Source organism: Salvelinus fontinalis, chromosome 2 (genome assembly GCF_029448725.1).
Source record: "Salvelinus fontinalis isolate EN_2023a chromosome 2, ASM2944872v1, whole genome shotgun sequence".
In the NCBI taxonomy this organism is placed as follows: domain Eukaryota; kingdom Metazoa; phylum Chordata; class Actinopteri; order Salmoniformes; family Salmonidae; genus Salvelinus; species Salvelinus fontinalis.
Window position 1 is genome coordinate 92,358,755 of NC_074666.1, and position 121,598 is coordinate 92,480,352.

General features: G+C 45.5%; 5 protein-coding genes and 1 pseudogene across 14 annotated transcripts in view; 2 read left to right on the forward strand and 4 right to left on the reverse strand.

Annotated features, from left to right (window-relative positions):
• LOC129831781 (rho GTPase-activating protein 44-like) overlaps window positions 1-20,502 on the reverse strand; it is a 152,068-nt gene extending 131,566 nt beyond the window's left edge. For 2 of the 5 annotated variants that reach the window (XM_055895233.1, XM_055895223.1), the window contains exon 1: window positions 20,199-20,501. In XM_055895233.1, coding sequence (XP_055751208.1) covers window positions 20,199-20,251 — 53 coding nt within the window. In that variant the 5' untranslated portion in view covers window positions 20,252-20,501. Of the gene's footprint in view, window positions 1-20,198 lie in introns of all 5 variants that reach the window. The other 3 variants (XM_055895261.1, XM_055895252.1, XR_008755813.1) reach the window with 2 other exon arrangements.
• A 9,059-nt stretch (window positions 20,503-29,561) lies between these two features.
• LOC129869458 (RING finger protein 222-like) lies at window positions 29,562-31,143 on the reverse strand. Its single transcript, XM_055943904.1, has one exon. It carries the CDS (start codon window positions 30,836-30,838, stop codon window positions 30,143-30,145), a length of 696 nt encoding a protein of 231 aa, XP_055799879.1. The 5' UTR covers window positions 30,839-31,143; the 3' UTR covers window positions 29,562-30,142.
• An 809-nt stretch (window positions 31,144-31,952) lies between these two features.
• On the forward strand, window positions 31,953-57,252 carry LOC129831805 (nuclear distribution protein nudE-like 1-B). 2 transcript variants are annotated; one of them, XM_055895282.1, is made up of 10 exons: window positions 31,953-32,083; window positions 36,442-36,538; window positions 41,074-41,227; window positions 51,497-51,645; window positions 51,943-52,079; window positions 52,961-53,134; window positions 53,535-53,632; window positions 53,877-54,043; window positions 54,289-54,559; window positions 54,596-57,252. In XM_055895282.1, the coding sequence occupies exons 2-9, from the start codon at window positions 36,453-36,455 to the stop codon at window positions 54,377-54,379; spliced, it is 1,056 nt and encodes a 351-aa protein (XP_055751257.1). In that variant the 5' UTR covers window positions 31,953-32,083; window positions 36,442-36,452; the 3' UTR covers window positions 54,380-54,559; window positions 54,596-57,252. The 2 variants fall into 2 exon arrangements, with proteins under 2 accessions (XP_055751257.1, XP_055751250.1); XM_055895275.1 differs by having other exon boundaries at window positions 54,289-54,555.
• A 2,224-nt stretch (window positions 57,253-59,476) lies between these two features.
• Window positions 59,477-86,507, forward strand: LOC129831831 (medium-chain acyl-CoA ligase ACSF2, mitochondrial-like; annotated as a pseudogene).
• A 601-nt stretch (window positions 86,508-87,108) lies between these two features.
• Window positions 87,109-97,719, reverse strand: LOC129831818 (medium-chain acyl-CoA ligase ACSF2, mitochondrial-like). 3 transcript variants are annotated; one of them, XM_055895306.1, is made up of 7 exons: window positions 97,574-97,719; window positions 95,141-95,336; window positions 93,818-93,946; window positions 93,672-93,725; window positions 93,425-93,543; window positions 88,586-88,748; window positions 87,109-87,243 (listed from the first exon to the last, which is right to left on the reverse strand). In XM_055895306.1, the coding sequence occupies exons 1-7, from the start codon at window positions 97,693-97,695 to the stop codon at window positions 87,196-87,198; spliced, it is 831 nt and encodes a 276-aa protein (XP_055751281.1). In that variant the 5' UTR covers window positions 97,696-97,719; the 3' UTR covers window positions 87,109-87,195. The 3 variants fall into 3 exon arrangements, with proteins under 3 accessions (XP_055751281.1, XP_055751289.1, XP_055751271.1); XM_055895314.1 differs by lacking the exons at window positions 87,109-87,243; window positions 88,586-88,748 and adding an exon at window positions 92,803-93,082; XM_055895296.1 differs by lacking the exons at window positions 87,109-87,243; window positions 88,586-88,748 and adding an exon at window positions 92,803-93,131.
• Window positions 97,720-99,521: 1,802 nt separating this feature from the next.
• LOC129831913 (monocarboxylate transporter 6-like) lies at window positions 99,522-113,855 on the reverse strand. Of its 3 annotated transcripts, XM_055895497.1 has the most exons (6): window positions 113,131-113,855; window positions 111,366-111,971; window positions 107,605-107,745; window positions 106,857-107,472; window positions 106,068-106,324; window positions 99,522-103,275 (listed from the first exon to the last, which is right to left on the reverse strand). In XM_055895497.1, the coding sequence occupies exons 2-6, from the start codon at window positions 111,925-111,927 to the stop codon at window positions 103,013-103,015; spliced, it is 1,839 nt and encodes a 612-aa protein (XP_055751472.1). In that variant the 5' UTR covers window positions 111,928-111,971; window positions 113,131-113,855; the 3' UTR covers window positions 99,522-103,012. The 3 variants fall into 3 exon arrangements, with proteins under 3 accessions (XP_055751472.1, XP_055751460.1, XP_055751483.1); XM_055895485.1 differs by lacking the exon at window positions 113,131-113,855 and having other exon boundaries at window positions 111,366-112,178; XM_055895508.1 differs by lacking the exon at window positions 113,131-113,855 and having other exon boundaries at window positions 103,140-103,223; window positions 111,366-112,178.
• Window positions 113,856-121,598: the final 7,743 nt, after the last annotated feature.

The window sequence follows — 121,598 nt, forward strand, 5'->3', positions numbered from 1 at the left end:
TAGGATACTACCAGAGACCTCCACTCAATAGGATACTACTACCAGAGACCTCCACTCAATAGGATTCTACTACCAGAGACCTCCACTCAATAGGATACTACCAGAGACCTCCACTCAATAGGACACTACTACCAGAGACCTCCACTCAATAGGATACTACTACCAGAGACCTCCACTCAGTAGGACACTACTACCAGAGACCTCCACTCAATAGGATACTACTACCAGAGACATCCACTCAATAGGATACTACTACCAGAGACCTCCACTCAATAGGATACTACTACCAGAGACCTCCACTCAATAGGATACTACTACCAGAGACCTCCACTCAATAGGATACTACTACCAGAGACCTCCACTCAATAGGATACTACTACCAGAGACCTCCACTCAATAGGATACTACCAGAGACCTCCACTCAATAGGACACTACTACCAGAGACCTTCACTCAATAGGATACTACTACCAGAGACCTCCACTCAATAGGACACTACTACCAGAGACGTCCACTCAATAGGACACTACTACCAGAGACCTCCACTCAATAGGATACTACTACCAGAGACCTCCACTCAATAGGACACTACTACCAGAGACCTCAACTCAATAGGACACTACTACCAGAGACCTCCACTCAATAGGATACTACTACCAGAGACCTCCACTCAATAGGACACTACTACCAGAGACCTCCACTCAATAGGACACTACTGCCAGAGACCTCCACTCAATAGGACACTACTACCAGAGACGTCCACTCAATAGGACACTACTACCAGAGACCTCCACTCAATAGGATACTACTACCAGAGACCTCCACTCAATAGGACACTACTACCAGAGACCTCCACTCAATAGGACACTACTACCAGAGACCTCCACTCAATAGGATACTACTACCAGAGACCTCCACTCAATAGGACACTACTACCAGAGACCTCCACTCAATAGGACACTACTACCAGAGACCTCCACTCAATAGGATACTACCAGAGACCTCCACTCAATAGGATACTACTACCAGAGACCTCCACTCAATAGGATACTACTACCAGAGACCTCCACTCAATAGGATACTACCAGAGACCTCCACTCAATAGGACACTACTACCAGAGACCTCCACTCAATTGGATACTACTACCAGAGACCTCCACTCAGTAGGACACTACTACCAGAGACCTCCACTCAATAGGATACTACTACCAGAGACATCCACTCAATAGGATACTACTACCAGAGACCTCCACTCAATAGGATACTACTACCAGAGACTTCCACTCAATAGGATACTACTACCAGAGACCTCCACTCAATAGGATACTACTACCAGAGACCTCCACTCAATAGGACACTACTACCAGAGACCTCCACTCAATAGGACACTACTACCAGAGACCTCCACTCAATAGGATACTACCAGAGACCTCCACTTAATAGGATACTACTACCAGAGACCTCCACTCAATAGGATACTACTACCAGAGACCTCCAATCAATAGGATACTACTACCAGAGACCTCCACTCAATAGGACACTACTAAAAGAGAACTCCACTCAATAGGACACTACTACCAGAGACCTCCACTCAATAGGACACTACTACCAGAGACCTCCACTCAATAGGACACTACTACCAGAGACCTACACTCAATAGGATACTACTACCAGAGACCTCCACTCAATAGGATACTACTACCAGAGACCTCCACTCAATAGGATACTACCAGAGACCTCCACTCAATAGGACACTACTACAAGAGACCTCCACTCAATAGGATACTACTACCAGAGACCTCCACTCAATAGGACACTACTACCAGAGACCTCCACTCAATAGGATACTACTACCAGAGACCTCCACTCAATAGGACACTACTACCAGAGACCTCCACTCAAAAGGACACTACTGCCAGAGACCTCCACTCAATAGGACACTACTACCAGAGACGTCCACTCAATAGGACACTACTACCAGAGACCTCCACTCAATAGGATACTACTACCAGAGACCTCCACTCAATAGGACACTACTACCAGAGACCTCCACTCAATAGGACACTACTACCAGAGACCTCCACTCAATAGGATACTACTACCAGAGACCTCCACTCAATAGGACACTACTACCAGAGACCTCCACTCAATAGGACACTACTACCAGAGACCTCCACTCAATAGGATACTACCAGAGACCTCCACTCAATAGGATACTACTACCAGAGACCTCCACTCAATAGGATTCTACTACCAGAGACCTCCACTCAATAGGATACTACCAGAGACCTCCACTCAATAGGACACTACTACCAGAGACCTCCACTCAATAGGATACTACTACCAGAGACCTCCACTCAATAGGACACTACTACCAGAGACCTCCACTCAATAGGACACTACTACCAGAGACCTCCACTCAATAGGATACTACCAGAGACCTCCACTCAATAGGATACTACTACCAGAGACCTCCACTCAATAGGATACTACTACCAGAGACCTCCACTCAATAGGATACTACCAGAGACCTCCACTCAATAGGACACTACTACCAGAGACCTCCACTCAATAGGATACTACTACCAGAGACCTCCACTCAGTAGGACACTACTACCAGAGACCTCCACTCAATAGGATACTACTACCAGAGACATCCACTCAATAGGATACTACTACCAGAGTTCTCCACTCAATAGGACACTACTACCAGAGACCTCCACTCAATAGGACACTACTACCAGAGACCTCCACTCAATAGGATACTACTACCAGAGACCTCCACTCAATAGGACACTACTACCAGAGACCTCCACTCAATAGGACACTACTACCAGAGACCTCCACTCAATAGGATACTACCAGAGACCTCCACTCAATAGGATACTACTACCAGAGACCTCCACTCAATAGGATTCTACTACCAGAGACCTCCACTCAATAGGATACTACCAGAGACCTCCACTCAATAGGACACTACTACCAGAGACCTCCACTCAATAGGATACTACTACCAGAGACCTCCACTCAGTAGGACACTACTACCAGAGACCTCCACTCAATAGGATACTACTACCAGAGACATCCACTCAATAGGATACTACTACCAGAGACCTCCACTCAATAGGATACTACTACCAGAGACCTCCACTCAATAGGATACTACTACCAGAGACCTCCACTCAATAGGATACTACTACCAGAGACCTCCACTCAATAGGACACTACTACCAGAGACCTCCACTCAATAGGATACTACTACCAGAGACCTCCACTCAATAGGACACTACTACCAGAGACCTCCACTCAAAAGGACACTACTGCCAGAGACCTCCACTCAATAGGACACTACTACCAGAGACGTCCACTCAATAGGACACTACTACCAGAGACCTCCACTCAATAGGATACTACTACCAGAGACCTCCACTCAATAGGACACTACTACCAGAGACCTCCACTCAATAGGACACTACTACCAGAGACCTCCACTCAATAGGATACTACTACCAGAGACCTCCACTCAATAGGACACTACTACCAGAGACCTCCACTCAATAGGACACTACTACCAGAGACCTCCACTCAATAGGATACTACCAGAGACCTCCACTCAATAGGATACTACTACCAGAGACCTCCACTCAATAGGATTCTACTACCAGAGACCTCCACTCAATAGGATACTACCAGAGACCTCCACTCAATAGGACACTACTACCAGAGACCTCCACTCAATAGGATACTACTACCAGAGACCTCCACTCAGTAGGACACTACTACCAGAGACCTCCACTCAATAGGATACTACTACCAGAGACATCCACTCAATAGGATACTACTACCAGAGACCTCCACTCAATAGGATACTACTACCAGAGACCTCCACTCAATAGGATACTACTACCAGAGACCTCCACTCAATAGGATACTACTACCAGAGACCTCCACTCAATAGGATACTACTACCAGAGACCTCCACTCAATAGGATACTACCAGAGACCTCCACTCAATAGGACACTACTACCAGAGACCTTCACTCAATAGGATACTACTACCAGAGACCTCCACTCAATAGGACACTACTACCAGAGACGTCCACTCAATAGGACACTACTACCAGAGACCTCCACTCAATAGGATACTACTACCAGAGACCTCCACTCAATAGGACACTACTACCAGAGACCTCAACTCAATAGGACACTACTACCAGAGACCTCCACTCAATAGGATACTACTACCAGAGACCTCCACTCAATAGGACACTACTACCAGAGACCTCCACTCAATAGGACACTACTGCCAGAGACCTCCACTCAATAGGACACTACTACCAGAGACGTCCACTCAATAGGACACTACTACCAGAGACCTCCACTCAATAGGATACTACTACCAGAGACCTCCACTCAATAGGACACTACTACCAGAGACCTCCACTCAATAGGACACTACTACCAGAGACCTCCACTCAATAGGATACTACTACCAGAGACCTCCACTCAATAGGACACTACTACCAGAGACCTCCACTCAATAGGACACTACTACCAGAGACCTCCACTCAATAGGATACTACCAGAGACCTCCACTCAATAGGATACTACTACCAGAGACCTCCACTCAATAGGATACTACTACCAGAGACCTCCACTCAATAGGATACTACCAGAGACCTCCACTCAATAGGACACTACTACCAGAGACCTCCACTCAATTGGATACTACTACCAGAGACCTCCACTCAGTAGGACACTACTACCAGAGACCTCCACTCAATAGGATACTACTACCAGAGACATCCACTCAATAGGATACTACTACCAGAGACCTCCACTCAATAGGATACTACTACCAGAGACTTCCACTCAATAGGATACTACTACCAGAGACCTCCACTCAATAGGATACTACTACCAGAGACCTCCACTCAATAGGACACTACTACCAGAGACCTCCACTCAATAGGACACTACTACCAGAGACCTCCACTCAATAGGATACTACCAGAGACCTCCACTTAATAGGATACTACTACCAGAGACCTCCACTCAATAGGATACTACTACCAGAGACCTCCAATCAATAGGATACTACTACCAGAGACCTCCACTCAATAGGACACTACTAAAAGAGAACTCCACTCAATAGGACACTACTACCAGAGACCTCCACTCAATAGGACACTACTACCAGAGACCTCCACTCAATAGGACACTACTACCAGAGACCTACACTCAATAGGATACTACTACCAGAGACCTCCACTCAATAGGATACTACTACCAGAGACCTCCACTCAATAGGATACTACCAGAGACCTCCACTCAATAGGACACTACTACAAGAGACCTCCACTCAATAGGATACTACTACCAGAGACCTCCACTCAATAGGACACTACTACCAGAGACCTCCACTCAATAGGATACTACTACCAGAGACCTCCACTCAATAGGACACTACTACCAGAGACCTCCACTCAAAAGGACACTACTGCCAGAGACCTCCACTCAATAGGACACTACTACCAGAGACGTCCACTCAATAGGACACTACTACCAGAGACCTCCACTCAATAGGATACTACTACCAGAGACCTCCACTCAATAGGACACTACTACCAGAGACCTCCACTCAATAGGACACTACTACCAGAGACCTCCACTCAATAGGATACTACTACCAGAGACCTCCACTCAATAGGACACTACTACCAGAGACCTCCACTCAATAGGACACTACTACCAGAGACCTCCACTCAATAGGATACTACCAGAGACCTCCACTCAATAGGATACTACTACCAGAGACCTCCACTCAATAGGATTCTACTACCAGAGACCTCCACTCAATAGGATACTACCAGAGACCTCCACTCAATAGGACACTACTACCAGAGACCTCCACTCAATAGGATACTACTACCAGAGACCTCCACTCAATAGGACACTACTACCAGAGACCTCCACTCAATAGGACACTACTACCAGAGACCTCCACTCAATAGGATACTACCAGAGACCTCCACTCAATAGGATACTACTACCAGAGACCTCCACTCAATAGGATACTACTACCAGAGACCTCCACTCAATAGGATACTACCAGAGACCTCCACTCAATAGGACACTACTACCAGAGACCTCCACTCAATAGGATACTACTACCAGAGACCTCCACTCAGTAGGACACTACTACCAGAGACCTCCACTCAATAGGATACTACTACCAGAGACATCCACTCAATAGGATACTACTACCAGAGTTCTCCACTCAATAGGACACTACTACCAGAGACCTCCACTCAATAGGACACTACTACCAGAGACCTCCACTCAATAGGATACTACTACCAGAGACCTCCACTCAATAGGACACTACTACCAGAGACCTCCACTCAATAGGACACTACTACCAGAGACCTCCACTCAATAGGATACTACCAGAGACCTCCACTCAATAGGATACTACTACCAGAGACCTCCACTCAATAGGATTCTACTACCAGAGACCTCCACTCAATAGGATACTACCAGAGACCTCCACTCAATAGGACACTACTACCAGAGACCTCCACTCAATAGGATACTACTACCAGAGACCTCCACTCAGTAGGACACTACTACCAGAGACCTCCACTCAATAGGATACTACTACCAGAGACATCCACTCAATAGGATACTACTACCAGAGACCTCCACTCAATAGGATACTACTACCAGAGACCTCCACTCAATAGGATACTACTACCAGAGACCTCCACTCAATAGGATACTACTACCAGAGACCTCCACTCAATAGGACACTACTACCAGAGACCTCCACTCAATAGGATACTACTACCAGAGACCTCCACTCAATAGGACACTACTACCAGAGACCTCCACTCAAAAGGACACTACTGCCAGAGACCTCCACTCAATAGGACACTACTACCAGAGACGTCCACTCAATAGGACACTACTACCAGAGACCTCCACTCAATAGGATACTACTACCAGAGACCTCCACTCAATAGGACACTACTACCAGAGACCTCCACTCAATAGGACACTACTACCAGAGACCTCCACTCAATAGGATACTACTACCAGAGACCTCCACTCAATAGGACACTACTACCAGAGACCTCCACTCAATAGGACACTACTACCAGAGACCTCCACTCAATAGGATACTACCAGAGACCTCCACTCAATAGGATACTACTACCAGAGACCTCCACTCAATAGGATTCTACTACCAGAGACCTCCACTCAATAGGATACTACCAGAGACCTCCACTCAATAGGACACTACTACCAGAGACCTCCACTCAATAGGATACTACTACCAGAGACCTCCACTCAGTAGGACACTACTACCAGAGACCTCCACTCAATAGGATACTACTACCAGAGACCTCCACTCAATAGGATACTACTACCAGAGACCTCCACTCAATAGGATACTACTACCAGAGACCTCCACTCAATAGGATACTACTACCAGAGACCTCCACTCAATAGGATACTACTACCAGAGACCTCCACTCAATAGGATACTACTACCAGAGACCTCCACTCAATAGGATACTACCAGAGACCTCCACTCAATAGGACACTACTACCAGAGACCTTCACTCAATAGGATACTACTACCAGAGACCTCCACTCAATAGGACACTACTACCAGAGACCTCCACTCAATAGGATACTACTACCAGAGACCTCCACTCAATAGGACACTACTACCAGAGACCTCCACTCAATAGGATACTACTACCAGAGACCTCCACTCAATAGGACACTACTACCAGAGACCTCCACTCAATAGGACATTACTGCCAGAGACCTCCACTCAATAGGACACTACTACCAGAGACGTCCACTCAATAGGACACTACTACCAGAGACCTCCACTCAATAGGATACTACTACCAGAGACCTCCACTCAATAGGACACTACTACCAGAGACCTCCACTCAATAGGACACTACTACCAGAGACCTCCACTCAATAGGATACTACCAGAGACCTCCACTCAATAGGATACTACTACCAGAGACCTCCACTCAATAGGATACTACTACCAGAGACCTCCACTCAATAGGATACTACCAGAGACCTCCACTCAATAGGACACTACTACCAGAGACCTCCACTCAATAGGATACTACTACCAGAGACCTCCACTCAGTAGGACACTACTACCAGAGACCTCCACTCAATAGGATACTACTACCAGAGACATCCACTCAATAGGATACTACTACCAGAGTTCTCCACTCAATAGGACACTACTACCAGAGACCTCCACTCAATAGGACACTACTACCAGAGACCTCCACTCAATAGGATACTACTACCAGAGACCTCCACTCAATAGGACACTACTACCAGAGACCTCCACTCAATAGGACACTACTACCAGAGACCTCCACTCAATAGGATACTACCAGAGACCTCCACTCAATAGGATACTACTACCAGAGACCTCCACTCAATAGGATTCTACTACCAGAGACCTCCACTCAATAGGATACTACCAGAGACCTCCACTCAATAGGACACTACTACCAGAGACCTCCACTCAATAGGATACTACTACCAGAGACCTCCACTCAGTAGGACACTACTACCAGAGACCTCCACTCAATAGGATACTACTACCAGAGACATCCACTCAATAGGATACTACTACCAGAGACCTCCACTCAATAGGATACTACTACCAGAGACCTCCACTCAATAGGATACTACTACCAGAGACCTCCACTCAATAGGATACTACTACCAGAGACCTCCACTCAATAGGATACTACTACCAGAGACCTCCACTCAATAGGATACTACCAGAGACCTCCACTCAATAGGACACTACTACCAGAGACCTTCACTCAATAGGATACTACTACCAGAGACCTCCACTCAATAGGACACTACTACCAGAGACCTCCACTCAATAGGATACTACTACCAGAGACCTCCACTCAATAGGACACTACTACCAGAGACCTCCACTCAATAGGATACTACTACCAGAGACCTCCACTCAATAGGACACTACTACCAGAGACCTCCACTCAATAGGACACTACTGCCAGAGACCTCCACTCAATAGGACACTACTACCAGAGACGTCCACTCAATAGGACACTACTACCAGAGACCTCCACTCAATAGGATACTACTACCAGAGACCTCCACTCAATAGGACACTACTACCAGAGACCTCCACTCAATAGACCACTACTACCAGAGACCTCCACTCAATAGGATACTACTACCAGAGACCTCCACTCAATAGGACACTACTACCAGAGACCTCCACTCAATAGGACACTACTACCAGAGACCTCCACTCAATAGGATACTACTACCAGAGACCTCCACTCAATAGGATACTACTACCAGAGACCTCCACTCAATAGGATACTACTACCAGAGACCTCCACTCAATAGGATACTACCAGAGACCTCCACTCAATAGGACACTACTACCAGAGACCTCCACTCAATAGGATACTACTACCAGAGACCTCCACTCAGTAGGACACTACTACCAGAGACCTCCACTCAATAGGACACCACTACCAGAGACCTCCACTCAATAGGACACTACCAGAGACCTCCACTCAATAGGACACTACCAGAGACCTCCACTCAATAGGATACTACCAGAGACCTCCACTCAATAGGACACTACTACCAGAGACCTCCACTCAATAGGATACTACTACCAGAGACCTCCACTCAATAGGATACTACTACCAGAGACCTCCACTCAATAGGACACTACTACCAGAGACCTCCACTCAATAGGATACTACTGCCAGAGACCTCCACTCAATAGGACACTACTACCAGAGACCTCCACTCAATAGGATACTACTACCAGAGACCTCCACTCAATAGGATACTACTACCAGAGACTTCCACTCAATAGGATACTACTACCAGAGACCTCCACTCAATAGGATACTACTACCAGAGACCTCCACTCAATAGGATACTACTACCAGAGACCTCCACTCAATAGGATACTACTACCAGAGACCTCCACTCAATAGGACACTACTACCAGAGACCTCCACTCAATAGGACACTACTACCAGAGACCTCCACTCAATAGGATACTACCAGAGACCTCCACTTATTAGGATACTACTACCAGAGACCTCCACTCAATAGGATACTACTACCAGAGACCTCCACTCAATAGGATACTACTACCAGAGACCTCCACTCAATAGGACACTACTAAAAGAGAACTCCACTCAATAGGACACTACTACCAGAGACCTCCACTCAATAGGACACTACTACCAGAGACCTCCACTCAATAGGACACTACTACCAGAGACCTACACTCAATAGGATACTACTACCAGAGACCTCCACTCAATAGGATACTACTACCAGAGACCTCCACTCAATAGGATACTACCAGAGACCTCCACTCAATAGGACACTACTACCAGAGACCTTCACTCAATAGGATACTACTACCAGAGACCTCCACTCAATAGGACACTACTACAAGAGACCTCCACTCAATAGGATACTACTACCAGAGACCTCCACTCAATAGGACACTACTACCAGAGACCTCCACTCAATAGGACACTACTGCCAGAGACCTCCACTCAATAGGACACTACTACCAGAGACGTCCACTCAAAAGGACACTACTACCAGAGACCTCCACTTAATAGGACACTACTACCAGAGACCTCCACTCAATAGGAAACTACTACCAGAGACCTCCACTCAATAGGATACTACCAGAGACCTCCACTCAATAGGATACTACTACCAGAGACCTCCACTCAATAGGATTCTACTACCAGAGACCTCCACTCAATAGGATACTACCAGAGACCTCCACTCAATAGGACACTACTACCAGAGACCTCCACTCAATAGGATACTACTACCAGAGACCTCCACTCAGTAGGACACTACTACCAGAGACCTCCACTCAATAGGATACTACTACCAGAGACATCCACTCAATAGGATACTACTACCAGAGACCTCCACTCAATAGGATACTACTACCAGAGACCTCCACTCAATAGGATACTACTACCAGAGACCTCCACTCAATAGGATACTACTACCAGAGACCTCCACTCAATAGGATACTACCAGAGACCTCCACTCAATAGGACACTACTACCAGAGACCTTCACTCAATAGGATACTACTACCAGAGACCTCCACTCAATAGGACACTACTACCAGAGACCTCCACTCAATAGGATACTACTACCAGAGACCTCCACTCAATAGGACACTACTACCAGAGACCTCCACTCAATAGGATACTACTACCAGAGACCTCCACTCAATAGGACACTACTACCAGAGACCTCCACTCAATAGGACACTACTGCCAGAGACCTCCACTCAATAGGACACTACTACCAGAGACGTCCACTCAATAGGACACTACTACCAGAGACCTCCACTCAATAGGATACTACTACCAGAGACCTCCACTCAATAGGACACTACTACCAGAGACCTCCACTCAATAGGACACTACTACCAGAGACCTCCACTCAATAGGATACTACTACCAGAGACCTCCACTCAATAGGACACTACTACCAGAGACCTCCACTCAATAGGACACTACTACCAGAGACCTCCACTCAATAGGATACTACCAGAGACCTCCACTCAATAGGATACTACTACCAGAGACCTCCACTCAATAGGATACTACTACCAGAGACCTCCACTCAATAGGATACTACCAGAGACCTCCACTCAATAGGACACTACTACCAGAGACCTCCACTCAATAGGATACTACTACCAGAGACCTCCACTCAGTAGGACACTACTACCAGAGACCTCCACTCAATAGGATACTACTACCAGAGACCTCCACTCAATAGGACACTACTACCAGAGACCTCCACTCAATAGGATACTACTGCCAGAGACCTCCACTCAATAGGACACTACTACCAGAGACCTCCACTCAATAGGATACTACTACCAGAGACCTCCACTCAATAGGATACTACTACCAGAGACCTCCACTCAATAGGATACTACTACCAGAGACCTCCACTCAATAGGATACTACTACCAGAGACCTCCACTCAATAGGATACTACTACCAGAGACCTCCACTCAATAGAATACTACCAGAGACCTCCACTCAATAGGACACTACTACCAGAGACCTCCACTCAATAGGATACTACCAGAGACCTCCACTCAATAGGACACTACTACCAGAGACCTCCACTCAATAGGATACTACTACCAGAGACCTCCACTCAATAGGATACTACTACCAGAGACCTCCACTCAATAGGATACTACTACCAGAGACCTCCACTCAATAGGACACTACTACCAGAGACCTCCACTCAATAAGATACTACCAGAGACCTCCACTCAATAGGATACTACTACTAGAGACCTCCACTCAATAGGATACTACTACCAGAGACCTCCACTCAATAGGACGCTACTACCAGAGACCTCCACTCAATAGGACACTACCAGAGACCTCCACTCAATAGGATACTACTACCAGAGACCTCCACTCAATAGGATACTACTACCAGAGACCTCCACTCAGTAGGACACTACTACCAGAGACCTCCACTCAATAGGATACTACTACCAGAGACCTCCACTCAATAGGACACTACTACCAGAGACCTCCACTCAATAGGATACTACTACCAGAGACCTCCACTCAATAGGACACTACTACCAGAGACCTCCACTCAATAGGACACTACTACCAGAGACCTCCACTCAATAGGATACTACTACCAGAGACCTCCACTCAATAGGATACTACTACCAGAGACCTCCACTCAGTAGGACACTACTACCAGAGACCTCCACTCAATAGGATACTACTACCAGAGACATCCACTCAATAGGATACTACTACCAGAGACCTCCACTCAATAGGATACTACTACCAGAGACCTCCACTCAATAGGATACTACTACCAGAGACCTCCACTCAATAGGATACTACTACCAGAGACCTCCACTCAATAGGATACTACTACCAGAGACCTCCACTCAATAGGACACTACTACCAGAGACCTCCACTCAATAGGACACTACTACCAGAGACCTCCACTCAATAGGACACTACTACCAGAGACCTCCACTCAATAGGACACTACTACCAGAGACCTCCACTCAATAGGATACTACTACCAGAGACCTCCACTCAATAGGATACTACTACCAGAGACCTCCACTCAATAGGACACTACTACCAGAGACCTCCACTCAATAGGATACTACTGCCAGAGACCTCCACTCAATAGGACACTACTACCAGAGACCTCCACTCAATAGGATACTACTACCAGAGACCTCCACTCAATAGGATACTACTACCAGAGACCTCCACTCAATAGGATACTACTACCAGAGACCTCCACTCAATAGAATACTACCAGAGACCTCCACTCAATAGGACACTACTACCAGAGACCTCCACTCAATAGGATACTACTACCAGAGACCTCCACTCAATAGGACACTACTACCAGAGACCTCCACTCAATAAGATACTACCAGAGACCTCCACTCAATAGGATACTACTACTAGAGACCTCCACTCAATAGGATACTACTACCAGAGACCTCCACTCAATAGGACGCTACTACCAGAGACCTCCACTCAATAGGACACTACCAGAGACCTCCACTCAATAGGATACTACTACCAGAGACCTCCACTCAATAGGATACTACTACCAGAGACCTCCACTCAGTAGGACACTACTACCAGAGACCTCCACTCAATAGGATACTACTACCAGAGACCTCCACTCAATAGGACACTACTACCAGAGACCTCCACTCAATAGGATACTACTACCAGAGACCTCCACTCAATAGGACACTACTACCAGAGACCTCCACTCAATAGGACACTACTACCAGAGACCTCCACTCAATAGGATACTACTACCAGAGACCTCCACTCAATAGGATACTACTACCAGAGACCTCCACTCAATAGGACACTACTACCAGAGACCTCCACTCAATAGGATACTACTACCAGAGACCTCCACTCAATAGGACACTACTACCAGAGACCTCCACTCTATAGGATACTACCAGAGACCTCCACTCAATAGGATACTACTACCAGAGACCTCCACTTAATAGGATACTACCAGAGACCTCCACTCAATAGGATACTACTACCAGAGACCTCCACTCAATAGGATACTACTACCAGAGACCTCCACTCAATAGGATACTACCAGAGACCTCCACTCAATAGGATACTACTACCAGAGACCTCCACTCAATAGGATACTACCAGAGACCTCCACTCAATAGGATACTACCAGAGACCTCCACTCAATAGGATACTACTACCAGAGACCTCCACTCAATAGGATACTACTACCAGAGACCTCCACTCAATAGGATACTACTACCAGAGACCTCCACTCAATAGGATACTACCAGAGACCTCCACTCAAAAGGATACTACCAGAGACCTCCACTCAATAGGATACTACTACCAGAGACCTCCACTCAATAGGATACTACCAGAGACCTCCACTCAATAGGACACTACCAGAAACCTCCACTCAATAGAATACTACCAGAGACCTCCACTCAATAGGACACTACTACCAGAGACCTCCACTCAATAGGACACTACCAGAGACCTCCACTCAATAGGACACTACCAGAAACCTCCACTCAATAGGATACTACTACCAGAGACCTCCACTCAATAGGATACTACTACCAGAGACCTCCACTCAATAGGACACTACTACCAGAGACCTCCACTCAATAGGATACTACTACCAGAGACCTCCACTCAATAGGATACTACTACCAGAGACCTCCACTCAATAGGATACTACTACCAGAGACCTCCACTCAATAGGACACTACTACCAGAGATCTCCACTCAATAGGACACTACTACCAGAGACCTCCACTCAATAGGATACTACTACCAGAGACCTCCACTCAATAGCATACTACTACCAGAGACCTCCACTCAGTAGGACACTAACAAAGATGATCAAGTGATTGAGTGATGTTCCAACACTCGATAGGACACTACCCTCACCGCTGGCAGTCCCTTCCCTGTCCCCTCCCTGTCCTTTCCCTGTCTGACCCCTGTTCATCCCTGTTCCATCCCTGTCCCTCCCTGTTCCATCCCTGTATGTAAACCCCTGTCCCTCATGTATGTCCCACCCATGTCCCACACCTTAAACTCCCAGGCAGGAGTGCCAGTCAGAGTCTCCCCTCTGTCCTCTGGCCTATAGACCTTGTCCTGTAGACAGTACCAGAGTCTCCCCTCTGTCACCTGGCCTATAGACCTTGTCCTGTAGACAGTACCAGAGTCTCCCCTCTGTCCTCTGACCTATATACCTTGTCCTGTAGACAGTACCAGAGTCTCCCCTCTGTCCTCTGGCCTATAGACCTTGTCTTGTAGACAGTACCAGAGTCTTCCCTCTGTCCTCTGGCCTATAGACCTTGTCTTGTAGACAGTACCAGAGTCTCCCCTCTGTCCTCTGGCCTATAGACCTTGCCCTGTAGACAGTACCAGAGTCTCCCCTCTGTCCTCTGACCTATAGACCTTGTCCTGTAGACAGTACCAGTCTCCCCTCTGTCCTCTGGCCTATAGATCTTGTCCTGTAGACAGTACCAGAGTCTCCCCTCTGTCCTCTGACCTATAGACCTTGTCCTGTAGACAGTGCCAGTCTCCCCTCTGTCCTCTGACCTATAGACCTTGTCATGTAGACAGTACCAGTCTTCCCTCTGTCCTCTGGCCTATTGACCTTGTCCTGTAGACAGTACCAGTCTTCCCTCTGTCCTCTGGCCTATTGACCTTGGCTGAATCTCAAACCGAACACTTTGAGCACTTCGAGCCCTTGATCACTTGATATAACCATTCACAAGTCAATCGAGTCAATCTCAAAGGCTAGTTGTCGAGTCATTGAGGGCTCCACTGTGCCCTTCGGAAGCCTCTTTATTGACTGGGCATCCTATGCCAACCTGGTGCCCTTGGCAGCAACTTCTTCCGATGAATCTTATCATGTTACCTAGCAACAACAGTCCCTACTACATCGCCCTCAAAAAATGTCAGAATAAATCAAGTTATATCAAGAAATCTGTAATTCATTTTGAAGTTTAGTTTCGAGGTCTTAGTCGCGCGATTTTACATCTAGCTAAGGAGTTTAGTGTATTTCTGAAGTTTCATCATGTACACCAAAACCGTCCATTATGAACTAGCTAGCTAAGCCTGAGCCCGTCACTTCATATGAAACCAAACAGAATCTAACCAACCAGCTAGCTAGTGCAACACTAAATTCTATGCTCTTCCATAAGCAAGCTAGCTAGTTAGCTAGCTACTGTAGTAATTTTTGGGGGATCACAATGAACATGTTTTAATGATGCAGCAACTGCCTGTTCTACGCCGAATAAGTACAGTATTGAGTCAGCTGCTGCTGCCCTGTCACGGCTATCGTCGGAAGAAGACCAAGGTGCAGCGTTGTGAGCGTACATATTCCTTTCATTTACGAAAATGTCGCCAACAAAACAACAAACGAAAAAAACAACCGTGAAGCTAAGTCCCACTAACAAAAGTCAACTTCCCACAAAGAAAGGAGGGAAAAGGGCTACCTAAGTATGGTTCCCAATCAGAGACAACGATAGACAGCTGTCCCTGATTGAGAACCATACCCGGCCAAAACATAGAAATACAAAATCATAGAAAACAAAAACATAGAATGCTCACCCCAATCACACCCTGACCAAACCAAATAGAGACATAAAAAGGCTCTCTAAGGTCAGGGCGTGACATGCTCCAACGTTACAACTTAGCGATTGGTGCTTTGGAAATATGCTGAAGTACGGACTGACTGCTGGGAAAATGTCTACAACTTCATCAGAAAGCTGTCAAACTATCCTACATAAGTGATAAGCTACATGCTGTTTACCAGTGCAGCGCCCAACATCCTTACCTAGCTAGCTAACGTTACATCCCTATGTTTAACAGTGCAGTGCCCAACATCCTTAGCTAGCTAGCTAACGTTACATCCCTATGTTTAACAGTGCAGTGCCCAACATCCTTAGCTAGCTAGCTTACATTACATTCCTATGTTTAACAGTGCAGTGCCCAACATCCTTAGCTAGCTAGCTAACGTTACATCCCTATGTTTAACAGTGCAGTGCCCAACATTCTTAGCGAGCTAGCTAACATTACATCCCTATGTTTAACAGTGCAGTGCCCAACATTTTTAGCGAGCTAGCTAACATTACATCCCTGTGTTTATCAGTGAAGCTAGCTAGCAGCAGACAGGCTACAACAAGCTAAAACCAGCTGATGGAATCACTGGTGACCAATATACTTGCACTAATTTTGTGCAGGTGTAACATTAGAGAGAGATGTCATTTTGTTTTCACTGTCAATGGGAGTGTGTGTCTGTGTCTGCTGCAGGTCCCCAGTACCTGTGTTTCATAGCAAGTGAGTCATGCTACAAGACAGGTCGTGGGAGACAATGGATTTAGAATTTTGGAATATTGATAAGTGACAGTTGGGACATTATATGCACATCGTCTCAATGCTCATTTTGGCCAAAACACTGTCAGACTGGAGTGATCACTATCGAACACAACAGCAAGAGGCCACTCAATAAAGGGCTTAAGGGGCCAAGTGTTGGGTTTGACATTCAGCCCTCGTCCTGTAGTATTATTAATGACCAGACCACTGGGCTGTTTAGGAAACATGTTGTAGCTCATTATGACTGTGGTGCAGCGGGCAGAACAGAGAGAGACACAGCGGGTTGCTGCCACCGTCCCTGCCCAGTCTCCCGCTGAACAGCAGTACACTGTGAAGAGAATACTAGACTAGTACACACACATCAACACACACACACACACAGATGTGCAGGATCAAAACATGCCAATATGCACGCATAGACACACACACCCACATACTCACACACTCACACTCCCACACACAGATAGGGAGATTTAAAACACAATCATATGAACACACACACACTAAATGATGAACACTGAAGAGGCAAGGTCAGCTAGGACCCAGCAGTATGTCGGTGATGGACATCTTTTCAGATACTGCACTAACGCTGGCCACCGAGCAGGGGGTGGTAACAACAGCGTCTGTAAGGTAATGTAGGCTACCCCCTTAGTGGCGTGCTGAACAGCATAGGACGTGATATGATGACCAATACCCTGTGTTATAATCCCCCAGTAAGGATCAGCATGGAGCTGGGAGGAGGATGAAGAGGAGGAGGAGGATGAAGAGGAGCAGCGAAGAGCGCCTTCTGGCCCGATTGATGCGAGGCCTTCTGCAAGACAAGCTGCTCTGCTCTGCTCTCCCAGGAGGAGGGAAAGAAAACAGGGCGAGAGAGAGAGCGGGGGCTGAGAGCGGGGGAGAGAAAAATAAAGAGAGAGAGTGGGAGAATGATAGAGAGGGAGGGCACTAGAGAGAGGCGAGAGAGAGATATATAGAGAGAGAGGGGGAGAGAGAGTGGGAGAAGGATAGAGAGAGAGAGAGAGAGAGAGAGAGAGAGAGAGAGAGAGAGAGGGAGACAGGTGAGAGAGGGAAGAGAGAGAGATAGGGCGATGGGAGGAGTGATAAACACATAGCAGAGATGTTAAAGGTCAAATGTAACATATTCCTGTAATACTAGGCTGTCTGTCGGAGGCGGGGGGGGGGGGGGCACACCACATACACAAGTGCAGCAGCAGCATAAGGAGGGGGACGTGAGAATCATGCTAATGTTGTTTTAATTACAGGTGGATAAACAACACGATGTACCTGACATTACAGGTGGATAAACAACATGATGTACCTGACATTACAGGTGGATAAACAACACGATGTACCTGACATTACAGGTGGATAAACAACACGATGTACCTGACATTACAGGTGGATAAACAACATGATGTACCTGACATTACAGGTGGATAAACAACACGATGTACCTGACATTACAGGTGGATAAACAACATGATGTACCTGACATTACAGGTGGATAAACAACATGATGTACCTGACATTACAGGTGGATAAACAACACGATGTACCTGACATTACAGGTGGATAAACAACACGATGTACCTGACATTACAGGTGGATAAACACCATGATGTTCCTGACATTACAGGTGGATAAACAACATGATGTACCTGACATTACAGGTGGATAAACAACACGATGTACCTGACATTACAGGTGGATAAACAACACGATGTACCTGACATTTGATTTGGTTTGATTACAGGTATCCCAGCACGGGAGTAATAAGGACATCTGTTGTTCAGGCATATCAATATAAATAATTCCCCAATTAAAAAGCTTTCCATAGGTGATAATAAACACATTTCTGTGACACCAGATCCAGAACTCCTTTGCTAATTGAGTGGGGCAAAGTGTAGTTGCTAGGTAAACTATGTGGATTGTGGAGGAATATGACACAGGCTACATCCATAGGTTTGAAGGTACCTGAAGCAGTGATAAACGACCTTTCCCGGGGCATAGGAGACGATCATGATGCTGCACCTGCAATGTTTCTTATTTCTGACAGGAACCACAGCTCAGATAACTGCGTATTGAAAGCATTGCGAATGTTCCCATTTCCCCTCGTGTCGCAGAGACATCTGTCCGCATCAGCAGTATCTAGCCTTCAGAAGGTGGGTGACAGTCATCATTTTACCCCTGATATGAAATGACAGCGTTTAGCCCAATTTACATGTCCCCCCCCCCCCCCCCCCCCCCCCCATTCCTCCTCTGCCCAATAATGACCCCATATATTGTGACGCTGCTGAACAGAGGATATAAATACTATTATTTCCAGTGGGCTGGGATAAGGGCAATGCGCCTACACGCTCTGCGGTATTCCAAATGGCCATTACGCAAAAGGAGACCACCGGAAATGTGAAATAAATGCATCCTATGCATTATCCCTGTTGGCCATATCAATTAGTTGCGGTGAATCTATATGACAATAATCCCTATATGATTATGAATATTATCTGCTTGGTCCCGTTACCTATTCCCTTCCCATTGGAATGGGACCAAGCGCTGCTCAAGCAGATTTGCAGGCTACGTTTCCTGCAAACTCTCACTCACTCTCACTTGCATAACAAGGTGTGGAAAAGGAGGCTGTAAACCGGTTTCCCGTTTTGCTTACCTGCCCACCGTTTGGTTGGCGAGCTGTCGCATTCGATTGAATTGCTTCTTCATCTTGTATTTTCTGCGTTAACACCTATGGGGAAAAAGACTCCGCATTTCTCTCAAAATAACGGCCCTTACTCCGCAGTGGCACAAGAAAAAATCCACCCTCTCATACTTTCTTTCCCTCATCGCAATTGTTAAAACATTGAAAATGTGCTGAATTACATATTTTCACTGCATTTTCCCGTATCCATTCGCCCAGTGCAGAGATGCTGGATTAATTCGCCGCTATGGGCAGCAGAGAGTGACAGTGTCATGACACGCGTGCGCGGCAAAGCACTATGGGTAGTGTATTAAATCGTGAACTGTTCCAACTCATCTCAGCATCAGTTATTATGGATGACCAAGGGAATGAATAATGTTTCCAATTGAATTATCAATAAATGACATGCTTACAGTTATGTTGTAGATAGGACATGGGTCGGTAGGTTATGATAAATGTCATAGGGCCAACTTTTCCAATGTTTAGCCTACATCAAGGGGGGCAAAAAGCAATGGCCAACATGTAACAGTAAAGGCCTGACAACAAGTGTCCTATTGACATGGCTGTTCGTGTCAAACTTGGTCTATTGTAATGTAACATTGTTGTTGCCAGGCATGACAAGAAACTCAGAGTGGTTCCCGAGTGGCACAGTGGTCTAAGGCACTCCATCTCAGTGCTTGAGGCGTCACTACAGACACCCTGGTTTGAATCCAGGCTGTATCACAACCAGCTGTGATTGGGAGTCCCATAGGGCGGTGCACAATTGGCCCAGCGTCATCCGGGTTTGGCTGATGTAGGCCGTCATTGTAAATAAGAATTTGTTCTTAACTGACTTGCCAAGTTAAATAACGGTTAAATAAAGGTTACATTTAAAATGTCAAAATAGAACTGATTCAGGATGTTATCCAGATTATACCACCATCATGTGGTTTCTATGTGTCAGTACACCACCATCATGTGGTTTCTTTGTCAGTACACCACCATCATGTGGTTTCTATGTGTCAGTACACCACCATCATGTGGTTTCTATGTCAGTACACCACCATCATGTGGTTTCTATGTGTCAGTACACCACCATCATGTGGTTTCTATGTCACTACACCACCATCATGTGGTTTCTATGTCAGTACACCACCATCATGTGGTTTCTATGTGTCAGTACACCACCATCATGTGGTTTCTATGTCAGTACACCACCATCATGTGGTTTCTATGTGTCAGTACACCACCATCATGTGGTTTCTATGTGTCAGTACACCACCATCATGTGGTTTCTATGTGTCAGTACACCACCATCATGTGGTTTCTATGTCAGTACACCACCATCATGTGGTTTCTATGTCAGTACACCACCATCATGTGGTTTCTATGTGTCAGTACACCACCATCATGTGGTTTCTATGTGTCAGTACACCACCATCATGTGGTTTCTATGTGTCAGTACACCACCATCATGTGGTTTCTATGTCAGTACACCACCATCATGTGGTTTCTATGTGTCAGTACACCACCATCATGTGGTTTCTATGTCAGTACACCACCATCATGTGGTTTCTATGTCAGTACACCACCATCATGTGGTTTCTATGTCAGTACACCACCATCATGTGGTTTCTATGTCAGTACACCACCATCATGTGGTTTCTATGTCAGTACACCACCATCATGTGGTTTCTATGTCAGTACACCACCATCATGTGGTTTCTATGTCAGTACACCACCATCATGTGGTTTCTATGTGTCAGTACACCACCATCATGTGGTTTCTATGTCAGTACACCACCATCATGTGGTTTCTATGTGTCAGTACACCACCATCATGTGGTTTCTATGTGTCAGTACACCACCATCATGTGGTTTCTATGTGTCAGTACACCACCATCATGTGGTTTCTATGTGTCAGTACACCACCATCATGTGGTTTCTATGTGTCAGTACACCACCATCATGTGGTTTCTATGTCAGTACACCACCATCATGTGGTTTCTATGTCAGTACACCACCATCATGTGGTTTCTATGTCAGTACACCACCATCATGTGGTTTCTATGTGTCAGTACACCACCATCATGTGGTTTCTATGTCAGTACACCACCATCATGTGGTTTCTATGTGTCAGTACACCACCATCATGTGGTTTCTATGTCAGTACACCACCATCATGTGGTTTCTATGTGTCAGTACACCACCATCATGTGGTTTCTATGTGTCAGTACACCACCATCATGTGGTTTCTATGTCAGTACACCACCATCATGTGGTTTCTATGTCAGTACACCACCATCATGTGGTTTCTATGTCAGTACACCACCATCATGTGGCTTCTATGTGTCAGTACACCACCATCATGTGGTTTCTATGTGTCAGTACACCACCATCATGTGGTTTCTATGTGTCAGTACACCACCATCATGTGGTTTCTATGTCAGTACACCACCATCATGTGGTTTCTATGTGTCAGTACACCACCACCATGTGGTTTCTATGTCAGTACACCACCATCATGTGGTTTCTATGTCAGTACACCACCATCATGTGGTTTCTATGTCAGTACACCACCATCATGTGGTTTCTATGTGTCAGTACACCACCATCATGTGGTTTCTATGTGTCAGTACACCACCATCATGTGGTTTCTATGTGTCAGTATACCACCATCATGTGGTTTCTATGTGTCAGTACACCACCATCATGTGGTTTCTATGTCAGTACACCACCATCATGTGGTTTCTATGTGTCAGTACACCACCACCATGTGGTTTCTATGTCAGTACACCACCATCATGTGGTTTCTATGTGTCAGTACACCACCATCATGTGGTTTCTATGTGTCAGAACACCACCATCATGTGGTTTCTATGTGTCAGTATACCACCATCATGTGGTTTCTATGTCAGTACACCACCATCATGTGGTTTCTATGTCAGTACACCACCATCATGTGGTTTATATGTGTCAGTACACCACCATCATGTGGTTTATATGTCAGTACACCACCATCATGTGGTTTCTATGTCAGTACACCACCATCGTGTGGTTTCTATGTGTCAGTACACCACCATCATGTGGTTTCTATGTCAGTACACCACCATCATGTGGTTTCTATGTGTCAGTACACCACCATCATGTGGTTTCTATGTGTCAGTACACCACCATCATGTGGTTTCTATGTGTCAGTACACCACCATCATGTGGTTTCTATGTCAGTACACCACCATCATGTGGTTTCTATGTGTCAGTACACCACCATCATGTGGTTTCTATGTGTCAGTACACCACCATCATGTGGTTTCTATGTCAGTACACCACCATCATGTGGTTTCTATGTCAGTACACCACCATCATGTGGTTTCTATGTGTCAGTACACCACCATCATGTGGTTTCTATGTCAGTACACCACCATCATGTGGTTTCTATGTGTCAGTACACCACCATCATGTGGTTTCTATGTGTCAGTACACCACCATCATGTGGTTTCTATGTGTCAGTATACCACCATCATGTGGTTTCTATGTCAGTACACCACCATCATGTGGTTTCTATGTGTCAGTACACCACCATCATGTGGTTTCTATGTCAGTACACCACCATCATGTGGTTTCTATGTGTCAGTACACCACCATCATGTGGTTTCTATGTCAGTACACCACCATCATGTGGTTTCTATGTGTCAGTACACCACCATCATGTGGTTTCTATGTCAGTACACCACCATCATGTGGTTTCTATGTGTCAGTACACCACCATCATGTGGTTTCTATGTCAGTACACCACCATCATGTGGTTTCTATGTCAGTACACCACCATCATGTGGTTTCTATGTCAGTACACCACCATCATGTGGTTTCTATGTGTCAGTACACCACCATCATGTGGTTTCTATGTCAGTACACCACCATCATGTGGTTTCTATGTGTCAGTACACCACCATCATGTGGTTTCTATGTCAGTACACCACCATCATGTGGTTTCTATGTGTCAGTACACCACCATCATGTGGTTTCTATGTGTCAGTACACCACCATCATGTGGTTTCTATGTCAGTACACCACCATCATGTGGTTTCTATGTGTCAGTACACCACCATCATGTGGTTTCTATGTGTCAGTACACCACCATCATGTGGTTTCTATGTCAGTACACCACCATCATGTGGTTTCTATGTGTCAGTACACCACCATCATGTGGTTTATATGTCAGTACACCACCATCATGTGGTTTCTATGTGTCAGTACACCACCATCATGTGGTTTCTATGTCAGTACACCACCATCATGTGGTTTCTATGTGTCAGTACACCACCATCATGTGGTTTCTATGTCAGTACACCACCATCATGTGGTTTCTATGTGTCAGTACACCACCATCATGTGGTTTCTATGTGTCAGTACACCACCATCATGTGGTTTCTATGTCAGTACACCACCATCATGTGGTTTCTATGTGTCAGTACACCACCATCATGTGGTTTCTATGTCAGTACACCACCATCATGTGGTTTCTATGTCAGTACACCACCATCATGTGGTTTCTATGTGTCAGTACACCACCATCATGTGGTTTCTATGTGTCAGTACACCACCATCATGTGGTTTCTATGTCAGTACACCACCATCATGTGGTTTCTATGTGTCAGTACACCACCATCATGTGGTTTCTATGTCAGTACACCACCATCATGTGGTTTCTATATCAGTACACCACCATCATGTGGTTTCTATGTGTCAGTACACCACCATCATGTGGTTTCTATGTCAGTACACCACCATCATGTGGTTTCTATGTGTCAGTACACCACCATCATGTGGTTTCTATGTGTCAGTACACCACCATCATGTGGTTTCTATGTCAGTACACCACCATCATGTGGTTTCTATGTCAGTACACCACCATCATGTGGTTTCTATGTCAGTACACCACCATCATGTGGTTTCTATGTGTCAGTACACCACCATCATGTGGTTTCTATGTCAGTACACCACCATCATGTGGTTTCTATGTGTCAGTACACCACCATCATGTGGTTTCTATGTCAGTACACCACCATCATGTGGTTTCTATGTGTCAGTACACCACCATCATGTGGTTTCTATGTGTCAGTACACCACCATCATGTGGTTTCTATGTCAGTACACCACCATCATGTGGTTTCTATGTGTCAGTACACCACCATCATGTGGTTTCTATGTGTCAGTACACCACCATCATGTGGTTTCTATGTCAGTACACCACCATCATGTGGTTTCTATGTGTCAGTACACCACCATCATGTGGTTTATATGTCAGTACACCACCATCATGTGGTTTCTATGTGTCAGTACACCACCATCATGTGGTTTCTATGTCAGTACACCACCATCATGTGGTTTCTATGTGTCAGTATACCACCATCATGTGGTTTCTATGTCAGTACACCACCATCATGTGGTTTCTATGTGTCAGTACACCACCATCATGTGGTTTCTATGTCAGTACACCACCATCATGTGGTTTCTATGTGTCAGTACACCACCATCATGTGGTTTCTATGTCAGTACACCACCATCATGTGGTTTCTATGTCAGTACACCACCATCATGTGGTTTCTATGTCAGTACACCACCATCATGTGGTTTCTATGTCAGTACACCACCATCATGTGGTTTCTATGTCAGTACACCACCATCATGTGGTTTCTATGTGTCAGTACACCACCATCATGTGGTTTCTATGTCAGTACACCACCATCATGTGGTTTCTATGTCAGTACACCACCATCATGTGGTTTCTATGTGTCAGTACACCACCATCATGTGGTTTCTATGTGTCAGTACACCACCATCATGTGGTTTCTATGTCAGTACACCACCATCATGTGGTTTCTATGTGTCAGTACACCACCATCATGTGGTTTCTATGTGTCAGTACACCACCATCATGTGGTTTCTATGTGTCAGTACACCACCATCATGTGGTTTCTATGTCAGTACACCACCATCATGTGGTTTCTATGTGTCAGTACACCACCATCATGTGGTTTCTATGTCAGTACACCACCATCATGTGGTTTCTATGTCAGTACACCACCATCATGTGGTCTCTATGTGACAGTACACCACCATCATGTGGTTTCTATGTCAGTACACCACCATCATGTGGTTTCTATGTGTCAGTACACCACCATCATGTGGTTTCTATGTCAGTACACCACCATCATGTGGTTTCTATGTGTCAGTACACCACCATCAGGTGGTTTCTATGTCACTACACCACCATCATGTGGTTTCTATGTCAGTACACCTTTTCTTCCGAACAACCGTTTTCCAGGAACCGTATCTAGAGTAGTAGTGCTGATCTAGGATCAGATCCTCCTTGTCCATGCAATCGTATTAGTTATGGTATAAAACAAAACTGATCCTAGATCAGCACCCTGAGAGACTATATAGAAAAAGACCCTGATCTTTTCCAGGCTGCATCACATCCGTCCGTGATTGGGAGTCCCATACGGCGGGTGCACAATTGGCCCAGCGTCATCCGGGTTTGGCCTAGGGTAGGCCGTCATTGTAAATAACAATTTGATCTTAACTGACTTGCCTAGTTAAATAAAGGTTGAATGAGATCACAGGTAACCTGGTCCTCAGGCTCCAGATAAAGAGCCGGCTGGTGAATGAGATCACAGGTAACCAGTTTCTCAAGAGGGGGTGCCTGAGTAAATACTGAGAGAGAGTTTCCACCAGTATAACCAGTGGTATCAGAGAGAGACTTTCCACCAGTATGACCAGTGGTATCAGAGAGAGACTTTCCACCAGTATAACCAGTGGTATCAGAGAGAGTCTTTCCACCAGTATGACCAGTGGTATCAGAGAGAGACTTTCCACCAGTTTGACCAGTGGTATCAGAGAGAGTCTTTCCACCAGTATAACCAGTGGTATCAGAGAGAGTCTTTCCACCAGTATAACCAGTGGTATCAGAGAGAGTCTTTCCACCAGTATGACCAGTGGTATCAGAGAGAGACTTTCCACCAGTATAACCAGTGGTATCAGAGAGAGACTTTCCACCAGTATGACCAGTGGTATCAGAGAGAGACTTTCCACCAGTATAACCAGTGCTATCAGAGAGAGTCTTTCCACCAGTATAACCAGTGGTATCAGAGAGAGACTTTCCACCAGTATGACCAGTGGTATCAGAGAGAGTCTTTCCACCAGTATAACCAGTGGTATCAGAGAGAGACTTTCCACCAGTATAACCAGTGGTATCAGAGAGAGACTTTCCACCAGTATAACCAGTGGTATCAGAGAGAGTCTTTCCACCAGTATAACCAGTGGTATCAGAGAGAGTCTTTCCACCAGTATAACCAGTGGTATCAGAGAGAGTCTTTCCACCAGTATGACCAGTGGTATCAGAGAGAGTCTTTCCACCAGTATAACCAGTGGTATTAGAGAGAGTCTTTCCACCAGTATGACCAGTGGTATCAGAGAGAGACTTTCCACCAGTATGACCAGTGGTATCAGAGAGAGACTTTCCACCAGTATGACCAGTGGTATCGGTGTCATGCTGTTCCTAAAGTTTATACGTCACTGGAACGTTTGACTCCACATAAATAGTGGCAGACAGAGGCATTGTTCATTACAGTAATTAAATCCATATAGGTCTTCGGTAATGACCTTGAGTTGTCAGTCAAAGATAATCGTCAGATCCCTGTCTGATGTTTTCATTCCAGGAACACTGTTAATCTCACCAACAACGCAAAAAAACAACAAAGTATACTTCCATTCTCAATTTTTTTTTTTTTTTTATAGTTTTATGCTCATTAATCCATTGTGGATTTATGGTAGAACTTTGAGAGTTGATTTTGATATGCCACATCATTTAATTTCTCACACAAGAACATGAATTAAGTCTCTGTAATAGAATGTCACTCATCCAGTCTCACTGTAAGAATAGGTTTTATTACTCAATTATTAACTGAAATTCATTATTACACTTCTCTACCCACCCTCCCCTCTCCCTCCCCCACCACCTCCCTCCCTCCCCCTCTCCCTCCTCCCTCTCACTGGGAAGAAAGAAGGGAGGGAGGATCCAGAACAGCTGAGGCGGTTGGTTGGTTGCTAACCAACCAGTTCAACAGGAACAACTAGACAAGCAGAGGGAAGAGAGTACACATGGAGGATGGAGATGTTGATAAAGCACATTCCAGAAACCTTGCTCCTTACATAATTAACTAGTTAACACTTTACTGTAAGTTGCTCTGTACCACTTTACTGTAAGTTGCTCTGTAACACTTTACAGTAAGTTTCTCTGTAACAGTTCCATTAAGTTGCTCTGTAACACTTTCCATTAAGTTGCTCTGTAACACTTTCCATTAAGTTGCTCTGTAACACTTTACAGAAAGATGCTCTGTAACACTTTTCATTAAGTTGCTCTGTAACACTTTACTGTAAGTTGCTCTCATACAGTGGTAGTAAACTAGTAATAACTACAACTCATGTACTCACATACATTCACTTAGTGACCCAATATACACACTAGAACTCGACAAACAGAACAGGAACACACACATATATATATATATATATATATATATATATATATATATATATATATATATATATATATATATATACAGGTTATATGACTATGCAACACCTCTCATGTTCATCATGTAGCCTACACAACTTTATAGGCCCTGTATCAGATCCTCCAATACTGTACATTCCTTGTCCATTATAAACTGTACACATTGATCCCTTCACAATAGAGAAAGCAGAGCTAACTCTCTCTCCCTGGTGTTGGTATAGCAGGGCCTCTACGTGGTGTCAGTGGTAAGACAACACCTCAGTGTTCCCATGCCCCTATTCTCTCTTTACAGCAATCAATCTCCAACCCATGCTCATCTTTACCTGCAAGTCGGTCTTGCTCCTTCAACCTGCCAGGGACTCACATTAATTATTTGCCAAGGATACTGAAGGCATTTGAGAGCGCACTTTCTCTCTGTGTCTCGGTGTCTCTTTCTGTCTCGGTGCCTCTCATGTGTCTCTGTGTCAGTCTCTGTTTCTATCTCCCTTTCTCTGTTTGCATTGTCAGAATATACCATGTGCCGGTAGGACATAAAGATACTTTGGCACATGATGTGTTGGTTATCCAGTCCTTCTAATAAAGTAACAGTAGCCTATACTCGTAAATTTACATTTAAGTCATTTAGCAGACGCTCTTATCCAGAGCAACTTACAAATTGGTGCATTCACCTTATGATATCCAGTGTAACAACCACTTTACAATAGTGAATGTCACTGACGTTCTCATTAAACAGGTAAAACAACTTACAACCAGAAACACACAACAATGGTCTCCATGAGAGGTGCTGGGATTGCAACCCTCACCATTCTTTATTCAGGACTTGTTGCCAACAACATATGGGGCAGTTATATGGTGAGCAGGGGTAGTTATAGACCTATGGTAATGGATGAATATGGAGGCATGTTCACAGGGGCCTCCTTTTCTTTTGATCTTAGGACCAATATTTCAACCATTATTAATCAAATCACCATCATAAAGTGTATACATTTAGGAAATAAGACAATGCCTTTTCCTCTAAGTCATTCCATAAACACACACTTTATTGCAGACACCAGAGTGACTGAACCAGTCCTGTTTCATTCAGTGACTTAATTAGATCCTGTCCAGGGCATTGAGGACAAACATGCATACAAGGAACACGCTGTACAAGTTCAAACTGGCACTACAATATATATGTATTGACAGAATGGATAAAGTGACATGTTTCAGTTAATTAAGTGCAATAAATTGTCTTCATGAGAGGATGAGTGAAGAGAAAATTAGACCATACAATAACAAGACATAGTGCGTAATGACGATCAAGTAGTGCGTAGTGACGCACAATGCATATGCTACAGACATATGGCTCTGGCTTTGTGGGTTATGCCAATATAATCCAAGGAAGTGTGGCAGCTACCATTGCCATCAATGTGAATATCACAAGCAGAACGACCAAGCAACGTCCCGTTGTGCAAATCCTGATGCGCCGTCTCCTGCGGTTGGGTTGGGGAACAACAGGCATAGTGTCCAGGCTAACCGCATCTTCATCAGCCATGGGTCGGCCCTGGGCACTGATGATGAAAATCTGAGAGTTTCTGTGGTCGGGACTGATCAGTGATAGTATCCGTCGACTCCTGCATCTCTCTGAAATCCACCTAAAGCGCCTCACAATCCAGCTCAGTCCACTTGAATCAGACGGTGAGCTACTATGCCCTGACGCGCGCCGTGCTTCATGGTGATGCTGTGGGTTACCAGGTTCTGGTGGAGGGATAGGGACCTTCAAGGTCTGCCCGCCTCCTTCCTCGGCCTCTTTCCCCGGGGCGAGAGGAACCCCAACCTCCTGTTGCTTCTTGATGAAAGTCAGGTGTCGGCAGACGGGACAGATGATGGTGTCTCTGATGACGCCGTCCCTGTTGATACTGACCAAGGTTTTGACCAGACAGTCGTGGCAGAAAACGTGTCCGCAGCTCAGGGTCCTCTCCGTGCAGGAGAGACTATCATAACACACGGGGCACTCTGAGTCCTCCTGGCTTTGCGAGTCCCCTTCCTCCGCTTGATGTCCGTGTAATGGTGTCATCCTGGAGCCTTTACGCGCTGCCTGGCAGTGCTATCCACACCGGTGGTGCACCATGGAATCACCAATAATCCTAATAACAGCTGTTGGCGACACCTCTGGATTTGATTATAGTTCCAACAGCGAGAATAAAGCTGATTTCAATAGGCTAGGATCGGGAACGTACCTGCCTGAAGGTCTGTTGGACTGGCTGAGTGAAACCAAAACACAGGCCACTCCTCCCGTACAGGGCAGTGTCTCCCTCTCAGGGAGGGCTGTCATCTATACCCATAGACTACACCTGTGTGACTCGCTGCTCTTCTGGTGCGTTCAGTTTCCCCTGAGTGACAAAATCAGCCAAACAGGATTTGGAATGTTTGAGAAAGAACACTGCAAATTTAATTCCAGTGACAGTCATGTCCCACCATTCTCCAAACCATGCAGTTTGACCCACAGAACAGATAAGCTATGTGTTATTGAGGTTGACTTCATAGAAATGCCTTGTAAATATTTTGATATTGGTGCACACCCTTACGAAAAAGATTGCAGTCAGTCTGCAGTATAACTGCTGTTAGAGTGAGTGTAATTGCAGTATGCTGCAAAAACTGTGTACCAAATAACACAGTTGTTCTACTGCAGTAATCTTTCCAGTGCATCTGCAGTTAGTTACAGTGCAGTATAACTCACTCACAGTTATTCTGTAATTACTGCGTCCAAAATACCAGAGTCAAATACACGTTTACTGCAGTTTAAAAACGGCAACCCATTTTTTTGTAAGGGCATTGCCAATAAGCTAAACATAGAAGAAATACTGGCCCACTGAATACAACAACAATTTGGCTATATCCACTCAAATACGAAATACATAGTAGCAACAGGCTACTATGGGAAGTGCAGTATTGCTACAACTAGTAGCCTATTAAATAATTTTCTAGGCTGCCTGTGAATGAGGACTTGATAGCCCCTATGCGGCCTCTATGGAGGCTACTGCCTACACATCATCTGACTTCACTGCATTACTAATTTCTCAGCATAATAGCGCCACCTTGTGTTCAGTACGAGGCAAATCAGAGGTCCAACCCTGGAGCGTCACATTTGACGTACGTATGATTTCATCACGTGCCACCGCCTCGGAAGCTACGTTACTTCCGAGAGTCGCGTTGGCGTTTTCTAAATACAGATAGACAGTACGATGAAGACAGTCCAGGTCAAAAGATGTGGCGACTGTAACTGAATCTGGAGACAGACACACGGATTGGACATGCCCAGGTAAGGACATTGATTTACATATTTACGTTGGTTACTTTATCAAAAGCTAGCTAGCTGGTTAACCTGTGTTTTCGACTTTAGCAGGCTTTGAACGACGAGCAGTCAGCGGCTCACCAAACCGGTGACAGCTGAAAATAGGTTGTTGAACTTGCCGTTTGGTGCCATGTTAGTCTTGCTAGATAATAATCATGTATTTGATTTAGCGACACTGTGAAATTAACGAGCTAATGGTTTCCTTTTCTGGCTTACTAGTTACACATGTTTTACTGTGTGGAAACAAACAGTCCGTATCAGACAGAGTTGACATTCTGTATTTTCTGGTGGATGGATTCGTAGGACAAGCCAAAGAGCCGGTTACTACTAACGTTACTAGCCGGTCTCAGCCCTGGAACCAGTTAGAGGTGATTAACGTTAGGACTGAGTGATTACCGGTCTCGTTGTCTGTGGATACCACGTCCTATTTATTCTGCCTCACCTTGTCCTTCACTGACCGTACATGGTCAGCCGACTACTGTAAAATAAATCTTAGCTAATGTAATAATGTGGCATTTAGCCTTGAATGTTTCTTGCCACAATTTTCAGGAAATGTAAATGTTGTTTATCATCATAGGGGTGGATGTGTCTTAATTCTACATAGAGTAAGAATTTCACCTCAACTGTAGCTACAGCTTTGTCCTGTGGAGTCTAAGCTGCTGCTGTGAAAGCCAATGTAATGGTGGTAGCCGGTAGCCACATGTAGTTAGCTAGTATAAAAACGGTCTAAGATCTCTACCAAATAGGGCGTTCCCCAGGGTCTCACAACCACCATTCCCCGAGACTGGACGTCACAACAGGGAGTATATGTCTGGTCTGCTGCCCAACCTACCTATACACACTGCTACACACAGCGGAGCCCTGAACCCTCAAATAGCCTCTCCCAGGCCTCTGGTGGAAATGGGAGGGTTTTAGTTTTCTGGAAATAACGTAACTCGCAGAGAATTTGGTGTGAGCCCGCGTAGTGCGTCACCCACTCTCACTCTGAGTAAACAGCCAGACAGAGAGATGTCATCTGCATCAGAGGGAAAGAGGAAGCCAAAAGGAGAGTGGACAGGAAAACGACAGACTCCACTACCTTCCTCTGTTGGCTAGTTAGCCTGCCCTGCTCTAAACCATGGGTAAATATAACCAGATGGTTCCTCTGCTGTTGGCTTGGTAGTAGAGTCTACATCTGCGGCCCAAATTGTAACCTATTCCCTATATACTGTGCTTCTAGTAGTGCACTTAATAGTGAGTAGGTTTCCATTTGGGACACGAGCCCATGTGTTCTGCACACCAGGATGCCACCCAACATGCCTGCACTGGAATGGGTACAAAAACAGCTAAAAAAAATCTGTCTACCTTTTCCTGAAGCTGAGTCGTCTGTGCTGAAAATCACTGTCAGTGAGTGAACCTGGTAGTGTCTTTCATATCCTGATTTGTTGTTTGTAAATGAACACAACACACTACTACTGCCAGCTGAGTGCAACCTAAAGATTAGTCTTATTTATCACCATGGAAACAACAGCTAGTCTGTTATTGAGACTCACATTCAAGTCTTTTGCTTCTCTGTGATAAAGGGATGAATGGAGAGACTTCTGTTTTCAAACCTTCCTCTCTCATAGCTCTGACTGAGATTTCACCTCAGTGGATGTGTTGTTCACGTGGTAGCCTAATAACATTACATCATGTTGGCTATACTATCATTAGCTTAGTTCGGCTAAGTATAGCTAACATGATGATCTATCATTAGCCTAGTTCAGCTAAGTATAGATAATATGATGATCGATCATTAGACCAGTTCAGCTAAGTATAGATAATATGATGATCGATCATTAGACCAGTTCAGCTAAGTATAGCTAACTTGATGATCTATCATTAGCCTAGTTCAGCTAAGTATAGCTAACATGATGATCGATCATTGGCCCAGTTCAGCTAAGTATAGCTAACATGATGATCTTTTCTGAACCATGCTAATGATTGTATAGCTAACATGATGATCTATCATTAGCCTAGTTCAGCTAGTATCTTAGACTAGGCTATGTTGACAGTATCAAAACCAATCCTAGTTCAGCTAGTATCTTAGACTAGGCTATGTTGACAGTATCAAAACCAAGCCTAGTTCAGCTAGTATCTTAGACTAGGCTATGTTGACAGTATCAAAACCAATCCTAGTTCAGCTAGTATCTTAGACTAGGCTATGTTGACAGTATCAAAACCAATCCTAGTTCAGCTAGTATCTTAGACTAGGCTATGTTGACAGTATCAAAACCAAGCCTAGTTCAGCTAGTATCTTAGACTAGGCTATGTTGACAGTATCAAAACCAATCCTAGTTCAGCTAGTATCTTAGACTAGGCTATGTTGACAGTATCAAAACCAATCCTAGTTCAGCTAGTATCTTAGACTAGGCTATGTTGACAGTATCAAAACCAATCCTAGTTCAGCTAGTATCTTAGACTAGGCTATGTTGACAGTATCAAAACTACTCCTAGTTCAGCTAGTATCTTAGACTAGGCTATGTTGATAGTATCAAAATCAGTCTTCAGTAAACAATCCAGTTATGTGGCAGTAAATTGCATCACTATACTTCAGTCTTTACCTTGGTGTTGTTGACACTCTCCTCAGGCCCCCTTAGTTTCCTGAGTGAGTCCTAGTAGTAAGCTAGTGTTGTAACGCCACAGTTTCCTGAATGAGTCCCAGTAGTAAGCTAGTGTTGTAACGCCACAGTTTCCTGAATGAGTCCCAGTAGTAAGCTAGTGTTGTAACGCCACAGTTTCCTGAATGAGTCCCAGTAGTAAGCTAGTGTTGTAACGCCACAGTTTCCTGAGTGAGTCCCAGTAGTAGTGGTGTAACAACAGTTTCCTGAGCTGCAAAACACACGCACGCTCTGCATACCATACATACACCTAGAGTAATGTGCGAGAGAACAGCTATTCTCCCTTTGACCCCATGACCCCTGGGACCTGTCTAACTGACAGATGACTCCCCCTTGTTAACTGAATTAAAGCCATTTGACATTCTGTTTAGCAGAGTGCAGTATAGAGGACGCTGCTGGTGTTGGGGTGGCTGACCAGACCGCTGACCCATCCGTCTGTTAGAGTGCTGGCCTGCTGTTGGGGTGGCTGACCAGACCGCTGACCCATCCGTCTGTTAAAGCTACGATATGTCACAAAGCTACAACATTTTTTGGGGGGCGACCTGACCAAATTCACATAGAAATGTGAGTTATAGATCTGTCATTCCCGTTGAAAGCAAGTCTAAGAAGCAGTAGGTCTGTTCTATCTGTGCTATTTCTATGCTCCCCGTTCTGAATTAACGTTTATGCGTCTTTTACTTTCGGTTTTGTACACCAGCTGAATATACAATATTTTTGCTTACAGAAAATATATTTCACAGCGGTTTAGACAGTACAATGATTCTCTACACAATGACTGCTTGTTTTGTCACATAAACTGAAATTAGGCAAACTATTAGAATTTTAGCAACCAGGAAGTGGAGGAGCGACTTCTGCACAGTAACTTTAGAGTGCTGGTGTTGGGACGGGTTGAAGCGACTGACCCATGCATGCTGGAAATCCCTCTAAACCAGAGATGATCACTAGTAGCCTTGCCTATTCCTGGAGCCACGTGGAGGGCTGGGGACTCCCTGCTGTTCAACCTCACACAGCACACACACACTGGACCAGACGCGTGGGGGTTTAATCACAGGGTAGACATCCTCCCTCTGCGGTGACTTTGGCCCAACCACAGCTTCATTCATAACACTGCTGATTTCCTCACTACTTCTGTTCCATGTGTTTATGATTGGCATTCAACACACACAATGGCCATGAATGGAAGTGAATGAAGCTTTTTTTTAAAACATGTCCAGTCTGCTGTGGCCCATGTCAAACAAACAGGGTTAGAAGTTTTAATGAGGAGGCCCTGGTCTGTATGAAGCGGCTCTGGGGGGCCTACTGGGGGCATCCTACAGCTCCTTACTGAGGAGTTGGTCTACCAAATGGCTGGTTGTCACCCAGGTGTTGCTGCTGGGTCACTGTATCAGGCCCTTGTTGTTAGGAGGGAGGCTGAATTGAAGTCAGTAGGTCTTGAATAACTGTGATGACAGCCAGCCAGACTCCTGACAGCCAGCCAGACTCCTGACAGACAGCCAGGCCGCCTGAGCATAAGATTAAGTACTTTAAAAAATAAAAAATAAAATTTGCAATGAATTATTCTGCTACTTTTCTTGGGTACGAATAAAGCCTATGTTTGGTTTTCTGCCATTCAAATGTTTCGACCTACTTTCAGGATACGTGTGTCTTTAAAGTAGCTTCAGGTGACCATGTTGTTCTCCTCTTCAGGTTGTTCTACCATGGACACAGACATGATACCAACATTCACTTCAAAAGACCAGGAGATCGACTACTGGAAGGTCTTGTCCCTCAAGCATAAGAGCAGGTATGTTCATGTCAACTGATCGAGGCTACTCGTAGCTCAGTTAACTAAATCATTGATTTATACATGGTCAAACATTGAGTTTCAGAAGATTAGACTCAGCAGTTTGTCATTGGATCTGTTGAACTACTCTCCTCTACATACATGTTCCAAATTGAAACTCAAGCTAGGCACAGTCTTTCACTTTGACGTCTTCTCAGTAATATAATTATACCTGACCAGAAAACCACATGGCTTGCTCTCGGCTCTGTTACATAAAGCAAGGCTTTTATGTTTGCTCATAACGGCTGGAAGATGAATAACAAGGTTATGTCATAACAGTCATGTGATCATCTGACACATGGCCTGTTCCTCTATAGGCCTTTGTTAACGTTACCATCGACACAGGAAGCAATGGATTCATTGGCCGAAATTAGGCCGAGTAAGTTTAGGTCTAGTTGTTCTTAGTGCTGGGGAGTCATCATTAGTGCAAAACGTGTTGTAATGGAAAACGTTTGCAAGGAAAATTAGCATTTCTTATTGTACTGGTTCAGATAGTAGCCTACCTCCCTGTTTCAGTCCCTTTTCTTCCTTTTGGTTTCTATTGAATATGACTCACTTTTACAGATATCCTATATCCAGCAGGGTGTTCTAGAACAGATATCCTATATCCAGCAGGGTGTTCTAGAACAGATAGCCTATATCCAGCAGGGTGTTCTAGAACACATATAGCCTATATCTAGCAGTGTGTTCTAGAACACATATAGCATATATCTGGCAGGGTGTTCTAGAACACATATAGCCTATATCCGACAGGGTGTTCTAGAGCACGGATGGCCTATATCCGGCAGGGTGTTCTAGAACACGGATGGCCTATATCCGGCAGGGTGTTCTAGAGCACGGATGGCCTATATCCGGCAGGGTGTTCTAGAACACGGATGGCCTATATCCGGCAGGGTGTTCTAGAGCACGGATGGCCTATATCCGACAGGGTGTTCTAGAACACGGATGGCCTATATCCGGCAGGGTGTTCTAGAGCACGGATGGCCTATATCCGGCAGGGTGTTCTAGAACACGGATGGCCTATATCCGGCAGGGTGTTCTAGAACACGGATGGCCTATATCCGGCAGGGTGTTCTAGAACACGGATGGCCTATATCCGGCAGGGTGTTCAGGTGGTTCTGTTTTCCCAGGCTCTGTAGAACCAGACCCTGTCAGTGTTGACCTAACACATTCTAGAGTATAGGCTTAGTGTGTGTTCATGAGGAGGTCCCAGATGGCACTGCTACACTACACTACACACACACACACACACACACACACACACACACACACACACACACACACACACACACACACACACACACACACACACACACACACACACACACACACACACACACACACACACACACACACACACACACACACACACACAAATCATTTTATATTCTAACTTACGCCTATTTAGCACACAACATGCGCGCTATGCACACACACACACACACGTACACATGGATTTTGTATTGTAGAGTAGTGACCTGAGTGAACACACTTAATGTGTTGCGAAATCTGGTGTGTAATGTGATGGTTTTTATTGTATATAACCGCCTTAATGTTGCTGGACCCCAGGAAGAGTAGCTGCTACCTTGGCAGGAATTAATGAGGATCCATAATAAACCCCAGGAAGAGTAGCTGCTGCCTTGGCCGGAACTAAAGGATCCATAATAAACCCCAGGAAGAGTAGCTGCTGCCTTGGCAGGAATTAATGGGGATCCATAATAAACCCCAGGAAGAGTAGCTGCTGCCCTGGCAGGAATTAATGGGGATCCATAATAAACCCCAGGAAGAGTAGCTGCTGCCTTGGCAGGAATTAATGGGGATCCATAATAAACCCCAGGAAGAGTAGCTGCTGCCTTGGCAGGAATTAATGGGGATCCATAATAAACCCCAGGAAGAGTAGCTGCTGCCTTGGCAGGAATTAATGGGGATCCATAATAAACCCCAGGAAGAGTAGCTGCTGCCTTGGCAGGAATGAATGGGGATCCATAATAAACCCCAGGAAGAGTAGCTGCTGCCTTGGCAGGAACTAATGGGGATCCATAATAAATACAAATACTTGTTTGTACAGTGGTATTTTGGAAATATTGTCAGAAAACAGTGATGTTGTCAGAGCCAGAGGGAAGGTAACCGAAGTCATTCCAGTCAGAGCCATAGTTGAACAGGGCTGTTCTGTGGCCAAACTGGTCATGTGTGCTGATGAAGCAGCCTGGCAATGTGTGCTTCTGGTACAGTAACCATCTGTGTTTTTGGTGCGGTAACTGTGTGTGCTTCTGGTACGGTAACTATGTGTGTTTTTGGTGCGGTAACTGTGTGTGCTTCTGGTACAGTAACCATGTGTGTTTTTGGTGCGGTAACTGTGTGTGCTTCTGGTACGGTAACTATGTGTGTTTTTGGTGCGGTAACTGTGTGTGCTTCTGGTACAGTAACTATGTGTGTTTTTGGTGCGGTAACTGTGTGTGCTTCTGGTACGGTAACTATGTGTGTTTTTGGTGCGGTAACTGTGTGTGCTTCCGGTACGGTAACTATGTGTGGAATGAGCAGGGAAACCCAGTGAAGCCAAGGATGGAGCAGTGGCTGCCTGTTAACTGACCCCAGAGCTGTCTAACCCTGTTAATGTGTGTGTGTGTCACTCAGACCTTTTCAGTTCAAGGGTCATCCCTGGTCAGTGGAACTATGTATCTGTAACCTGGTCCCAGATCTGTTTGTGCGATCATCTCATCTCCTTGTCATGCCAAACAGTGGTCCTTTGTATCTCAGTTGGTAGAGCATGGCACTTGTAATGCCATGGTAGTGGATTTGATTCCCGGGACCACCCATATGTAAAATATATGCACACATGACTGTAAGTCACTTGGGATTAAAACGTCTGCTAAATGGCATGTTATTATTTTATAGCACAAACAGATCTTGGTCCAGGCTAACATATCCGGCTACCAGATTAGTATACCATGCCCTAGGTTCTCACACCTTAACCAACCATTCTAATTCAATTCAGTGGAGCCACCTGACTGAATGAATGGCATGGAAAGTCTGCATTCATTCAGCTCTAGCATGGCATTGGCCTTTGTCATGACAGATGAGTCAGGGGCCGTGCAGGACCATTCTAGTTACATTACATCTATGACCAGACAGATAGTAAGTTCTAGGTGTTTTATGTCTATGGACAGACATGATAGACTGATATACAGCCACATGGGACAAGAGAAAGTGCTATGCTACAATCCAGGAGTCCAGGCCTTTCAGCTAGGCTTATCTGTAGATATTACTGGACTGTATTACTAGGTTGTATCTAGCACTTTATAACAGACAGTACCTCAGGTCTGATAGAGCTTTATGACAGAGACCGTACCTCAGGTCTAAAAGAGCTTTATGACAGTACCTCAGCAGGTCTGATAGAGCTTTATGACAGTACCTCAGCAGGTCTGATAGAGCTTTATGACAGTACCTCAGCAGGTCTGATAGAGCTTTAAGACAGTACCTCAGCAGGTCTGATAGAGCTTTAAGACAGTACCTCAGCAGGTCTGATAGAGCTTTATGACAGTAGCTCAGCAGGTCTGATAGAGCTTTATGACAGTAGCTCAGCAGCTCTGATAGAGCTTTGAGACAGTCCTTCAAGTCTGGTAGAGCTTGGGGTTTGTCATTAGCTGATACAGATGGCTCCTGTATGCCTGCTGCTGTTCCGTGTGTTCTGAGAGGGGTGAGGGGTCAAGGGATCTGGAGACAGGAAATTATGAGTCAAGAGACCGGGTGTGTTCAGACATGCGCCACTGACCACACAGGGTAGGTCTGTATGACTGTCCAGGGGATGTGACTACCACTCATTACAATTAATCATTAAATAACAGTCCCTCCCGTGTGTCCTCCAGCTACCATGAGGCCTAGGAGGAGCTGGTGGAGTTGCAGGAGAGACAGTGTGGTAGTGTGTGACAGGGTGTAACAGTCCGTTCTCTCCCGTGTCTTCCTCAGTTACCATGAGGCCCAGGAGGAGTTGCTGGAGAGACAGTGTGGTAGTGTCTGACTGGGTGTAACAGTCCGTTCTCTCCCGTGTCTTCCTCAGTTACCATGAGGCCCAGGAGGAGTTGCTGGAGAGACAGTGTGGTAGTGTGTGACTGTGTGTAACAGTCCGTTCTCTCCCGTGTCTTCCTCAGTTACCATGAGGCCCAGGAGGAGTTGCTGGAGAGGTAGTGTGTGTCTGACTGGGTGTAACAGTCCGTTCTCTCCCGTGTCTTCCTCAGTTACCATGAGGCCCAGGAGGAGTTGCTGGAGAGGTAGTGTGTGTCTGACTGGGTGTAACAGTCTGTTCTCTCCCGTGTCTTCCTCAGTTACCATGAGGCCCAGGAGGAGTTGCTGGAGAGGTAGTGTGTGTCTGACTGGGTGTAACAGTCCGTTCTCTCCCGTGTCTTCCTCAGTTACCATGAGGCCCAGGAGGAGTTGCTGGAGAGGTAGTGTGTGTGTGACTGGGTGTAACAGTCTGTTCTCTCCCGTGTCTTCCTCAGTTACCATGAGGCCCAGGAGGAGTTGCTTGAGTTCCAGGAAGGGAGCAGAGAGCTGGAGGCAGAGTTAGAGGCCCAGCTAGGACAGGCTGAACACCGCCTCAGAGACCTGCACACAGAGAACCAAAGACTGAAGAGCGAGTTGGACAACCTCAAGGTAACATACGCAGGAACGGACACACACACACACACACACACACAGACACACACACACACACACACACACACACACACACACACACACACACACACACAGAGGGGTTAGAACCAAACACTGAAGTGCGAGCTGGATAACCCCAAGGTAAGTGTTGTACTGCTAACCAGGATGTAGATCACTGAGATAATAGAACATGATGCTAACCAGGATGTAGAGCACTGAGATAATAGAACATGATGCTAACCAGGATGTAGATCACTGAGATAATAGAACATGATGCTAACCAGGGTGTAGAGCACTGAGATAATAGAACATGATGCTAACCAGGATGTAGAGCACTGAGATAATAGAACATGATGCTAACCAGGATGTAGAGCACTGAGATAATAGAACATGATGCTAACCAGGATGTAGATCACTGGGATAATAGAACATGATGCTAACCAGGGTGTAGATCACTGAGATAATAGAACATGATGCTAACCAGGATGTAGAGCACTGAGATAATAGAACATGATGCTAACCAGGATGTAGATCACTGAGATAATAGAACATGATGCTAACCAGGGTGTAGATCACTGGGATAATAGAACATGATGCTAACCAGGATGTAGAGCACTGAGATAATAGAACATGATGCTAACCAGGATGTAGATCACTGGGATAATAGAACATGATGCTAACCAGGATGTAGATCACTGGGATAATAGAACATGATGCTAACCAGGATGTAGATCACTGGGATAATAGAACATGATGCTAACCAGGATGTAGATCACTGGGATAATAGAACATGATGCTAACCAGGATGTAGATCACTGGGATAATAGAACATGATGCTAACTAGGATGTAGATCACTGGGAAATTAGAACATGATGCTAACCAGGATGTAGATCACTGGGATAATAGAACATGATGCTAACCAGGATGTAGATCACTGGGATAATAGAACATGATGCTAACCAGGATGTAGATCACTGAGATAATAGAACATGATGCTAACCAGGATGTAGATCACTGGGATAATAGAACATGATGCTAACCAGGATGTAGATCACTGGGATAATAGAACATGATGCTAACCAGGATGTAGATCACTGAGATAATAGAACATGATGCTAACCAGGATGTAGATCACTGGGATAATAGAACATGATGCTAACCAGGATGTAGATCACTGGGATAATAGAACATGATGCTAACCAGGATGTAGATCACTGGGATAATAGAACATGATGCTAACCAGGATGTAGATCACTGAGATAATAGAACATGATGCTAACCAGGATGTAGATCACTGGGATAATAGAACATGATGCTAACCAGGATGTAGATCACTGGGATAATAGAACATGATGCTAACCAGGATGTAGATCACTGAGATAATAGAACATGATGCTAACCAGGATGTAGATCACTGGGAAATTAGAACATGATGCTAACCAGGATGTAGATCACTGGGATAATAGAACATGATGCTAACCAGGATGTATAGCACTGGGATAATAGAACATGATGCTAACCAGGATGTAGAGCACTGGGATAATAGAACATGATGCTAACCAGGGTGTAGATCACTGGGATAATAGAACATGATGCTAACCAGGATGTAGATCACTGAGATAATAGAACATGATGCTAACCAGGGTGTAGATCACTGGGATAATAGAACATGATGCTAACCAGGATGTAGAGCACTGAGATAATAGAACATGATGCTAACCAAGGTGTAGATCACTGGGATAATAGAACATGATGCTAACCAGGATGTAGAGCACTGAGATAATATAACATGATGCTAACCAGGATGTAGATCACTGGGATAATAGAACATGATGCTAACCAGGGTGTAGATCACTGGGATAATAGAACATGATGCTAACCAGGGTGTAGTGCACTGAGATAATAGAACATGATGCTAACCAGGATATAGAGCACTGAGATAATAGAACATGATGCTAACCAGGATGTAGATCACTGGGATAATAGAACATGATGCTAACCAGGGTGTAGATCACTGAGATAATAGAACATGATGCTAACCAGGATGTAGAGCACTGAGATAATAGAACATGATGCTAACCAGGATGTAGATCACTGGGATAATAGAACATGATGCTAACCAGGATGTAGATCACTGGGAAATTAGAACATGATGCTAACCAGGATGTAGATCACTGGGATAATAGAACATGATGCTAACCAGGATGTAGATCACTGGGATAATAGAACATGATGCTAACCAGGATGTAGATCACTGGGATAATAGAACATGATGCTAACCAGGATGTAGATCACTGGGATAATAGAACATGATGCTAACCAGGGTGTAGATCACTGAGATAATAGAACATGATGCTAACCAGGATGTAGAGCACTGGGATAATAGAACATGATGCTAACCAGGATGTAGATCACTGAGATAATAGAACATGATGCTAACCAGGATGTAGATCACTGGGATAATAGAACATGATGCTAACCAGTATGTAGATCACTGGGATAATAGAACATGATGCTAACCAGTATGTAGATCACTGAGATAATAGAACATGATGCTAACCAGGATGTAGAGCACTGGGATAATAGAACATGATGCTAACCAGGATGTAGATCACTGGGATAATAGAACATGATGCTAACCAGGATGTAGAGCACTGAGATAATAGAACATGATGCTAACCAGGATGTAGATCACTGAGATTAAATAACACATGCTTCTTTATGGTGAGGTGCTGTCTTTCATGACCATTTCCTTCTGTCTGTGGGATAACCATATTCATGTGTGTTAGACAGCCTGTTAGACTACATATGGCAGCAACATGTGAGTGTGCAGTAGACTAGACTACAGTTCTATGATCGGGCCATGGAGGACTGTGATTCATGTGGGGGCCGGAGGAGCTGGGGGCCGGTGGAGCTGGCCTAGCCTTGCTGTTGACCCAGACCTTAGGTTGGCTTGATTCTGACACCTATGAGCCATTCTTCACCCCTCGCCGGAGAACAAAGGAGTTGTAGAGTCTATGAACACTGGCATGTCAACACTCCCTTCCACCTGTCACCTCGGTCATCAATGCAACCATCTCCACACACTCATTCCCTCTCTCGCCCCCCCCCCCCCCCCCCCCCGCAGGAGCAGCAGAGCAGCAGTATGCTCAGAGCTATAAGCAGGTCTATATGTTGTCTGAACGTTGTTCTCCCCCTGTAGGAGAAGTTGGAGCAGCAGTATGCTCAGAGCTATAAGCAGGTCTATATGTTGTCTGAACGTTGTTCTCCCCCTGTAGGAGAAGTTGGAGCAGCAGTATGCTCAGAGCTATAAGCAGGTCTATATGTTGTCTGAACGTTGTTTTCTCTCCCTGTAGGAGAAGTTGGAGCAGCAGTATGCTCAGAGCTATAAGCAGGTCTATATGTTGTCTGAATGTTGTTCTCCCCCTGTAGGAGAAGTTGGAACAGCAGTATGCTCAGAGCTATAAGCAGGTCTATATGTTGTCTGAACGTTGTTCTCTCTCTCCGTGTAGGAGAAGTTGGAGCAGCAGTATGCTCAGAGCTATAAGCAGGTCTATATGTTGTCTGAACGTTGTTCTCTCTCCCTGTAGGAGAAGTTGGAGCGGCAGTATGCTCAGAGCTATAAGCAGGTCTATATGTTGTCTGAATGTTGTTCTCCCCCCGTAGGAGAAGTTGGAGCAGCAGTATGCTCAGAGCTATAAGCAGGTCTATATGTTGTCTGAATGTTGTTCTCTCTCTCCCTGTAGGAGAAGTTGGAGCAGCAGTATGCTCAGAGCTATAAGCAGGTCTATATGTTGTCTGAAAGTTGTTCTCTCTCCCTGTAGGAGAAGTTGGAGCAGCAGTATGCTCAGAGCTATAAGCAGGTCTATGTTGTTCTCTCTCCCCCTGTAGGAGAAGTTGGAGCAGCAGTATGCTCAGAGCTATAAGCAGGTCTATATGTTGTCTGAACGTTGTTCTCTCTCCCTGTAGGAGAAGTTGGAGCAGCAGTATGCTCAGAGCTATAAGCAGGTCTATGTTGTTCTCTCTCCCCCTGTAGGAGAAGTTGGAACAGCAGTATGCTCAGAGCTATAAGCAGGTCTATATGTTGTCTGAACGTTGTTCTCTCCCTGTAGGAGAAGTTGGAACAGCAGTATGCTCAGAGCTATAAGCAGGTCTATATGTTGTCCTAACAATGTTCTCTCTCCCTGTAGGAGAAGTTGGAGCAGCAGTATGCTCAGAGCTATAAGCAGGTCTATATGTTGTCTGAACGTTGTTCTCTCTCCCTGTAGGAGAAGTTGGAGCAGCAGTATGCTCAGAGCTATAAGCAGGTCTATATGTTGTCTGAATGTTGTTCTCTCTCCCTGTAGGAGAAGTTGGAACAGCAGTATGCTCAGAGCTATAAGCAGGTCTATATGTTGTCTGAACGTTGTTCTCTCTCCCTGTAGGAGAAGTTGGAGCAGCAGTATGCTCAGAGCTATAAGCAGGTCTATATGTTGTCTGAACGTTGTTCTCTCTCCCTGTAGGAGAAGTTGGAACAGCAGTATGCTCAGAGCTATAAGCAGGTCTATATGTTGTCTGAACGTTGTTCTCTCCCCCTGTAGGAGAAGTTGGAGCAGCAGTATGCTCAGAGCTATAAGCAGGTCTATATGTTGTCTGAACGTTGTTCTCTCTCCCTGTAGGAGAAGTTGGAACAGCAGTATGCTCAGAGCTATAAGCAGGTCTATATGTTGTCTGAACGTTGTTCTCCCCCTCTAGGAGAAGTTGGAGCAGGAGTATGCTCAGAGCTATAAGCAGGTCTATATGTTGTCCTAACAATGTTCTCTCTCCCCCTGTAGGAGAAGTTGGAGCAGCAGTATGCTCAGAGCTATAAGCAGGTCTATATGTTGTCTGAACGTTGTTCTCTCTCTCCCTGTAGGAGAAGTTGGAACAGCAGTATGCTCAGAGCTATAAGCAGGTCTATATGTTGTCTGAACGTTGTTCTCTCTCCCTGTAGGAGAAGTTGGAACAGCAGTATGCTCAGAGCTATAAGCAGGTCTATATGTTGTCTGAACGTTGTTCTCCCCCTGTAGGAGAAGTTGGAACAGCAGTATGCTCAGAGCTATAAGCAGGTCTATATGTTGTCTGAACGTTGTTCTCTCTCTCCCTGTAGGAGAAGTTGGAGCAGCAGTATGCTCAGAGCTATAAGCAGGTCTATATGTTGTCTGAACGTTGTTCTCTCTCCCTGTAGGAGAAGTTGGAACAGCAGTATGCTCAGAGCTATAAGCAGGTCTATATGTTGTCTGAACGTTGTTCTCCCCCTGTAGGAGAAGTTGGAACAGCAGTATGCTCAGAGCTATAAGCAAGTCTATATGTTGTCTGAACGTTGTTCTCTCTCCCCTGTAGGAGAAGTTGGAGCAGCAGTATGCTCAGAGCTATAAGCAGGTCTATATGTTGTCTGAACGTTGTTCTCTCTCCCTGTAGGAGAAGTTGGAACAGCAGTATGCTCAGAGCTATAAGCAGGTCTATATGTTGTCTGAACGTTGTTCTCCCCCTGTAGGAGAAGTTGGAACAGCAGTATGCTCAGAGCTATAAGCAAGTCTATATGTTGTCTGAACGTTGTTCTCTCTCCCCTGTAGGAGAAGTTGGAGCAGCAGTATGCTCAGAGCTATAAGCAGGTCTATATGTTGTCTGAACGTTGTTCTCTCTCCCTTTAGGAGAAGTTGGAGCAGCAGTATGCTCAGAGCTATAAGCAGGTCTATGTTGTTCTCCCCCCCTGTAGGAGAAGTTGGAACAGCAGTATGCTCAGAGCTATAAGCAGGTCTATATGTTGTCTGAACGTTGTTCTCTCTCCCCATGTAGGAGAAGTTGGAACAGCAGTATGCTCAGAGCTATAAGCAGGTCTATATGTTGTCTGAACGTTGTTCTCCCCCCGTAGGAGAAGTTGGAGCAGCAGTATGCTCAGAGCTATAAGCAGGTCTATATGTTGTCTGAATGTTGTTCTCTCTCTCCCTGTAGGAGAAGTTGGAGCAGCAGTATGCTCAGAGCTATAAGCAGGTCTATATGTTGTCTGAACGTTGTTCTCCCCCTGTAGGAGAAGTTGGAACAGCAGTATGCTCAGAGCTATAAGCAAGTCTATATGTTGTCTGAACGTTGTTCTCTCTCCCCTGTAGGAGAAGTTGGAGCAGCAGTATGCTCAGAGCTATAAGCAGGTCTATATGTTGTCTGAACGTTGTTCTCTCTCCCTTTAGGAGAAGTTGGAGCAGCAGTATGCTCAGAGCTATAAGCAGGTCTATGTTGTTCTCCCCCCCTGTAGGAGAAGTTGGAACAGCAGTATGCTCAGAGCTATAAGCAGGTCTATATGTTGTCTGAACGTTGTTCTCTCTCCCCATGTAGGAGAAGTTGGAACAGCAGTATGCTCAGAGCTATAAGCAGGTCTATATGTTGTCTGAACGTTGTTCTCCCCCTGTAGGAGAAGTTGGAGCAGCAGTATGCTCAGAGCTATAAGCAGGTCTATATGTTGTCCTAACAATGTTCTCTCTCCCCCTGTAGGAGAAGTTGGAGCAGCAGTATGCTCAGAGCTATAAGCAGGTCTATATGTTGTCTGAACGTTGTTCTCTCTCCCCTGTAGGAGAAGTTGGAGCAGCAGTATGCTCAGAGCTATAAGCAGGTCTATGTTGTTCTCTCTCTCCCTGTAGGAGAAGTTGGAACAGCAGTATGCTCAGAGCTATAAGCAGGTCTATGTTGTTCTCTCTCTCCCTGTAGGAGAAGTTGGAGCAGCAGTATGCTCAGAGCTATAAGCAGGTCTATATGTTGTCTGAACGTTGTTCTCTCTCCCTGTAGGAGAAGTTGGAGCGGCAGTATGCTCAGAGCTATAAGCAGGTCTATATGTTGTCTGAATGTTGTTCTCTCTCTCCCTGTAGGAGAAGTTGGAGCAGCAGTATGCTCAGAGCTATAAGCAGGTCTATATGTTGTCTGAACGTTGTTCTCTCTCCCTGTAGGAGAAGTTGGAGCAGCAGTATGCTCAGAGCTATAAGCAGGTCTATATGTTGTCTGAACGTTGTTCTCTCTCCCCCTGTAGGAGAAGTTGGAGCAGCAGTATGCTCAGAGCTATAAGCAGGTCTATATGTTGTCTGAACGTTGTTCTCTCTCCCTGTAGGAGAAGTTGGAGCAGCAGTATGCTCAGAGCTATAAGCAGGTCTATGTTGTTCTCTCTCCCCCTGTAGGAGAAGTTGGAGCAGCAGTATGCTCAGAGCTATAAGCAGGTCTATATGTTGTCTGAACGTTGTTCTCTCTCCCTGTAGGAGAAGTTGGAGCAGCAGTATGCTCAGAGCTATAAGCAGGTCTATGTTGTTCTCTCTCCCCCTGTAGGAGAAGTTGGAACAGCAGTATGCTCAGAGCTATAAGCAGGTCTATATGTTGTCTGAACGTTGTTCTCTCCCTGTAGGAGAAGTTGGAACAGCAGTATGCTCAGAGCTATAAGCAGGTCTATATGTTGTCTGAATGTTGTTCTCTCTCTCCCTGTAGGAGAAGTTGGAGCAGCAGTATGCTCAGAGCTATAAGCAGGTCTATATGTTGTCTGAACGTTGTTCTCTCTCCCTGTAGGAGAAGTTGGAGCGGCAGTATGCTCAGAGCTATAAGCAGGTCTATATGTTGTCTGAATGTTGTTCTCCCCCCGTAGGAGAAGTTGGAGCAGCAGTATGCTCAGAGCTATAAGCAGGTCTATATGTTGTCTGAATGTTGTTCTCTCTCTCCCTGTAGGAGAAGTTGGAGCAGCAGTATGCTCAGAGCTATAAGCAGGTCTATATGTTGTCTGAACGTTGTTCTCTCTCCCTGTAGGAGAAGTTGAAGCAGCAGTATGCTCAGAGCTATAAGCAGGTCTATATGTTGTCTGAACGTTGTTCTCTCTCCCCCTGTAGGAGAAGTTGGAGCAGCAGTATGCTCAGAGCTATAAGCAGGTCTATATGTTGTCTGAACGTTGTTCTCTCTCCCTGTAGGAGAAGTTGGAGCAGCAGTATGCTCAGAGCTATAAGCAGGTCTATGTTGTTCTCTCTCCCCCCGTAGGAGAAGTTGGAGCAGCAGTATGCTCAGAGCTATAAGCAGGTCTATATGTTGTCTGAACGTTGTTCTCTCTCCCTGTAGGAGAAGTTGGAGCAGCAGTATGCTCAGAGCTATAAGCAGGTCTATATGTTGTCTGAATGTTGTTCTCTCTCCCTGTAGGAGAAGTTGGAACAGCAGTATGCTCAGAGCTATAAGCAGGTCTATATGTTGTCTGAACGTTGTTCTCTCTCCCTGTAGGAGAAGTTGGAGCAGCAGTATGCTCAGAGCTATAAGCAGGTCTATATGTTGTCTGAACGTTGTTCTCTCTCCCTGTAGGAGAAGTTGGAACAGCAGTATGCTCAGAGCTATAAGCAGGTCTATATGTTGTCTGAACGTTGTTCTCCCCCTGTAGGAGAAGTTGGAGCAGCAGTATGCTCAGAGCTATAAGCAGGTCTATATGTTGTCCTAACAATGTTCTCTCTCCCCCTGTAGGAGAAGTTGGAGCAGCAGTATGCTCAGAGCTATAAGCAGGTCTATATGTTGTCTGAACGTTGTTCTCTCTCTCCCTGTAGGAGAAGTTGGAACAGCAGTATGCTCAGAGCTATAAGCAGGTCTATATGTTGTCTGAACGTTGTTCTCTCTCCCTGTAGGAGAAGTTGGAACAGCAGTATGCTCAGAGCTATAAGCAGGTCTATATGTTGTCTGAACGTTGTTCTCCCCCTGTAGGAGAAGTTGGAGCAGCAGTATGCTCAGAGCTATAAGCAGGTCTATATGTTGTCCTAACAATGTTCTCTCTCCCCCTGTAGGAGAAGTTGGAGCAGCAGTATGCTCAGAGCTATAAGCAGGTCTATATGTTGTCTGAACGTTGTTCTCTCTCTCCCTGTAGGAGAAGTTGGAGCAGCAGTATGCTCAGAGCTATAAGCAGGTCTATATGTTGTCTGAACGTTGTTCTCTCTCTCCCTGTAGGAGAAGTTGGAACAGCAGTATGCTCAGAGCTATAAGCAGGTCTATATGTTGTCTGAACGTTGTTCTCTCTCCCTGTAGGAGAAGTTGGAACAGCAGTATGCTCAGAGCTATAAGCAGGTCTATGTTGTTCTCTCTCCCCCTGTAGGAGAAGTTGGAGCAGCAGTATGCTCAGAGCTATAAGCAGGTCTATATGTTGTCTGAACGTTGTTCTCCCCCCCTGTAGGAGAAGTTGGAACAGCAGTATGCTCAGAGCTATAAGCAGGTCTATATGTTGTCTGAACGTTGTTCTCTCTCTCCCTGTAGGAGAAGTTGGAACAGCAGTATGCTCAGAGCTATAAGCAGGTCTATATGTTGTCTGAACGTTGTTCTCTCTCCCTGTAGGAGAAGTTGGAGCAGCAGTATGCTCAGAGCTATAAGCAGGTCTATATGTTGTCCTAACAATGTTCTCTCTCCCCCTGTAGGAGAAGTTGGAACAGCAGTATGCTCAGAGCTATAAGCAGGTCTATATGTTGTCTGAACGTTGTTCTCTCTCTCCCTGTAGGAGAAGTTGGAGCAGCAGTATGCTCAGAGCTATAAGCAGGTCTATATGTTGTCTGAACGTTGTTCTCTCTCTCCCTGTAGGAGAAGTTGGAACAGCAGTATGCTCAGAGCTATAAGCAGGTCTATATGTTGTCTGAACGTTGTTCTCTCCCTGTAGGAGAAGTTGGAGCAGCAGTATGCTATAAGCAGGTCAATGTTGTTCTCTCTCCCCCTGTAGGAGAAGTTGGAACAGCAGTATGCTCAGAGCTATAAGCAGGTCTATATGTTGTCTGAACGTTGTTCTCCCCCCGTAGGAGAAGTTGGAGCAGCAGTATGCTCAGAGCTATAAGCAGGTCTATATGTTGTCTGAACGTTGTTCTCTCTCCCTGTAGGAGAAGTTGGAACAGCAGTATGCTCAGAGCTATAAGCAGGTCTATATGTTGTCTGAACGTTGTTCTCTCCCCCTGTAGAAGTTGGAGCAGCAGTATGCTCAGAGCTATAAGCAGGTCTATATGTTGTCTGAACGTTGTTCTCTCTCTCCCTGTAGGAGAAGTTGGAACAGCAGTATGCTCAGAGCTATAAGCAGGTCTATATGTTGTCTGAACGTTGTTCTCTCTCCCTGTAGGAGAAGTTGGAGCAGCAGTATGCTCAGAGCTATAAGCAGGTCTATATGTTGTCTGAATGTTGTTCTCTCTCTCCCTGTAGGAGAAGTTGGAGCAGCAGTATGCTCAGAGCTATAAGCAGGTCTATATGTTGTCTGAATGTTGTTCTCTCTCCCCCTGTAGGAGAAGTTGGAGCAGCAGTATGCTCAGAGCTATAAGCAGGTCTCCATGTTAGAGGATGACCTGGGACAGACCAGAGGAATCAAGGAACAGCTTCATAAATACGTCAGAGAACTGGAGCAGGCCAACGATGACCTGGAGAGAGCCAAGAGGTCACTATATACCACAGTAGAACGTTACTAACACAGCCATTCAAATGTTTTGAGTTCAGGCCTGGGTTGTAGGCTAAGTGGATGCTGCCTGCTAGCTGTGCCTCAGTATCAAATGAATTGGTCACATACACATATTTAGCAGATGTCATTGTGGGTGTAGTGAAATGCTTGTAAAGAGAGTGTTACTCCACTCAGTGTTAACCCAGTTATCCAACCCACACAGATACTGTACATTTTTCACCTGCTTCTGCTACTAACCGTTGTCGACCCCAACTCTTCTCCTCCTCCCTCCATCAGGGCGACCATCGTATCTCTGGAGGACTTTGAGGGTCGTCTGAACCAGGCCATAGAGAGGAATGCCTTCCTGGAGAGTGAGCTGGATGAGAAGGAGTCTCTACTGGAGTCAGTTCAGAGACTGAAGGATGAAGCCAGAGGTATGAAGACATGAAACACCTACCTCTATCTCAGACCTACCCTTTCTGTTATAGGTAATACTGCTGTATTAAGTCAGCTGGATGAGAAGGAGTCTCTACTGGTCTCAGTAGAGACTGAAGGATGAAGCCAGCGGTTTGGATGGGGGTAACCCCTAACTCCCTGTTCCCCCCCTGTAACTCCCTGTCTACTGGTCTCAGTAGAGACTGAAGGAAGAAGCCAGCGGTTTGGATGGCGATGTCCCCCTAACTCCCTGTTCCCCCCCAGTAACTCCCTGTCCCCTACTAATCATGTGCTTGATTATAGTAGACCAGTGTAATCAGATGTAGTGATAGTACTGGAGTATATGAAATAGTTGGAGCTGTCTGGCTGGTACTTGAGGAGAGGGTTGTGAAACACTGCTCTATCCATTTGGTAGAATCATGTCTGTATTGGTGTGACTGATGCCTCAGACCTGAGCTGGCGGAGAGGGAGAAGACTGCAGACGGAATGTCATGTCTGTATTGGTGCTTGTATCTCATGTCTGTCTTTCTGCCCCCCCCCCCCCCCCAGACCTGAGACAGGAGCTGGCGGAGAGGGAGAAGACTGCAGACAGAATGTCATGTCTGTATTGGTGCTTGTATCTCATGTCTGTCTTTCTGCCCCCCCCCCAGACCTGAGACAGGAGCTGGCGGAGAGGGAGAAGACTGCAGACAGAATGTCATGTCTGTATTGGTGCTTGTATCTCATGTCTGTCTTTCTGCCCCCCCCCCAGACCTGAGACAGGAGCTGGCGGAGAGGGAGAAGACTGCAGACAGAATGTCATGTCTGTATTGGTGCTTGTATCTCATGACTGTCTATCTGCCCCCCCCCCCCCCCCCCCCCCCCCCCCCCCCCCCCCCAGACCTGAGACAGGAGATGGTGGTGAGGGAGAGGACTGCAGACAGGATGTCAGCCCCCAGCTCTCCTACCCTGGACATGGACAAGATGGACTCTGCTGTCCAGGCCTCCCTGTCCCTGCCTGTCACCCCTGTAGGGAAGGGCATGGAGCACCCGTTCATCAACCCTAAATCATCAGGTAGGTCAACAGCCGTGTCTTCTAACATACCTGGGTGGAAATAGTGTTCCTTGTCTTTCAAATACTTTACATGTGCTTTATTGAGCTTGCTGGGTGCAATGGAATCCATGGAAGAGTCTCAAAAGTCCCTCCAGGCAGTCTCAATTCAATGCTCAAAGTGTTTTGAAAGTTTATAAATACTATTTGAACCCAGGTCTGTTATTTAGTTCCTTTTGGAGCTGTACCTCTGTGTGAAAGTTTCTAGGTATCTGTCATGTGCTAAACACTGTCTGCTCCTCTCCTCTCTCCTCTCTCCTCTCTCTTCTCTCTCTTCTCTCTCTTCTCTCTCTTCTCTCTCTTCTCTCTCTTCTCTCTCTCCTCTCCTCTTCTCCTCTTCTCTCCTCTCCTCTTCTCTCTACAGTGTTAACAAATGGCTGTGGGCCTGGCGGCTCACCTCTGACCCCATCAGCAAGAATCTCTGCTCTTAATATCGTTGGGGACCTTCTTAGAAAAGTGGGGGTAAATATCAGACTTTTGTTTCTTGTAGCACTGTTTTCCATTGCTATGTATCCATCGTCTGAAGCTAATGTTGACGACAAAACATTATGAACACTCTTCTTGAGTGAAACCCAACAGTTTGGCTTCCGTCTCCTCTCTGGACAGCAGAGTATATTGGAATGGTGTCTGTCACCTGAATTAAAGGTTACAACAGAATCCACAGCTTGTGATTAGTCTAATGTAGGCCATGTTTGTCTGTCCTTAGGCGCTGGAGTCCAAGCTAGCTGCATGTAGGAACTTTGCCAAGGACCAGGCGGTGAGGAAAACCTACTCCACATCGTCCAGCAACATGATCACTGGGAACGGAAACCTCGTCAACAGCAACGCCACCAAGTTCTCCCACTCACTACACACCACCTACTACGACAAAACGTGAGTTCTGTCTCTCTCTCAGGACTATTCCTACTGGTCCATCTACCTCTCTGCTTGACTTCCTGTCTGCAGTGTTAGTGAGACAGTAGAGGAAGTGGCAGGCTCAATGGACTCTATCCCATTTTGAGTCAGAGTTGGTCTAACCAGAGTATGTAGAGAATACCCAAACAGCTTTCTATTTGATATTGTGAATGAACTAACTTCTGTCTTCGTGGTTTCTCTCTGTCTGGTGTTGTCCCCCACAGGGCTGTGAATGGACTGGACCCCAGCACCCTGACTGCCCTGGCATCGCCCCGGACTGTCTCCCCTCCTGGCATGCTGCCTCTCACCGTTTAGCGTGGCCCCAACCTCTGTACAAGCTCCCCGCAGAACAAGGGTACCCCTCATCCGTCACCCCAACCCCCCCCCACCCCAAATCTCTGTACAACTCCTGTACACCCCGCAGAACACTGAGAGGAGAGAACACTTGAAGAACCGTTACTGTGTGTGTGTGTGTGTGTGTGTGTGTGTGTGTGTGTGTGTGTGTGTGTGTGTGTGTGTGTGTGTGTGTAGGAGAGACACTTGACTGAATGATTGAAAAGGTCTCACTCACCTATGAGTGGGGTTGGATGCTGAGTGTGTTTGTGTATTTAACATACAGGCACATGCCTCTGCCTGAGCTGTCTTTGCTCATGTGGATGATGTGTTGGTGACCTCTGTGCTCTGGAGTGTCTCCATTTTGGCTCCATCAGTTTATCAGTTTCACTCTATAACAGCTATATAACAGCAACTGTACCTGACAAAGGTCCCCAACGGACTGCAGCTTCCTTCCTCTTAACCTTTTATTTTCTTCTCTGAATGAATTGCACAATTACAAATAATGTATATTTAGTGTTGTATTTAAAAATGAAAAGGGACTTTTTGCAAAGTTAGATGATTTCATCATTACTGTATGTATGCTTTAAGATGCAATATTTCCTGTTTGTTTGTGTTTATGTTATGGGGTCAGATGGAGTTGATGACCCTTAACCCCCATGTCCAGAAGAATGACTGAATTCACGTTTATTGTGTTCAGGCTGTGATCAGAACCATGTTCTCTTATTGGGCTGCATCTCAATAGTCCAGTTAATATCCTCATCTCAATAGTCCAGTTAATAGCCTCATCTCCTCATCTCAATAGTCCAGTTAATAGCCTCATCTCCTCATCTCAATAGCACAGTTAGTCTTGGGAGAGAATGAGAAAACAGGACCGGTAAAAGCAATATGGATGATCTATCTCTACCCGAAATGAGCTTTCACCTGTAATTTCCTTCCCATCAGTGCAGAGGAGGGAAAGGAGAGAAGACGAGGAAACCACTTTGTACTATTGAGATGCACCCCCACAGTCCCTATTGTCCTGGGTGTGGGCTGACCAGACAGAACAGACCGGTCAGCTGGTGGACCATCTGTGGTCTGGTAGGGAGGGAGGGACCTCCCTGTTAAATAGCCTGGAAACATCGGCTGCTGTCCTCTTCATTAATGAAGTTAGGTCCGCTTCACCACAGACTGTACCGTGCTAATGGCACCCTATTCACTATCTAGTGCACTCCTTTTGAACAGGGACCATGGTGCGCTGGTCTAAAGTAATGCACTACATAGGAATAGTGTCATTTTGGACTCAGTCCTTTATATAAGCCTTGGATGGATGACTGTGTATTTACATGAGGTTGGTACCGTGTTATATTAAATTAATCCTCTTTCCCTGATGCGTAACTAGAATCAGACAAAACTGTTGCTTATAGAAACAAACAAGTCAACCCTGAGCACAGCAGTGTGTCAGACACAACGTATTCACATTGAGATATATATATATACTGTACTGTGCACCTGTTGGTGGTTGAATCTCAGCTAACACCCTGTCTACCATAACCTGCAGCAACAATAACCCAGCAGTCCAACCATCTAACAGGTAGGGTGAAGTTGCCTTAGATGCTGACCCTGGGTCTGTTTTTTCCTTTACCCCACTAATGGTTAAGTTTAGGATTGGGGAGGGGAAGCTGATCCTAGATCTGTACTTGGGGGAAACCTCACCCTAGAGCTACCTAACAGTGGGTCACACTCATCCCTTTTTCTAGACTAGATCCTAGCCTGGTTAAACCAGACTTAATGTTGTGTTCACCATGAGGGGAGTGCTCAGTCTAGTTTTAATCGGGCTAAAAATGCTCATCTTTGACTAATATGCAAATTGTTATTGGTGCCCATTTTGTCACGTTGGCTCCTGTCCTGTCGATGAAACGTTTGTAATAGAGAACCTCATAGAGAACTGACATGCCTCTTCCTGGTTTCTGTCGTTGATATTCACTTGTGATGTATTTTCCATCCCCCATTCTGTCTTATCTCCATCTGGGGTTAATAGTGCTCCCTCCTATCACAGCCTTAAATGAAAAGCCTTAAGGACAGTTTCCCAGACACGGATTAAAGCTGCAATAAATTAGCTTTTTGGGTGCCCTGACCAAATTTACATAGAAATGTTATAGATTTGTTATTTTCATTGAAAGCAAGTCTAAGAAGGTGATAGATCTGTTATATTTCTATGCTTCCGCTTTTTATAGTTTTGTTTTTTGGTTCTTTTACTTTTGGATTTTGTACACCAGCTTCAAATCAGCTGAAAATACAATGTTTTGTGTTCTGGAAAATATATTTCACAGCGGTTTAGATACTACAATGATTCTCTACACTATACTTGCTTGTTTTCTCACAAGTTGAAATTCGAATTCAAGCAACCAGGAAATGGCGGTGCGATATCTGCATAGTGCATCTTTTAAGCCTAGTCTTGGATTTAACACTTTCAATGGAGATTCTCCATTCAGAATGATTTAGAATCCAGCACTAGGCTTAATCTGTGTCTGGGAAACTGGTCCTAAAACTATTCTAGAACTATCATTTTGGAGTGCTTGCTTACTCCCATGGTCTATGATGTCACCCACCTCTACCATGTCACTGTCAGCCTGTTGCTGTGTCCCCATATATACAGGGTTGGAACTAAGCATTGTAACTCTGCCTAACAACACATTTGTACATACCAACGTTTGTCATTATTACAGTTCTATTTATTTCAGATGTCTTTATGGCATGTTTAAAATGAAGAACCTGAGTTTTACTATTGTACATCAGTCCAAGATCACATATCATGATGTACAATTGGTTGTCCAGTCTGTTCGATAAAACGAAATAAAGATATTGAAAAATAAGTACTGAGACGTTGTTGTACATCACTCGGGATGCAGCTTCTCATGAAGAAGTGAACCTAAAGGTAATGTTTTCCTGACTTGTTGGTTTGAGAGGATAGAAAGAGCCGTATTATAGGAGTTATCCTCCCACTGTTATTGGCTACAAACGCACAATGCTGTTTCTTTCCAGATGGACACCCCCCCCAACACACATACTGTACAGATCTTCTGAACACACTGGGACAATTGCAACACAAAAATATAAAGGGAAATGTCCAGAATACTGTTGTCACAGTTATCAAATAAAATGTTCTTGTAAACAGGCTATTGGCATTCTGTGTTTGCGTGCAGTCTCTCTCTGCTTGCTGTAGGCTCCTCTTGCTGTCATGTTGAAATTTGTACTGTCTTTGGTGAAATTACTCGGGGGGGGGGGGGGGGGGGGGGGGGGGGGGGTTTACAAGCCGAGGAGAGACGCAGTTAAAAGATTGATGCATAACCAGAGGAAGCGAGAGGGATAACAGACATGTCTTCTCCAGCAGGTGGCGATGTTGCGTTTCTTTCGCTCACTAAGTGAGGAGATTTTGAATAAAGGTCAATGGGTGTCGAATTTGGTAAACATACATTTGAATTGATTATTTGCTACATGAGGTTTATTTTTTGATCAAATACTTGTTTCGTAATGCTTAGGTTAAGTGTACGGATATAATTAGGAAACGTGAGAAAAAACACTGAGTTGTCTCAAGATGGGTATGCATATTCATGATCTCGTGAACAAGTGATCAACAACAATGGACGTGACAGATAAGTCGTCACTACAGGTGTGATCATGCTTTACGTCAAAAGTTGCCTGAAGCTGTTTGGAAAATGCTATGCCCTGACAAGTTATTCAGAAGAAAATCCTAGGGGACAGAGTCTAATTTACATAAGGTTGGTTAACTTACCAGTGTTGACCCTAAACAAACACATTTACAAACTACTTGTTTAAAGTGTTATTACATCCATGGTGGTATTGTTTTTACAGAAGCTTGTAAATCAATTAACCTGATAATGATCCACATCATGTGGGTAGAAAAACTGTGTGGTATGCAGCAAAACAACTATATATATATTTTTGTCCATCCTGTTCTGATCTAATGAGATGGATGTAGGATCTTCTCCGACCTAGAATCTAGGCCTTTCCCAGTAATGAAGGACAGAAAGCATACTACATACTCTGGTTATATTTACGGAGAGAAATTTCCATTTAATAACAGGTAGCGTCCATTTATTTATAGTAATTGTGTTAATTAATTATTGCTTTCCTCCGTGGAAAAAAATAGAATGTATAAAAATGGAAAATATACCGAAAGCAAAATCAAGCAGAGATTAACGACTAATTAACCATGTTAATCATTGCTGAAACATGCAAACTAAACATTTAATCAGTTAAAGATAATGAATACATGACAATGAAATACAAATATATTTTATTAAAAACAATTCAGACAAAAGTGGCCAACAACGTGAGTGTGACGTAAAATCACTACTTTACGTACCCCAGGGCGTTGTGAGGCAGAATGACGCTCGTAGGTACCCCGTCTAACTGGGAGTGGGGACAGACAATTGTAATTGGTTTAGATGGGGCGTTACTTTAATCAAAGTGCAGTACAGATTCACAGAATGCAGGCAATGTAAAAGCTAAACAAATTATTTTCTACTTCAGTCGTGCTTCTACAAAAACTACAGCTATAACTGGGTGATCAATACATCATGGAATTTATGTCAGTTGCTAGGTCTTAGCAGGTGAAGGATTCCTTGTCTAATGATTATGCCAGCTAGCTATGGCTATATACAGAAGAATCGAGCTAACTTAAAAATAGCTTGCAAAATAACTTAGCTTAGGTGCTTCTACACCTGCATTGCTTGCTGTTTGGGGTTTTAGGCTGGGTTTCTGTACAGCACTTTGAGATATCAGCTGATGTAAGAAGGGCTTTATAAATACATTTGATTTGAGCGTAATCGATTTCTGTAAATAGCATCAGACTACAAAGTTAGTTGTAGAAAACTCTTAATAACAGTGATTTGGACAATAGCTTTCAAAAACGTATTTCAAAGAAGAACATAGCTTGCTACCTAGCCAGAAAATAAAGACATTTTAATTTACCCGCCTTGACAGCTGGGTTTTTATGTTGGACAGGCGCAAGCAGATTGCGCACGTCGTGTTTCGTAACAGGTTGTACCAGGAGCGTCACTGCGGGTAAGTGAGCGGACTGTTACAAAAGGCAGTCAAGCCAATAACAGTGTTCAGCCATCCGTTCTTAAGTTTCCTCCTGAATTTCTGTACGCGAATACACAACACTTTACGGTATCGCGTGTTTTCTGGTAGGGAAACTTACGTAAGTTATATTTGGAAAGATCGGAGAAAAGTTTTCTGAAGTTAGAGCACATTTTGTAATTTACTGTAAGGATGTGTTCAGAAAAGTTACAATAGTTTATCATGCAAATATGATAGGGCGCAGACAGCGGTATTATTAAAATATTTAGAATTCCGGAGTGATTGATTTCTTGAGGCCTGTAATTGGCGTCTGTCAGAGATGCTCAAACTTTCTTTTTTGTTTATCGTTCGTGATGGGACATGATGATGAAGGCTAACAGCAATTTGATGTAACACACGTTTTGAGAGCGTTAATTGAATATATAAACCAGTGCCAGTACTGTGTATTAACTCCCAATGTTACAGTAACATGTCGAGCCAACAATCAGGCCAGCAGCCAGATGGTTAAAACAACAAACACTAAATGATGATTACCTGATGATTATTCCCCAGTGACACCTTAATTGGGCCTAGTAAAACGTTTTTGTTTGTCTATTCTGCAGCCTTAACAAGATTTTTCAAACCAGCATGGAAGTTCTGTGTAACGACGATAGCCTACCCATTACCAAGCCCAAATAAGAAGTGCGAGTAATCTATTTTGTAATGACGTGTTATTCAGAAGTAAATGTTCACAGTAAATGTGTTGCATTGAGTATCCTGTATAGCCGCAACATGATTTTAGATGCGCTTGCTGAACGCAACAACCGCTTTAGAAATCCGACCTACTTCTTATTAATGTGCGTGCGGGAAATCTGACACTTGTCATGTGCATGCTGAAAGCACATACATTATCCAACTATAGAATGTGCAGGTTCCTGTTTGATACTATTCATACTATTTGTACTGCAACCAATATTAGCTTAAAACCCAAAGCATTTCAATGGTCATCGACTCTCTAGATGGGTCATTCCACGAATAGAGTGCCTTTTGCTTTCCTTTGATATTTTACATAGGAATTGTGCGCCAATATTGAATTTCAAAAACCTGCTAAATAAAGTGCCTCTTTTAATAGAAACCACATGGAAAAATTAATTAAATCAGATTTATAATATGAATTAAGACTTTCTAAAATGCCCAAAATCTGCATTTGTACATGTCCCTTCTCATGTTTTTCTGACATGTATAAGATTTTAAGGCAACATTTTTAACAAGGGTCTAAATGGATTCAGAACCTAATAAATGGGGTCTTATTTCCAGAGGTGACTAAGGCCATGTCAGCGGTGTGGATCAACTCCTCACTACTGAGGTCCAGGGCAGCTCAGCTCAGACAGCTCAGTGTGTTCTCTAGAAGGGCTGTGTTACAACCTCTACAGGTGGTCTCCTCACTACACAAGACACCTGGGAACCCAACCTGGCTCTGGTGCTGTAGGTAGGTCAGCTCTCTTGACATTGTCATACATAAACAAACCTCCTAGATTATTTCTCTGTCATTTTGCAAGTTGAGATTCCTTTCTTTTTTTTCTTTTTTTTTCTTTTTTTATCCCCTTTTCTCCCCAATTTTCGTGGTATCCAATCGCTAGTAATTACTATCTTGTCTCATCGCTACAACTCCCGTACGGGCTCGGGAGAGACGAAGGTCGAAAGCCATGCGTCCTCCGAAGCACAACCCAACCTAGCCGCAATGCTTCTTTAACACAGCGCGCCTCCAACCCGGAAGCCAGCCGCACCAATGTGTCGGAGGAAACACGGTGCACCTGGCCCCCTTGGTTAGCGCGCACTGCGCCCGGCCCGCCACAGGAGTCGCTGGAGCGCGATGAGACAAGGATATCCCTACCGGCCAAACCCACCCTAACCCGGACGACGCTAGCCCAATTGTGTGTCGCCCCACGGACCTCCCGGTCGCGGCCGGCTGCGACATAGCCTGGGCGCGAACCCAGAGACTCTGGTGGCGCAGTTAGCACTGCGATGCAGTGCCCTAGACCACTGCGCCACCCGGGAGGCCGAGATTCCTTTCTAAAGCCCACCTTTGACATAGATTGTAGATGACATTTTGTCATTCAGACCTATAGAGCACACCACTAGTTGGGGTCAATCCCATTTCAATGTAGTCAATTACAGTCGCAGTGATCGCTATGATCCGTCAACTGTAGAGTATGGACCTGATGGCCTGTATGTGTCTTGACTAGTATTCAGACTGAGGGTAATGTCTTTCAAGGCCTGCTGAGCCATGTTCAAGTCACTGCATACTATAGAAACAATCCTTTTCAGAAACATGTTTTTAAAATATGTTTTTACTTAGATTGTCCAACTCAGTTTCTGCTTTGTCTTGCCTGTAAGGAACGGGGTTCAGCTTGGTTGTCTTGGCTGTAAGGAACGGGGTTCAGCGTGGTTGTCTTGGCTGTAAGGAACGGGGTTCAGCTTGGTTGTCTTGCCTGTAAGGAACGGGGCTCAGCTTGGTTGTCTTGCCTGTAAGGAACGGGGCTCAGCTTGGTTGTCTTGCCTGTAAGGAACGGGGTTCAGCGTGGTTGTCTTGCTTGTAAGGAACGGGGTTCAGCGTGGTTGTCTTGGCTGTAAGGAACGGGGATCAGCGTGGTTGTCTTGGCTGTAAGGAACGGGGTTCAGCGTGGTTGTCTTGGCTGTAAGGAACGGGGTTCAGCGTTGTTGTCTTGGCTGTAAGGAACAGGGTTCAGCGTGGTTGTGGCTGTAAGGAACAGGGCTCAGCGTGGTTGTCTTAGCTGTAAGGAACGGTGTTCAGTGTGGTTGTCTTGGCTGTAAGGAACGGTGTTCAGCGTGGTTGTCTTGGCTGTAAGGAACGGGGCTCAGCGTGGTTGTCTTGGCTGTAAGGAACGGGGTTCAGCGTGGTTGTCTTGGCTGTAAGGAACGGTGTTCAGCGTGGTTGTCTTGGCTGTAACGAACGGGGTTCAGTGTGGTTGTCTTGGCTGTAAGGAACGGGGTTCAGTGTGGTTGTCTTGACACGGCACATGTTTGCACGTATCCATTATCTCTGGTTTCCCCTCTGAAAGACTTCACGTGTCCTGTGACCTGATGGGAGAATAGTGAGTGAGTGAAGTGGGCCGTATCTGTGCTGTTTTCCCAACACCTCCTGAGAGAACAGGTGGAGAGGGGGAGAGAACAGGTGGAGAGGGGGAGAGAACAGGTGGAGAGGGGGAGAGAACAGGTGGAGAGGGGGAGAGAACAGGTGGAGAGGGGGAGAGAACAGGTGGAGAGGGGGAGAGAACAGGTGGAGAGGGGGAGAGAACAGGTGGAGAGGGGGAGAGAACAGTGGAGAGAACAGGTGGAGAGAACAGGTGGAGAGGTGGAGAGAACAGGTGGAGAGGGGGAGAGAACAGGTGGAGAGGTGGAGAGAACAGGTGGAGAGGGGGAGAGAACAGGTGGAGAGGGGGAGAGAACAGGTGGAGAGGGGGAGAGAACAGTGGAGAGGGGTCCACTATGAAACGACAGTCAGGGAACACTACAGGAGGTTGGGTCTGAGATGAAGGGGGATTCCATCCAGAACCTTCTTGTGTCTCGAAAGAGACTACTGTCATGGATAAATTACACCCACAGTCAACTCTACTGTCTGTAAACCAAACGTATCCCTCTGTTTCTACTCCCTCTCTCTGTACCAACCCATCCCTCTGTGTCTGGGCGGCAGGTAGCCTAGTGGTTAAGAGCAATGGGCCAGTAAGCAAAAGGTCTCTGGTTTGAATCCCAGAGCCGACTAGGTGATAAATCTATCGATGTGCACTTGAGCAATGCATTTAACCCTGATTGTTCCTTTAGGTCTCTCTGGATAAGAGCGTCTGCTAACTAAAATGTGAATATCTACTCCCTCTCTTTTTACCAACCCATGTCTCTGTGTGTACCAACCCATGTCTCTGTGTGTACCGACCCATGTCTCTGTGTGTACCGACCCATGTCTCTCTGTGTATACCGACCCATGTCTCTCTGTGTTTACTCCCTGTTTATCTCTCTCCGTATCAGACTTTGGTCAACTACAGTACATATGTCAAATACTTGAGCTGAATTAATTTGGTTGTGTCGACTGTAGTTTGCCTGGTACAATGGAACCAATTAAATAGTCCTCGATGTCCAAACTCCAAAGTGTTATCAAGTGCACCTAAAAACAGCTTCCAAGTATTTCCCACATGTATTTGACCCAAGTCTACTCTGTATACTGTTTATGTCTGTCCCTCAACAGATCCCTCCATGTGGACAGTCCCCCCCTGATTCCAAGTCTACTCTGTATACTGTTTACGTCTGTCCCTCAACAGATCCCTCCATGTGGACAGTCCCCCCCTGATCCCAGGGCAGAGTGTCAGCTACGTCCACGGGGCCTCCTCAGTGTCCCTGCTGGGCCAGACGGTGGGTCAGAGTCTTCAGGCTGCAGCCGACCGCTGGCCCCACAGAGAGGCCCTGGTCTTCCTGCAGGATGGAGTCCGTAAGACCTTCTCCCAGTTTCAGGAGGACGTAGGTCTTTCATCCACCCTCTCTTCTAATCTATTTCATCATATCTAGAGACCATTACTGTCAGGCCATTAACTCTGTTCAAAGCACATTCCGCAGGCCTATCTGTCAGTGCATTTGATTGGTGGTTTACCAAATAGTAACATAACTATTATCTGTCAGTGCATTTGATTGGTGGTTTACCAAATAGTAACATAACTATTATCTGTCAGTGCATTTGATTGGTGGTTTACCAAATAGTAACATAACTATTATCTGTCAGTGTATTGTTGGGAAACTACTGACTACCACTAGTTAAACATCTAAGCAGACGATTGTAACATGGAGGAAATAGAGAAAATCTGTCCCTGAGGCCTGCTAACTAGGTCATCCGTGGTGAAACACCCTGAGGCCTGCTAACTAGGTCATCCGTGGTGAAACACCCTGAGGCCTGCTAACTAGGTCATCCATGGTGAAACACCCTGAGGCCTGCTAACTAGGTCATCCATGGTGAAACACCCTGAGGCCTGCTAACTAGGTCATCCATGGTGAAACACCCTGAGGCCTGCTAACTAGGTCATCCATGGTGAAACACCCTGAGGCCTGCTAACTAGGTCATCCGTGGTGAAACACCCTGAGGCCTGCTAACTAGGTCATCCGTGGTGAAACACCCTGAGGCCTGCTAACTAGGTCATCCGTGGTGAAACACCCTGAGGCCTGCTAACTAGGTCATCCGTGGTGAAACACCCTGAGGCCTGCTAACTAGGTCATCCGTGGTGAAACACCCTGAGGCCTGCAAACTAGGTCATCCGTGGTGAAACACCCTGAGGCCTGCTAACTAGGTCATCCATGGTGAAACACCCTGAGGCCTGCTAACTAGGTCATCCATGGTGAAACACCCTGAGGCCTGCTAACTAGGTCATCCATGGTGAAACACCCTGAGGCCTGCTAACTAGGTCATCCATGGTGAAACACCCTGAGGCCTGCTAACTAGGTCATCCATGGTGAAACACCCTGAGGCCTGCTAACTAGGTCATCCATGGTGAAACACCCTGAGGCCTGCTAACTAGGTCATCCATGGTGAAACACCCTGAGGCCTGCTAACTAGGTCATCCATGGTAAAACAACAGAAACATAAACAGCTTTGTAATAATATATTCCATGACATTTATACACAAACTCATAAACACAAAGTGCAGAATGCCTTTACATATAGGGATATCATCCTGTATATTACTACCTGGGTCATGGTCTCCCTCCTCCCCAGGTTGACCAGGCTGCTGCAGGTCTCCTGGCCCTGGGTCTGAAGAGAGGGGACAGACTAGGAGTCTGGGGGCCCAACACATACCACTGGATCCTGTTTCAGTTTGCCACAGCCAAGGCTGGCATCATACTGGTGAAGATGTGATATTAGATTCTAAAATGAATATGTATTATCTGTTAGGATCTATTGTTCCTGATGTTAAAGTATTGTTCTAATCTCTCCAGGTGTCAATAAACCCAGCATATCAGCTGAAGGAGCTGGAGTACACCCTGGGGAAGGTTTGTTCTTGTCCAGAACCGTGATGTTTTACACTTCCTGGATTGACTGAATGAATAGCTGATCCTGACCCTGGTGCTGTCTGTGTCCCACCCAGTTTAAGACCCAGAGGTTCTGTCTGTCTCTGTAGGTGCAGTGTAAAGCAGTGGTGTGTCCCACCCAGTTTAAGACCCAGAGGTTCTGTCTGTCTCTGTAGGTGCAGTGTAAAGCAGTGGTGTGTCCCACCCAGTTTAAGACCCAGAGGTTCTGTCTGTCTCTGTAGGTGCAGTGTAAAGCTGTGGTGTGTCCCACCCAGTTTAAGACCCAGGGGTTCTGTCTGTCTCTGTAGGTGCAGTGTAAAGCAGTGGTGTGTCCCACCCAGTTTAAGACCCAGAGGTTCTGTCTGTCTCTGTAGGTGCAGTGTAAAGCAGTGGTGTGTCCCACCCAGTTTAAGACCCAGAGGTTCTGTCTGTCTCTTTAGGTGCAGTGTAAAGCTGTGGTGTGTCCCACCCAGTTTAAGAGGTTCTGTGACACGCTGAGACAGATCTGCCCAGAGATGGACACAGCGGAGGGCGGAGTCAGGGGTCTTTAGGAGCTCCAGGTATGTTAATATTTTACTACTGCATCATGACTGAGTCAACATACAGGTATGTTAATATTGTACTATTGGACCATGAGTGAGTCAGCATACATATTGTACTACTGCATCATGACTGAATCAACAGACGGGTATGTTAATATTTTACTACTGCACCATAAAGTAACCCAGTAACTAGCAGGATAAACCAGTTATATACTAACATATAGCATAGGTCTACAGGCAGTTACCGCAGACAGTTACCGCAGACAGTTACCGCAGACAGTTACCGCAGACAGTTACCGCAGACAGTTACCGCAGACAGTTACCGCAGACAGTTACTGTATAAGGGCAGCAGGTAGACTAGCGGTTAGAGTGTTGGGGCGGCAGGTAGACTAGCGGTTAGAGTGTAGGGGCGGCAGGTAGACTAGCGGTTAGAGTGTTGGGGCGGCAGGTAGACTAGCGGTTAGAGTGTGGGGGCGGCAGGTAGACTAGCGGTTAGAGTGTTGGGGCGGCAGGTAGACTAGCGGTTAGAGTGTTGGGGCGGCAGGTAGACTAGCGGTTAGAGTGTTGGGGCGGCAGGTAGACTAGCGGTTAGAGTGTTGGGGCGGCAGGTAGACTAGCGGTTAGAGTGTAGGGGCGGCAGGTAGAATAGCGGTTAGAGTGTTGGGGCGGCAGGTAGACTAGCGGTTAGAGTGTTGGGGCGGCAGGTAGACTAGCGGTTAGAGTGTTGGGGCGGCAGGTAGACTAGCGGTTAGAGTGTTGGGGCGGCAGGTAGACTAGCGGTTAGAGTGTAGGGGCGGCAGGTAGACTAGCGGTTAGAGTGTAGGGGCGGCAGGTAGACTAGCGGTTAGAGTGTAGGGGCGGCAGGTAGACTAGCGGTTAGAGTGTAGGGGCGGCAGGTAGACTAGCGGTTAGAGTGTAGGGGCGGCAGGTAGACTAGCGGTTAGAGTGTTGGGGCGGCAGGTAGACTAGCGGTTAGAGTGTAGGGGCGTCAGGTAGACTAGCGATTAGAGTGTAGGGGCGGCAGGTAGACTAGCGGTTAGAGTGTAGGGGCGGCAGGTAGACTAGCGGTTAGAGTGTAGGGGCGTCAGGTAGACTAGCGATTAGAGTGTAGGGGCGGCAGGTAGACTAGCGGTTAGAGTGTAGGGGCGTCAGGTAGACTAGCGATTAGAGTGTAGGGGCGGCAGGTAGACTAGCGGTTAGAGTGTAGGGGCGGCAGGTAGACTAGCGGTTAGAGTGTAGGGGCGGCAGGTAGACTAGCGGTTAGAGTGTAGGGGCGGCAGGTAGACTAGCGGTTAGAGTGTTGGGGCGGCAGGTAGACTAGCGGTTAGAGTGTAGGGGCGTCAGGTAGACTAGCGATTAGAGTGTAGGGGCGGCAGGTAGACCAGCGGTTAGAGTGTAGGGGCGGCAGGTAGACCAGCGGTTAGAGTGTAGGGGCGGCAGGTAGACTAGCGGTTAGAGTGTAGGGGGCGACAGGTAGACTAGCGGTTAGAGTGTAGGGGGCGGCAGGTAGACTAGCGGTTAGAGTGTTGGGGCTGCAGGTAGACTAGCGGTTAGAGTGTAGGGGGCGACAGGTAGACTAGCGGTTAGAGTGTTGGGTCAATAACTGAAAGGTCACATGTTTGATACCTGAGCCGACAAGGTGATAAATCTGACAGTGCCCGTGAGCAAGACACTAACCCCTAATCTGCTCCAGGGGCCCCGTACTACTATGGCTGGCCCTGTAAAACAACACATTCCACTGCCCCTGTCCAATGTATGTGACAATACATTTTTGTTTTATTAACACTGCTATACACTCATCTCCCTAGCCTCCCTCCACAACCCTGGCATTACCTGGCTCATATCAAACACAGTAGAAGGGCTACACAGGAACTATGCTGGATTGACTCTGAATAAGAAATATTACCACTGGAGGATGTCTATTTACCTGTAACTGTAAATGGAACCTCATTATCTGTGTATGGTGACAGACAGGGACAATAGAGGACCTAATAAAGGCTGTCATTGTGTTACTGTAATGTACCTGTCATTGTGTTACTGTAATGTTACTATAATGTACCTGTCATTGTGTTACTGTAATGTTACTGTAATGTAACTGCCATTGTGTTACTGTAATGTACCTGTCATTGTGTTACTGTAATATTACTGACAGTGTTACTGTAATGTAACTGCCATTGTGTTACTGTAATATTACTGACAGTGTTACTGTAATGTAACTGCCATTGTGTTACTGTAATGTACCTGTCATTGTGTTACTGTAATATTAACCGACTGTGTTCCTCCTGCCAGACTACCAGACCTGTGTATGGTGATTGTGACAGACAGCAGACAGACAGGGACTGTACTTGTAGAGGATGTGATGCAGGCTGGAAGCAGACAGCACCACCAGGAGCTGCAGGAGCTGCAGACCAAACTGTCCTTTGACGACCCCATCAACATACAGTTCACATCCGTGGGTATCCTGTTGAAAAGAAGTAGAACACTGTCCATTTGGACTGGACTTGTGTCTTTTGTCTTGGAACCCAACGCACAGAACCCCCCGAGTGGTTGAGTACAGCGCAGCACCCCTGTAGCAGGAATACTGCACATATTGTTTCAACCATCTACGTAAACAGCCCACAGACTGATCTACACAGATAAACCATCTACATAGACAGACCACAGACTGACCTACACAGATAAACCATCTCCAGTGGGGAGAACAAGTATTTGATACACTGCTGATTTTGCAGGTTTTCCTACTTACAAAGCATGTAGAGGTCTGCAATTTTTTTTGTCATAGGTACACTTCAACTGTGAGAGACGGACTCTAAAACAAAAATCCAGAAAATCACATTGTATGATTTTTAAGTAATTAGCATTTTATTGCATGACATAAGTATTTGATCACCTACCAACCAGTAAGAATTCCGGCTCTCACAGACCTGTTAGTTTTTCTTTAAGAAGCCCTCCTGTTCTCCACTCATTACCTGTATTAACTGCACCTGTTTGAACTCGTTACCTGTATAAAAGACACCTGTCCACACACTCAATCAAACAGACTCCAACCTCTTCACAATGGCCAAGACCAGAGAGCTGTGTAAGGACATCAGGGATAAAATTGTAGACCTGCACAAGGCTGGGATGGGCTACAGGACAATAGGCAAGCAGCTTGGTGAGAAGGCAACAACTGTTGGCGCAATTATTAGAAAATGGAAGAAGTTCAAGATGATGGTCGAACACCCTCGGTCCGGGGCTCCATGCAAGATCTCACCTCGTGGGACATCAATGATCATGAGGAAGGTGAGGGATCAGCCCAGAACTACACGGCAGGACCTGGTCAATGACCTGAAGAGAGCTGGGACCACAGTCTCAAAGAAAGCCATTAGTAACACACTACGCCGTCATGGATTAAAATCCTGCAGCGCACGCAAGGTCTCCCTGCTCAAGCCAGCGCATGTCCAGGCCCGTCTGAAGTTTGCCAATGACCGGATGATCCAGAGGAGGAATGGGAGAAGGTCATGTGGTCTGATGAGACAGAAATAGAGCTTTTTGGGCTAAACTCCACTCGCTGTGTTTGGAGGAAGAAGAAGGATGAGTACAACCCCAAGAACACCATCCCAACTGTGAAGCATGGAGTTGGAAACATCATTCTTTGGGGATGCTTTTCTGCAAAGGGGACAGGACAACTGCACCGTATTGAGGGGAGGATGGATGGGGCCATGTATCGCGAGATCTTGGCCAACAACCTCCTTCCCTCAGTAAGAGCATTGAAGATGGGTCGTGGCTGGGTCTTCCATCATTACAACGACCCGAAACACACAGCCAGGGCAACTAAGGAGTGGCTCCGTAAGAAGCATCTCAAGGTCCTGGAGTGGCCTAGCCAGTCTCCAGACCTGAACCCAATAGAAAGCTGGAAGTCCGTATTGCCCAGCGACAGCCCCGAAACCTGAAGGATCTGGAGAAGGTCTGTATGGAGGAGTGGGCCAAAATCCCTGCTGCAGTGTGTGCAAACCTGGTCAAGAACTACAGGAAACGTATGATCTCTGTAATTGCAAACAAAGGTTTCTGTACCAAATATTAAGTTCTGATTTTCTGATGTATCAAATACTTATGTCATGCAATAAAATGCTAATGAATTACTTAAAAATCATACAATGTGATTTTCTGGATTTTTAGATTCCGTCTCTCACAGTTGAAGTGTACCTATGATAACAATTACAGACCTCTACATGCTTTGTAAGTAGGAAAACCTGCAAAATCGGCAGTGTATCAAATACTTGTTCTCCCCACTGTACATAGACAGACCAGACCTGATCTACACAGATAAACCATCAACAGCTATTCATTGTTTCTTACTGGTCTCACTGATGTCTGTAGGGAACAACAGTATTAGTCAGTCTGATGTCTACTGGTCTGTAGGGAACAACAGGAAGTCCTAAAGGTGCCACCCTCTCCCACCACAACATCGTCAACAACGCCTATTTTGTGGGTCTACGTCTGGGATTCAACTGGAGGGTCAGTGGAGACATACGACTATTATCTGTCTGTCTCTCTCTGTGGCTCTCTCTCTCTCTGTGGCTCTCTCTCTCTCTCTGGCTCTCTCTCTCTGGCTCTCTCTCTCTCTCTCTCTCTCTGGCTCTCTGGCTCTCTCTCTACTTTTCTCTTTCTCATGTAACCTCTGCTCTTTTTGCTTCCCCCTCAGCCTATAAGAGCGTGTGTTCCTGTACCCCTGTACCACTGCATGGGCTCAGTGATAGGAGCGATGTGTTTGGCACTGCATGGCATCACCCTGGTCTTCCCCTCTGCTGGGTACAACAGTCGTGCCAACCTGGAGGCCATCCAGAATGAAAGGTGGGGGTGTAGTAAAAAAGTTTAGGAACCTCTTCCTTAAGTGACTTCCACATCCTGGAGTCTTACAATAGAGATATTTCATGTCAGTCTGTTGTAATAAGAATAATATAAATAGCTGCCACTGAGCACATTGAGAATGAACCTCTATAGAACACTAAATACCTCTTCATATGTTCTCTGTTTCAGGTGTAATTTCCTCTACGGAACTCCTACCATGTACATTGACATGCTTGGACAGCCTGACCTACACAAGTATGACCTGTCATCAGTTGAATCTGGTGAGAGATTTGAAGTTTGTTTGTGTAGAATGTTGTTTGTTGGCTGGCTGGAAATAAATACAAATAAACTTAATTGTTATGGTAAAGTTTAAGCTTAAAGGGGAAATCTGGTCCATCCATTTTTTGGACTTTTAAATTCATGTACCCATTGATTCTTGAAGAATATAACATACAAATGCCAGCTTAGTTCAGCTGTCGTACCCCACCATAACCAAAAATACAAGTCTGTTTTACTCCAATGTTTGTAAACATTGTAACCGTTAGTCTGGAGCCCTGTTTTAACCATGTTGAGGCTCTTGACTATCATTTTCAGTCGGTGTCTCTGGTGCCGCTATCATTTTCAGTCGGTGTCTCTGGTGCCGCTATCATTTTCAGTCGGTGTCTCTGGTGCCGCTATCATTTTCAGTCGGTGTCTCTGGTGCCGCTATCATTTTCAGTAGGTGTATCTGGTGCCGCTATCGTTTTCAGTCGGTGTCTCTGGTGCCGCTATCATTTTCAGTCGGTGTCTCTGGTGCCGCTATCATTTTCAGTCGGTGTCTCTGGTGCCGCTATCGTTTTCAGTAGGTGTCTCTGGTGCCGCTATCATTTTCAGTCGGTGTCTCTGGTGCCGCTATCATTTTCAGTCGGGGTCTCTGGTGCCGCTATCATTTTCAGTCGGGGTCTCTGGTGGCGCTGTGGTTTTCAGTCGGGGTCTCTGGTGGCGCTGTGGTTTTCAGTCGGGGTCTCTGGTGGCGCTGTGGTTTTCAGTCGGGGTCTCTGGTGGCGCTGTGGTTTTCAGTCGGGGTCGCTGGTGGCGCTGTGGTTTTCAGTGGGGGTCGCTGGTGGCGCTGTGGTTTTCAGTCGGGGTCGCTGGTGGCGCTGTGGTTTTCAGTCGGGGTCGCTGGTGGCGCTGTGGTTTTCAGTCGGGGTCGCTGGTGGCGCTGTGGTTTCAGTCGGGGTCGCTGGTGGCGCTGTGGTTTTCAGTCGGGGTCGCTGGTGCCGCTATCATTTTCAGTCGGGGCCGCTGGTGGCGCTGTGGTTTTCAGTCGGGGCCGCTGGTGGCGCTGTGGTTTTCAGTCGGGGTCGCTGGTGGCGCTGTGGTTTCAGTCGGGGTCGCTGGTGACGCTGTGGTTTTCAGTCGGGGTCGCTGGTGGCGCTGTGGTTTTCAGTCGGGGTCGCTGGTGGCGCTGTGGTTTTCAGTCGGGGTCGCTGGTGGCGCTGTGGTTTCAGTCGGGGTCGCTGGTGGCGCTGTGGTTTTCAGTCGGGGTCGCTGGTGCCGCTATCATTTTCAGTCGGGGCCGCTGGTGGCGCTGTGGTTTTCAGTCGGGGTCTCTGGTGGCGCTGTGGTTTTCAGTCGGGGTCGCTTGTGGCGCTGTGGTTTTCAGTCGGGGTCGCTGGTGCCGCTATCATTTTCAGTAGGTGTCTCTGGTGCCGCTATCATTTTCAGTCGGTGTCTCTGGTGCCGCTATCATTTTCAGTCGGGGTCTCTGGTGCCGCTATCATTTTCAGTCGGGGTCTCTGGTGGCGCTGTGGTTTTCAGTCGGGGTCTCTGGTGGCGCTGTGGTTTTCAGTCGGGGTCGCTGGTGGCGCTGTGGTTTTCAGTGGGGGTCGCTGGTGGCGCTGTGGTTTTCAGTCGGGGTCGCTGGTGGCGCTGTGGTTTTCAGTCGGGGTCGCTGGTGGCGCTGTGGTTTTCAGTCGGGGTCGCTGGTGGCGCTGTGGTTTTCAGTCGGGGTCGCTGGTGGCGCTGTGGTTTTCAGTCGGGGTCGCTGGTGGCGCTGTGGTTTTCAGTCGGGGTCGCTGGTGGCGCTGTGGTTTTCAGTCGGGGTCTCTGGTGACGCTGTGGTTTTCAGTCGGGGTCGCTGGTGGCGCTGTGGTTTTCAGTCGGGGTCGCTGGTGGCGCTGTGGTTTTCAGTCGGGGTCGCTGGTGGCGCTGTGGTTTCAGTCGGGGTCGCTGGTGGCGCTGTGGTTTTCAGTCGGGGTCGCTGGTGCCGCTATCATTTTCAGTCGGGGCCGCTGGTGGCGCTGTGGTTTTCAGTCGGGGTCGCTGGTGGCGCTGTGGTTTTCAGTCGGGGTCGCTGGTGGCGCTGTGGTTTTCAGTCGGGGTCGCTGGTGGCGCTGTGGTTTCAGTCGGGGTCGCTGGTGGCGCTGTGGTTTTCAGTCGGGGTCGCTGGTGCCGCTATCATTTTCAGTCGGGGCCGCTGGTGGCGCTGTGGTTTTCAGTCGGGGCCGCTGGTGGCGCTGTGGTTTTCAGTCGGGGTCGCTGGTGGCGCTGTGGTTTCAGCCGGGGTCGCTGGTGACGCTGTGGTTTTCAGCCGGGGTCGCTGGTGGCGCTGTGGTTTTCAGTCGGGGTCGCTGGTGGCGCTGTGGTTTTCAGTCGGGGTCGCTGGTGGCGCTGTGGTTTCAGTCGGGGTCGCTGGTGGCGCTGTGGTTTTCAGTCGGGGTCGCTGGTGCCGCTATCATTTTCAGTCGGGGCCGCTGGTGGCGCTGTGGTTTTCAGTCGGGGCCGCTGGTGGCGCTGTGGTTTTCAGTCGGGGCCGCTGGTGGCGCTGTGGTTTTCAGTCGGGGCCGCTGGTGGCGCTGTGGTTTTCAGTCGGGGCCGCTGGTGGCGCTGTGGTTTTCAGTCGGGGTCGCTGGTGGCGCTGTGGTTTTCAGTCGGGGTCGCTGGTGGCGCTGTGGTTTTCAGTCGGGGTCTCTGGTGGCGCTGTGGTTTTCAGTCGGGGTCGCTGGTGGCGCTGTGGTTTTCAGTCGGGGTCGCTGGTGCCGCTGTGGTTTTCAGTCGGGGTCGCTGGTGGCGCTGTGGTTTTCAGTCGGGGTCGCTGGTGGCGCTGTGGTTTTCAGTCGGGGTCGCTGGTGGCGCTGTAGTTTTCAGTCGGGGTCGCTGGTGGCGCTGTGGTTTTCAGTCGGGGTCGCTGGTGCCGCTGTGGTTTTCAGTCGGGGTCGCTTGTGGCGCTGTGGTTTTCAGTCGGGGTCGCTTGTGGCGCTGTGGTTTTCAGTCGGGGTCGCTGGTGGCGCTGTGGTTTTCAGTCGGGGTCGCTGGTGGCGCTGTGGTTTTCAGTCGGGGTCGCTGGTGGCGCTGTGGTTTTCAGTCGGGGTCTCTGGTGGCGCTGTGGTTTTCAGTCGGTGGCACCAGTTCATGATTTGGTTGCACCAATATCTTGTCACTCAATAGAAACATTTTTTAATTGTGTTATAAAGTCATTCACTGTGGTTTACGGAGATGGTATGATTAAAGAATAACATTTTATCATCAAACATGTCCAAGCAGTACTGTATGATTCAGGTAATTTTCATCTACAACTTAAACCATTCGCTAAGTACTATTGCAACCTCGGACAACATTTTCCAGAGAAGCCCAATTCAATCACTGGCAAAATCCTCTGACAATGATTTCAAAATAATACACAATTAAATTAAACACAGATGATCCTTAGTAATTAGGAAGCTCTCTGATATGTTGTGATGGACTGTCATTATAAATGCTTCACAGGAACCTGGTCAAATGATGTTTGTAGTGTGGCTAGCCACTGAATGACTCTGAATTCACTGTCAGCATGCAGTCAAAAGCTACCAACCACTTTTGGAGATAACTAGTGTTCTCAAATCATATCCTGATGTCGACAGCAGATATGAGTTGTCTTCATAATATGGCTAACTTAGCTAGCTTACATACATTTAGAGAAAACAAATTATATTAAGTGGCTAGCTAACTAGCTCAGCTAGCTAACTAGCTAGCATTCGCAATGCTTGGTGGTCAATGAGACTGAGAGCTAGCTAACCAGCTGAGTTAGCAAACAATGTAACAAAATAATAATTTAGAAAAATTCTCAAAGGCTCTGCATTTCAGGAATCACAGTAGCAAGCTTTGGAACGCTGCGATTGGGTGCCCAAAAGGCTTAGCGACGCGTCAATTAGCTTATTGTTGCTATATTTTTATTTTATTGTCAAACTAGGGCTCTGGAAATGTCAGATGTTTTGCTCAACAGAGATCCATTGGTCTACATGTTTGTGTGCACTAGCTAATAGGCTAATTAATTTGGGACTAATTCACCACTAAATGAAATCTCAAAACACAGCTAGATTGCTAACTGTGAATATTGCTGATGTTTAGCCGTGTAATTGATTCATGGCAGTAAATTGAATGCTCTAAAAACATTCCAGTGTTAGTCTCCTAGGACTCAGCGCCAACGTGTACCTCACGCTCTCTGCAGAAATGTAGTTTTTTAAACAGTGCCTATCGCTCAATATTGAGAGTTGAGAAATAGTGATCATACCTCCAGAAAGCTGAGACCCTTCCCCTCTTCAACTAACAACATGTTTTCAAAACCATGTTTTTCCTGCAACTGCATTTTGAAAGAAAGCATTTTTCTCTCCCACTAAATAGATCATTGGAAGGAGAGGGCGTGGCTGGCTCGTCACAGCAGCTGGCCCCGGCCAAACGGCCACTTTCACTGCAGGAATCAATTCACTTTACTTTAGGCGTACTGCTTGACCAAATGATTTTAGCCGGACAAAAAATTGTTAGTTTCGAGTGAGGTGACCAGCAGTTTTTCTACATGCACAGCCAAGTCAAAGGGTCGCAAAATGCGTCAAAATGGTCTCGGTCTGATGCCCTCCTAAAAAAATGTTTTTATGTAATGGATTGTCAGTCCTTTCATCCATAGCTCTTTCTATTAGTTTTTTAACAAAACAGTGGCGGGGTGTCAATTGTTTTATTTTTCAACTGCAGATTGCCCCTTTAATAGTAATATAGTGTATTAGTAATACAGTAATAGTATTTGTGCCCCGGTAGGGTGGTGGTTGTGATTTCTGTTGTTGTGTTCCAGGGTTTATGAGTGGGTCTCTTTGTCCTTCTGAAGTCATGAGGAAACTCAAAACTGATATGAATGTCAATGATATGATAGTAAGTTCTTCCCATCTTGTTCTCTCTCTCTGTGTGTATAATATACTTTATAATATGCATGGGATAACATAATGTTCCCTTGTTAACACCAGATAGGCTATGGGACCACAGAGAACAGCCCTGTAACATTCCTTGGTTTCCCGCGAGACAACGAGGAACGGAAGACAGAGACAGTAGGATGTATCCTGAACCACACTGAGGTATCAATCCTTAACTGATTCCAGACGTGTCCCTACTTCATGTGTGAGCAAGTGAGAGGAGAGAGACAGAGAAGAGATGGTCATGTGTCTAATGTCAGGGTCCTAATTCAAGTGAGAGGAGAGAGACAGAGGAGAGATGGTCATGTGTCTAATGTCAGGGTCCTAATTCAAGTGAGAGGAGAGAGACAGAGGAGAGATGGGCATGTGTCTAATGTCAGGGTCCTAATTCAAGTGAGAGGAGAGAGACAGAGGAGAGATGGTCATGTGTCTAATGTCAGGGTCCTAATTCAAGTGAGAGGAGAGAGACAGAGAAGAGATGGTCATGTGTCTAATGTCAGGGTCCTAATTCAAGTGAGAGGAGAGAGACAGAGAAGAGATGGTCATGTGTCTAATGTCAGGGTCCTAATTCAAGTGAGAGGAGAGAGACAGAGAAGAGATGGTCATGTGTCTAATGTCAGGGTCCTAATTCAAGTGAGAGGAGAGAGACAGAGAAGAGATGGTCATGTGTCTAATGTCAGGGTCCTAATTCAAGTGAGAGGAGAGAGACAGAGAAGAGATGGTCATGTGTCTAATGTCAGGGTCCTAATTCAAGTGAGAGGAGAGAGACAGAGAAGAGTCATGTGTCTAATGTCAGGGTCCTAATTCAAGTGAGAGGAGAGAGACAGAGAAGAGATGGTCATGTGTCTAATGTCAGGGTCCTAATTCAAGTGAGAGGAGAGAGACAGAGGAGAGATAGTCATGTGTCTAATGTCAGGGTCCTAATTCAAGTGAGAGGAGAGAGACAGAGGAGAGATAGTCATGTGTCTAATGTCAGGGTCCTAATTCAAGTGAGAGGAGAGAGACAGAGGAGAGATGGTCATGTGTCTAATGTCAGGGTCCTAATTCAAGTGAGAGGAGAGAGACAGAGGAGAGATGGTCATGTGTCTAATGTCAGGGTCCTAATTCAAGTGAGAGGAGAGAGACAGAGGAGAGATGGTCATGTGTCTAATGTCAGGGTCCTAATTCAAGTGAGAGGAGAGAGACAGAGAAGAGATGGTCATGTGTCTAATGTCAGGGTCCTAATTCAAGTGAGAGGAGAGAGACAGAGAAGAGATGGTCATGTGTCTAATGTCAGGGTCCTAATTCAAGTGAGAGGAGAGAGACAGAGAAGAGATGGTCATGTGTCTAATGTCAGGGTCCTAATTCAAGTGAGAGGAGAGAGACAGAGAAGAGATGGTCATGTGTCTAATGTCAGGGTCCTAATTCAAGTGAGAGGAGAGAGACAGAGAAGAGATGGTCATGTGTCTAATGTCAGGGTCCTAATTCAAGTGAGAGGAGAGAGACAGAGAAGAGTCATGTGTCTAATGTCAGGGTCCTAATTCAAGTGAGAGGAGAGAGACAGAGAAGAGATGGTCATGTGTCTAATGTCAGGGTCCTAATTCAAGTGAGAGGAGAGAGACAGAGGAGAGATAGTCATGTGTCTAATGTCAGGGTCCTAATTCAAGTGAGAGGAGAGAGACAGAGGAGAGATAGTCATGTGTCTAATGTCAGGGTCCTAATTCAAGTGAGAGGAGAGAGACAGAGGAGAGATAGTCATGTGTCAAATGTCAGGGTCCTAATTCAAGTGAGAGGAGAGAGACAGAGGAGAGATAGTCATGTGTCTAATGTCAGGGTCCTAATTCATAAACATGTGTTTATATTTCTCCTTCTTTAAAACACATATGAAACCAGACCTGTGTTAACCTGTGTTATTCTGGCCAGGCGAAGGTGGTGGATGTGTCCTCTGGAGAGGTGGTTCCTCTGGGGGATCCAGGAGAGCTGCTGATCAGAGCTTACTCTGTTATGCTGGGGTACTGGGACGACCCAGACAAGACCAGTGAGGCTATCACCAAAGACCGCTGGTACAGGACCGGGTAAGAAATTAGAGATTCAGAGACCCCAGGCGGGGACCCCAGGCGGGGACCCCAGACAGGGACCCCAGACAGGGACCCCAGACAGGGACCCAGACAGGGACCCCAGACCGGGCCCCAGACAGGGACCCCAGACAGGGATGACAACAGATGAAAAGTTAGAGTGAACATCAACTGTGAATGTCTCTCCGCAGTGACATAGCCAGTCTGGATAGGTTTGGGTACTGCCGTATAGTGGGACGTATAAAGGACATGATCATACGTGGAGGAGAGAACATCTACCCTGCTGAGATAGAGCAGTTCCTTCACACCCATCCCAAAGTACAGGAGGCCCAGGTGAGAACCACACCCATCCCAAAGTACAGGAGGCCCAGGTGAGAACCACACCCATCCCAAAGTACAGGAGGCCCAGGTGAGAACCACACCCATCCCAAAGTACAGGAGGCCCAGGTGAGAACCACACCCATCCCAAAGTACAGGAGGCCCAGGTGAGAACCACACCCATCCCAAAGTACAGGAGGCCCAGGTGAGAACCACACCCATCCCAAAGTACAGGAGGCCCAGGTGAGAACCACACCCATCCCAAAGTACAGGAGGCCCAGGTGAGAACCACACCCATCCCAAAGTACAGGAGGCCCAGGTGAGAACCACACCCATCCCAAAGTACAGGAGGCCCAGGTGAGAACCACACCCATCCCAAAGTGCAGGAGGCCCAGGTGAGAACCACACCCATCCCAAAGTGCAGGAGGCCCAGGTGAGAACCACACCCATCCCAAAGTGCAGGAGGCCCAGGTGAGAACCACACCCATCCCAAAGTGCAGGAGGCCCAGGTGAGAACCACACCCATCCCAAAGTGCAGGAGGCCCAGGTGAGAACCACACCCATCCCAAAGTACAGGAGGCCCAGGTGAGAACCACACCCATCCCAAAGTACAGGAGGCCCAGGTGAGAACCACACCCATCCCAAAGTACAGGAGGCCCAGGTGAGAACCACACCCATCCCAAAGTACAGGAGGCCCAGGTGAGAACCACACCCATCCCAAAGTACAGGAGGCCCAGGTGAGAACCACACCCATCCCAAAGTACAGGAGGCCCAGGTGAGAACCACACCCATCCCAAAGTACAGGAGGCCCAGGTGAGAACCACACCCATCCCAAAGTACAGGAGGCCCAGGTGAGAACCACACCCATCCCAAAGTACAGGAGGCCCAGGTGAGAACCACACCCATCCCAAAGTACAGGAGGCCCAGGTGAGAACCACACCCATCCCAAAGTACAGGAGGCCCAGGTGAGAACCACACCCATCCCAAAGTACAGGAGGCCCAGGTGAGAACCACACCCATCCCAAAGTACAGGAGGCCCAGGTGAGAACCACACCCATCCCAAAGTACAGGAGGCCCAGGTGAGAACCACACCCATCCCAAAGTACAGGAGGCCCAGGTGAGAACCACACCCATCCCAAAGTACAGGAGGCCCAGGTGAGAACCACACCCATCCCAAAGTGCAGGAGGCCCAGGTGAGAACCACACCCATCCCAAAGTGCAGGAGGCCCAGGTGAGAACCACACCCATCCCAAAGTACAGAAGGCCCAGGTGAGAACCACACCCATCCCAAAGTACAGGAGGCCCAGGTGAGAACCACACCCATCCCAAAGTACAGGAGGCCCAGGTGAGAACCACACCCATCCCAAAGTACAGGAGGCCCAGGTGAGAACCACACCCATCCCAAAGTACAGGAGGCCCAGGTGAGAACCACACCCATCCCAAAGTACAGGAGGCCCAGGTGAGAACCACACCCATCCCAAAGTACAGGAGGCCCAGGTGAGAACCACACCCATCCCAAAGTACAGGAGGCCCAGGTGAGAACCACACCCATCCCAAAGTACAGGAGGCCCAGGTGAGAACCACACCCATCCCAAAGTACAGGAGGCCCAGGTGAGAACCACACCCATCCCAAAGTACAGGAGGCCCAGGTGAGAACCACACCCATCCCAAAGTACAGGAGGCCCAGGTGAGAACCACACCCATCCCAAAGTACAGGAGGCCCAGGTGAGAACCACACCCATCCCAAAGTACAGGAGGCCCAGGTGAGAACCACACCCATCCCAAAGTGCAGGAGGCCCAGGTGAGAACCACACCCATCCCAAAGTGCAGGAGGCCCAGGTGAGAACCACACCCATCCCAAAGTGCAGGAGGCCCAGGTGAGAACCACACCCATCCCAAAGTGCAGGAGGCCCAGGTGAGAACCACACCCATCCCAAAGTACAGGAGGCCCAGGTGAGAACCACACCCATCCCAAAGTACAGGAGGCCCAGGTGAGAACCACACCCATCCCAAAGTACAGGAGGCCCAGGTGAGAACCACACCCATCCCAAAGTACAGGAGGCCCAGGTGAGAACCACACCCATCCCAAAGTGCAGGAGGCCCAGGTGAGAACCACACCCATCCCAAAGTGCAGGAGGCCCAGGTGAGAACCACACCCATCCCAAAGTGCAGGAGGCCCAGGTGAGAACCACACCCATCCCAAAGTACAGGAGGCCCAGGTGAGAACCACACCCATCCCAAAGTACAGGAGGCCCAGGTGAGAACCACACCCATCCCAAAGTACAGGAGGCCCAGGTGAGAACCACACCCATCCCAAAGTACAGGAGGCCCAGGTGAGAACCACACCCATCCCAAAGTACAGGAGGCCCAGGTGAGAACCACACCCATCCCAAAGTACAGGAGGCCCAGGTGAGAACCACACCCATCCCAAAGTACAGGAGGCCCAGGTGAGAACCACACCCATCCCAAAGTACAGGAGGCCCAGGTGAGAACCACACCCATCCCAAAGTACAGGAGGCCCAGGTGAGAACCACACCCATTCCAAAGTACAGGAGGCCCAGGTGAGAACCACACTCATCCCAAAGTACAGGAGGCCCAGGTGTTTATTATCTCTACCTGTCCTGTCCACCTCTCTTTCTCCCCAGGTGTTTATTATCTCTACCTGTCCTGTCCACCTCTCTTTCTCCCCAGGTGTTTATTATCTCTACCTGTCCTGTCCATCTCTCTTTCTCCCCAGGTGATAGGCATGAGAGATGCGAGGTTGGGGGAACAGCTGTGTGCCTGTATCAGACTGAAGGAGGGACAGGACTGTAGCAGAGAGGAGATCAGAGACTTCTGCAAGGGACAGGTGAGACAGAATAGAACTGGTCACCTGGGGATTGAACACAAGGCTCCTGCAAGACACAAGATAGTTATCCCACTGTTTGTAGGTCGTTTTAACCAGATAGTTATCCCACTGAGTTGAAGTCGTTTTAACCAGATGGTTATCCCACTGAGTTGAGGTCGTTTTAACCAGATGGTTATCCCACTGAGTTGAGGTCGTTTTAACCAGGTGGTTATCCCACTGAGTTGAGGTCGTTTTAACCAGATGCTTATCCCACTGAGCTGAAGTCGTTTTAACCAGGTGGTTATCCCACTGAGTTGAAGTCGTTTTAACCAGATAGTTATCCCACTGAGTGTAGGTCGTTTTAATTAGGTGGTTATCCCACTGAGTTGAAGTCGTTTTAACTAGGTGGTTATCCCACTGAGTTGAAGTCGTTTTAACCAGATAGTTATCCCACTGAGTTGAGGTCGTTTTAACTAGGTGGTTATCCCACTGAGTTGAAGTCGTTTTAACCAGATAGTTATCCCACTGAGTTGAAGTCGTTTTAACCAGGTGGTTATCCCACTGAGTTGAAGTTGTTTTAACTAGGTGGTTATCCCACTGAGTTGAAGTCGTTTTAACCAGATAGTTATCCCACTGAGTTGAGGTCGTTTTAACTAGGTGGTTATCCCACTGAGTTGAAGTCGTTTTAACCAGATAGTTATCCCACTGAGTTGAAGTCGTTTTAACCAGATAGTTATCCCACTGAGTTGAAGTCGTTTTAACCAGATAGTTATCCCACTGAGTTGAAGTCGTTTTAACCAGGTGGTTATCCCACTGAGTTGAAGTCGTTTTAACCAGATGGTTATCCCACTGAGTTGAAGTCGTTTTAACCAGGTGGTTATCCCACTGAGTTGAAGTCGTTTTAACCAGATGGTTATCCCACTGAGTTGAGGTCGTTTTAACCAGGTGGTTATCCCACTGAGTTGAAGTCGTTTTAACCAGATAGTTATCCCACTGAGTTGAAGTCGTTTTAACCAGGTAGTTATCCCACTGAGTTGAAGTCGTTTTAACCAGGTAGTTATCCCACTGAGTTGAAGTCGTTTTAACCAGGTAGTTATCCCACTGAGTTGAAGTCGTTTTAACCAGATAGTTATCCCACTGAGTTGAGGTCGTTTTAACCAGATAGTTATCCCACTGAGTTGAAGTCGTTTTAACTAGGTGGTTATCCCACTGAGTTGAAGTCGTTTTAACCAGGTAGTTATCCCACTGAGTTGAAGTCGTTTTAACCAGGTAGTTATCCCACTGAGTTGAAGTCGTTTTAACCAGGTAGTTATCCCACTGAGTTGAAGTCGTTTTAACCAGATAGTTATCCCACTGAGTTGAAGTCGTTTTAACCAGATAGTTATCCCACTGAGTTGAAGTCGTTTTAACCAGGTAGTTATCCCACTGAGTTGAAGTCGTTTTAACCAGGTAGTTATCCCACTGAGTTGAAGTCGTTTTAACCAGATAGTTATCCCACTGAGTTGAAGTCGTTTTAACCAGGTAGTTATCCCACTGAGTTGAAGTCGTTTTAACCAGGTAGTTATCCCACTGAGTTGAAGTCGTTTTAACCAGGTAGTTATCCCACTGAGTTGAAGTCGTTTTAACCAGGTAGTTATCCCACTGAGTTGAAGTCGTTTTAACCAGGTAGTTATCCCACTGAGTTGAAGTCGTTTTAACCAGATAGTTATCCCACTGAGTTGAAGTCGTTTTAACCAGATAGTTATCCCACTGAGTTGAAGTCGTTTTAACCAGATAGTTATCCCACTGAGTGTAGGTCGTTTTAATTAGGTGGTTATCCCACTGAGTTGAAGTCGTTTTAACCAGGTGGTTATCCCACTGAGTTGAAGTCGTTTTAACCAGGTGGTTATCCCACTGAGTTGAAGTCGTTTTAACCAGATGGTTATCCCACTGAGTTGAAGTCGTTTTAACCAGGTGGTTATCCCACTGAGTTGAAGTCGTTTTAACCAGGTGGTTATCCCACTGAGTTGAAGTCGTTTTAACCAGATAGTTATCCCACTGAGTTGAAGTCGTTTTAACCAGGTGGTTATCCCACTGTTTGTAGGTCGTTTTAATTAGGTGGTTATCCCACTGAGTTGAGGTCGTTTTAACCAGATGGTTATCCCACTGAGTTGAAGTCGTTTTAACCAGATAGTTATCCCACTGAGTGTAGGTCGTTTTAATTAGGTGGTTATCCCACTGAGTTGAAGTCGTTTTAACCAGATAGTTATCCCACTGAGTGTAGGTCGTTTTAATTAGGTGGTTATCCCACTGAGTGTAGGTCGTTTTAATTAGGTGGTTATCCCACTGAGTTGAGGTCGTTTTAACCAGATAGTTATCCCACTGAGTTGAAGTCGTTTTAACTAGGTGGTTATCCCACTGAGTTGAAGTCGTTTTAACTAGGTGGTTATCCCACTGAGTTGAAGTCGTTTTAACCAGATAGTTATCCCACTGAGTTGAGGTCGTTTTAACCAGATAGTTATCCCACTGAGTTGAAGTCGTTTTAACCAGATGGTTATCCCACTGAGTTGAGGTCGTTTTAACTAGGTGGTTATCCCACTGAGTTGAAGTCGTTTTAACCAGATAGTTATCCCACTGAGTTGAAGTCGTTTTAACCAGATAGTTATCCCACTGAGTTGAAGTCGTTTTAACCAGATAGTTATCCCACTGAGTTGAAGTCGTTTTAACCAGGTGGTTATCCCACTGAGTTGAAGTCGTTTTAACCAGATGGTTATCCCACTGAGTTGAAGTCGTTTTAACCAGGTGGTTATCCCACTGAGTTGAAGTCGTTTTAACCAGATGGTTATCCCACTGAGTTGAGGTCGTTTTAACCAGATAGTTATCCCACTGAGTTGAAGTCGTTTTAACTAGGTGGTTATCCCACTGAGTTGAAGTTGTTTTAACTAGGTGGTTATCCCACTGAGTTGAAGTCGTTTTAACCAGATAGTTATCCCACTGAGTTGAAGTCGTTTTAACCAGATGGTTATCCCACTGAGTTGAAGTCGTTTTAACCAGGTGGTTATCCCACTGAGTTGAAGTCGTTTTAACTAGGTGGTTATCCCACTGAATTGAGGTCGTTTTAACTAGGTGGTTATCCCACTGAGTTGAAGTCGTTTTAACTAGGTGGTTATCCCACTGAGTTGAAGTCGTTTTAACTTGGTGGTTATCCCACTGAGTTGAGGTCGTTTTATCTTGGTGGTTATCCCACTGAGTTGAAGTCGTTTTAACTAGGTGGTTATCCCACTGAGTTGAGGTCGTTTTAACCAGATGGTTATCCCACTGAGTTGAAGTCGTTTTAACCAGATAGTTATCCCACTGAGTTGAAGTCGTTTTAACCAGATAGTTATCCCACTGAGTTGAGGTCGTTTTAACCAGATGGTTATCCCACTGAGTTGAGGTCGTTTTAACCAGATAGTTATCCCACTGAGTTGAAGTCGTTTTAACCAGATAGTTATCCCACTGAGTGTAGGTCGTTTTAATTAGGTGGTTATCCCACTGAGTTGAAGTCGTTTTAACCAGATAGTTATCCCACTGAGTGTAGGTCGTTTTAATTAGGTGGTTATCCCACTGAGTTGAAGTCGTTTTAACTAGGTGGTTATCCCACTGAGTTGAAGTCGTTTTAACTAGGTGGTTATCCCACTGAGTTGAAGTCGTTTTAACCAGATAGTTATCCCACTGAGTTGAGGTCGTTTTAACCAGATAGTTATCCCACTGAGTTGAAGTCGTTTTAACCAGATGGTTATCCCACTGAGTTGAGGTCGTTTTAACCAGATGCTTATCCCACTGAGTTGAAGTCGTTTTAACCAGATAGTTATCCCACTGAGTGTAGGTCGTTTTAATTAGGTGGTTATCCCACTGAGTTGAGGTCGTTTTAACTAGATGGTTATCCCACTGAGTTGAAGTCGTTTTAACCAGGTGGTTATCCCACTGAGTTGAAGTCGTTTTAACCAGGTGGTTATCCCACTGAGTTGAAGTCGTTTTAACTAGGTGCTTATCCCACTGAGTTGAGGTCGTTTTAACCAGATAGTTATCCCACTGAGTTGAAGTCGTTTTAACTAGGTGGTTATCCCACTGAGTTGAAGTTGTTTTAACTAGGTGGTTATCCCACTGAGTTGAAGTCGTTTTAACCAGATAGTTATCCCACTGAGTTGAAGTCGTTTTAACCAGATGGTTATCCCACTGAGTTGAAGTCGTTTTAACCAGATAGTTATCCCACTGAGTTGAAGTCGTTTTAACTAGGTGGTTATCCCACTGAATTGAGGTCGTTTTAACTAGGTGGTTATCCCACTGAGTTGAAGTCGTTTTAACTAGGTGGTTATCCCACTGAGTTGAAGTCGTTTTAACTTGGTGGTTATCCCACTGAGTTGAGGTCGTTTTATCTTGGTGGTTATCCCACTGAGTTGAAGTCGTTTTAACTAGGTGGTTATCCCACTGAGTTGAAGTCGTTTTAACCAGGTGGTTATCCCACTGAGTTGAAGTCGTTTTAACCAGGTGGTTATCCCACTGAGTTGAAGTCGTTTTAACCAGGTGGTTATCCCACTGAGTTGAAGTCGTTTTAACTAGGTGGTTATCCCACTAAGTTGAAGTCGTTTTAACTAGGTGGTTATCCCACTAAGTTGAAGTCGTTTTAACTAGGTGGTTATCCCACTAAGTTGAAGTCGTTTTAACTAGTCTTTTAGGTCATCCCACTAAGTTGAAGTCGTTTTGTATGTATGAACTTTCCAATTTGTAAGTCGCTCTGGATAAGAGCGTCTGCTAAATGACTTAAATGTTAAATGTTAACTAGTCTTATGTGAACGAGAAGAGTAACTCTTTGAACTTGTTCCAGATTTCTCACTTCAAGATCCCCCACTATGTGGTGTTTGTGGACAGCTATCCACTGACTGCCTCTGGAAAGGTAGGATGGCGTCATGACAACATTAAACAAATCAGGTTATCCAGGTTAATGATATTAATACCAGCATAGACTAATGTGGTGATCACCTCTGTGCTTCTCCTTTCCTAGATCCAGAAGATCAAACTGAGGGAGGAGATGGAGAAGAAACTGGGTCTGTGATGGACAGAGGGTCCTAGACAGACTGTATTGGTTCCAGCTGGAGAGAGATTGGTTGCAAAGCGTCTGTGTCTGTTATAGCAATATATTGCTGTATTTCAATAAAACCAAGAACAAAAATAAATTCTAAGCTCTTATGTTACGCTTCATGAGTGATGTGCAACAAACTCTTTCAGTACTTATTTTTCAATATCTTTATTTTGTTTTATCGAACAGACTGTACAACCAATTGTACATCATGATATGTGATCTTGGATAGTAAAATTCAGGTTCTTCATTTTAAACATGCCATAAAGACATCTGAAATAAATAGAACTGTAATAATGACACACGTTGGTATTTACAAATGTGTTGTTAGGCAGAGTTCCAATGCTTAGTTCCAAACCTGTATACATGGGGACACAGCAACAGGCTGACATAGAGCTCAGAGTGATGTGTTAAAGGTGGGTGACATCTGTGATGACCATCCCACTCCGTCTGCCGTCTTTCTTTTCTTTGCTCTCTTTTTCCTTATTACGATGCCGGTGGGCGGAGCCGGGAGAGTCGTCAGCGACATGGGACACACCTGGGCCCGGGTGTGTCCCAGGATAAATACACCACTTCCCCATTCATGGAGGAGACTCCATGCAGACACCTTTATAGATTTTGTTGTGGTATTTTTGTGGCCTTTTGGTTGTTTGCTTTGGCACCTTTCAACACCCCACATTTATGCATGCAAAACACTCACACTACTGAAAATTGTATTCAGTTTACTTTATTTAATAGATATATTTTGTTATTCGTTGTCTCCCTTTTGTTACGAACTTCGAGCCGGTTCGTGACACATCATAGACCATGGGATAAGCAAGCACTCCAAATGACCGTTGTAGAATTCTGGAAGAGGTGGAATAGTTAGGTTTAAGGCCAGTTTCCCAGACACAGATTAAGCCTAGGTCAAGCGGTGAATGTCAGGATACCGTGGCTTTCTCCGCCAGAAGGACATTACAGATGGTGTATTATCCATGGGTGAGTTCAAAACGGAACGTCCTCCAAACTCTGATTGGTTGGGCCTATGCCCTCCAGGCCCACCCATGGCTGTGCCCCTGCCCAGTCATGTGAAATCTATAGATTAGGGCCTAATAAATTTATTTCAATTGACTGATTTCCTTCTATGAACTGGAACTCAGTAAAATGTTGAAATGGTTGCATTTCTAGTTACAGCCCCTACTGGCTTAAACTCAGTATTCCAGTTCACAACCAACAACATTTTAAACATTAACATTGTTTCATCTTCAAATCTCTGTTTTGTGTAGGTGAGGGTAATGACACACTGTGTTGATTATAATGTATTGATATGTGTTTTGTGTGTAGGTGAGGGTAATGACACACTGTGTTGATTATAATGTATTGATATGATGTGTTTTGTGTGTAGGTGAGGGTAATGACATACTGTGTTGATGATAATGTATTGATATGATGTGTTTTGTGTGTAGGTGAGGTTAATGACACACTGTGTTGATTATAATGTATTGATATGATGTGTTTTGTGTGTAGGTGAGGGTAATGACACACTGTGTTGATGATAATGTATTGATATGTGTTTTGTGTGTAGGTGAGGGTAATGACACTGTGTTGATAATAATGTATTGATATGATGTTTTGTGTGTAGGTGAGGGTAATGACACACTGTGTTGATTAAAATGTATTGATGTGTTTTGTGTGTAGGTGAGGGTAATGACACACTGTTGATAATAATGTATTGATATGATGTGTTTTGTGTGTAGGTGAGGGTAATGACACTGTTGATAATAATGTATTGATATGATGTGTTTTGTGTGTAGGTGAGGGTAATGACATACTGTGTTGATTATAATGTATTGATATGTGTTTTGTGTGTAGGTGAGGGTAGTGACACACTGTGTTGATGATAATGTATTGATATGTGTTTTGTGTGTAGGTGAGGGTAATGACACACTGTGTTGATAATAATGTATTGATATGTGTGAGCTGTGCAGTACAGTATTACTGCTCCAGGGGGCGCTGCATTGCAGCTGATCCTGTTCTTCCATTACCCCGGGTGTGGGGATGTGTAAGGGCTGATTTCCCAGACACAGATTAAGCCTAGTCCAATGGAGATCACTATGAAAAGTGCTTCTTTGTCCAAGACTTGGCTTAATCTGTTTCCAGGAAATCAGGCGGAAAGTATTCTTCTACTTCTTTTCAACAGGATACCCACGGATGTGAACTGTATGTTGATGGGGTCGTTGAAGGACAGTTTGGTCTGCAGGTCCTGCAGCTCCTGGTGGTGCTGTCTGCTTCCAGCCTGCATCACATCCTCTACATGTACAGTCCCTGTCTGTCTGCTGTCTGTCACAATCACCATACACAGGTCTGGTAGTCTGGCAGGAGGAACACAGTCGGTTAGCCTGTCTAGCCCAGGCGTTCCGCTAGCGGAACTCCTCCCACATTCCACTGAAAAGGCAGAGCGCGAAATTCAAAAAATATTTTTTGGAAATATTTAACTTTCACACATTAACAAGTCCAATACAGCAAATGAAAGATACACATCTTGTGAATCCAGTCAACAAGTCTGATTTTTTAAAATGTTTTACAGCGAAAACAGCACGTATATTTATGTTGGCTCACCACCAAATACAAAGGACGACAGACATTTTTCACAGCACAGGTAGTATGCACAAAGCCAACCTAACTAACCAAACTAACCAAGAAACAACTTCATCAGATGACAGTCTTATAACATGTTACACAATAAATCTATGTTTTGTTGGAAAAATGTGCATATTTGAGGTATAAATCAGTTTTACATTGCAGCTACCATCAAAAATAGCACCGACGCAGCCAGAGTAATTATAGAGACTAACGTGGAATACCTAAAACTCCTCATAAAACATTTCTGAAAAATGCATCGTGTACAGCAAATGAAAGACAAGCATCTTATGAATCCAGCCAATATTTCAGATTTTTTAAATGTTTTACAGCGAAAACACAATATAGCATTATATTAGCTTACTACAATAGCCAAACACACAACCGCATTCATTCACCAAGGCACGTTAGCAATAGGCACGTTAGCGTTAGCGAATAAACCAGCAAAAGATATTAATTTTCACTAACCTTCATAAACCTTCCTCAGATGACAGTCCTATAACATCAGGTTATACATACACTTATGTTTTGTTCGAAAATGTGCATATTAGAGCTGAAATCAGTGGTTATCCATTATGCTAACGTAGCTTCTTTTTCCAGAATGTGCAGATATTTCTATTAGACTCTCACCTATTCTGACCAAATAGCTATTCATAAACATTACAAAAAAATACATGTTGTATAGGAAATGATAGATCCACTAGTTCTTAATGCAATCGCTGTGTTAGAATTCTAAAAATAACTTCATGCTTACGTTATGTCGACCGAGTGCCCAAAACCTGGGCGCAAAACTACTAGTACACAGTTCGACAGATATATGAAATAGCATCATAAAATGTTTCTTACTTTTGCTGATCTTCCATCAGAATGTTGGACAAGGGGTCCTTTGTCCAGAACAGTCGTTGTTTGGATTTAGAACATCGTTTTCCCCTCTTGAATTAGCAAGCACACTGGCTAAGTGGCTCGAAGCTCTCCTTTCTGAACAAAGGCACACAACGCAACACACCTAACGTCCCGAAAAAATTTCAATAATCTAATAAAACTATATTGAAAAAACATACTTTACGATGATATTGTGACATGTATCAAATAAAATCAAAGCCGGAGATAGTAGTCGCCCATAACGACGGCTTTTCAAAAGGCAATTCCAGGTCCATCTGCGCGCTCTCCAGAAAACAAGAAATTGATGACTCGTCGTGCCAAGATGATATATTCCACCTCAGACCAAGATAAACACTTCATTTTTTCTCTCACTTCATCTTGACATCTAGGGGAAGGTGTATGACGTGCATGTATACTCATATGTGTCATGCCCATTTATAGGCAGGCCCTTGAACAGAGCATAATTTTCAGACTTTCCACTTCCTGGTCAGAAAGTGTGCTGCCAAATGAGTTCTGTTTTACTCACAGACAAAATTCAAACGGTTTTAGAAACTAGAGTGTTTTCTATCCAATAGTAATAATAATATGCATATTGTACGAGCAAGAATAGAGTACGAGGACATTTAAATTGGGCACGTTTTTCCCCCATAGTGTAAATAGCGCCCTCTATCCTCATCAGGTTTTAATATTACAGTAACACAATGATTGTTACATTACAGTAACACAATGGCAGTTACATTACAGTAACACTGTCAATATTATTACAGTAACACAAGGTCAGTAACATTACAGTAACACAATGACAGTTACAGTGCATTTGGAAAGGATTTAGACCCCTTGACTTTTTCCCCAAAAATTTTACATCAACATTTTGTTACATTACAGCCTTATCCTAAAATTGATTTTTTTTAAATTCTTCCCCTCAACAATCTACACACAATACCCCATAATGACAAAGCAAAAACAGGTTTTTAGAAATGTTTGCACATTTATCCAAACTAAAAAACTATCCAAACTAAAAGAAATATCACATTTACATAATTATTCCGACCCTTTACTCAGTACTTTGTTGAAGCACCTTTGCCAGTGATTACAGCATCAAGTCTTCTTGGGTATGACGCTACAAGCTTGGCACACCTATATTTGGGGAGTTTCTCCCATTCTGCTCTGCAGATCCTCTCAAGCTCTGTCAGGTTGGATGGGGAGCATCGCTACACAGCTATTTTCAGGTCTCTCCAGAGATGTAAGAACGGGTTCAAGCCCGGGCTCTGGCGGGACCACTCAAGGACATTCAGAGACTTGCCCCGAAGCTACTCCTGTGTTTTCTTGCCTGTATGTTTAGGGTCATTGTCCTGTTAGAAGGTAAACCTTCACCCCAGTCTGAGATCCTGAGCTCTCTGGAGAAGGCTTTCATCAAGGATCTCTCTGTACTTTGCTCAGTTAATCTTTCCCTCGGTTCTAACTAGTCTCCAAGTCTCTGCCACTGAAAAACATCCCCACAGCATGATGCTGCCACCACTGTGCTTCACCGTAGAGATGGTGCCAGGTTTCCTCCAGATGTGATGCTTGGCATTCAGGCCAAAGAGTTCAATCTTGGTTTCATAAGACCAGAGAATCTTGTTTCTCATGGTCTGAGAGTCATTTAGGTGCATTTTGGCAAACTCCAAGCAGGCTGTCATGTGCCTTTTACTGAGGAGTGGCTTCCGTCTGGCCACTCTAACATAAAGGCCCCATTGATGGAACGCTGCAGACATGGTTGTCCTTCTGGGAGGTTCAACGATCTCCACAGAGGAACTCTAGAGCTCTGTCGGGTTCTTGGTCACGTCCCTGGCCAAGGCCCTTCTCCCCCGATTGCTCAGTTTGGCCAAGCGGCCAGCTTAAGGGAGAGTCTTGGTGGTTCCAAACTTCTTTAATTTAAGAATGATGGAGGCCACTGTGTTCTTGGGGACCCTCAATGCTGCAGACATTTTTTGGTACCCTTCCCCAGATCTGTGCCTCGACACAATCCTGTCTCAGAGCTCTATGGACAATTCCTTTGACCTCAAGGCTTGTTTTTGCTCTGACATGCATTGTCAACTGTGGGACCTTATGTAGACAGGTGTGTGCTTTTCAAAATCATGTCCAATCAATTTAATCTACCACAGGTGGACTCCAATCAAGTTGTAGAAACATCAAGGCTGATCAATGGAAACAGGATGCACCTGAGCTCAATTTCGAGTCTCATAGCAAAGGGTCTGAAACTTATGTAAATAAGGTATTTCTGTTTTTTATTTGTAACAAATGTGCAAACATTTCTAAAAAACTGTTTTCACTTTCATTATGGTGTATTGTGCGTAGATTGATGAGGATTTTATTTTTATTTTTGAATAAGGCTGTAATGTAACAAAGTAAACGGTCTGAATACTTTCCGAATGCACTGTACATTACAGTAACAGCCTTCATTAGGTCCTCTACTGTCCCGGTCTGTCACCATACACAGATAATGAGGTTCCATTTACAGTTACAGGTAAATAGACATCCTCCAGTGGTAATATTTCTTATTCAGAGTCAATCCAGCATAGTTCCTGTGTTGCCCTTTTACTGTGTTTCACATTAGCTAATAATTCTAATACACAATTTCTGATATACAGTATCACATGCCTTTTATGTTCCTGCATCAGTAAAAGCAGGAAGTGGATCACCTATGCCTCTACTTCCATTCCTTCCAATTAGACTGGTTTGGATTTGTCGCTGACCAAAATGGCTGCCATTATCATACCATTCAGGAACTTTGAGGGTTTATGACATAGCCCTTCTACTAATTTAATCGGATCTCTACTACGCCTCTAAATATGTTAGTCACAGATGTTAGTAAAACGTTTACTGTTGACAGGAGAACAAGAGGAGACAATAGGACGAGGTGGATAATTTTATAATAAGGCAGTTTAATTACATGTAAAGATATCTTAGTAAAATCTTGCAGCAAGGCTCTTTCAGTCTGACTCCTAGTGAATCATCCGGAAAAGAGGGAGTTTCCAGAATTGTTCAGTACTATATAGACAACAAGCAAAGTAGGTAGATCTGCGAGTCCGGCCTTCCGATTGGTCGATCTGGGTCTTGGGTAGTCCTGATCAGGCCTGGTGTCCACGTTCCATTGGTTCCTGAGAGTTCTTTGTCCTGAGGTCCAACCATGGGTTGGGTGTGTCTGTGTGATTGTCATGGGGGAGGGGAATTGTGGGTGCCGTGTATATGTCCTATGTGTCCAGCATATGTCCAAGAGAAAGAGGGGGTGTGTATGTGGTTCAACTTATAGGTAATGTTGAGAAGTTGTTAAAACAAGTTACCAATATCTAATATAATTTCTTACACAGACCACATATATGTTCAGGGTTCTATATCTATGACGTTAGCTCTCCTGCTAGGTACTTGTTTACTTAATGGTGCAGTAATCCAATATGTCTGTTGACTCAGTCATGATGCAGTAGTACAATATTAACATACCTGTATGTTGACTCAGTCATGGTCCAATAGTAAAATATTAACATACCTGGAGCTCCTAAAGACTCCTGACTCCGCTGTGTCCATCTCTGGGCAGATCTGTCTCAGCGTGTCACAGAACCTCTGGGTCTTAAACTGGGTGGGACACACCACAGCTTTACACTGCACCTACAGAGACAGACAGAACCTCTGGGTCTTAAACTGGGTGGGACACAGACAGCACCAGGGTCAGGATCAGCTATTCATTCAGTCAATCCAGGAAGTGTAAAACAACACGGTTCTGGACAAGAACAAACCTTCCCCAGGGTGTACTCCAGCTCCTTCAGCTGATAGGCTGGGTTTATTGACACCTGGAGAGATTAGAACAATACTTTAACATTAGGAACAATAGATCCTAACAGATAATACATATTCATTTTAGAATCTAATATCACATCTTCACCAGTATGATGCCAGCCTTGGCTGTGGCAAACTGAAACAGGATCCAGTGGTATGTGTTGGGCCCCCAGACTCCTAGTCTGTCCCCTCTCTTCAGACCCAGGGCCAGGAGACCTGCAGCAGCCTGGTCAACCTGGGGAGGAGGGAGACCATGACCCAGGTAGTAATATACAGTATGATATCCCTATATGTAAAGGCATTCTGCACTTTGTGTTTATGAGTATATGTATAAATGTAATGGAATATATTATTACAAAGCTGTTTATGTTTCTGTTGTTTTACCATGGATGACCTAGTTAGCAGGCCTCAGGGTGTTTCACCACGGATGACCTAGTTAGCAGGCCTCAGGGTGTTTCACCATGGATGACCTAGTTAGCAGGCCTCAGGGTGATTCACCATGGATGACCTAGTTAGCAGGTCTCAGGGTATTTCACCACGGATGACCTAGTTAGCAGGCCTCAGGGTGATTCACCATGGATGACCTAGTTAGCAGGCCTCAGGGTGTTTCACCACGGATGACCTAGTTAGCAGGCCTCAGGGTGTTTCACCACGGATGACCTAGTTAGCAGGCCTCAGGGTGTTTCACCACGGATGACCTAGTTAGCAGGCCTCAGGGTGTTTCACCACGGATGACCTAGTTAGCAGGCCTCAGGGTGTTTCACCACGGATGACCTAGTTAGCAGGCCTCAGGGTGTTTCACCACGGATGACCTAGTTAGCAGGCCTCAGGGTGTTTCACCACGGATGACCTAGTTAGCAGGCCTCAGGGTGTTTCACCACGGATGACCTAGTTAGCAGGCCTCAGGGTGTTTCACCACGGATGACCTAGTTAGCAGGCCTCAGGGTGTTTCACCACGGATGACCTAGTTAGCAGGCCTCAGGGTGTTTCACCACGGATGACCTAGTTAGCAGGCCTCAGGGTGTTTCACCACGGATGACCTAGTTAGCAGGCCTCAGGGTGTTTCACCACGGATGACCTAGTTAGCAGGCCTCAGGGACAGATTTTCTCTATTTCCTCCATGTTACTATCTGTCTGCTTAGATGTTTAACTAGTGGTAGTCAATAGTTTCCCAACAATACACTGACAGATAATAGTTATCTTACTATTTGGTAAACCACCACACACATAATAGTTATGTTACTTTTTGGTAAACCACCAATCAAATGCACTGACAGATAATAGTTATGTTACTATTTGGTAAACCACCAATCAAATGCACTGACAGATAGGCCTGCGGAATGTGCTTTGAACAGAGTTAATGGCCTGACAGTAATGGTCTCTAGATATGATGAAATAGATTAGAAGAGAGGGTGGATGAAAGACCTACGTCCTCCTGAAACTGGGAGAAGGTCTTACGGACTCCATCCTGCAGGAAGACCAGGGCCTCTCTGTGGGGCCAGCGGTCGGCTGCAGCCTGAAGACTCTGACCCACCGTCTGGCCCAGCAGGGCCACTGAGGAGGCCCCGTGGACGTAGCTGACGCTCTGCCCTGGGATCAGGGGGGGACTGTCCACATGGAGGGATCTGTTGAGGGACAGACGTAACATATTATAAGCCTTTATAAGACATTATAAGCCTTTATAAGACATTATAAAGGCCCAGCAGCGTCACTGAGGAGGTCCTATGGCTGTAGCTACAGCTCACATAAGTGTACTGCTTATAAAGGTGATATGCCGTGGTTATAAATGTATTATGAACGTGGAAAGATACTACGCCTTGCAAAATAGTATTCATACCCGTTGGATTTCATTCCTGTCCTGCAGCTCAGTTCAGTAGCTTTTATGTGTCTGGGGTGTTTAATACATCATCCACAGCATAATGATTAACTTGACCATGCTTAGAGGGATATCCAAGTCTGATTTGTTATTGTTGACCATCTACCAATCCCTGCTCTTCTTTATAATGCTTTCAAAAAGCTCCCTGGTCTTTGTAGTTGAATCTGTGCTTGAAATGTAATACTTGACTGAGGGACCTTCCAGATGTTGTATATCTGGGGGACAGAGGAAGGGTTAGTCAATCAAAAGTCTTGTCAATCCCTATTATTTCACACAGAGTCCATGTAACTTATTATGTGATTTGTTAAGCCACATTTTACTCCCAAACTAATTTAGGCCTGCCTTGACAAAGGGGCTGAATACTTCTGCAATGACTATATTTTAGTCATGTAATTTTTTATTACTCTTAAAAGATAAAACATGTATTCCTCCACTTTAACATTATAGTATTTTGAGTACATTGTTGACAAAAAGAATACAGTTATATCAATTTTAATTCCACTTTGTAACACTATCAAATGTGAAGAAATCCAAGGGGTATGAAGACTTTAGCAAGACAGTGTATACAGAGAGAGGTACACAGGGGGGTGGAAACAGACAGGGATCGGTTGGTGGACATTATCCATGACAAGACACTACAATACTAGAGTTAGTCAAACATCTGAAAGGAAACCCCTGACCCTAACCCGACCTCCTGTGGACCCTAACCCGACCTCCTGTGGACCCTAACCCGACCTCCTGTGGACCCTAACCCGACCTCCTGTGGACCCTAACCCGACCTCCTGTGGACCCTAACCCGACCTCCTGTGGACCCTAACCCGACCTCCTGCGGACCCTAACCCGACCTCCTGCGGACCCTAACCCGACCTCCTGCGGACCCTAACCCGACCTCCTGCGGACCCTAACCCGACCTCCTGTGGACCCTAACCCGACCTCCTGTGGACCCTAACCCGACCTCCTGTGGACCCTAACCCGACCTCCTGCGGACCCTAACCCGACCTCCTGTGGAGTTCTGTGGGCTGTGGTTTCATAGTCGACCTCTCGGCTGTTCTGTTGGGAGCCGACATAAACATCAGGCCGCTATTAGAACAAATACAGCCCACCTCACTCACTCAATATTATTCCCATCAGGTCACAGGACATGTGAAGTCTTTCAGAGGGGAAACTGGACTTATTGGATATGTGAAAAAACAAACATGTTCAGTGCCAAGACAACCACGCTGAACCCCGTTCCTTACAGCCAAGACAAAGCAGAAACTGAGCTAGACAATCCAAGTAAAAACATATTTGATTTGTAAAAAACATGTTTCTGAAAAGGAAATGTCAAAAGGAAGCATTGAAAAACATACCCTCAGTCTGAATAAGTCCAGTCACATACAGGTCCTTCAGTTTGTACTCTACAGTTGGTAATTCAGTCTAAATAAGTCCAGTCACATACAGGTCCTTCAGTTTGTACTCTACAGTTGGTAATTCAGTCTAAATAAGTCCAGTCACATACAGGTCCTTCAGTTTGTACTCTACAGTTGGTAATTCAGTCTAAATAAGTCCAGTCACATACAGGTCCTTCAGTTTGTACTCTACAGTTGGTAATTCAGTCTAAATAAGTCCAGTCACATACAGGTCCTTCAGTTTGTACTCTACAGTTGGTAATTCAGTCTAAATAAGTCCAGTCACATACAGGTCCTTCAGTTTGTACTCTACAGTTGGTAATTCAGTCTAAATAAGTCCAGTCACATACAGGTCCTTCAGTTTGTACTCTACAGTTGGTAATTCAGTCTAAATAAGTCCAGTCACATACAGGTCCTTCAGTTTGTACTCTACAGTTGGTAATTCAAAGAAAAAACATGTGGTTTGCCGAATCAGGGTGAATAAAGAGAAATGATCCAACTAGTCTGACTCTGTGGATAATCTCTGCACCCAACACCAAATTAGCTAGGCTGTGATAAGAGACTATTGTGTATAGCAATGTCAAGAGAGTTAACCTACCTACAGCACCAGAGCCAGGTTGGGTTCCCAGGTGTCTTGTGTAGTGAGGAGACCACCTGTAGAGGTTGTAACACAGCCCTTCTAGGGAACACACTGAGCTGTCTGGGGTGGTGAGTAGACATGGTCTGAGGTACCAGAAGGACAGGACAGAGCAGGAGAGAGGAGGAGACTGGAGGGACCTTTGACCGAAGGCTTCAGGAGAGAGAATCCCAATGTGTGTAGTGATATCTTTAACTCTTTAACTCTGATTGGGTATTTACAGGTTACAGGTAATGACCTGGGCTGTAGGCTATATAGCCCACAGTCATGTAGAGGCAACGGTTATAGCTGATTGGGTATTTACAGGTTACAGGTAATGACATGGGCTGTAGGCTATATAGCCCACAGTCATGTAGAGGCAACGGTTATAGCTGATTGGGTATTTACAGGTTACAGGTAATGACATGGGCTGTAGGCTATATAGCCCACAGTCATGTAGAGGCAACGGTTATAGCTGATTGGGTATTTACAGGTTACAGGTAATGACATGGGCTGTAGGCTATATAGCCCACAGTCATGTAGAGGCAACGGTTATAGCTGATTGGGTATTTACAGGTTACAGGTAATGACATAGGCTGTACGCTATATAGCCCACAGTCATGTAGAGGCAACGGTTATAGCTGATTGGGTATTTACAGGTTACAGGTAATGACATGGGCTGTAGGCTATATAGCCCACAGTCATGTAGAGGCAACGGTTATAGCTGATTGGGTATTTACAGGTTACAGGTAATGACATGGGCTGTAGGCTATATAGCCCACAGTCATGTAGAGGCAACGGTTATAGCTTGGTATGTCAGGGTGGGTTGTTTAGTGAAAAAAAGAGGGTAGTCAGTTCACAAAATGTTCATTTTGTGGCTTGCACTGTGATGTGTTTGGAAATGTGTGTTGGTGCATGTTAGAGGATGCAAGCTTTGAAAAACTGAAAATAATAAGTTAATTTACTTTTAACCCTCAAGCTTCCAAAATGCTCACCGGAGACTGAACAGGGCCTTTCATGGTAGACTGTCATCGAAGACTGAACAAGGCCCTTCATGGTATCCCCTCACTGAAGACTGAACAGGGCTCTTCATGGTATCCTGTCACTGAAGACTGAACAGGGCTCTTCATGGTAGACCGTCACTGAAGACTGAACAGGGCCCTCCATATTAGCCCTTCATCGAAGACTGAAGAAGATACCTGACAACATGATTGAGTGATCAGGGCTTTCACTGTTTGGCCCAGGTTGGGGGAGGGAAATTGTGAAAAAGGAAGTTGAATTAGTCTATTAACTTTCAAACCTCAAGCTACCAACATACTTCACCAACCATCATAGGAGCCGTCTCACTGAAAGGCCAACGATGACAATTGATCAGGTAATTTATCAGATAATTGATCAGGTAATTTTCAGATAATTGATCAGTTAATTGATCAGGTAACTGATCAGATATTTGACTGATCAGGGCTTCACTGGACACAGTCTTCAGTATTATGTGTTTACCAGAAAATAAAAATAAAAGTAGAACAGGTTAGGTTAAAAAAGACTCAGATAAGACATGACAAGAATCTGGGTTGTGAGTGACAGGACACGCTAATGGAGGCACGTCTTATACAGTATGTGGCAGAGTCTGGACAATATCTTAAAAAGTACACAAAAGTTGACAAATAGGCTTCATTGGTAATTTTTCAAAACTGTCATTTGGCTGTCATGATGATTATTAAAACAACTGTACATAACACATTCCACAAGGTGGCGATAAAGGTGAGTGGAAGGAAATGAGACAGTAGAAGGAAGTGAATGACATCAGAGTTGTATTAACACGAATTGTTGTATTAAAGTTGAAGACCTTTTCAATCTGATCCATCCTCAAATTCAGATTATTATTATACAGTGATAATAAAACAAGACTGACATATGAACACAAATCAACTTACTTTTATAGAAAATGTTTAATATTCTGTAAACATTCAATATTAAATCTTCAGAAATAAGTTGACTAAAATACAAAATATTTGTATATCCTTTCATACATAAGGCTATTGTTTCATTTTCAGTTATATTAAGGCATCTAAGAAGTCACAGAGGATATTCAAAAAGGTGCAGGAATACATTCATAGCCATACTCAGTGTTGTCACGGTGACAGTGTACAAACAACCATAATCTCCTCCTAAAGCCAAACAGTTAATTAAAGCACTAAATAGTTAGGTCGCCCATGTTATTGGCAGTACAATTGCCGCAATTCGTGAGTAACACTGCTCTAGCACAGGGTTGTCAAACTCATTTTGCCCTGCGGGCCGTATTCAGTCTTCACCAAGGTCTGGAGTGCCGCACTTAAAATGTGTATATATTGTCTTGGCGTCAAAATGTGCAAAATGTCCTCTATCCATCGGCTTTGGAATTTTTGATGCTCCCTGACTGTCTAGCTTTCATTTTGTTGACTGTTAGCTAGCTCGACAGAGTAAAGAGACTATAAATGTAGCTTTCATTTGGATGACTGTTAGCTAGCTGAACAGAGTAAAGAGACTATAAATGTAGCTTTCATTATGACGACTGTTAGCTAGCTGGACAGAGTAAAGAGACTATAAATGTAGCTTTCATTACGATGACTGTTAGCTAGCTGGACAGAGTGAAAAGACTATAAATGTAGCTTTCATTTGGATGACTGTTAGCTAGCTGGGCAGAGTGAAGAGACTATAAATGTAGCTTTCATTTGGATGACTGTTAGCTAGCTGGACAGAGTGAAGAAACTAGATTTAGGTCCAATATCATTTCTAAATATTTATGGTTTGGTTTTAATCATTTAAATGTCGATTGAGATCGTTGTTAGTCAAAAAATGAGTAACAAATTCAAATATTTATTTGTGTCTACTACGAGCCTTATGTTAGACAGTTCTACTGTAGAGTCTACTAGTGGGCCGTATGTCAGACAGTTCTACTGTAGCGTCTACTAGTGGGCCGTATGTTAGACAGTCCTACTGTAGCGTCTACTAGTGGGCCGTATGTTAGACAGTTCTACTGTAGCGTCTATTAGTGGGCCGTATGTTAGACAGTTCTACTGTAGAGTCTACTAGTGGGCCGTATGTTAGACAGTTCTACTGTAGAGTCTACTAGTGGGCCGTAAGTTAGACAGTCCTACTGTAGAGTCTACTAGTGGGCCGTATGTTAGACAGTTCTACTGTAGCGTCTACTAGTGGGCCGTGTGTTAGACAGTTCTACTGTAGCGTCTACTAGTGGGCCGTGTGTTCGACAGTCCTACTTTAGCGTCTACTAGTGGGCCGTGTGTTCGACAGTCCTACTGTAGCGTCTACTAGTGGGCCGTGTGTTCGGTAGTTCTACTGTAGCCTCTACTAGTGGGCAGTATGTTAGACAGTTCTACTGTAGCGTCTACTAGTGGGCAGTATGTTAGACAGTTCTACTGTAGCGTCTACTAGTGGGCCGTATGTTAGACAGTCCTACTGTAAAGTCTACTAGTGGGCCGTATGTTAGACAGTTCTACTGTAGCGTCTACTAGTGGGCCGTATGTTAGACAGTTCTACTGTAACGTCTACTAGTGGGCCGTGTGTTAGACAGTTCTACTGTAGCGTCTACTAGTGGGCCGTGTGTTAGACAGCTCTACTGTAGCGTCTACTAGTGGGCCGTGTGTTAGACAGCTCTACTGTAGCGTCTACTAGTGGGCCGTATGTTAGACAGTCCTACTGTAGCGTCTACTAGTGGGCCGTATGTTAGACAGTCCTACTGTAGCGTCTACTAGTGGGCCGTATGTTAGACAGTCCTACTGTAGCGTCTACTAGTGGGCCGTATGTTAGACAGTTCTACTGTAGAGTCTACTAGTGGGCCGTATGATAGACAGTCCTACTGTAGAGTCTACTAGTGGGCCGTATGTTAGACAGTTCTACTGTAGCGTCTACTAGTGGGCCGTATGTTAGACAGTTCTACTGTAGCGTCTACTAGTGGGCCGTATGTTAGACAGTTCTACTGTAGCGTCTACTAGTGGGCAGTATGTTAGACAGTCCTACTGTAGAGTCTACTAGTGGGCCGTATGTTAGACAGTTCTACTGTAGAGTCTACTAGTGGGCCGTATGTTAGACAGTTCTACTGTAGCGTCTACTAGTGGGCCGTATGTTAGACAGTTCTACTGTAGCGTCTACTAGTGGGCCGTGTGTTCGACAGTCCTACTGTAGCGTCTACTAGTGGGCCGTATGTTCGACAGTCCAACTGTAGCGTCTACTAGTGGGCCGTATGTTAGACAGTTCTACTGTAGCGTCTACCAGTGGGCCGCATGTTAGACAGTCCTACTGTAGCGTCTACTAGTGGGCCGTATGTTAGACAGTCCTACTGTAGAGTCTACTAGTGGGCCGCATGTTAGACAGTCCTACTGTAGAGTCTACTAGTGGGCCGTATGTTAGACAGTACTACTGTAGCGTCTACTAGTCGGCCGCATGTTATACAGTTCTACTGTAGCGTCTACTAGTGGGCCGTATGTTAGACAGTTCTACTGTAGCGTCTACTAGTGGGCCGTATGGTAGACAGTCCTACTGTAGCGTCTACTAGTGGGCCGTATGTTAGACAGTTCTACTGTAGAGTCTACTAGTGGGCCGTATGTTTGACAGTTCTACTGTAGCGTCTACTAGTGGGCCGTATGTTAGACAGTTCTACTGTAGCGTCTACTAGTGGGCCGTATGGACGACAGTCCTACTGTAGCGTCTACTAGTGGGCCGTATGTTAGACAGTTCTACTGTAGCGTCTACTAGTGGGCCGTATGTTAGACAGTTCTACTGTAGCGTCTACTAGTGGGCCGTATGTTAGACAGTCCTACTGTAGCGTCTACTAGTGGGCCGTATGTTAGACAGTTCTACTGTAGCGTCTACTAGTGGGCCGTATGGACGACAGTCCTACTGTAACGTCTACTAGACTGCTTGGTCAGCTTTTACAGCACTGTCATTCAGGGTCTGAATGAAATAGGGATGGTGTGTCATTCATCCTCGTGTTTGTTGATGAAAACAGAAGATATTTATTGAAAAAAAGATGGTGGTGTATACTGTATATATAGAGAGAGGGAGAGACAGAGTGTGACTTCCAAATCCAGACTAGATCTGTGTGCAAACTCTTGTGTTGTGAATGCCTGGATACGTACGTACATACATAGGAATCACAGTGATAATAACAGTCGTGTATGTGTCACCTCCCAGTTCTTCCCTCTGAAGGCAGCAGACAGCAGGCACCACAGAGATCCTATCCTTCATTGGTTCATCATAGTGGGGGGCGTTACATAGTGAGCAGTTCCTGTGATATGCTGCAGCTCCTACAGGCCAAGGCTCGTGGAAGGCTACCTCCTTACTTCCTTATCATTCTAGATGTAATTCTATGGCAGGCAGCTAGACAGTTTGTCTTACTGGGTTACACACGTGCATATTAGTACGTCACACGTTGGTGACACGTACAGTGTCCGCTGCTCTCCCTCCCTGTGTAGAAGGAACATGGCTGTACTGGCAGTCAGGGACTAGGCTGATAGCAGGCTTCTGTTGGTACGCAGCAGGAGGACCTGCTCTCTTCTTCTCTTCCCTCTTCTTCTGTCTGTCCAGATAGTAGAACGCTCCGATCAGGAAGAGGCCAGAGGAGGAGACAGTCACACTGCAGGCATAGAACACATAAGAGTAGTGTCCTGTACTGTCCACCAACATGCCTGGAAGAGAGGGACATGGCAACAGGCACAGTGTTAGGAAAGACTTGGGTAACACTTCATTTGAAGGGAACCTACATTACCATGTCATAACACGTTCTTAACCACACAAAACAGTTCATAAGCTGTACATAAGCATTTCCTAGAAGGCTTGTATCAACAACCACACGTGGTGCTATAACAGTGAAAGAACAGCTATATTTAAGCGTGTCAGTGTGTGTCCTCATAACACATTCCTCTGAACTGGATGCTAGTTCAGTACAGCTCTGCCAGGACCCACTGAGCACAGGGCTAGTGGGCTACTACCAGGCGTTGACATTAGAGTTGCCATGGCGCTGGAAACCAGAGACCACCTTAGGAGTTCAGCAGGGGTACACTAGGCCACGCCCTCCTCCAGTCAGCCTGCCCTAGAGCCGTTCCCTGTCGACCCTCCTACCCGCCTGACGCACGCACACACAGACACACACGCAAGCATACACACACACACACATTGTGGAAACCAGAGCACATGACCCATTCACATCCCCAGCTAGACATGGGAATCCAGTGGAAAGAACATTCCATTTCCCTGTGTGACAAAACTCAGACCCTCCCCAGTCCTCATATAACATAACAGGTTTATACTGGGCATAACTCAGACCCTCCCTAGTCCTCATATAACATAACAGGTTTATACTTGGCATAACTCAGACCCTCCCTAGTCCTCATATAACATAACAGGTTTATACTGGGCATAACTCAGACCCTCCCCAGTCCTCATATAACAGGTTTATACTGGGCATAACTCATAGCCCACCAGTCCTCATATAACATAACAGGTTTATACTTGGCATAACTCAGACCCTCCCCAGTTCTCATATAACATAACAGGTTTATACTGGGCATAACTCATACCCTCCCCAGTCCTCATATAACATAACAGGTTTATACTGGGCATAACTCATAGCCTACCAGTCCTCATATAACATAACAGGTTTATACTGGGCATAACTCATAGCCCACCAGTCCTCATATAACATAACAGGTTTATACTGGGCATAACTCATACACTCCCCAGTCCTCATATAACATAACAGGTTTATACTGGGCATAACTCATACACTCCCCAGTCCTCATATAACATAACAGGTTTTTACTGGGCATAACTCATACCCTCCCCAGTCCTCATATAACAGGTTTATACTGGGCATAACTCAGACCCTCCCCAGTCCTCATATAACAGGTTTATACTGGGCATAACCCAGACCCTCCCCAGTCCTCATATAACAGGTTTATACTGGGCATAACTCAGACCCTCCCCAGTCCTCATATAACATAACAGGTTTATACTGGGCATAACTCATACCCTCCCCAGTCCTCATATAACAGGTTTATACTGGGCATAACCCAGACCCTCCCCAGTCCTCATATAACAGGTTTATACTGGGCATAACTCAGACCCTCCCCAGTCCTCATATACCATAACAGGTTTATACTGGGCATAACTCAGACCCTCCCTAGTCCTCATATAACAGGTTTATACTGGGCATAACTCATAGCCCACCAGTCCTCATATAACATAACAGGTTTATACTGGGCATAACTCATACCCTCCCCAGTCCTCATATAACATAACAGGTTTATACTGGGCATAACTCAGACCCTCCCCAGTCCTCATATAACATAACAGGTTTATACTGGGCATAACTCAGACCCTCCCCAGTCCTCATATAACAGGTTTATACTTGGCATAACTCATACCCTCCCCAGTCCTCATATAACAGGTTTATACTGGGCATAACTCAGACCCTCCCCAGTCCTCATATAACATAACAGGTTTATACTGGGCATAACTCATACCCTCCCCAGTCCTCATATAACATAACAGGTTTATACTGGGCATAACTCAGACCCTCCCCAGTCCTCATATAACAGGTTTATACTGGGCATAACTCAGACCCTCCCCAGTCCTCATATAACATAACAGGTTTATACTGGGCATAACTCATACCCTCCCCAGTCCTCATATAACATAACAGGTTTATACTGGGCATAACTTGACAAGAACCTTAACATGTATGTCTATATGAGTCACTGTGTTCACCACCGGTTGTTATGCTAACCACCTACTGACCAACAATGATACAACTAGACTGTAGATAACATGCAGTAGGGGCAGTCATTGATTCTGTACCACTGACAAAGAATCCACACATAGGACTTGAACAAATGCCATAGACTAGAAGACCATACTGTACCAAACACTTTATTACTTAGATTTTTTACTTGTCTAGTTTTTACTTAACTTAAAAACTGCATTGTTGGTTAAGGGCTTGTAAGTAAGCATTTCACTGTAAGGTCTACCTACACCTGTTGTATTCGGCACATTTAGATAAATACGATTTGATACATATTGTAAATGGGGAAATTGTGGCGTACCACACCCCCCTATAGCCCCCACAGTGGTGTACCACACCCCCCTATAGCCCTCACATTGGCGTACCACACACCCCTATTGCCCCTACAGTGGCGTACCACACACCCCTATTGCCCCTACAGTGGCGTACCCCACCCCCCTATAGCCCCCACAGTGGTGTACCACACCCACCTATAGCCCCCACAGTGGTGTACCACACACCCCTATTGCCCCCGCAACCCTTCCCCCACTCCCCAGATGGCTTATGACATGTTCATATGCTATGTAAAAAATATATACAGAATTAAAGAAAATTAGCTGTAAAACTGAAAATGTTTATCTTTGTCCCATGGCAAAATGTGTAGTAGTACAACCCTGACAGGCGCAATACACACAGTACCTGCTAGCGGCGGTCCAATCAGCAGTGTTCCACTCTCTAACATACTGATGAGACCCAGGGCAGAGGGGAACCGGCTCATCTCCACCGTCTCCATCAGGACCGTGAACAGCAGAGAGCCAATCACAGACATGGACAGACCAAAGATGACCACGTAGACCAGGAGCACGGGGAAGGTGGCGGCCGCACCACAGATACTGTTACTCAGCCCGTTGACCAGGAGGGCTACCGCAAACACATACACAAAACAACCACTGCCCCTGAGAGGAGGAGGAGGAAGAGGAAGAGGAAGAAGAGGAGGAGGAGGAAGGGGAGGAAGAGGAGGAAGAAGAGGAGGAGGAGGAAGAGGAGGAGGAGGAAGGGGAAGAGGAGGAAGGGGAAGAGGAGGAGGAAGAGGAGGAGGAAGAGGAAGAGGAGGAGGAAGAGGAGGAGGAAGAAGAGGAAGAAGAGGAGGAAGAAGAGGAAGAAGAGGAGGAAGAAGAGGAGGAGGAAGAGGAGGAGGGGGAAGAGGAGGAGGGGGAAGAGGAGGAGGGGGAAGAGGAAGAGGAGGAAGAGGAGGAAGAGGAAGAGGAAGAGGAAGAGGAGGAGGAGGAGGAAGAGGAGGAGGAGGAGGAGGAGGAAGAAGAGGAAGAAGAGGAGGAGGAGGAGGAAGAGAAGACCAATTTATTATCCATTTTCTTTTTCAGATCACATCATTTTTTATTATATGTTTTCTTGCTTGGGATTCGAACCAGAAAACCTTCGGTCCAGTTGCTGACCCACTCCTAACCTCTAACATCCAGGCTACAGTACCTGAAGCGCGGCAGGCCGAAGAAGACAGCCGCCAAGGGTCTCACAGCAATGTTAACCAGGCCCAGTATGGCCATCAGTAGCGCGGCTCGGTCCTGTTCCATACCATTGGCTGTAGCATAGGGCACCAGGTAGACCAGGGGAACTACAAACCCCAACATCATCCACGTCACTCCCAGGGCGTAGGCACGGTAACGAGGGTTACTGACCAACAGGTCAAAGGCCATGTGTCTCCGTAGGAACACGACAAGGTCACTGAGCGCTGTCCTAAGTCTTGCCTTAAGTCCCTCCTTCTCCTGTTGGAGAGGACCTTTGATTGGTTGCTTGCCGAGCCCCTGGGCAGCCTTGTTAGTGAGTGTCCTCTGGCCTCCGCTGTGTTTGGCCCCCAGGGGCCTCATGACAGCCCCACACACGCAGCAGTTCAACAGCAGCCCTCCTAGGACCAGGAAGCTGCCTCTCCAGCCAAACTGGCCCAGCAGGAAGTTGGCCAGCAGGGGTAAGGTGCTGAGGCCCAGGGCCGTGCCGGTGGACGACAGGGCGTTGGCAAACGCCCGCCGCCTCAAAAAGTAGTGGCCCATCATGGTCACAGAGGGCTGGAAGGACAGGCAGAACCCCAACCCTGTATGAGGAGGACAGAGGAACTGATGAGGAGGACTCATAATGCCCCATAGAAAGAAGGAGAGACGTCTTATATTGGGGGGTTTATAGTGTGTGTGTGTGTGTGTGTGTGTGTGTTCGCGCGCCCTCTGACCTGCGATGATGCTGGTGATGTAGAGTTCTGTGATGGTTCTGGCCAGGGCACTGACCACCATGCCTAGTCCACTCAGAACCCCTCCCACCATCACCGTTACCCGGCAACCAAACCGTTCCACGAGCACGCTGCATAGTGGACCTGGAGAGACAGGAAAACACTGTTCAATCACAATACACACACACACCTGGAGAGACAAGAAAACAACGTTCAATCACAATACACACCCACACACACCACACACACTCCCCAAAAGCATACAATGGACTGATTAGCATATCAGATCACAATAATTAGCATCAGCAATGCATTATCACTGAACATGGAACAATAGTCTGCAAAAAGAGGACAGGACGCTGTTTATTTCCACTAAAACACAGCTGCTGAAACCCACTCTGTTACGTCGTTCAGCAGACACTTCCTCCCAATGCTGGGAACGTCTGGTGGACCAAAGCTTCAAACTAAAACACTACAAAGCAGTTCACTCCCCAGTCGGCCAGACTTGTTAGTTGGTGTTACAGGCTTATGTATATGTGCTAACCACAGTTAGCCTGGGAAAAGGTCACGAGGTTACCCACACTGTGACAGGTGGCTATGTGTGCAGGCTCTTACAATAATGTGGTCAGAAACACATGATCTGAATGATCATCTTCCAGCTCTTCAATCCAACTCTCCAAGACAGACCGAAGCTTACAGGAGTACCTATCAGGCTAATTGATTCAAACGAACATGAGATTCAGAGTACTGAGAACTCTTGGTACTGTCTTTGATGTGGGAATAATGAGTCCATTCTTTGTGCCGTCTCATCTGTGCTCATGTCATGATAATGTCTGCTCCAGTCATGTGGTCCAGTCTGGTCTCTGTCATGATAATGTCTGCTCCAGTCATGTGGTCCAGTCTGGTCTCTGTCATGATAATGTCTGCTCCAGTCATGATAATGTCTGCTCCAGTCATGTGGTCCAGTCTGGTCTCTGTCATGATAATGTCTGCTCCAGTCATGTGGTCCAGTCTGGTCTCTGTCATGATAATGTCTGCTCCAGTCATGTGGTCTAGTCTGGTCTCTGTCATGATAATGTCTGCTCCAGTCATGTGGTCCTGTCTGGTCTCTGTCATGATAATGTCTGCTCCAGTCATGTGGTCCAGTCTGGTCTCTGTCATGATAATGTCTGCTCCAGTCATGTGGTCTAGTCTGGTCTCTGTCATGATAATGTCTGCTCCAGTCATGATAATGTCTGCTCCAGTCATGTGGTCTAGTCTGATCTCTGTCATGATAATGTCTGCTCCAGTCATGTGGTCCAGTCTGGTCTCTGTCATGATAATGTCTGATCCAGTCATGTGGTCTAGTCTGGTCTCTGTCATGATAATGTCTGCTCCAGTCATGTGGTCCAGTCTGGTCTCTGTCATGATAATGTCTGATCCAGTCATGTGGTCTAGTCTGGTCTCTGTCATGATAATGTCTGCTCCAGTCATGTGGTCCAGTCTGGTCTCTGTCATGATAATGTCTGCTCCAGTCATGTGGTCCAGTCTGGTCTCTGTCATGATAATGTCTGCTCCAGTCATGTGGTCTAGTCTGGTCTCTGAGAATGTTCCTTAGTCCTGGGTGAACCCTATCCCTCCCTCCAGCTCTTTGTTAGTCTCCCAAGGCAGATGGGTTGCCTCCCACATGAACAGTGTTCTGGCCCGAGGTCTGGGACTTCCGAGACTATTTCTGAAACTATCCCTCCATCTATTTCTCCCTCCATCCCCCCTCCGTCTCTCCTTCCATGCACCCTCTATCCACACTCCATCTCTCCCTCTGTCCCTACAACCATCCCTCCCTTTCATCTCTCCCTCCGTCTCCTCCAGATTAATTCGGTTAAAACCAACCCTGTCCACTGGAAAATCATTGCAGCCTTGAAAATTATAATATCTTGGTCCAACTGAAAAATAATCCCCAGTTTGACACACAGGAACTACAGTCATTTCCCCAATATGACACATGATGCTGGTTCTCACCAGTTGATGACTGCAAGCCGAGAACACATCCTTACATTTGAGTCATTTAGCAGATACTCTTATCCAGAGCAACTTACAGTGGTGAGAGCATATATTTTCATACTGGTCCCCTGTGGGAATCAAACCTACAACCCTGGAGTTGCAAGCACCATGCTCTACCAACTGAGCCACACACATATTTAACATTTGACAACTAGAAACGAAGAAAACACTGACATTACGCAACAATAATTACATGATTTCAGAATTTACAGTCATGACATCGGATCAACAGGATGCTTAATATCGATGGATCAGCTGGAGGTCTAATATCGATGGATCAACAGGAGGTCTAATATTGATGGATCAACTGGAGGTGTAATATAGATGGTCTACGGTCCAGAAGGAGTAAAAGGCTTACTGTAAATAAGTAAGGACTATCCAATATCCAATCACACAAGTGAATCACCAAATAACGTTCCTTTTCAACATATCATATTACTTCAGTGAATCACCATTTAAGGCTCCTCTTGGCTTTAGTCCTCCTCAGCAGGAAGAGAAAGAGGAGGAACAGGAGGGAGGGTCAGGGTGATAGAAAGAGGAGGAATGAGATGGAGGGAGGGTCAGGATGATAGAAAGAGGAGGAATGAGAAGGAGGGAGGGTCAGGATGATAGAAAGAGGAGGAATGAGAGGGAGGGAGGGTCAGGATGATAGAAAGAGGAGGAATGAGAAGGAGGGAGGGTCAGGGTGATAGAAAGAGGAGGAATGAGATGGAGGGAGGGTCAGGGTGATAGAAAGAGGAGGAATGAGAAGGAGGGAGGGTCAGGATGATAGAAAGAGGAGGAATGAGGGAGGGTGATAGATAAATAAACATTGGGCCACCAGAACAATGGACTACTGGTCCTGTCTGTCCCGTTTGGCCCTGAGCTACCGCCCTGTAATAACAAACAGAGTCTGAGTCACACACAACCCAACACACAAACACACGGCGGCACGTCTGAACCTGGGCCGTCCGTTCTCACACACACGGGCCCGAACAGACAGCATCCGCAGTGTTACCAGAACTCTTCACCTAACCTCTCACCCTTACTCTAAACACACAGCCTGCAAGGAAACACCCTCTACTCCCTCTGTGTGTCCAGTGTGTGTGTGTCCAGTGTGTGTGTGTCCAGTGTGTGTGTGTGTGTGTGTGTGTGTCCAGTGTGTGTGTGGTACATCTGAACCTGGGCCATTCCCACAGGCGCAGGTTCACGGAAAGAGACAGAGTTTCCAGAAATCTTCACCCTAACCCCTCAACTTTACTGTAAATCTACAGCCTGCCAGAAAAACTGACTAACACTTCATCTTTGTGTGTCCTGTGGGTTTGTGTCGAGTGTGTGTGTGTGTGTGTGTGTGTGTGTGTGTGTGTGTGTATTTCTGTGTCAACATACATTGAGGTGAAAGATAACATAAAATGAATCATTAACCTGTAGTACTGTTTCATTGCAACATACTGTTATGTATTGGAATTAGGCCTACTTCAATCAGCCAAATAAAGACACTACAATAAGTGTACAATCCTACAATGACAACGACAGTTAGCATCGCTACCACCAGTGTGTGTGAGAGAGAGAGAGGGTGATAGAGGGTGAGAGAGAGGGGGTGAGAAAGAGAGAGGGTGATAGAGGGTGAGAGAGAGAGGGTGAGAAAGAGAGAGAGGGTGATAGAGGGTGAGAGAGAGAGAGAGAGGGGTGTGTGTTCAATCATGCAACAATGCCTCAATGTACAATGACAGAAGCATCCTCACCACCAGCGTGCAGCACAGCAGTCATGATAGCAGGCACCCAGGACGTCTCTGTGTTGCTGGAGCTGAACTCAGCCTGTAGCTCTGTGTAAAAGATACCAATACAGGAAGGGAAGGCCAGCGTTAGAGCCAGGACCAGGATAGTAGCCACCAGCACTACCCAGCCCCAGCCCCCATCCGGGGCCACCTGTTGGGCATACCCGTTCCCAGACAGCCCAGCCCCTGGTTCTCCAGTTGGGCCATTGTGGGGTGGTAACCCAGTAAGGTGGTGGTGTTGGAGGGAACCCTCCTCCTCCTCCTTGTTTTCCTCCGAGTCACTGTCTGTGCTCCTCCTCACAGTACTGTGGTTCACCCCGGTCCAGTCCTGAGACGTCTGTGTCTCTACCACATTCTCTGATCCCCTGGACCCCTCTGCCCTAACCTCGGGTCCCTTAGGCCCCTGGGGGCCCTCTCCTGCACTACCCCTCCTCAGCAGGACTGTGTCGCCCTGGGTCTGGTTTTGTCTGGTCCTCTGGATCCTGTGGGTCTGGTTCTGTCTGGCCTCCAACTCCACCCCCTCTGTCATCCTGCCTAGCTGGCTGTGGACTGGGCCTTCTGCTGATCAGCTTCCTGTGTGGAGGATAACAGGGAGGGAAAGAGGGATAGATGAGATGGAGGGAAGGAGAGAGGGATAAGAAGAAGGGTGGGAAGGAGGTAGAAAAAGAGAGAGGGATGAGAAGGGAGGGGAGGGAGAAAGAGAGACAGCGAGAGAGAGAGACAGCGAGAGAGACAGAGAATGAGAGAGAGAGAGAGAGAGAGAGAGCTGGAGAGAGAGAGAGAGAGAGAGGTGTCTGATGTTGTTAGTTACTCAGAGGCAGCAGCTGCCCTGGCTGGCTGTGGTATTGGCTCCGTGTCTAAACAGCCACTGATAATGGATGCAGAGGAACAAAGCAAAGCATGACAGCCTCACTGGCTGAAGATATATTGTAAATTGATTAACTTGAGTAAATGTTGTCCATGAATAGCCCAAAAATAGGCTATTAGACAGATCCTTTCTACCAATGCTTAAAGTGTGTATAAGAGATCCATCTGTCTCAACTCACTCACTGTTGCACCCCAGTATTTCTACTGCACATCATCATCTGCACATCTATCACTCCAGTGTTAATTTGCTAAATTGTAATTACTTCGCAACTATGGCCTATTTATTGCCTTACCTCCTTACTCCATTTGCACACACTGTATATAGACTTTTTCTATTGTGTTATTGACTGTACGTTTGTTTACGTGTAACTCTGTGTTGTTGTTTGTGTCGCACTGCTTTGCGTTATCTTGGCCAGGTCGCAGTTGTAAATGAGAAATTGTTCTCAACTGGCCTACCTGGTTAAATAAAGGTGAAATAAAAATATATATAAATACATTTTTTTTTTTAAATCACCAATTAGCCTCAACGACTACCTACCATATACATGGTAAATAGGATAATAACATGGATGCATAGTCTATTGCTATAGCTGTAATAAAGTCATATGCAATTGTACATTTAAATAGATTTGAGCAGATAAGCAATCTAAATACAAGTAATGTGGCACTCCCATTGATGATAAAATAAATGCATAATGGCTGTAACCTATCCTACACAAATCCCGTTGGTTTTCCTACCTGGAGTGTCCCTGATCAGCCCGTCAAAACACGGCGAGATACTTTACCATTATCATGTCGATGAAGTCAGTGGGTGTTAGCATAATTCATTTACCATGAATACGATTATATCACTTTTCACAATTACCCTTAGTCGCGCAGCATCGCCAATGTTTTCCCGATGTCCATGTCTGGGCGTCAGCACAGAACGCTTTAAGTCGCCCGCGGTACCATAGGATGTGTGTGCAGACAGAAAACTTATGCCTCTCAATCAGGTGGCGTTGCGTAAACTCGCAGTTCTTTCAAAAACGCTGTCAAATCAAAACCTGGAGAACACCCGAGGATTCAATCGCCTCTCTTGTTCTCAACTTTAATTTGCCGGTCTGCCTGGCAGAAAGCCATCAAGCTCAGTCACAGCACTGGATGGACAAATCTCCCCGGAACCAATATTATCCAACCAGCTTGCCTACAGACAAGCCGTCAACAAAAATCCCCCTTTGTCATTATTGTAATCCCCAGGACTCGTGTTCACTTAATCTAAACTACTTCATAATAAATACAGAATTATCAAGATTAGTAGAGTAGAGGTAGAGGTTTACCATATAAAGCCCGGTTGGCTGTTTATCGTATAGTTTCTCGTCAGAGGTCCCTTGCGAATTTGTCTCCATGGGAACAGAACAGCCGGGTTTCTGGTTTGCACCTGCAGCTCTACAGGATATCTGACCGCAATAAATCTAGAATAATTGTAACAATCATTGGCCATTTTGGAAACTAACATAACCTTTTACGCAATATATTGCAATAGGTCTAGGCTAAATAATGATATTAACATTGTCAGATGACATTTGTCATAGCCTGTCCCCGATAATGCAATTTACAATCAGTGGCGGTTCTAGCTTGTATGGCTCCCTGGGCGAACCCCCCGACATTTGGAACAACACAAATAAATAATCATAACATTTAAAACTATATAAATATAAAAAATATATACAAAAATACGCCTCATAAATATAAAAAATAAGTAACAAAGTCAAATAGAAACAAATGTTAGTATATAAATACAAAATATAATCAAATTATTACACTATTCATTTATTACCTTGTCTGCTCGGGGATTCGATCCAGCAACTTTTCGGCTACTGGCTCAACCACTAGCCTACCTGCCGCCCTAGGCGTAAGACACCCCAAAAGACTGAATATATTACAAAATATACAAAATATCAGCATACTATATACGTTTTTTAAGTAGCTGCATACCTTTAATCTTTTGCCGTTTCTCTTCTTCTTTCCTCTTTTTCCTAAACTGATGGCTTAGACTTTTTCCTGGGCGGCTGCCCATGTCACCCATACCGAAATCCGCTACTGTTTACAATAATTAGGCCTAAATAAGCCATGCCAAAAAATATATTAACCTAGTGATGCAAAACGCAACAATTTCAAAGATTTTACTGAGTTACTGTTCATATAAGGAAATCAGTCAATTGAAAGAAATGAATTAGGCTTTAATCTATGGATCTTACATGACTGGGAATACAGACAGATACGCATCTGTTGTTCACAGAAAAAAAGAGTAGGGGCATGGATCAGAAAACCAGTCAGTATCTGATGTGACCACCATTGGCCTCATGCAGCGCAACACATCTCATTTGAATAGAGTTGAACAGGCTGTTGATTGTGGCCTGTGGAATGTTGTCCCACTCCTCTTCGATGGCTGTGCGAATATGTTGGATATTGGTTGAACTGAAACATCCTGTCCTACACGTCAATCCAGAGCATCCCAAACATGCTCAATGGGTATGTCACCCTGGTGAGTATGCAGGCAATGGAAGAACTGGGACAGTTTACGCTTCCAGGAATTGTGTGCAGATCCTTGCGGCATGGGGCCGTGCATTATCATGCTAAAACATGAGGTGATGGCGGTGGCTGACTGGCACGACAATGGGCCTCAGGATGTGGTCACGGTTTCTCTGTGCATTCACGTGTCATCGATAAAATGCAATCGTGTTCATTGACTGTAGCTTATGCCTGCCCACACCATAACCCCACCGCCACCATGGGGCGCTCTGTTCACAATGTTGACATCAGCAAACCACTCGCCCACACGATGCCATTCACGTAGTCTGCGGTTGTGAGGCTGGTTGGACACACTGCCAAATTCTGTAAAACTATGTTGAATGCAGCTTATGGTAGAGTAATTAACAACAGCTCTGGTGGACATTCCTGAAGTCAACATGCCAATTGCACTCCCCCTCAAAACTCTGTGGCATTGTGTTGTGTGGCAAAACTACACATTTTATTATTATTCTACCTTTATTTCAACAAGGAACACAGACTGAGACCAAGGTCTCTTTTACAGCTGGGCCCTGCGTATACATGTTTACACATACAGTTTAGGTACAATGATTAAAAAAACTAAACAAGACAAACAAAAGGATCACAGATAATACAAAAAAATAAAATAAATACAACAGATTACATTTAAACAGGTTATTCTACAAACAGCACAAGAACCTGCATTACCCGAAACAGTTACAAGCAATACAAAAATAAAAATGCTCCAATAAATATTTAAAATGGGCAACAGGGAGACAAGAGTCTCAAGTTTAAGTTTAGTCTGCAGGCTATTCCAGAGGCGAGGAGCGTAACAGGAAAAGGCAGCCATACCCAACTCTGAGGAGGTCGCATGGGCCTCAAGTGTAATCCATGTTGAGACCTGGTTTTAGGAATTATAATTATAATATTGATGAGTGATGATAAATAAGAAGGTAGCTTATTCAGAAGTGCTTTATAGACAAAACACGAGAGCATGTTGTTCTCGTCTCACGGACAGCGAAGTCCAACCCACATTATGATATAAAACACAGTGGTGAGTTCTGTAGCCTGCACCCGTAATAAACCTAAGTGCGCAATGATAAGTAGCATCCAGCGATTTAAGTGTTGATGCCGTAGCATGCATGTAAATAATATCCCCATAATCTATAACAGACATAAAAGTAGCTTGCACAATTTGTCTTCTATTTGTAGAGGACAAGCATGTCCTGTTTCTATAGAGGAAGCCGTTTACAAAGTTCATCAATATGCATTTTAAAAGACAGTTTATCATCCAACCATATCCCTAAGTATTTAAATGCAGAGACCTGATTCATTTTCAGAGTGGCCTTTTATTGTCTCCAGCACCTGTGTAATGATCATGCTGTTTAATCAGCTTCTTGATATGCCACACCTGTCAGGTGGATGGAATTATCTTGGCAAAGGACAAATTCTCATTTGAAAATAAATGTGTGCTCAACGTTTTAGAGAAATACGTTTTTTTAGTTTATGGAACAATTCTGGGATATTTTATTTCAACTCTTGAAACATGGGAACCAACACTTTACATGTTACGTTTATATTTTAGTTCAGTGTAGAATAAAACAGCGACCAGCTGACTTTTCCTGAGCTACTGCCAGAAAGAAAAGACATCCTAAACTTTCAGTCAGACTCAGTGTTGTGACACATCTCAGAGAAATTCACAGCTTTAGTTGACAGTAAGTATCATCTCCCATTGTTCTGATGCCTTTAAAATCTGTCCTTGTGACCTTGGGGGCTCAAGTGGTCAGGAAGCAGACTGTATACCTGAGTGTTCTGCAGTGTTCCACTCTGAAACAATGTGGACGTCTTGAGAGACCCCTTTCCTGCAGTCAAATGACCAAATCGCCCTCTAGTGGCCTCATGGGTGGAATTTTATTGTTTTTCATAATTTAATCTTTAATACACTTTTTTATTTAAAAAAAAATCTGGTGTTTCTATGGCAAACGGTTTTGTTAAATTACTGTATTCTGTGATGCATATAAAGTTTAATATTGGGATGCAAACTCAAACTTGAATACATTTCAACTCTACCGTATAAATTACATGGTAGAGGTGTCTTCTTCTTTGTTAAGCCCATAACCATGTGTGTGAGGTGTATACTTTTGTTTCAAAGTAAATGTGTTTAAGACTACCAAGAAAACCCACTGTGTGACCCTGATTTAGCCCCTGCAGTAAAATGTTAACTCACTTGTTGCTGAGAGTAGTCTACACTCAGGTGACTGTAGTGTCATGGCTACCACTCACACAAGGTCATGTGTAATCCAGTAGTCTATGTATAGACCTATAATATAAAGGAGCGGTAGTTCATTTCAAGAGATTATGAAATCCTTGTTTTTCTTTCTAGGCCAGTGATGTAGGCCTCCCATGTTATTGTAAAACCTCTTCATAGGCTAACCCCATGTACTGAGGACCAGATAATCAAACATTTCACCAGGATATTTTTGTCAAGAGGACTTTTAAAATTTAGTCAACACAGCTCCAGCCTGTTCACTTCCCATCAAGCACAGGGATGACATCAGCTACTCAGCTAAATGTCTAGTTTCAGTGGAAATGAGTAGGCCTACATTAAAGTCTACCTGTCTGTCAGGTAGCTGTTTTGTCTTTGCAGACAGGTCTGTGTAAACTGAGGAGGCAGATGCTGGCTAACCAAGGAAGTAACCCAAGTAATCTGTTTACGTTACTAACTTACTAATGACTGAGTTACGAATTACTTTGTCATTTAATCTGATTACAAATCTGAGGTAATCATCCCAAACCCGTTGACCACATCCCATCAGGCCCATGTGGACTCTGAGGGGGGGGGGGGGGTTGTCTAGTCTACCTTTGGCAGCCCTTGAGCTACTCAGCTACCACTTATTGTCTTGGCTGATCTGTCAGGATTCAGGATACAGTCTGTGGGGTCCCACCCTGGCCTCAACATTACTGGCAGTAGTGAAGGAAAACATTTACTATAGTTGAACATCACCTTTTGACTCTTCTGGGTGTGGCCTCTTATTGTCTTCACCATAAATACTTGTTTAGATTTGAAACAAACACAGGATTCAAGAGAATCACAACCCTCATACATTTAGATCAGGGGTCACCAACCTTTTCTGGAATCAAGATCACTTTGAGTCAAAATGCAAGCCGAGGTCAAACACACATGACTTTTTAAAAAAACATACGTTTATGCAACATTAACCTATTAAAAACAGTTCTGGTAGCAATGATGTTTGTGCAGTAGGCTTTAGGCCCAATACATTATCACTGCATATTGGCTATGCTTGAATTGCCCTGTCAATGTTGCTCTTCTCAGACCATTTTGAAATTATATTTCAACATTTTAAGTATATGATCACACTGGTAATAAATCGTTTGTTGTATTGTAAGGCACAGCTGAATGAGCATAATAATGTGTGTTATTTTTATTTTACTGGACTGATGGCCTGCATCTGATTGTCAGTCTGAGCGGAGGGAGCGGTGACGCTGCCTCTCACCAGACTAACCAACCCTCCCGTACAGTCCGAATACCCATAAAAGTCTACTAATGCCACTTTCAAAACAACTGGGAACTCGGAAATGTCCGACTTCCGACTTCAGTGCGTTCAAGACAACTGTAAACTCTGGGGGGAAAAAACGAGCTCCGAATGTGAAAATCGTTTTGAACAGTCATCCACTCAGAATTCTATGTCGGATACTCTGGCATTTTATTAGAACTCTGATTTTACTACCTGAAGATCACTGACGTCATAATTTAAATATTTTTTTATATAGAGTTCCCAGTTGTCTTGAAAGCACCATAAATAGTATGAAAAAAAATGATGTTTTATAGTATATGATATTTTGAAAATAGTCCTCCGAAATGCATAATCAAATACGTGATTGCGTTGACTACCACCATTCGCGCTGGCTGGTACGCCTTAAATTACCTGATTATCAGCTGTTGTCAAACACGTGAGTCAGAAAAGAAAAGTGAATTCTACTAGATCAAACGCCGAAATGAGTAGGCAGTTTAAGTATGTAGCATGCTAAGGATACTCAGACATGTCCATTGTTCCTCCGCTCTCTCTTCCTCTGCTGAGAAAAGGGGACACCGTCTTCCAGCTGATGGCGAAAGTCATTACTGATGCTATATAAGGCAATGGTGCTATCTGTCAATGATTTTCGAGGCCAGTATAATGAAGATTTAAATTACCATCCAGATGTGTTTACACTTGATTAATACTCAGACAAAGCGTGCCTGGCTACCTACATGTGGTCACGCAGATCGGATCACAATCAGATCACAATGTGTTTTTTAATCGTCTACACCTGTCTAAAAATGTGGGCACAATCAGAATGTGGGCAAGATCAGGACAAAGGGCGCATGTTAGCATGCACCAGAAGGCACAGCACAGTAGCTCTCTCCAGGACCAGTTTCAGAGAACACCTATGACTCACTGTTAAATAGTCTAACACCTGGAAGGACAAGGGATTCACTAGAATTATATTTAGTGGGTTTTATTGCAGGATTTTATTGACGCTATTGTGCATCCTGTTGTGTGCAGAAGAGGCCTTGGCCTTCTGGGATGGTTCGATGACAAGACCATCATGGAAAGAGTTGTTCAGCTGTAGAGACACACAACAACACAGTAATTCAGTATGTCTGGTCCTCCATCATGTTGTTCAGCTGTAGAGACACACAACAACACAGTAATTCAGTATGTCTGGTCCTCCATCATGTTGTTCAGCTGTAGAGACACAACAACACAGTAATTCAGTATGTCTGGTCCTCCATCATGTTGTTCAGCTGTAGAGACACACAACAACACAGTAATTCAGTATGTCTGGTCCTCCATCATGTTGTTCAGCTGTAGAGACACAACAACACAGTAATTCAGTATGTCTGGTCCTCCATCATGTTGTTCAGCTGTAGAGACACACAACAACACAGTAATTCAGTATGTCTGGTCCTCCATCATGTTGTTCAGCTGTAGAGACACACAACAACACAGTAATTCAGTATGTCTGGTCCTCCATCATGTTGTTCAGCTTAAGAGACACACAACAACACAGTAATTCAGTATGTCTGGTCCTCCATCATGTTGTTCAGCTGTAGAGACACACAACAACACAGTAATTCATTATGCCTGGTCCTAGTTGCCATAGTTACAGTAGGGATTAAACATTTTACACAAAAGGGGAAAAACACAATGCCCATTTCAATGAGGATAAAAGTATCCTGTTTCAGGTTAGCTCTACCTTACTCTCTGAAAATCTAATTGAATGTTCTGAATGCCCTGAAATCATAGCTTCATACCAGACTTGGGTAAAGGTCTCGTCATTTTAATTATTTGAGGTGAACTTTATTTCCACTGATCATTAAACCTTTGGGACTATTCCATTCCATTTCAACAACAACTTGAAGTTGTGGTAATACATCATGGTGTGACAGTGACACTCTGCCTCCACCTAGTGGTATCCACACAGTTCTATAGGGGTCCACCTAGTGGTGTCCACACAGAGTTCTGTAGGGGTCCACCTAGTGGTATCCTCACAGAGTTCTATAGGGGTCCACCTAGTGGTATCCTCACAGAGTTCTATAGGGGTCCACCTAGTGGTATCCTCACAGAGTTCTGTAGGGGTCCACCTAGTGGTATCCTCACAGAGTTCTATAGGGGTCCACCTAGTGGTATCCACACAGAGTTCTATAGGGGTCCACCTAGTGGTATCCTCACAGAGTTCTATAGGGGTCCACCTAGTGGTATCCTCACAGAGTTCTATAGGGGTCCACCTAGTGGTATCCTCACAGAGTTCTATAGGGGTCCACCTAGTGGTATCCTCACAGAGTTCTATAGGGGTCCACCTAGTGGTATCCACACAGAGTTCTATAGGGGTCCACCTAGTGGTATCCTCACAGAGTTCTATAGGGGTCCACACAGAGTTCCCCTGCCCAGAGTTCTATAGGGGTCCACCTAGTGGTATCCTCACAGAGTTCTATAGGGGTCCACCTAGTGGTATCCACACAGTTCTATAGGGGTCCACACAGAGTTCCCCTGCCCAGAGTTCTATAGGGGTCCACCTAGTGGTATCCTCACAGAGTTCTATAGGGGTCCACCTAGTGGTATCCACACAGTTCTATAGGGGTCCACACAGAGTTCCCCTGCCCAGAGTTCTATAGGGGTCCACCTAGTGGTATCCTCACAGAGTTCTATAGGGGTCCACCTAGTGGTATCCTCACAGAGTTCTATAGGGGTCCACCTAGTGGTATCCACACAGTTCTATAGGGGTCCATCTAGTGGTATCCTCACAGAGTTCTATAGGGGTCCACCTAGTGGTATCCTCACAGAGTTCTATAGGGGTCCACCTAGTGGTATCCACACAGTTCTATAGGGGTCCATCTAGTGGTATCCACACAGTTCTATAGGGGTCCACCTAGTGGTATCCTCACAGAGTTCTATAGGGGTCCACCTAGTGGTATCCTCACACAGTTCTATAGGGGTTACTTTCAGTTTCGGACTAACAGTTCTTTACTGACAACTGGTATTAGAGACTGACAGACAGAGAGAGCTCCATCAAATACCCATGATCTTTGACATTCCGTCATTTCGGGCTTTTGTCACAGAAATTGCATGTTAACACTTTACATGGCATATGATAGGCATTAAAATCCATCCATAAAGCCCTTGACCATTTTAAATAATAGTACTTAAAATGTACAGTGTATGATATGCAGCTTACAACAACTACAGGTGACATCATTGTGGTCATGTGGTCCAACAACAACTACAGGTGACGTTATTGTGG

Bases quoted from the DNA above. Each gene is read 5' to 3' on its own strand.
- LOC129831818 (XM_055895296.1), bottom strand. From the start codon at position 97,695: ATGTCTACTCACCACCCCAGACAGCTCAGTGTGTTCCCTAGAAGGGCT. The intron at 93,947-95,140 runs GTAGGTCTTTCA...CCTCCTCCCCAG, and splicing joins TCTCCCAGTTTCAGGAGGAC to GTTGACCAGGCTGCTGCAGG. The intron at 93,726-93,817 runs GTGAAGATGTGA...TAATCTCTCCAG, and splicing joins CCAAGGCTGGCATCATACTG to GTGTCAATAAACCCAGCCTA.
- LOC129831913 (XM_055895497.1), bottom strand. From the start codon at position 111,927: ATGACAGAGGGGGTGGAGTTGGAGGCCAGACAGAACCAGACCCACAGG. The intron at 107,746-111,365 runs GTGAGGATGCTT...CTGTCTCTCCAG, and splicing joins TGCTGTGCTGCACGCTGGTG to GTCCACTATGCAGCGTGCTC. The intron at 103,276-106,067 runs GTACTGTGTGTA...CCTCTCTTCCAG, and splicing joins GATTGGACCGCCGCTAGCAG to GCATGTTGGTGGACAGTACA.
- LOC129869458 (XM_055943904.1), bottom strand. From the start codon at position 30,838: ATGACACCATTACACGGACATCAAGCGGAGGAAGGGGACTCGCAAAGC.
- LOC129831805 (XM_055895282.1), top strand. From the start codon at position 36,453: ATGGACACAGACATGATACCAACATTCACTTCAAAAGACCAGGAGATC. The intron at 51,646-51,942 runs GTCACTATATAC...TCCCTCCATCAG, and splicing joins GACCTGGAGAGAGCCAAGAG to GGCGACCATCGTATCTCTGG. The intron at 53,633-53,876 runs GTAAATATCAGA...GTCTGTCCTTAG, and splicing joins ACCTTCTTAGAAAAGTGGGG to GCGCTGGAGTCCAAGCTAGC.